Source organism: Salvelinus fontinalis, chromosome 2 (genome assembly GCF_029448725.1).
Source record: "Salvelinus fontinalis isolate EN_2023a chromosome 2, ASM2944872v1, whole genome shotgun sequence".
NCBI classification, from domain to species: Eukaryota; Metazoa; Chordata; class Actinopteri; order Salmoniformes; family Salmonidae; genus Salvelinus; species Salvelinus fontinalis.
Window position 1 is genome coordinate 24,589,659 of NC_074666.1, and position 144,179 is coordinate 24,733,837.

At 41.9% G+C, this 144,179-nt stretch overlaps 3 protein-coding genes and 3 pseudogenes across 4 annotated transcripts; 1 reads left to right on the forward strand and 5 right to left on the reverse strand.

Moving 5' to 3' along the window:
* Positions 1 to 11,801: 11,801 nt before the first annotated feature.
* On the reverse strand, positions 11,802 to 20,643 carry LOC129815214 (protocadherin alpha-C2-like). Of its 2 annotated transcripts, XM_055868798.1 has the most exons (3): positions 18,002 to 20,643; positions 16,176 to 16,212; positions 11,802 to 14,825 (listed from the first exon to the last, which is right to left on the reverse strand). In XM_055868798.1, the coding sequence occupies exons 1-2, from the start codon at positions 20,453 to 20,455 to the stop codon at positions 16,201 to 16,203; spliced, it is 2,466 nt and encodes an 821-aa protein (XP_055724773.1). In that variant the 5' UTR covers positions 20,456 to 20,643; the 3' UTR covers positions 11,802 to 14,825; positions 16,176 to 16,200. The 2 variants fall into 2 exon arrangements, with proteins under 2 accessions (XP_055724773.1, XP_055724762.1); XM_055868787.1 differs by lacking the exon at positions 16,176 to 16,212.
* Positions 20,644 to 29,858: 9,215 nt separating this feature from the next.
* On the reverse strand, positions 29,859 to 32,325 carry LOC129868694 (protocadherin-10-like; annotated as a pseudogene).
* A 16,708-nt stretch (positions 32,326 to 49,033) lies between these two features.
* On the forward strand, positions 49,034 to 54,616 carry LOC129868703 (fibroblast growth factor 18-like; annotated as a pseudogene).
* Positions 54,617 to 57,953: 3,337 nt separating this feature from the next.
* Positions 57,954 to 94,341, reverse strand: LOC129815222 (F-box and WD repeat domain-containing 11-B-like). The gene is made up of 13 exons (XM_055868812.1): positions 94,231 to 94,341; positions 81,083 to 81,142; positions 80,355 to 80,577; positions 74,535 to 74,721; positions 74,242 to 74,332; positions 73,993 to 74,130; positions 73,694 to 73,812; positions 73,299 to 73,548; positions 63,789 to 63,907; positions 63,526 to 63,636; positions 60,026 to 60,104; positions 59,770 to 59,934; positions 57,954 to 58,899 (listed from the first exon to the last, which is right to left on the reverse strand). Exons 1-12 carry the CDS (start codon positions 94,267 to 94,269, stop codon positions 59,773 to 59,775), a joined length of 1,578 nt encoding a protein of 525 aa, XP_055724787.1. The 5' UTR covers positions 94,270 to 94,341; the 3' UTR covers positions 57,954 to 58,899; positions 59,770 to 59,772.
* A 2,598-nt stretch (positions 94,342 to 96,939) lies between these two features.
* On the reverse strand, positions 96,940 to 104,877 carry LOC129815231 (eukaryotic peptide chain release factor subunit 1-like). The gene is made up of 11 exons (XM_055868823.1): positions 104,704 to 104,877; positions 104,246 to 104,354; positions 101,606 to 101,781; positions 101,258 to 101,397; positions 100,833 to 100,971; positions 100,556 to 100,746; positions 100,298 to 100,427; positions 99,970 to 100,152; positions 99,789 to 99,853; positions 99,410 to 99,557; positions 96,940 to 98,539 (listed from the first exon to the last, which is right to left on the reverse strand). Exons 2-11 carry the CDS (start codon positions 104,329 to 104,331, stop codon positions 98,457 to 98,459), a joined length of 1,341 nt encoding a protein of 446 aa, XP_055724798.1. The 5' UTR covers positions 104,332 to 104,354; positions 104,704 to 104,877; the 3' UTR covers positions 96,940 to 98,456.
* Positions 104,878 to 142,762: 37,885 nt separating this feature from the next.
* Positions 142,763 to 144,179, reverse strand: part of LOC129815238 (short transient receptor potential channel 7-like) — an 11,110-nt pseudogene continuing 9,693 nt past the window's right edge.

Below are 144,179 nucleotides of genomic sequence, written 5' to 3' on the forward strand. Positions count from 1 at the left end.
CTGGAGCGCGTGCTACGGGTGGGTGTAGCCATAATGTGTGGTGAGTAGTTGACTCAAAGAGAGAGAAACACAATAGTTGAACAGTTTTGAACAAATACAATTCTTAAGAAGTAGCAGAGAGAGAGCTAGCTATATTTTCTAGTATTTTTTTTCTTCTGAAAGAAATGATATTTATGTTAGTCAGCTGGCTAAGGCTATCCAACACTGCAACTCTTCCAAGTCAGGGTAAGCTCTTGGTTTTGTTAATTTTTTGCCACCGGGGCCCACTCGTATAACTGCTAAACTGCTTACTGCACTGTATTGTGTGATTGTAGACATGGATTGCATTGAGGGTTTACTCACGCATTAGTCCTAGTTTGTTGATTATGACGTCAGGGGCGAAAATCTGAGATCAACCTTGGAGGGGACAATTACATTAAATTTTCTCAAGAGCAATTCCTGAGGGGGACACCAAAAGTAGTGCTGTAACACATAGCATACGTTGTTAAATGTATATTGAGGAACCATAATTCCTACAACTGGATAATTGATAGGTACAGTAGTTAACTGAAGGGTTTTCCCAACTTGTTCAAATGTTTAAATCATTATAATTCTACTACTAATAATAGTTATTGCAGTGCTCCTTACCAGTCCAGTATGTATGCAGGTATTCGTACTTACAACCAGCAATATCAAGAAAGGTCAGTAGGTGACAATGGTACTGTACACTGTATGGGTGTAGTTTTCATAAATACAATGAACATGGTGTGATCACATCTAAAAGAATCTCCATTGAGAACCATCACAAAGTTGGTCTCCGTATTGAATTGACCTTTTAATTTGACTTTTTCTGATACATTTATATAGTCATTAAATATGTGCACCTGGCCTGAGTCTACAATATCTTTGCAAGAACAAAAAGCTTAAAATAAGTACAGTTCTAAAAGAAAAATAACTACTTCAATGAAAAACCCAAATAAATCAAACAAAATATCCTTCAGTGTCTCAACTCTTCAAACAGCAGCTATGGACAAGTATGTCGCACAAAGTATGCCATTTTAAATAAAATAACATGAAATAAATCATTTGTAAGTGTACTGAAAACTACTAAACAAAAGAACAACTATCAATTACACCATGGGTTCTCAAACAGGGCTCCATGGACTAATTGCAAGGGGTCCGTGAAATAAAAAAGTGTAATGAATGTAGTCAGTACCACAAGGTTTCCAGTAAGTTTACATATAATATAGAGGGGGTGGAGGTCCCTGAGGACCGCTCAAAACCTTGCCTGCCTTGCCTCAAAATATGCAGGGGTTCCAGTACCCCAAAAAGGTTGAGAACCACTGCTATACACACTACTGAACAAAAGAACCGAGCATATGTTTGCGGGTTTCCTCAACAACACATCAGTTGGCACTTTCGCAATGCCCTCGCCTGTTGTCTCCGACACCCTGTATAGCCCAATAAACTCCTTGTGAGGGACATGGTCATGGTCAACATAACGCAGACAGACATTCTCCTGTTCAGCACTAGAGACATCTTGAGTACCATCAACAATTAATGAAAATTGTACAATCGGAAGAGACCTAATCTCAGCTGCAATGCCTCGAATGACTATTGGCCATGATGTTCAGAATTTCATTCTGTGCTTTTGGGCCTGTGTACATTGTGGTACGCTCTGTTAACCACTTCAGTAAAATGGGATCATCCTCTTCTGCCCTAAGTTTCAAAATCTGGTATAAATTCCCACTGTCATCCGTGTGGCCTCTAAAGGCTTGTCCCTGTCTTACTACATGCCGCACCGAACTAACAATTTTCATCAAGCAATGCCTTGCGTCATCCTGCAGTTTACCCCACGCGCTGGACATAACTGGACACTGATTGGATTTAGCTGGTGTGCTGTTACAATTACAAAGTGGCGGTGGGTTTGGCAATTTTGATGTGCTGTGAATTTTTCAATGCCTTTTCTCCAGTTCCTAAATCCTGCACTAATGAAGGCAGCATCAGCTCTTTGGCCAAAAGATGGCTGGCTTGAAAACCCTTGGCTACAGTGAAAACACAACACTCCTTTTATTGATGGATTATAATGTAGCCAGGGGAAATCGCGAAACCATCTCTCTTGAAACGTCAACACTCTGTTGGCAAGAGTTTGCGGTTCTATAAATTGTGGGTGTGGCTGATATGGTTTTGTGCCATCACTGTGGTAACTGGACAATGCTGTGCCACTGTCCCCTATACTGGTGCTGCTGGCAACAAGGGTGACACTTGGTCCTGCCGTGGCTGTGACACTGTCCTCTGAAGTCTCTCTCCCTGGCTCTTTCCCTTTCACCACCCTAACTGACTCAGTCTGTCTCCTAGAAAATAAATAAGGTGTTTGCCGTACTCCTAACTACCGGTACCCAAAACTACACAATTAATCACAACAGCAATACCATTGCCGTAAACAAATCTTAGTTTAGTCACCAGTTTAAGTTGAGAGTGGGGGTATCCATGGCATTTTCCAATTATGTCCCTATTTTACAAGTCAAAAAAATTGAGAACCTTTCATAATGTTGCCAAACAAAGACTCAACAAACTTACCTGAGACTCCCTGTCTGCCAATCTGTCCCTGCATATCTGTCCCCAACTCTGCTGTCTGTGTGCCATCTGTTGCCTGCTCTGCCTAATGACATCATTGTGAAACATTTCCATTAGCATTTCACTTCTTTCTTATGAACATTTTATCAACTAGTCTTTGAGATATTAGGATACTAGAGTTCTTACTATGCGTTTTGGTGTACTGACAAATACTCTGATGTCCGTCTTCTTACTTTTTTCTGCCATTTTTCTACCTGGCTGGCTGGCTGGCTGGCCTAGCTGCACACACACACATTTACACAACACATACTGCAACCTTTTGTAATTTAAATAGTTTGTTTCATATTGGCTGGCTTCCAACAATAGCTGAATTTGTAAAGCTAGCGAGCACCAATTCTGTTTCTGTGTGTTTGCTATAATCTTTGCTACCTGGTTAAATAAAGGTGAAATAAAATAAAATAAAAAAAGTTCACTAGCGACAATTTATCTTTTGCAACGAGACCATTATATATATTTAAGACAATGGTAGAAGAGAGTGTAGTTCTGTTCTGTTCAGTTTGGACTTCAGTTTATTGCTAACCTTATCACAGGGACGTCGAAGCACTACAGCTGCATGCTGATCTTGGAATAAACTGACGATAGCAAAGATTCCATCTTTGACGACGCCACATAAATGGAATAGGTACTAGCTAGCTTGATAGTTAATGTTTGCTTTAGTTTGCGCGCTAGCTCTGCAAATTCCCCTAGTGTGTGAACCCTGCCAACATAAAAATAAATAAATAACATTGCTATGGACCTGCTATGGATTGACTGAATTGACCTCACGTCAGTTACGTACATGTCCCTTTCGGACAGTAGATACGAACTCTCTATTACCTTGCCAGCTAAAGAACTGGCAGTGGATCAAACCATTGTGAGGCAAAGGGCGGGGGGGGGTCGCAATCTTTTGAAATTTAAATGCGCTATTAAGTGTCTATAATCAGCACAAGTGCTTTCATTGCGTATTATTAATATTATTGAAATTACATAGTTATGTTTACAGTGATATATTGGGGGGGACAAATCATATTTTTCCCAAGATGGGGGGGTCGTGTCCCCCCCGTCCCCCCTGGGATTTCCGCCTATGTATGACGTTAATATGGTGACAACGATGTAGGCTGTGTAGTGGTTAGTGGTTATGGGATGAAGGTTTGGCTTGTAGAGGTTTTTTTTGCCTGGTGACAGAGCTGTTGTGTGTACTCTGAAGTCCACATGCGAAGGGAAAAGGTGAGGGAAGGAGAGCGCGTTGATGCAATGTGGCTGCTATGAAAGTGAACCGTGTGTGTGGGTGATGAGGGTTGTAGTCATTCAGCCGATTCTGTTGCAAAACCTTTCTTAAACAGAAGCAAATGGAATGAAACGGGGAGGGTCTTGGCTGAATTTGTCCAATAGAAATTCTCGTTTTAGTCTTGACTAATGATTACACTCCTGATCAGATAGATGCAGGCAAGAGTGTGCAGTGCAGTATTGAATGTGCCACTGTCTCTCACCTTGATGACTCCAATTTATCCTACTATCCTACTTCCGGCGCCGACCGAGATGGCCGCCGAGATGGCCGCCTCGCTTCGCGTTCCTTGGAAAATATGCAGTATTTTGTTTTTTTTAATGTGTTATTCCTTACATTGGTACCCCAGGTAATCTTAGGTTTCATTACATACAGTCGGGAGGAACTACTGAATATAAGAGCAACGTCAACTAACCATCATTCCAACCAGGAATATGACTTTCCCGAAACGGATCCAGTGTTTTGCCTTCCACCCAATACAATGGATCTGATCGCAGCCGGCGACCCTATGCAACGCCAAAAAAGGGGAAACGTAGCGGTCTCCTGGTCAGGCTTCGGAGACGGGCACATCGCGCTCCACTCACTAGCATACTACTCGCCAATGTCCAGTCTCTTGACAATAAGGTTGATGAAATCCGAGCACGGGTAACATTCCAGAAAGACGTCAGAGATTGTAACGTTCTCTGCTTCACGGAAACATGGCTAACTCAAGAGACGCTAACGGAGTCGGTGCAGCCAGCTGGTTTCTTCACGCATCGCGCCGACAGAAACATACATCTTTCTGGTAAGAAGAGGGGTGGGGGTGTATGCCTTATGATTAACGAGACGTGGTGTGATCATAACAACATACAGGAACTCAAGTCATTCTGTTCAACTGATCTAGAACTCCTCACAATCAAATGTCGACCGCATTATCTTCCAAGGGAATTCTCTTCGATTATAACCACATATTCCATATATAACCATATATTCCCCCCCAAGCAGACACATCGATTCCCCTGAACGAACTTTATCTGACTCTTTGTAAACTGGAAACCACACACTCTGAGGCTGCATTCATCGTAGCTGGGGATTTTAACAAGGCTAATCTGAAAACTAAACTCCCTAAATTCTATCAGCATATCGATTGTGCTACCAGGGCTTGTAAAACCTTGGATCATTGTTATACTAACTTCCGCGACGCATATAAGGCCCTCCCCCGCCCTCCTTTTGGATAAGCTGACCACGACTAAATTTTGTTGCTTCCAGCCTACAAACAGAAACTAAAACAACAAGCTCCCTCGCTCAGGTCTGTTCAACGCTGGTCCGACCAATCTGATTCCACGCTTCAAGACTGCTTCGATCACGCGGATTGGAATATGTTCCGCATTGCGTCCATCAACAACATTGACGAATATGCTGATTCGGTGAACGAGTTCATTAGAAAGTGCATTGACGATGTCGTACCCACAGCAACGATTAAAACATTCCCAAACCAGAAACCGTGGATTGACGGCAGCATTCGCGTGAAACTGAAAGCGCGAACCACTGCTTTTAACCAGGGCAAGGTGACCGGAAACATGACCGAATACAAACAGTGTAGCTATTCTCTCCGCAAGGCAATCAAACAAGCTAAGTCCCAGTACAGAGACAAAATAGAGTCGCAATTCAACAGCTCAGACACAAGAGGTATGTGGCAGGGTCTACAGTCAATCACGGATTACAAAAAGAAAACCAGCCCCGTCGCGGACCAGGATGTCTTGCTCCCAGACAGGCTAAATAACTTTTTTGCTCGCTTTGAGGACAATACAGTGCCACTGACACGGCCCGCTATCAAAACCTGTGAGCTATCCTTCACTGCAGCCGAGGTGAGTAAAACATTTAAACGCGTTAACCCTCGCAAGGCTGCAGGCCCAGACGGCATTCCCAGCCGCGTCCTCAGAGCATGCGCAGACCACCTCGCTGGTGTGTTTACGGACATATTCAATCAATCCTTATCCCAGTCTGCTGTTCCCACATGCTTCAAGAGGGCCACCATTGTTCCTGTTCCCAAGAAAGCTAAGGTAACTGAGCTAAACGACTACCGCCCCGTAGCACTCACTTCCGTCATCATGAAGTGCTTTGAGAGACTAGTCAAGGACCATATCACCTCCACCCTACCGGACACCCTAGACCCACTCCAATTTGCTTACTGACCCAATAGGTCCACAGACGACGCAATCGCAACCACACTGCACACTGCCCTAACCCATCTGGACAAGAGGAATACCTATGTGAGAATGCTGTTCATCAACTACAGCTCAGCATTTAACACCATAGTACCCTCCAAACTCGTCATCAAGCTCGAGACCCTGGGTCTCGACCCCGCCCTGTGCAACTGGGTCCTGGACTTCCTGACGGGCCGCCCCCAGGTGGTGAGGGTAGGTAACAACATCTCCACCCTCTGATCCTCAACACTGGGGCCCCACAAGGGTGCGTTCTGAGCCCTCTCCTGTACTCCCTGTTCACCCACGACTGCGTGGCCATGCACGCCTCCAACTCAATCATCAAGTTTGCGGATGACACTACAGTGGTAGGCTTGATTACCAACAACGACGAGACGGCCTACAGGGAGGAGGTGAGGGCCCTCGGAGTGTGGTGTCAGGAGAATAACCTCACATTCAACGTCAACAAAACAAAGGAGATGATTGTGGACTTCAGGAAAGAGCAGAGGGAGCACCCCCCTATCCACATCGACGGGTCAGTAGTGGAGAAGGTGGAAAGTTTTAAGTTCCTCGGTGTACACATCACGGACAAACTGAATTGGTCCACCCACACAGACAGCGTTGTGAAGAAAGCGCAGCAGCGCCTCTTCAACCTCAGGAGGCTGAAGAAATTTGGCTTGTCACCAAAAGCACCCACAAACTTCTACAGATGCACAATCGAGAGCATCCTGTCGGGCTGTATCACCGCCTGGTACGGCAACTGCTCCGCCCACAACCGTAAGGCTCTCCAGAGGGTAGTGAGGTCTGCACAACGCATCACCGGGGGCAAACTACCTACCCTCCAGGACACCTACACCACCCGATGTCACAGCAAGGCCATAAAGATCATCAAGGACAACAACCACCCGAGCCACTGCCTGTTCACCCCGCTGTCATCCAGAAGGCGAGGTCAGTACAGGTGCATCAAAGCAGGGACCGAGAGACTGAAAAACAGCTTCTATCTCAAGGCCATCAGACTGTTGAACAGCCACCACTAACATTTAGTGGCCGCTGCCAACATACTGACTCAACTCCAGCCACTTTAATAATGGGAATTGATGGAAATTATGTAAAAATGTACCACTAGCCACTTTAAACAATGCCACTTAATATAATGTTTACATACCCTATATTACTCATCTCATATGTATATGTATATACTGTACTCTATATCATCTACTGCCTCTTGCCATCTTTATGTAATACATGTATCACTACCCACTTTAAACTATGCCACTTTATGTTTACATACCCTATATTACTCATCTCATATGTATATACTGTACTCTATACCATCTACTGCATCTTGCCTATGCCGTTCTGTACCATCACTCATTCATATATCTTTATGTACATATTCTTTATCCCTTTACACTTGTGTGTATAAGGTAGTAGTTGTGGAATTGTTAGGTTAGATTACTTGTTGGTTATTACTGCATTGTCGGAACTAGAAGCACAAGCATTTCGCTACACTCGCATTAACATCTGCTAACCATGTGTATGTGACAAATAAAATTTGATTTTAATTTGTTTCTCTCGACTTGTGCACTTGTAGGGTAGGTAGGCTAGGTTGTAGCAACCTCATGATGGGAGTAGGGCAAATTAGAGTATTGTGTAGCCTAAACCTATCCATGTTACATTGAGCTGGGTGAATGGAATATGAAGTCATCCAATATGTTGTAATAGAAGAACAAAAATATGTCCTCCCTAATCTTAAACGGCACCAACCGCCCTACACTGAACTAATGCTCCTTGATCACACACGTGGAGAGGCAGACAACGGATCAAGAGCTCCCCCTAGTGGCTCATTGTTTGCATAGATGCAAACAGTACACGATGAAGGCATATACACTGGGTGAACATACTATTAGGAACACCTGCTCTTTCATGACATAGACTGACCAGTTGAATCCAGGTGAAAGCTATGCTCCCTTGTCGATGTCACTTGTTGAATTCACTTAAATCAGTGTAGATGAAGGGGAGGAGACAGGTTAAATAATGGTTTTTAAGCCTTGAGACAATTGAGACATGGATTGTGTATGTGTGCCATTCAGAGGGTGAATGGGCATGACAAAAGATGTAAGTGCATTTGAACAGGGTATGGTAGTAGCTGCCATGCATACCGGTTTGAGTGTGTGAAGAACTGCAGCGCTGCTGGGTTTTTCACGCTCAACAGTTTCCCTTGTGTATCAAGAATGGTCCACCACCCAAAATACATCCAGCCAACTTGACACAACTGTGGGAAGCATTGGAGTCAACATGGGCCAGTATCCCTATGGAATGCTTCTCGACACCTTGTAGAGTCCATGCCCCAACAAATTGAGGCTGTCCTGAGGTCAAAAGGGGGTGCAACTCAATATTAGGAAGATGTTCCTAATGTTTTATACACTCAGTGTACTTTTTAAAGCATGCATGGTCAGCTTGATGAACAGTTTAATGAGTAAACATCCAGGTGATGAAGAGCATATGTCTGGGTCAGAGTCAGACATTGGAAATTACCTATAGAAAGAGAGGGGGGAGAAGAGAGGGTGGAGTAAGTTAGACAGAAAGAAGAGAGTGGAAAATAGAATGTGAGGAAAGTTAGAGGAAGAGAAACTGTAGAAAAAGATATGTGCTGACTCTAGTCCCCATACTTTACCACAATCCCCGTCCACTTTTTTTGCTTCAACTCCTCAGATGCTGAGTGCAAGTCAATACAGGAGTTTCAAACATCCAAAACCCAGAAAAATATACAAGTCAGTGGGCATGTCATATGCAACTTTTGTCATTTTAATATGTGGCTACATAAATTATGTACAATGAGCAGCAACCTGTCAGGTCATAAATCATTGGTTCAATACAATAATTGGTAGGCTTCAACTTAGACAATTAAGATATGACAAAGTAGCTTTCCGAATGTGTAGGCTTACCCCCACAAAGAGGAAGCTAATATAGACAGTGAGTGCTGGGCAAACTATTGGAGTTCTTGAAATACAGTGGGTTGCGAAAGTATTCAGCCTACTTTGCAGTTTTCTATTTTGTTGCCTTAAAACCTGGAATTAAAATGGAAATTTTGGGGGTTTGTGTCATTTGATTTACACAACATGCCTACCACTTTGAAGACGCTAAATCTTTTTCATTGTGTAACAAACAAGAAATAAGACAATAAAACAGATAACTTGAGCATGCATAACTATTCACCCCCCCCCCCCCCCAAGTCAATACGTTGTAGAGCCAATTTTTGCAGCAATTACAGCTGCAAGTCTCTTGGGGTACGTCTCCATAAGCTTGGCACATGTAGCCACTGGGATTGTTGCCCATTCTTCAAGGCAAAACTGCTCTAGCTCCTTCAAGTTGGATGGGTTCCGCTGGTGTACGGCAGTCTTTAAGTCATACCACAGAGTCTCAATTGGATTGAGATCTGGGCTTTGACTAGGCCATTCCAAGACATTTAAATGCTTCCCCTTAAACCACCTGAGTGTTGCTTTAGCAGTATGATTAGGGTAATTTTCCTGCTGGAAGGTGAACCTCCGTCCCAGTCTCAAATCTCTGGAAGATTGAAACAGGTTTCCCTCAAGAATTTCCCTGCATTTAGCGTCATCCATCATTCCTTCAATTCGGACCAGTTTCCCAGTCCCTGCTGATGAAAAACATCCCCACAGCATGATGCTGCCACCACCATGTTTCACTGTGGGGATGGTGTTCTCAGGGTACTGAGAGCTGTTGGGTTAGCGCCAAACATAGAATTTTCCTTGATGGCCAAAAAGCTACATTTTTGTCGCATCTGACCATAGTACTGGCTAAATATTCGGTGAACAGATGAAACTAAAGGTGTGTTGTTTGGAAGGAACACACAACACTATGTGTGGAGAGAAAAAAAGCACAAACCTCATCCCAGGTGTAAAGTATGGTGGAGGGAGCATCATGGTTTGTGCTGCCTTAGGGCCTGGACAGCTTGCTATCATCGATGGAAAAATGTATTCCCAAGCTTATTAAGACATTTTGCCAGAGAATGTAAGGCTATCTGTCCGCCAATTGAAGCTCAACAGTTGAGTGATGCAACAGGACAACATCCCAAAACACAGAAGTAAATCAACAGAAAAACAATACCCCTTCTGGAGTGGCCCAGTCAGAGTCCTGACCTCAACCCTATTGAGATGCTGTGGCATGACCTCAAAAGAGCGGTTCACACCAAACATTCCAAGAATATTGCTGAACTGAAACAGTTTTGTAAAGAGGAATCTTCGAAAATTCCTCCTGACCGTTGTACAGGTCTGATCCGCAACTACAGAAAACATTTGGTTGAGGTTATTGCTGCCAAAGGAGGGTCAATCAGTTATTAAATCCAAGGGTTCACATACTTTTCCCACTCTGCACTGTGAATGCTTACATGGTGTGTTCAATAAAGACTTGAAAAATGATAATTGTTTGTGTGTTATTAGTTTAAGCAGACTGTTTGTCTGTTGTGACTTAGATGAAGATCAGATCAAATTTTACATACTTTTTCTTGCCACTGTACTGTATATAATAGAGTAATCTGTTGTCATAATGTAGTTATCTTTGTCCAGTGTAAGAAAAACAACAATTAATTCTTCAGTTGCTAGAAAATTAGCCTATTATTTGCGTGTATGTGTGACTATGTAACATTTTTCAGGCATGGACATTTTTGAATTTGGGGTTGGCAGGGTATATGTTCCTTTCAATTAATGTATGATGTCTTGCTGACTTCTTGTGAAAAATGAGAGATATGACCTCTCCCTCGTGCTCTCTCTCGATCTCTATTGCGGCACAGCTTGTCTCCATAGCAATAGGAGTTTGAGGTGGGTCGCTATCCATGGTGCTGAACCTCAAGAGCTATCATTGGGGAAAATGCTGCCGATAGAAAGAGGAATGTAAGTGTGTGTGTGTGGGCACACACGTACTTGCTCATGTGCACGTCAGCATATTGGTGTGTATGTCAGTGCACATGCATATGTATGTATGAGAGAGAGGGACTGAGAATGGTTGGCGATAGAGGGAGGGAGAGCAAGAGAGCAGAGGTTTGTGGGGGTTGGTACTACAGATAAAAGGTGCTGATCGTTGTAACTGGAGCACTCTGCAGGGGTTAGAATATGATTACTGAAATACTGGAGTGTCAAACAATAGTTAGTATGAATTGAAGGTTACTTCATTATCAGTGCCCAAGAGATTGTGTCATGATTTCAGAAATATTTTGTGCAAAGACAATCACATGGCAGAAACATTCAATTAGCGAGGGACAGAACAGCCAAAAGGAGAGAGGGAATGATGGAGACAAAATAGAAAGCAGGGTGTTCATGATAATCCCCTCCTCCGTAATCACAGGAAGGTGGTGTGGTTGTCATAGCAACCATTTCCTAGGTGCCGGGTGGTTCCTGGCAACCAGCCACTCCCATCAATCGTTTGCAGCGGACTGCAGGGTAGAGGCTGTCTCTGTGCCGTCACAATGGAGATCATCCATCAGTGTTATACTGTGCAGTGTGGGCAGTCTTTAAGACAAGAAAATGACCAGGAAAGCTGTGTTTCTACCTGATACTTCCTTCATATTAACCTCTCCCTCAGTTTAATACTCAATCTCCCTGATTTAGCATGGAGTACCGAAGTGAGAAACTGGGTCATCATAAAATGTCTGACGATTTAAGTATCCAAACAACACCGATAACTTCAATAATGGCCTTCAGAAAGACAGGAACCCACAGAACCACATATCTTAAAGCTTTATTGACACCAGCATCTACAAGCAGGATATTTAAGCAACAGAAACAACATCCAAACTGTTATTGAATAAAAAATGTAAGCAATGCCATTCTCTCTCACTCACTTTTTAACTCACATCTGCCAATCAGGTTTGTGGATTGTGTCCCCGCCCCCCACCCACCTATAACTAACACAGGAAGCCCTACAGAAAGGGAGGCAGATACAGTCAGACCATAGAATCATAATGCAGGAATAAGCAGTGTAGCTACACAACAGAGACAGACATGATCTGCATGATACTTAAGCAAGCACCACAGACACCCTCCTGTACCATCAAGCCAAGTGCAGAGATCACATCAGATATAAAAAGTATATTGTATTTTTAAAAAAAGTACAAAGTAGATACGCCGATACAGGTTTTAAACCCCATCCACTGTCAAAGTAGAGCTTAAGGTCTCAGGTCATTTCACACAATCACCCAGCCACTGGCAGCTTGGGAGATTTTCTCCAAATGCCTGGGATCTAAATGAATCCAGATGACATCTTATCCCTTGCAATAATCATGACTTGAATCTGCATTTAGAACCATCATCTCATTCTCCTCAAGTCACATGTATTGGTATAATGCAGGAGACCCATAAAGAGCTCATGACGTCTGAATTTAGTTTCATATTTTCTGTTACCTAAATGTGTAATAAATGTGTCTTCATACAAGGCTCAGGCAGCATATTCTCCCCACAGGCAGAGCAGGCAGTGCCCACATCATTAGTGTTGCAATCAGACAGCTGTGTGTCCAACACCATCAGCCCTCAGACCCACACAGTGACAGTGACCTCACATTGTGACGGGAGGTGAGGTCATGATTCACACAGGGCTTTAAATAGGAAGAGAGCAATAAAGAGTTGGGGAGTTAATTACAACTTCAAACTATGACTGCACTGCAGCCTGTGGTAGAGGAGTAGTGTAGCCAGATCTGGATTCAGTGGAAATCACTGTGAAAAGGAATAGCTTATTGTTTTTACCATTAAACCTACATGATTGAGATATATACAGTAGTATTTAAGTTCAGTATTTCATTTCAAATGAAGACTGGATGGATTGTGAGTGCAGGGCCTATAAGGTCATGCATGCACTGACGTCAAAGGAACCCCCTTTCTGTCTCACTCGTCTTCAGTTTCTTTCTCCTTATCGCTCTCTCCTTCTTTTGGCCCTTTCCCTTCATTGTGACGTGTATATAATGCTGTCTGTTCTAGTTTCTCATTTCTAAGACCTAATGCCTTGCATTAAATCTCTGCACTTCAGGGCATTGCTGGGAGAAGATATACTCTGTTTGTCTATAAATTTAAAATAACATTTTGGCTAAATTCTTAATCAGGGGAGCGCTACATTCAAATTTCATAAAATAATTTAGATTGTTTGTCTGTACACTGTATCAGATAAAAGATTTGAATGATGTATTGCAATACAAATGTCATACAGTAGGCTACACAATGCACTTGAATAAGTCACATAAAAAGCAGTGTTAACAATTGTTAGGTCAAAATATCCAATAAAAACATGACAATTCATAAAACATTGTAAACTTTAAAAACATGGCCAGAGTATTGTATTGCACCATGCCAACATAAATACATTTCAAATATACAATAAATACTTTTTTTTAAACAGTCTTATTTTTTTAAGTGAATATAGTAACATTTCTTATATAAAGTACACATGGTTTCTTCCTCTAAGCTTCCTGTTTAACACTGAATTCTCCTTTAGCTGATGATCTGAGGTTTGTTCACAGTGGCAGGGACACTGGGAGTGTGGGATGGAGTAAGTGTTACAGTGATTGAAACCTGGCAGAGGCCTGTGCAGTTTAGTTGAGAAGGCTCAGACAGAGGTATGATAAATTGTTGTAAAGTGAACCCCTTTAGTGCCTCGGATATTCTACATACAGTGTTGGCTACATTTGACCCTCATATTGTCCTGCTTAGGCAGGTAGGAACTAAATCTGGGTGTTTCTCGCTGTCCTGAGTTTTTCCTTGGACATGATTCTCACACAAAAAATGGATTCTAGTCTGTGCTTTATATATACATGCTGAGCAGGAAATGTTTCTCATCAAAATATACTAAATATAGCATCAGTGTCAAATGTGATCATGAAGATTTGAACCGTGAGAATATATTAGCTATCTCTGTCTGCAATGTGAAGTGGAGTAAGATGGGGTACTTCTCTCCTACCTGGCTCATTGAATGACAGGTATGAGGTATTGATCTATCTTGTGACCAACTCAACATGCACATCCCATACCATGTCTCAGGAGATAAATAATCCCATAACATAGGCTGATGTTCAGAGTCAAAAACATAATTCAACACATTCAAGAAAATTGGTAAGGTCTAGAAAGCCAAATGATGAAAAATGTTAGTCTTATTTCTAAACAAAATGTACAAAAGTTATCTATGCACACTACACATTCACAGATGAATAAAGATAGTTATTTCACTAGCTAACAGCTAACAGATGGCATTGACCATATTGTGACCTCTCACACATACCCCTAATGCATTGACATCACAATGATGAGGAACCCTCACAATAACTAAACAGAATATCCCTTTTGTGTAATGTGTTTCTTGGAGAGGTAAGGTAGGATTTTGGAAGATATTGAGTGCCTGGTCCCACATTTACAGTCAAAAGTCCCAGGGAGGGTGCTGTGCATAATGACATCAGTCCAAAGTTGTCTGAAAGACCTTATGTTTGATGTTCCTTTCTTCTTTATGATATTTTCTAAATACAAGTACCTGTTGATGTAGCCATGCAGATTCATGCTTGATGGAAGATGATAAAGGTAGTCTATAGTTGCTGAGGTGGTTGGTGTGGTATGTCTGGGCAGAGGGTTCGACGAGCTGTCCCCAGAGGTAACTGTTGGATCCCAGTGATTGAAGGAGGGGTGTTGGTCACTCTTAACTTCTTTGAACGTTCTGCAGCCGAATACCCCAGATTGAGGACATCATGGCAGGTCACTGCTGGCTCTGGAATCCTGCCAATAAATAGAAAACACAGTCAGCCAATAGGAGGTGGAGAGAGGAAGGGGATCAGCTTGACTGACAGCCTATGAGGAGTCACAATTCATGCAACTGTTAAGATCTCCAACTGGGGCTTGACTGGTTATTTCCGCCATCAATCAAACATGAGTGGGCATTAGATACCAAGTTGTTTACTTTTACGGTCATAAACAATTAACATGCCTCTGGATTATGCAAGGAGGTGTGCATGGTATATTCTATAAAATTATCTACATGGGCTATTTCTCAAATCATTATCTTTTATTGTCCCCACAGGAATTGAGAAATTACAGAATGGACAAATTGCAGAATGGATCTATCATGTGCATCTAGGTCAGATTAAAAAGCAAGCAAGTGAAATTTGAATAAAACCAAAAAAAGGACAAAAATAGGGCAACAGAAAGGGAGATGTACCATAGAGACATGCACATCACAGTCTGTAGGAGTGAGGGATAGGCAGGCTGGTGTTTGAACTACTTTAGTGCAATTGTTTATGTGTGGTGTGTGTGTATGTGTATGTGTATGTGTGTGTGTGTGTGCGTGCGTGTGTGCATACGTGCAGAGCTAAAGGTAATATGTCTATGGAGGCCACAGTTAGTCTGTGTTAGACAGTGGCCGACAGGCATTGAGCAGCTCATCATTTCATTATTTCTCCCTGTATTGGGCCAATGATAAGATGTGGCTGCTGGGGAGCAGGGGCAGAGCCAAAATATGCAGGGATGTGTGTGGGTGTGACAGAGGGGCTGGATGCAGCCGCTGCTCTGAAGGTGGTGTGCACACTGAGCTTTGGACCAAGACAGTGCATACCTTAATCCTATCCTTTATCTGTGCTAGTTAGCACTTTACCCTGAGTCTCTGCCAAACAAACCACATATTGTCATTACTGCTCTGACCTGGCAGCCACTTTGGGCCTAATCTCAGCTGTCAGTGATTGGTTTCCCGCTTTACAGAGATTTCCCAATCTAATCACAGATGCATCACAATGAAGGTCAATGGGAAGAAGAGTGTGCAGTGTGTGTCAGGGGAGGGGGACAGAAAACAAATAGAGAAAGAGACCAGGAATTCAACCCTCTCTCTGCATCCTCTCTGGAAATCAATGTATGTCGGCTCTTTGCTGACATTTTATAATCCATGCCCCCTTTTACAAAGGAGACTGGACTCTGCCCACACAGAGTCAAACCCACATTAGGGGTGATAAAGTGACAATTAGACCTATCATTAGAGCAGGACAGCGACACTTGCACAAAAAAACAGTGAAACACAATTCTAGATTGAGCTACACCAATCACAGTGCTCCTACATCATGTTACCAGCAACCAGCATACCTCCAGCTGTAGAATGGGCTTCCTTTCATTTTGAGTACTTTAGAACAGAAAAAGAGACAGGTTCAATGGTCAGAGTCCAACACACACACACACACACACACACACACACACACACACACACACACACACACACACACACACACACACACACACACACACACACACACACACACACACACACACTTTTCCAAAACACAAGATCCACTAATCCAATCCAAATCTCTTGTTTGTTTTCATGTCATGTCAGTACAATAGAGAGGAGACTGCCTTGTCCCTAAGACAGAGCTAAAATTAAAACAGTACGTCAGTTAGACAAGGTTAGCCTCTTATTGGACCTGGAAAAGAAAATTCACACAGACCAGACAAACACATCAACACAAAAGGAATTAGAATAAACTAACAATGTCATACAATGTTTAGCCTACACCTGCATTCCCATTGTACTGTATACTGTATAGAGCTCACATCAGTCCATTCTTTTCCCCCAGGTTAGTTTTATTATTACACAAACCCCGGTCCTGGTTTTTGCAATTCAGCTCAGAGAGTTGTAGTGTCTGAGACAACAGCAGACAGACGTTCTTGGAAAGCTATTTTTTGTTATTAAAATTGCATGAACTGCAAGCAAAGAATGAAAGGAAGTGGCACTAACATGACTTGGGAATTAGCATGGCTCAATGACTTAAATAAGCAAACTGAGCCAAACCCCAGTAGAGTGAATGACTGCAGGGCAAATTAAAAGCAAAGAAGTTTTCTGTTATGTCTGCATAACACTTTCACAGTAATAGCCTAGCTGTGTTCATACACCACAGGACTGGAACAGAGCTTAAATGGATACTGTGATATTCTTGTTCTACTTTCCCAGAGTCTTGTGAACTTGTGGATACTATGTTTATGTGTGCTGTATAAAGGAAGCTAGCGGTATTTCCCCGGGCCAATGCTAACTAGCGGTAGTGCATTTACCGGAACAGGTACTGGAGCAATGCTACTCACTGTATCACTCAGCGAAACACTAGAGAACCTGCAGATATCCTATACATAGAGGACATTTCGGCAAAATACATAGAGGATTTATTAAACAAACCAAAATCAACCCTGGTCAGATTAGTAGTAGAGTACTACTGTATTGGTTTATTAACTGGAGTGTAACCTGTCAGATAAGTAGTTATAAGTAGTACAGTACTACTGTATTGGTTAATTAACTGGAGTGTAACCTGTCAGATAAGTAGTTATAAGTAGTACAGTACTACTGTTTTTGTTTATTAACTGGAGTGTAACCTGTCAGATAAGTAGTTATAAGTAGTACAGTACTACTGTATTGGTTCATTAACTGGAGTGTAACCTGTCAGATAAGTAGTTATAAGTAGTACAGTACTACTGTATTTGTTCATTAACTGGAGTGTAACCTGTCAGTAAACATAAAAGGCTGAGAGCTGCACCGAGGTGACACAGGGTCTATAGGCTCCTCCTCAGAGGAATATGATAGTGTAAAATGGGTCAAACGGTCAGTCAGTCTGAAGGATGCGCAGTGGAAACGCATAGAAAATGGCAGAGGTGGCTTTGGTCTCAAAAATAATGCAGAGGTGGCTCTGGTATAAAAACATTTTCTTTACAAAACAAGGTCCTGTTTGAATAGTATTTGAATGCGTCCTTCATTCATGTAATCAGTGACTACATGATAGTCACTATGAAAGCAGGGCTACTGCTTTCATCAATCCAACCTTGTCAGGTGTGTGATTACATGAAGGATGGAAGAGTATGCATTTCATATAAGGAAGGATATGTCAGAGGAAAACTGCTCCGGGCCTCCATCTCCGCGGCGCACATACCTGTAGCGTGGATGCTCTCGAGTCGCTGGTCTCTGTAGGCCCTGTGCTTCTGGGTATACTGGACACAAAGTAGCCTGCTCCCTTCGGTACTATAGGCTGTCGGACAACCACCTTGCCTTTCCTGGTCTCTGCTAGAAACAGGCTGTACCAGTAGGCATCACTGGAGATGAGGGTGGAATCGGCTATGGTAGAGCTCCTCTGGCTGATGATACTGTTTCTGCTGATCACACTGTTCCTGTTTAGACTGTTCAGATTCATATTCATAGCAGGAGGCATCTTCATGGGGTTCGGTTTCTGACACTTCAGCACGATGACCACCAATATGGTGATCAATAGCAGAAAGGATACTGAGCCCAAACCAATGACCAAATACAGATTTAAGTCTGTGAACAAGTCATATTCCAAAGGCACCTCAGTAGTTTCTGAGAATGGCGTCACCATGTGTTCTACTGTTGATATCTTGATGGTGACTGTAGCGGAAAGAGCGGGGTCTCCATTGTCTTTGGCGACAACAACCAGCCTCTGATGACGGGGGTCCCTATAGCTGAACATTCTCGTGGTCCGGATCTCCCCATTGTACTGATCTAGACTGAAGAGGCTAGAGTCACTGATCTGTAGAAGCTGATATGTGACCCGTGAATTCTGTAATGAGTCTGCGTCAATGGCGATTACTTTGGCAACTAGGAATCCTTTCTCAGTGGACCTCGGTATCACCTCTTCAATAACCGAGCCCTGCGCACGCCAAGGTGACACTATGAGCGGGGTGTTGTCATTCTGATCCAGAATGATGATGTGAACTGTCACATTGCTGTTCAGTGGAGGTACCCCAGAGTCTCTGGCCTCTATGTGGAAAAGGAACTCCCTCTCCCTCTCAAAGTCAAAGGTCTTTAGAGCGTAAAGGTTGCCATTCTCTGGATTAATGGAGAAAAGCATGGACATAGATGTGTTGATGATCTCCTTCTCCATGATAAAATACACCAGATACTGGTTCTCATGGAGGTCCGGGTCGAAAGCACTGAGTGACGTCAACAGTGCACCGGGGACGTTGTTCTCTACAACATGGATTGTGTAGAACGACTGGGGGAATATTGGCGAGTTATCGTTGACATCCAGTATCTCCAAGGTGATTGTCTCATTGTCAGATAAGCGAGGTGTTCCTTTGTCTGTGACTATGAAAGTGATGTCATATCTTGGAATTGTCTCACGGTCCAGTGGTTCTGAAACATGCAGAGCAAAGTAATCCTCCGAAGACTTATTAAGAACGAAGGGTAGGGATGTTTGTTGGTTCAAAGTGAGCTCAACTTCACCGTTGTCCCCGGAGTCCCTGTCGCTTATACTGATCACTGCTATTAATGTTCCTATGGCAACATCTTCCTTGAGCGTGCTTTTAAAAGATTTAATGGTAACCTCGGGATAGTTGTCATTCAGATCGGTAATAAATACCATTATTTTACAATCTCCGGATAACGAATTAGATCCTTGGTCTCTGGCTTGAATATATATATCGAAACCGTGGCTCTCCTCAAAATCAATCACATCCTTAACCTTTATTTCCCCTGTATTCGAATTTAGAGAGAACTTTTCTTGTGTCTTCTCGGATGTATATAACGTGTATGAATATATCATCTCTGCGTTAGTGCCCTCGTCCAAGTCTGTTGCGTTCAAGGTCATTACTAGAGTTCCAATTGGGGAGTTCTCAGTTACATTAATAGCATATATCGGCTGGTTAAAAAAAGGGGCGTTGTCATTGATATCCAGAACCCTAACGATGATGCTGGCTGTGCCTGAGCGTGCAGGGACCCCGCCATCTACAGCGGTTAGTATTAAATGATGAACCGCCTGTTCCTCTCTGTCTAAATTACTGTTGAGAACCAAATCTACGTATTTAGATCCATCGCTTCCCGTCTGTATGTCAATTGTAAAAGACTTGCTTTCGCTTAAATAATAAGTCTTAATAGAATTCGCACCGACATCTGCATCCACAGCATTTGTCAAAGAGAATCTCTCTCCTGCAGCGGTAGATTCTGAAATATCCAAGTGCATTGTCTCCCTTCGAAAGACCGGTGCATTGTCATTTATGTCCATAATTTCAAGCTCAATGTTAAAGATTCGAATGGGATTTTCAAATATGACATCCATTTTCAGAAAACAAGACGTTGTCTTGCTCGAGCATATAGATTCCCTATCTATCTTTTCAAGTATGAACAGGTCTCCCGTTTCTTTGTTAATGTCCAGATATTTGTTTCTGTGGATGATATCAAGCTTTGCCTTGCGTGTTATCAGAGTGCGAAGGTCAAGTCCCAAATCCGTAGCCAGGTTTGCAACAACGGAACCCTCTTGCATTTCCTCGGGAATAGAGTAGCGATTAATGGACAAAGCAATTCCCCACATCGCGCTGAATACAAAGAGAACGGTGACGCACCTTGTCCATACAGTTGCAATGGAAAGCGCCATTATTGCAAAGAAATGTGGTAAATTATGTCAATACTTGAAGCAATCCGTTAAAGACGAATAACTTTACATCTACGAGCTATTGCCTACGTGAGAAACAATCCGTAGCCTTCTCTTCTGCACCGGGGAAATCATGCCGAGCTTCCACGCCGTACAACTGCGGTGCGCTGCTCTCACAATCGTGATGACGTCTGCTGGGTAGTCGTCATTGAAAAGGAACAGCGACATGATGTGTGCTATGTAAAATGGTTGTACCTTATTATGAATGTTATGGTTACGAACGTAACGTTAATTAATGTTTACAGACGAAAAGTAATATTTCGAAAGGTTATTGCAATAAGCCCTGGTAAACCATTTCCTATGTGAGGAACTAACGGCTGCCTGTTTAAAAAGTTTGCAGATGCACATTGTCTGAGATTCTGTGGTTGCACTCTAATTCTTTGGTTGTTCTCTTTTTTCGACTAATGTATGAATACCAATTTAATGAAGTACAACAAATCCAACGCAAGTCCTCAATAGTAATTTTAGCACCACACAGCATGCCTTCAAAAAATATTGTTTGAATGGGGAACTCTATAATGACCAGAAGTGTTATTAATATTGAAGTAGAAAGCCAAAGTTATTTCCACTAGTATGGCCTAGTGTGATGAAGGAACATTAGCACAGTGTCCAATATTGGTCTATAAAACATTCAAAACAAATAGGCCTAAACAAGTGAAAGTATAGCATTTCAATTATTCTGCATACCCTCATATCTTTAAAAGCTGCAATTTGTGATAATCAGCACCTCAAAGCCACCACTTTACGGCTCCTGTACATTAGCACACGGTTAATTGCTGCGTGCCGCTTCGACCGCCCATAATGGCTCGCCTGTGGCCGTGCTGGCAGAATATGGCAGCAAATAGTTAGCAGCAGTTGGTTGTGCATCAAGAATAAAGCATAGTACATTTGTATGAAGGTCTGGTTATTAAATTAATAGGTTCTCCACATGGTTTGGAGAACCTATTCAAGTAAGTAAATACTTTTCGAAAATGTAAAAAAAGAAAAGAAAGATGTATTATTAGCTAACTATCTACTGTGCAGGCTAACTAAAATGAGCTGCTAATATAGCTAGCTAGTTATATAGACAACTTTACACACTGTATAGCTAGCTAGCTAGGTGAATTAAATATCACCAGCTACCTAACTTCATATTAGCTAACTATCTTAATTTTTTACAATGATAAATACATCAACTCCAAATGCATTTGTTGGTAGGTAGCTAACAGCCATGGAGGAGGGTGAAAGGATAGCCGCTCCAACTGTAAAAGAAGGGCGAGAGTAGGATATTCTGGATAGGGCAGGTACTGTTGTGTAGTTCCAAACTGCAAGTGGTATGTATGTATTAATTTGTGATGCTATCCTTGATATGATCCTGCTCTCTTCACATGCTACACATGCATGTATGTGCACATGCATCTATCTATCAAATGTTATCATGATTTGTTATAAGAGACATTATAGTTTAGTAGTCCACAATGACCTGGTGATGTAAAAGTCTAATAATGACATTATCTTCCATATTCCTACAGACTGGAGATTCCTTCAAAATGATTGCCTAAAGCTAGTGTAGGGCACTGCACAGTTGGGTGAGCAGGGCCATCTGGGTCTGCCTCGTGGGGGAAATCAGGCGTGTGTGAAGGCTACCTGTGTCCTGCATAACTCATGAGGATGGACATGAGGACCAGGAGGGGATCTGCAGCTTGCCGCCATGTGACAGAGGAGAGGTCTGCTGCTCTGCGTGATGTTTCAAGGATGGGGGCTAACAATGAGGCAATCTGCACGGGAGGCAATCCGTGTGCGGGAGATATTCACCTCCTACTTTTTCAAATAGGGTGCTGTTCCCTGGCAACACCATAGACTACACTATGCACTACCAAAGGCTCTTTTAAGAGGGTGCTGTTCCCTGGCAACACCATAGACTACACTATGCACAACCAAAGGCTCTTTTAAGAGCCATCCACATTGCAATAAGAGTATTCTTTAATTTACTTAGCTATGTTAACTGCAGTTATTCAATTCCCAGTTTATCTCCCATTGATTTCTACTTCTCAGGTGATGTCTGTACAAAAACAAAACAGGCTATTTTAAGAGTCACCCATATTGAAAATATTTAGAACAATTAGACACCCTATAACCCACACCTATGCATTCGTGTATCAATCTGATGGATGGATTATGTTGTGTTGTGCAGTAAGCAGGCTCAGTTGTATAACTGTGGCTCCTTCCACCTTCAAATAATAGGCAAGAGGACCAACCATGGAGAATAGTTAGACACTTCATTATTTCTATTTATATAACTCTGCCATATTGTTTGCCTCACGTGTCTGTGCATATTTTTCAGTATAATGTACTCTGCAGGCACTGAGTGTGGACACCAGGTGAGGTCACACACACACATTCCTGTTGAACAGTCTCTGTAACTACCTTATTTTCTCAATAACAGTCTCTCCTTCACTTCATCCCTCTCCCCCTTCTCCCTAAATCCTCTAGGTTATATCAGCTGTGTCGGTGAACCCCTCCTGCATCTGAACTGGCTGACACATAGAGGGCACAGCATGATCAGAGGTGAGAAGTCACTTGGTCGGGTCAAGAGGAAGTATTATTAAATAGATGCTTTACATTGAAATACAGATAGAGATGTAGTATTCCCAGAGTTAATGATCCAAGGTCAGTTTTGTGATGATTGATGACTGGCAGTGATAGTATGATTAAGCCTTGTGTTTTTTTTTAATTCTCTTGTCTGCAGATATGTTTTGATGTGAGAGAGGATGCCAACCCCCAGTCTCATCATCGCCACCTCACTCTTAAGATAACCTTCAGGTCAACTGGGGGGTCCAAGGCTGGTTAGGAGACACCGCTAGAGACACTGTTATGTAATTGTGATGACCTGAGAGAATTGTAGCACTGTAATTAATGAATCATATGCTGTCTCCTCTGTTCTTACCTCTTTTCCCTTTCTGTCTTTAACACTCTCTCACACCTCTCTCCCCACTTTTACAGCACTCCAGCCGAAGCTTGACATTGCACATGGTGATCTTAGTCTTGTGTGCGGCTGCTCGGCCATGGAAATCCATTTCATAAAGCACCCATTGAACAGCTCTTGTGGTGATTTTGCTTCCAGAGGCAGTTTGGAACTCGGTAGTGAGTGTTGCAACCGAGGACAGACGATTTTTATGCGCTACACGGTTCAGCACTCAGCAGTCTAATTCTGTGAGCAAGTGTGGCCTACCACTTGTTGCTCCTAGAAGTTTCCACTTCACAATAACAGCACTTACAATTGATTGGGGTAGCTCTAGCAGGGCAGAAATTTGACGAACTGACTTGTTGGAAAGGTGGATCTAATGACAGAGCCACGTTTAAAGTTACTGAGCTCTTCAGTATGGGCCATTCTACTGCCAATGTTATCCTATGGAGATTTCAGCCACAATCTCCGCAATAGCCGAATCTACTAATTTGGCCATGTATTGTAGATGGGGCCCATTTTCTTCAAAGCAATGCTCCCATGACTTGTTCAAAAGGCAAAACAATATTCAGAAAAAATAAATCAAAGCATGGCCATAAAATAAAAGGTCTGAGATCGAGTTCCTCATTAAGGCCCCCCCAATCTAAAATAATTGGACGTGGGATTCTATTTCCTATTTATTTTATTTTCAGAACCCTTGCAGAATAAATTCCTCAACTTTTCTGGCCGTGATGGGTTCATATTCCCATAGTAACCGTACAACAAATTAGCATGCATCTCTCATTTAATTGAGCCTATGTAAATAGATAACTAGAAATATATAGCCTTTCTGTATGTGATCGCATAGTCAATGCGGATTAGCCTACAGACTAATTTAACAGGTGAACATCAAGACAGTTGATCTTTTACTTTGAAGTATGTATGCTACTACTGCATACCCAGCCGTCACCATGTCTTGAGACATTTTGTCTTGAGACATAAAAATGAAGACATCTATAGACACATCTTGGAAATACCAATGTATTGAGACATCCATCTTAAGGCATCTCGAGACATTTTATAATTTGTTGTTTTCATGTTTTACTAGGTATGAATACTAATCATTCACTTTCTCATGCACATTCATAGCAAACATTGTACTGCTTACCCAATCACAGTAATCAAGATTTATCCACCAAAATATCTTGTCTGGATAATAGACCATCTTTGGTATGGCGTCTAGGGCGTGCACCAAGTTTATAAATCTAAACATTTTAAGATGTAGCCCACTTATTGTTTTCAGAAATGGAGCATGCAGATATTTATTGTAAGATTTAGGCTACGGTTTTAAATGATGCACCAGAATGTGATTATTAATCTCAATGTCGATATCAAGCCACAGTTATTGGCCACAGTTATTAGCCTCTGTCTGTATGACGATGACGGATATTCTAAAAGGAACAGCGACTATCATTTGTTTTTCGACTAGACAATGACCCAACACACCTCCAGGCTGTGTAAGGGCTATTTGACCAGGAAGGAGAGTGATTGAGTGCTGCATCAGATGACCTGGCCTCCACATTCCCCTGACCTCAATCCAATTGAGATGGTTTGGGATGAATTGGACTGCAGAGTGAAGGAAAAGCAGCCAACAAGTGCTCAGCATATGTGGGAACTCCTTCAAGACTGTTAGAAAAGCATTCCAGGTGAAGCTGGTTGAGAGAATGCCAACAATGCAAAGTTGTCATCAAGGCAAAGGGTGGCTAGTTTGAAGAACCTCAAATATAAAATATATCTGGATTTGTTTAACACTTTTTTGGTTACTACATGATTTCATATTTGTCATTTCATAGTTTTGATGACTTCACTATTATTCTACAATGTAGAAAATAGTAAAAATAAAGAAAGATCCTTGAATGAGTAGGTGTGTCCAAACTTTGACTGGTACTAATATACACTGCTCAAAAAAATAAAGGGAACACTTAAACAACACAATGTAACTCCAAGTCAATCACACTTCTGTGAAATCAAACTGTCCACTTAGGAAGCAACACTGATTGACAATAAATTTCACATGCTGTTGTACAAATGGAATAGACAAAAGGTGGAAATTATAGGCAATTAGCAAGACACCCCCAAAAAAGGAGTGATTCTGCAGGTGGTGACCACAGACCACTTCTCAGTTCCTATGCTTCCTGGCTGATGTTTTGGTCACTTTTGAATGCTGGCGGTGCTCTCACTCTAGTGGTAGCATGAGACGGAGTCTACAACCCACACAAGTGGCTCAGGTAGTGCAGTTCATCCAGGATGGCACATCAATGCGAGCTGTGGCAAAAAGGTTTGCTGTGTCTGTCAGCGTAGTATCCAGAGCATGTACCTTTGTACTGTACCTTTCAAATTCTTCTTATGTATTCATAAAAGACGTGCATGTTCAAGGTAGCATGCAAAGCTCACAGGTCCGTGGACATCTTCACAATTGCTATAATAATCTGCACAGAATCTCAAACATTGATCAATTGCACTTTTAATGTAATTTCAACTGCAATCCAGCTCATGTGGTTGTGCTATTAGATGAAGCACAGTAATAGCATATTAAGTTGTATAAATACAAAATATCAGATATTGTATTACCATTTGAACATAGTTTTGCTTTTAAAATGGTTGAAAGTGCAGTGATAACACACTTAAATGACTACACCAAAAATAAAAATAAAGTTTTTCAAATTGGAATTTGGTTGTACTTTGTGCTTTTTTGTCGCATTGATAAACGTTTCAACCAAATATTATCCAAATTGGCAACTCTTTATATCAAGGGTTCGTCGTAAATCACTTATAAGCCATTAATAAATTGAGTTCACCATTTATTAATCATTACTCCCACATAAAAATGTACTAAAGTCAAAAAGATAAACCTGCCATTGGTAGACATTCCTTCTGTACCTGGTAAAAAAAAAAGCACACAACACAGGATGTTTAAGTAACTTTATATACATGTGTGAATAACTAGCTAACTAGCATTTACAAATGATTAATAAATGGTGAGCAAGCTGTTTGTAAATGCCTTATAATTGAGTTAAATGGTTTATTACCCCCAAATTTCCACATTGAAATGTGCCCAGTGGGATGTCTCTGAATCCCAGGGCAACATAATAGAATTACTAACTTTTGATGCAATAATCTCAGATGTTAACGTCACAGCAATTGTCTATGAGTAAATTCTGCACCATATCGCATGGACAGCGCCACACTGCAGGTCTACGTCCCAGACTGAATCATAAGGCTGTTTGTGTCCAGTAAACCCGACCTAACACATTGATCAAAATAAAATCAGCATACATGATAGAAATGTTTATGAAGCCAAACATAAGGTATAAAGTAAAACAATATGATATATAGTGCCTTCAAAAAGTATTCAGATCCCTTGACTTGTTCCACATTGATGCATTACAGCCTTGTTCTATAATTGATTAAATAGCAAAAATTCCTCAGCAATCTACACACAATAGGTTGAGAAATGTTTTTTTCAATAATTTATAAAAATAAAAGTACTTAAGTATTCAGACTCTTTGCTATGGACTCCAAATTGAGCTCAGGTGCATCCTGTTTCCATTGATCATCCTTGAGATGTTTCTACAACTTGTACTCCACCGGTGATAAATTCAATTGATTGGACAGGATTTGGAAAGGCACACACACACACCTGTCTATATGAGGTCCCACAGTTGACAGTGCACATCAGAGCAAAAACCAAGCCATTAGGTCAAAGGAATTGTCCGTAGAGCTCCGAGACAGGATTATGTTAAGACACAAATCTGGGGAAGGGTACCAAAATATATCTGCAGCATTTACATTCCCCAAGAACACAGTGGCCTCCATCATTCTTAAATGGAAGAAGTTTGGAACCACAGAGACTCTTAATTGAGCTGGCCGCCCAGCCAAACTGAGCAACTTGGAGAGAAGGGCCTTGATCAGGGAGGTGACCAAGAACCCGATGGTCACTCAGAGAACTCTGGAATTCCTCTGTGGAGATGGGAGAACCTTCCAGAAAGACAACCATCTCTGCAGCACTCCACCAATCAGGTCTTTATAGTAGAGTGGCCAGACGGAAACCACTCCTCAATAAAATGCACATGACAGCCCACTTGGAGTTTGCCAAAAGGCACCTAAAGGACTCAGACAATGAGAAACAATATTCTCTGCTCTGATGAAACCAAGATTCAACTCTTTGGCCTGAATGCCAAGCGTCACATCTGAAGGAAACCTGGCACCACCCCTAAGGTGAAGCATGGTTGTGGCAGCATCATGCTTGGGGGGGGGGGGGGGGGGCGTTCAGCAGCAGGGACTGGGAGACTAGACAGGATCGAGGCAAAGATGAGCGGATAAAATTAGAGATCCTTGATGAAAACCTGCTCCAGAGCGGACGTTCACCTTCCAACAGGACAACGACCCTAAGCACACAGCCAAGACAATGCAGGAGTGCCTTCGGGACAAGTCTCTGAATGTCCTTGAGTGGCCCAGCCAGAGCCCGGACTTGAACCCGATCAAACATCTCTGGAGTGACCTGAAAATAGCTGTGCAGCAACGCTCCCCATCCAACCTGACAGAGCTTGAGAAGATCTGCAGAGAAGATTGGGAGAAAATCCCCAAATACAGGTGTACCAAGCTTGTAGCATCATAGCCAAGAAGACTCGAGGCTGTAATTGCTGCCAAAGGTGCTTCAACAAAGTATAGAGTAAAGGGTCTGAATACTTAAGTGTGATATTTCAGTTGTTTGTTTAATACATTGCAAAAGTTTCTACAAACCTCTTTTTGCATTGTCAATGTGGGGTATTGTGTGTAGATTGATGAGAATTTTTTTTTAAAATAAATTTTAGAATAAGGCTGTACTGTAATGTAAAAACATGTGGAAGGCACTGTGCATACCTGTAAATAATTGCATCAGAATGCAATGCTTAATCTGTAGATGGAATATCCTCAGATCATTTTCACCACAAGTGGCTATAGTCGCCATTACAATCATCATCACCACCCTCATCCTAAACTAGTATTGCACATATGAATTAAAAGGGATAGCATTATGACAGACACGGCTGTATTGAGACAAAATACTATGGTGTAATGTTGTAAATTACACGTTCGAAGGAGCATGGATTCAAACAGACAAAATATTTTCATTATTCACAGAGGGTTATGATTTAAGGGTTGTTGATATTAATAGTTAGTGAGCATTCACCAAAAAATGACCTTGAATTGTATGCACAGTCTGTCCCACTATACATTTAGAAAAGTCACTGTTGATCAGATTGTCCTCTCTGCTCAAGCTTGGGTCATAGCTAGAGACGGACCTCTTCTTTCCAAATGTAGAAAATGAGTTCAGTTCTCCTCTGGGCACAGGCTTCAGTGTGCAGTAGCCATGTGCTGAATTTTCAGTCAATGTTCGCTTGCTTGAGCGGAAAATTGAAACAGTAAGGTTAACAGCAGAAAAAAATAGACCACATTAATTACATATAATTGCCAGAAAATAAATTTGATTCTGTGAGAAACATTACATTATTTAATATGCAGTGGATAGTTTAAATTGCTATTTGGAAGAAAGAAATACACACTAGTACTACAATGAATCGGAAAACGGGCAGTAGAGTTGTTTCATTCTTGCAATACACTACAGTTAATTAATATACCCATGTACGCAGCTATTGCCCCCCTGCGGCACAATGGAGCATCCCTAGGAAGAGGCAGATTATCTAAAGTTGCAAGTGAGACACCATCCCCAGTCAGTAATTGCAAATATGTATGCAAATCTGTATTTTTTTTAAATGATGTAGTACTTGAATTACTTTTATTCGGATGCATTCATTATTTTATTTATAATGTATGAGTTCCACACGTCATGCACTACTAACTCGAAAGGCCTTGCAACGTCAGTTTATTCTTCAGCAAACAAATTGATATTGTTGGATTGTTGAGGTAATTAGCATAACAATACACTACATTGTTTTGCTTATTACACGGAATACTTCACATGACCTCTTTATATAAGTCTATAAAATATACAATTATATTATATTCAAATTATTAGTGGATAGGCTTCCCATGAACTATCTAGGTCTAGGCCCATGATTAAAAACTCGAGTCTCGTTCGCTCATGATGCTTACTCACTCGCTCCTGATAGTAGGCTATTTTCTTCAATATAGAATCTTCACGCATAATTCTAATAGTATGACTTCTAAAAAAATAAAAAATCTACATAGCTACAGCGTTTCTGACTCATGCATACTTGTTTTCCATTCGTTTTATCCCATCTTTGCAATGCTTCTTATTTGTTGAAAAAGCATGACAAATCACCGAAACAGGATACAAATAAAATGCATTACAATTTAATGCTACTTCTAATCTTGAAGTAGTATGCCTGTGAAAGGGGGCCGTTGCATTTTTGCCTCATCGCAGTTCGCGGATCATTTGGCGCCTGTGGTTATCTGCAAATTCAGGTTGGACTTCTCATCAGCCTCAGATCGGAACACACAGCATCCACTCAGAGATATTAAATCCTCGAATGGAAGGTCTGTCCCTGTATGCCCTTATCCGGGCCAAAACGATAATAGCCATCAAACGTGAACGAGATAGTAGTGTCTCTGGTCGCTAAGCACGGCGTATTTTGGTCCAAAATAAAGACAGTCACAGTAACATTGTTGCTCAGGGGAAAGAAACCGGCATCTTGTGCTTGGACTAAAATGTGAAAGTTTCTTAGCTGCTCATTGTCAAAAGAACGCAGGGCGTACATATTTCCATTGTCTGAGTTAATGAAGACGTAGGTGGACACCGGCATTCCCTGTATATCACCTTCCAGAATAGAGTAAGAAGATAGGCATTTGTCCGAATCTGGATCCAGGGCAGTAACCGAACAAATTGAGGCTCCTGGTGCGTTATTCTCTCTCAAATATACGGTGTATGATGGCTGCTTGAATCGGGGTGCGTTGTCATTCATGTCTGACACTTGCACTGAAATAGTTGTCCTTGTGAACAAGGGAGACGCGCCCATTTCCCGTGCTGTGAGAGTGATGTTGTAGTCAGGAATGGTGTCTTGGTCCCCCCAAAAAATCAGTTACCAAAGTGTAATAATTCTTAAAAGAGGAGTGGAGCTGGGACATGATCTGGAATTTCAGTCAACGTTCCCATTTTCACCTGAGTCCTTGTCCATGACAGCAATCAGTCCCGGGTGGTCCGTCCTCTTGGACAGGTGTGGACACTGATGTCAAAATCACCTCCGGGAGGTTGTCATTCACATCTATGATATTCACCAGAATCGTACAGTGCACGGCCACTGCCGAGGAGCCCTTGTCCCTGGCTTGCACATATATTTAATGTATCCTGTCTTTTTCGTAATCTACGACCCCTTTCACTCTGATCTCTCCAGTGCGCGAATCCATGCTGAAAATCTCGCGCACAGAAATGGGTGCATGCCCGCTGAAAGTGTATGTGATTTCCGCGTTTGGACCCTCATCCAAATCCGATGCGTTTAGTTTAATCACAAGTGTCCTTCGGTGCGTTTTCCACAGGCTTCCCTCTGTAGAAAGACTGGTCGAACACAGGCGCGTTGTCATTTGCATCTTTAACTGCTATATTGATCTGCGCTGTCCTGGACCTCTGGCGAGCTTCCATCCACAGCCGTCAGCACCATTTGGTGCGTATTCTGCTGCTCTGTGGCCAACGGGCTCTCCAGGACCAACTCCGCAAACTTACTGCTAACGCTAGGCGTCCAGGACGAAATGGCCGTTCACACTCAGCAGATAGGAGCGTAAAGAGTCGCTGCCAACGTCTAAGTCCGGCGAACTCTCCCACGGGGGAAACGGGACCCGGGTATGAGGTCAATTTCAATTCAAAATAAAATAAATCGTGAACATGAAAAATAAAGTTGAGAATGTAAACATATTGTCGAGGACGGGTGAAATAATGGATGTTGAAATCAAAAACTGTAAAGCAAAAAGTATAGAATTGTAATCAAAAGTAAGATATCAAAAGCAACCCAAAAACTTGTACGCAAATCATTTTAAAGCGAGAACAAAACTATAACATATATTTGTATCATTTATTTGAAAACGAACGCAATTTTTTCGGTTAAACTTTCTCAGCAACCAATCCTATTGAATACATTTTGCTTACGCTCTTGCCTGCATGTATATATAAGAATTTGTTCTTAACTGACTTGCCTCGTTAAATAAAGTTTTACAACATTTAATAAAATGTACGACCTTTAGGTTACGCTACTCGTATCTTAGCATTCGATGTCTGTTTGTGCTTTCACTGACATTCTTTCTGATTGCGAGTTGTTGGCATGTTGTTCCGTGAAGGGCGGGGTTTAGAGGGAAGCCTAGACAATGAGTCTCCATTGGTCCGCTAGTTTTGGAGAAACGGTTTGTCTATTTTATTTTGAATTCAATACAAATTGACCCCATACCCGGGTACCGCCACCTCGGATATATCTTGATTAAACTCGCTCCACGGAAAACTGGGAGAGTTATCGTTTACATCTAAAATATCCACCTCAACCCTGAATATTTCCAAAGGATTTTCGATTACCATGGCAAATGGAAAGAGCAAGAGAGACTTTACACAGCTCCTCTCTATCAATTATTTCGTCTACAAATAAAATACAATTTTCTAAATTCACCTCAAAGTATTTTTGTGCCCGAAACTATTCTGAACCTGCGCACAGTCTCTCCACGTCTAAACCCAAGCCCAAATCCTCGGCTATATTTCCAACATAAACCACATGTTCCAGTTCCTCAGGGATTGAATTAACGATTCTGAGACCAAACAAAATCCAGGAAACATACGATGAGAGCTATGCCATGTCCCCGCCAGCCGTTTCTTCGCGCCTCGGAGGTCCATCTGAGCGACGCACTATATATACAAAAATGCGCAGTCCATGACCAAAAAGGGTTTGAGTTAGAAAATAGCCACATTTACATCTATGTTTTTCTGTAAACAATCATCTGAATTGTCCTCTTTCCTTCACAAAGTGGAGCCGTTGAAGTGGAGACGTTGTGTTTGCCCTAGCGGAGTGAGTGAAAGAGCATATTTCTTTCCCACAATTATAACTCAATTACAAAGAATTTGAAACTATAAAAGATGAAGAAAAAAATCAAATATTTATTGGGTGAAAAGCCAAAATGTGCAGTTTTGGCAGCCAAATATGTGTCCTCCTGCCACAACCTGAGGGACAGCCAGTGAAAAATGCAAAGTAATATTGATAATATTTCCCATTTAGCTTAGTTTTGTTTTGTCTTTCATACCAGGTCATATGTCTTCTCAAGTCATATTGACACTGGTCTACTACTGTTGTGTAAATTTATTGTTGTTCGGATTAATATTGTTGTTGTAGTTGTTGTTAATGGTAATCCCATGTCTACTACTACTGTTATTATTGCTGTTGGTCCCACCATTTATTTATATATAAATATATATATATACATATATATTTGATTTTTATTTTTCGATATGTATACTTTGACAATGTAAGTAATAACGAACTTACCATGTCAATAAAGTCAATTGAATTGAATTGAAAGAAGGAGGGGTGTGGGGAGGAGGTTGCTGTCTCTGATCAGCATTTTGATACTCGCTAGCGTGTGTGTGCGTGTGCGTACGAATGTGTGTTAATTGGCGCAATCCCAGTATTCCGATAGGGAGAATCGACAACTGCTCTGATTCCAATTTGAGCACCTCACCACCATAATCTTTTTCACTAATAAAATCCAGCGAAAGTGTTATTTAGCCCAAATTCTACAGAACGGGAGATAAAATGACAGGCTATCATAGTTCAGTTCAATTGTACTAATGTATACCTTGTGAAGGTTAAAAGACAATTAGCCTGTATTGTCCATGAGACATTGGTAATAGCATTATTTCATTTTTCAAAAAGTTTCGTTTACATTTTAGGGTTGAGTTACAAATATGGATCATGTTTATTTGATCCTCAATTATCCCAATAGGTTGCACAGCATAGGCTAGGCCTACTGCAGCACCTTCATTCAAATAGCCTATTAAAATGAAATTACTGGCTACAACGAACATGGAAATTCGATATATTTTAAGTTCAAATAAGTAATATCCAACTAAAGTAAAACGTGTATTCAAAATAAAATATATATATACAGTACCAGTCAAAAGTTGACACCTACTCATTCAAGGGTTTTTCTTTTTATTACTATTTTCTACATTGTAGAATAATAGTGAAGATATCAAAAACGATTAAATAACACATGGAATCATGCCGTAACCAAAAGTGTTAAACAAATGGGATGGCGTATCGCTGCAGAATGCTGTGGTAGCCAGCTGGTTAAGTGTGCCTTGAATTCTACATAAAATCACTAACAGCGTCACAAGCAAAGCACCCCCATATCATCACACCTCCTCCTCCATGCTTCACGGTGGGAACCACACATGCGGAGATCATCCGTTTACCTACTCTGCGTCTCACAAAGACACGGTGGTTGGCACCAAAAATCTCTAATTTGCACTCAGACCAAAGGACAGATTTCCACATGGTCTAATGTCCATTGCTTGTGTTTCTTGGCCCAAGGTGTCCTTTAGTAGTAGTTTCGTTGCAGAAATTCGACCATGAAGGCCTGATTCACGCAGTCTCCTCTGAAAAGTTGATGTTGAGATGTGTCTGTTACTTTCTCTATGAAGCATTTATTTGGGCTGCAATTTCTGAGGTGCAGTTAACTCTAATGAACGTATCCTCTGCAGCAGAGGTAACTTTGGGTCTTCTTTTCCTGTGGCCCTCGAGGCAATTTTATCATAGTGCTTGATGGTTTTTGCGAACGCATTAAGGAAAAATTCCACAAATTAACAAGGCTCACCTGTTAATTTAAATGCATTCCAGGCGACTACCTCATGAAGCTGGTTGAGAGAAGGCCAAGAATGTGCAAATGTGTTGTTTCATAGTTTTATTGTCTTCACTATTATTCTACATTGTAGAAAATAGTAAATAAAAACCCTTGAATGAGTAGGTGTACCAAATCTTTTGACTGGCACTGTACACACGTTGAAAAAAATACAAAAAGTAAAGCGGGGGATCAACCCATCTGGTCTTGGTCCTAATTATGGAAAACCTATAAAACTGCAGACGTGGTAAGCCGGGTAAAATCAGTGTAAATCCTAATCTTTCATTTCAAATTATATTTATAGAAATTCTCATCAATAATTTCAACGTTATACTGGCTGGTAGTGTGTTACTTGCTATGAGAAATGCGAGGGGGAAACGATTGTCTCTGCGCCATCTGATGGATCAAATTCAAAAAGCTGTACAGCCTACCTTTGAAGGCAGCGGTGCTCAACGGAATTTACAGGAAGGGTAGATGCAAATGCATGATACAGTATTTTGTTTCAGTACATGTGGAGGCCAGTAGAGAGAGACAGAGACTTTAGATTTGGATAATTAGAGTCAATGGGAAGCTCTCTCTCTCTCTCTGCAGAGATGGAGCAGGGTGCCACAAACAGGGAATGTCAGGATTAACACTCATGTTCAATGTATGCTGTCATGTCAGTGGCTAATGGGAAGAGGGTGTCTGAAAAGAGAAGAACCTCAAGGAGATACCTTGGTAAGGAGAGAGGGAGAGGCAGAGGGCAAGAGAAGGATAGTGGGTGATGGCAAAAGCAGTGGGGAAGATGAAGAGTACAGAAGGGAGAGAGAGCAAGGAAGGAGGGGATAGAGGACTATAGGGGCAGCCACAGCACCTGTTACTCAGTTGTGTAAACCAGAGGATTCCCACAGAAGGGCATATACTGTATATAAATAGGAAAGTGCTGAACGTCTGTCTCACCCCTTCACAGTCAGAGCTCGCACACAAAGTCAGAGTGTATGGTGGTGAATCAAAACATGTGTTATGTAAAAGATGGCCTAAGGTCACTTTGTGTGAAGTACAGATGACAGCTGGGTTAGTTCATAAAGATATCTTTATGAACTAGAAATTAGTTAAAGATATGGGAAGGGTTAGATAGAATATGGACAGACTTCTAAAGGACTGGCATAACATACTGTAAAATGGTGTGGCTTGCAGAACTACAGTAGTTTTGGATGGTTGGCTAATTGATGTGCAGTTCCACTGTGTTCCTCAGTGGCAGCACTGATGCCTACAGTCTCACCTGGCTGTTTGTCAGCAGTGTTCATTATCTCATGTTAATATCACTTCCTTGTACTCCAACGCAACTACAGTGTAGTGACCTTAATGTACTCTGACACTAAGGGATTCCAATGAACCCTGATCAAGGCCACAGATTAGAGATTATTATCCAAGGTCAAATGTTCACCTGTTGTCCTATTCCCTTACTGTTGTGTGCATTTTTCCACCACACTTTTTATCCACAGCAGCCTATGTTTTTGTGTGAAAAATGAGGATTGTGAAATGTTACATGATTGAATAACACCCATGGTGCATCGGAGAACATGCACCATGGAATATGTCTCAAACTCCTGTGTTCAAATAAGGGCTACATGCAATAGCCCATCTGATGTCTGAGTATGTTTCCAGTCGCAACAGTTGTGTGTTTTTACCCAAAAGCTCAACTACAATCCTTCACTACTAGGCTCATACTTCAACACACAATGCACATTTGTGGCCTGCTGGAGGTCATTTTGCAGGGCGCTGGCAGTGCACCTCCTTGCACAAAGGCGGAGGTAGCGGTCCTGCTGCTGGGTTGTTGCCCTCCTACGGCCTCCTCCACGTCTCCTGATGTACTGGCCTGTCTCCTGGTAGCACCTCCATGCTCTGGACACTACGCTGACAGACACGGCAAACCTTCTTGCCACAGCTCGCATTGATGCGCCATCCTGGATGAACTGCACTACCTGAGCCACTTGTGGGTTGTAGACTCCGTCTCATGCTACCACTAGAGTGAGAGCACCGCCAGAATTCAAAAGTGGCCAAAAAATCAGCCAGGAAGCATAGGAACTGAGAAGTGGTCTGTGGTCACCACCTGCAGAGTCACTCCTTTTTTGGGGGTGTCTTGCTAATTGCCTATAATTTCCACCTTTTGTCTATTCCATTTGCACAACAGCATGTGAAATTTATTGTCAATCAGTGTTGCTTCCTAAGTGGACAGTTTGATTTCACAGAAGTGTGATTGACTTGGAGTTACATTGTGTTGTTTAAGTGTTCCCTTTATTTTTTGGAGCAGTGTAATTATTGCACATGCTGAAGTTGGACACAACAGGGAATAAGTCACTGGAGACATTGAAGGCCTTCTATCCTATATGCCGATATTCTATTGTCTATTTCCTTATTCTCTCCTTGGTCCTGCCAATCCATCTTCTATTTTAAGCTCATTTCAGGTAAGAATATCTTCACTGCTCTGAGAAACAACAGTGGCAAGAAAAAGTATGTGAACCCTTTGGAATTACCTGGATTTTTGCATAAATTGGTCATCAAATTCGATCTGATCTTCATCTAAGTCACAACAATAGACAAATATAGTGTGCTTAAACAGAAATTGTATTTCTCTTGTCTATATTGAATACATAATATAAACATTCACAGTGTACTGTAGGTTGGAAAAAGTATGTGAACCCATAGTCGAATTACTTCTCCAAAAGCTAATTGAAGTCAGGTGTCAGCTAACCTGGAGTCCAATCAATGAGACGAGAATGGAGAAGTTGGTTAGATCTGCCTTGCCCAATAAAAAAAACACAAAATTTGAGATTGTGATTCACAAGAAGCATTGCCTGATGTGAACCATGCCTAGATGAAAAGATCTCAGTAGATCTAAGAATTGTTGACTTGCATAAAGCTGGAAAGGGTTACAAAAGTATCTAAAAGCCTTGACGTTCTTCAGTCCATGGTTAAACAAATTGTCTATAAAATGGAGAAAGTTCAGCACTGTTGCTACTTTCCCTAGGAGTGACTGTCCTGCAAAGATGACTGCAAGAGCACAGCGCAGAATGCTCAATGAGGTTAAGAAGAATCCTATAGTGTCAGCTAAAGACTTACAGAAATCTCTGGAACATGCTAAGAAGTCTACGATATGTAAAACACTAAACAAGAATGGTGTTCATGGGAGGACACCCCGGAAGAAGCCACTGCTGTCCAAAAAAAACATTGTTGCATGTCTGAAGTTTGCCAAAGTGCACCTGGATGTTTCACAGTACTACTGGCGAAATATTCCGTGGACAGATGAAACTACTGTTGAGTTGTTTGGAAGGAACACACGTGTGCCTTTTTTTCTCCACAGCACATCAACATCAAAACCTCATCCCAACTGTAAAGTATGGTAGATGGAGCATCATGGTTTGGGGCTGCTTTGCTGCCTCAGGGCCTGGACAGCTTGCTATCATCGACGGAAAAATGAATTCCCAAGTTTATCAAGACATTTTGCAGGAGAATGTTAGGCTATCTGTCTACCAATTGAAGCTCAACAGAAGTTGGATGATGCAACAGGACAATGACTCAAAAGTAATTCAACAACAGAATGTCTTCAACACAAGAAAATACCCCTTCTGGAGTGGCCCAGTCAGAGTCCTGACCTCAACCCTATTGAGATGCTGTGGCATGACCTCAAGAGCAGTTCACACCATGCATCCCAATATTGCTGAACTGAAACAGTTTTGTAAAGAGGAATGGTCAAATTCCTCCTGACTGTTGTGCAGGTCTGAACCGCAACTACAGAAAACATTTGGTTGAGGTTATTGCTGCCAAAGGAGGGTCAACCAATTATTAAATCCAAGGGTTCACATACTTGTCCCACCCTGCACTGTGAATGTTTACATGGTGTGTTCAATAAAGACATTAAAACATGTAATTGTATGTTAGTTTTAAATTGACTGTGTCTATTGTTGTGACCTAGATGAAGATCAGGTCAAATTTGATAACCAATTTAAGCAGAAATCCAGGTATTTCCAAAGGGTTCAAATACTTTGCCACTGTAGATGTTACCTTTGACACATTACATTTCAGTGTTGTGAATATATCCTGAAAAAAAACCCAATGGTGTTGGTTGGGGGTTTACAGTCTTCCTGGAGAGAGAGATGAGTGCCTACCCAGGTGGAGGCATCATAAACATATTGCTCAGTGCCAACAAAAGAGGGGGAAAGGTATAGAGCAGGATCAAAAGTGACCTTGGGTTTGCATGGTGTGGGTGTGCGTGGGTGTTCCTCTAAAGTTCTGAATGCTACAGTACAGATGTGAAATTAAATCATCGACCTAAAATACAGAAAATAACCACGCAGTTATTCTTACTTTCTCACTGTATTTTTTGCAAATTACCTCAGGTGGTTAAGTTGAACTGCCCCATTTTGTAATGACCAGCTGCAAACCACCATCAGCATACAGTGCTTGATTATGCTAGTACATCATGCTTTGCATATAAGAGGTGAGTGTTGTTTATGTAGTACTCACTCCTTTTTCCAATATTACATACCGCTACCGTCACGGCCATTTAAAGGAGTGGACCAAGGCGCAACGGTTTGAGCGTACATACTTCTTTATTTAACGATGTCTCCAACAAAACAATAACTATCCAACCGCCAACGTAGTGCATCCAGGCAACTAAACATGGACAACTACCCACAAAACCAACATGGTAAATGGCAACCTAAATAGGCTCCCCAATCAGAGACAACGATAAACAGCTGTCTCTGATTGGGAACCCATTCAGGCCACCATAAACCTACATACCCCTAAACAATACAAAATCCCCATAGATAACCAAAAAACCCTAGACAATACCAAAACTAAACAAACCACCCTTGTCACACCCTGACCTAACCAAATAATAAAGAAAGCAAATATAACTAAAGTCAGGGCGTGACAGCTAAACTGCTCCAAATGGGATAATTTGCAATGGACTTGTTTCTGGGGAAATCAGAAACTTAATTTGCATTGTCTATTCACACTAATTTATTTCTCATTCATCCCTTTTACGATATCCATCTGCCTACAGTATCTGTGTGTCAGTCCGTGTTTCTATGATTGTCGCTTTGGATAAAAGCGTGTGCTAAATGCCATTATTCATTTATTTATATGCATACATCGCTCTGTGTATTGTAGTGTTGGCCTACAGATGTAGGATCTTAATTTGATCACTCTTTTGTTGCTGAGAATTTTCAGCAACAAAATGCAGAGCTTCATGATTTACATAAATTCACTGAAAATCTGCACTAAAACACATTTGATTATATAAACAGTATTCCACTTTTCATGTAGCCTCCTTTTGACCAGCTAATAGCCTAACCATCAATCAAGCAACATTATGGACTAAACTGTAACATCCTGTTGCTGCAGGATTATTTTGCTGCAACAATACAGGTCAAATTAAGATCCTACATCTGTATACAAGTCTCTGTTCTACCAAAGATCACAGCACTGGCAACAAAACAGCCCAGCACAGTTCAGCAACACAACTCCCTGAGCACACTACAACCCTAGAGGCCAACCACACAGTGGCAGAGTATTGTACTCTTTCCCAGTAGACCAAGCCCACACCACCTCCTGAACACACAGGGCAACCTTCTGCCACAACACAGGCCTTCAACACAACCCCCGAGCACAGTGCTGTTCAACAACACAGCTCCACAGCCAGGCAGCACTGCACTTCTTCCTCTACTGGGCGGGTGCCAGCGGCCCTTAGCCAATCATGTTGTGGCTCTAATAAGATGACTGACAAAAGGCCTCTATGTCAAGACCAAACAGGGTCAGGGAATTCAAGCTGCCATGGTAGACATCCCTGTCTGAATGTTAAACACATTTCCCACAAAGCTCAAAGAAACTACACTTTTTTTTTTGCAATTCATAAAATGCATATTTCCCTTCTCCTTTTTGTTTGAAGTTACTCCAACAGATAAATAGCAAATAGCAAGTAAAATCCTTCCATTAGATTGGGTTGTGTTCCTGCCTAACCGGCTGGTTTAGATCAGTCCAGCTTATTCCTCTTGTCATGGTCATGCAGAGGCAAACGCACGGTTCCACACTTAGATTTCATAACATAATCTCCTATCTCTTTCATATCTCTCACACTAACCAACTTATCATTCATCTGCTGCTGATAGACTTCTCACCCCTAGCCCAGGAGTGTGTGTGTGTGTGTGTGTGTATGTGTGTGTGTGTGTGTGTGTGTGTGTGTGTGTGTGCGTGTGTGTGTGTGTGTGTGTGTGTGTGTGTGTGTGTGTTATAATGACAGCCAGCTAGAATGAAAGAGTTGAAAGAGTTGGACATGGCAGGGAAGACAGGTATGTTAAAAGATTGTCAGTAGAAAGCCAATCAATAGATGTATCTAAGTAGAAGGAAGGTGTGTTTGAAACTAGGCAGTTAATATAGAGAAGTATTCCACCAGAATAGTCAGCTAAGATAAGTTCATCTCCTTCAGCCCAATGTGTCCCTAGTCTCCTTATACCTCATTATGTCTCTCTGTCACTTCAGCTCACCCTTTCACTCTCTGTTGCTAATCTATTCCAGAGGGAAGGCTACCATGGAAAACACATAATAAGTGCACATACTTCTCCTCCAGCCAAGAAAGAAATAACACAGGGAAGGGAAATGGGAGTGGGGGCAGAAAGAAAGGGTGGGAGAGATATTATTTATTCTAACTCAAAGTTTGATATTTTGTTTTGGTGGGGACCTGTCTTATATTAGACTTCTGAACTCCCTTCAAAGTCTGGAAAGACAGAGTATGAGCCAAGACAGTTTGTTTGTGCACGTGTCTGAGACATTGAGTGAGACAGAGACAGAGACAGAGAGACAGAGAGAGAGAGAGAGAGAATTGCCCATGTATCCCAACAATAGCCTGAAACACAGTTATCTGGCACAGGGCCTTGCTGAGTATGCTGATATAGTATATATTGATATTTAACATATGTACTGAGATGAGATGGACATCTTACTAGATACCAACATACACATGCAAAACATAAAACTCTTCTATGAGATAGATACTGTGCTCGGCCTGACATACAGTATATGCATAATGTACACTATTCTGAGGTAACACAATGGAGAACAATGGCTTATACACTGTAACAGAAAAAAATAGCATTCATCTTTCTTTGCACTGTGGAGATTGAGCTTGTTTAAAATGGGTCCAGTTTTCCATTGTTTTGTTTTATTATCCATATTTCAACATTTACAAAAATAACAGTGTCTGGAGCGTGAGACTACTACTGAACACACACAGAGACAGACATAGGGAGGGCGAGGCAAAGGTGAAAAGTATCATTTGTTCGCCGGGACAAAAGGTTATCCAATCACAGCACAGGTGTCAGGTAAAGCATGACAGCTCAAATGAAAGAAGACAGAAAGTGTGTTGGTGGTGCCAGGCCCAGTACTGTGTATCAGCTCAGTCTGTCACAGGCCCAGCAGCCCCATATGGAACCTTTTAAGACCATGAGTCTCTCACAGCACACTTATACTGATGCACTAGTTCATTGGTATATTATGGCTAGTGGCGATGGAGGTGTATATCTGATTCTGCTTTTTATTCAGAACCATATCTCATCCTACATCTGAAACTGAAACCTTGTTCTTATTGAGTCTAAGGTAAAAGGCTAAAGAACTGTTTCTGCAAATAGGCTAATAGATGGCATATGTTCACCTAATTGAGAAACATATTAAAATTACAAAAGGGTCAAACCTGATTTTGGTTTATAACAGTAATAGTGCTTAGGCCTCTAGAAGTCCTTCAGTCTGTGGGTACTGGGTGGGTAGTCTTGGTTTCTGAACGTAGGCTTAATGCCACCAAGCCCTGTTAATCATACAACTATGTATTTCATCTGAGGGGTTCACCATCAGAAATAACATCTGATCTACACAAATCATCTCTACTGCATCCAAACTTACTTGCAAACAAAGGCCCCGAGGACAAACATCTAAGCACAGTAAATATAATTTGACAGTTTAGGTCTACCCCAAAGGACATTCAATTGATGTGATATTGTAGCCTAGCTATTGCAAGGGGGAAATAGCAGAGATTTTCTTGTGGTCGTCTTCCCATTTCGGAAATCGAATAATAAAAAAAATCCCCATAAAAATCTGTCAATTTAAACTAGAGATATGTGTTGTTTTGCAATGGATGCATCTCAATAGACCACATCCACCGATGTCGCACTTCCGCATCTGCGGTGAAAACTGACAGAGCTAGAGCAGTGTTGGTCAGACTGTGAGACATCCCAAAAATTGGCCTTCTCACATAATGGTCTGTAGCGTCCGAACAGTTTGTGCTACACACTAATATGACCCCTCTGCGGAAAGGTGAGACTCTCATGAGCACGATTGTGCTTTGCTCTAGGATGCCCACAGACCTCACAAGACTCGTCTGAAGGTTCCCCAGTACCAGTAGAAAAAATTAATGGAAGTATAATATGGAGACGGATTCATTCCAAAAATAAAGGGTTAAATACATGTAAAAAAAAAAATGATATAATAATAATTGTTTCCTGATCTTTCTTATATCTTTCGGATAAGAAAGGAAAGACACTTCAGAACAAACTTCCTTTAGATTTTTTTGGAGGGGGACTATCTGTTGTTCCATGTTGTGAAACTATTATTCAATGCGTTTGTATGTGCTAATACTGCAGTAAATAAAACCTAATAAAAACATCTGTCTCATCCAGGACCAGACTCTACGCAGACAAGTGCACCATAGCCATCAGAGGTACAGTAGGCTTATATGCAAACAAGCAATTTACCAGAAGGGCATGCCATCATTCATTTTGACTGTGTGTTTACAGGCAGTTGCAACAGCACAACCTTAGATCATTAGATCGCATTCGGCAAAAGACACAAAATACACTTGAATGGAATTCTGCAATTATATAGCTAAATACCATGGGAGTCCTCTTAAATTTAGGAAATGTACAGTCCTATTGATCAAACAAATCAAATCAAATTGTATTTGTCACATGCGCCGAATACAATACAACCTTACAGTGAAATGCTTACTTACAAGCCCTCAACCAACAATGCAGTTTTAAGAAAATACAAACAAAAACAAAAGTAAGAGATAAGAATAACAAATAATTAAAGAGCATCCGTAAATAACAATAGCGGGGCTATATTCAGGGGGCACCGGTACAGAGTCAAAGTGCAGGTGCACCGGTGTCGAGGTAATTGAGGTAATATGTACATGTAGGTAGAGTTATTAAATTACTATGCATAGATAATAACAGAGAGTAGCAGCAGCGTAAAAGAGGGTGGGATGGGGGGGTGGGGGGCAATGCAAATAGTCCGGGTTGCCATTTGATTAGCTGTTCAGGCTTGGGTGTAGAAGCTGTTTAGAAGCCTCTTGGACCTAGACTTGGCGCTCCGGTGCCACTTGCCATGTGGTAGCAGAGAGAACAGTCTATGACTAGGGTGGCTGGAGTCTTTGACAATTTTTAGGGCTTTCCTCTGACACCGCCTGGTATAAAGGTCCTGGATGGCAGGAAGCTTGGCCCCAGTGATGTACTGGGCCGTACACACTACCCTCTGTAGTGCCTTGAGATCGGGGGTCGAGCAGTTGCCATACCAGGCAGTGATGCAACCCGTCAGGATGCTCTCGATGGTGCAGCTGTAAAACCATTTGAGGATCTGAGGGCCCATACTAAATCTTTTCAGTCTCCTGAGGGGGAATAGGCTTTGTCGTGCCCTCTTCACAACTGTCTTCGTGTGCTTGGACCATGTTAGTTTGTTGGTGATGTGGACGCCAAGGAACTTGAAGCTCTCAACTTGCTCCACCCCAGCCCCATCGATGAGAATGGGGGCGTGCTCGATCCTCCTTTTCCTGTAGTCCATGATCATCTCCTTTGTCTTGATCACGTTGAGGGAGAGGTTGTCCTTGCACCACACGGTCAGGTCTCTGACCTCCTCCCTATAGGCTGTCTCATCATTGTCGGTGATCAGGCCTACCACTGTTGTGTCATCAGCAAACTTAATTATGGTGTTGTAGTCATGCTTGGCCGTGCAGTCATGAGAGAACCGGGAGTACAGGAGGGGACTGAGCAGGCAACACTGAGGGGCCCCCGTGTTGAGGATCAGCATGGCGGATGTGTTGTTACCTACCCTCACCACCTGGGGGCGGCCTGTCAGGAAGTTCGGGATCCAGTTGCAAAGGGAGGTGTTTAGTCCCAGAGTACTTAGCTTAGTGATGAGCTTTGAGGGCACTATGGTGTTGAAAACTGAGCTGTAGTCAATGAATAGTATTCTCACATAGGTGTTCCTTTTGTCCAGGTGTGAAAGGGCAGTGTGGAGTGCAATAGAGATTGCATCATCTGTGGATCATCTGTGGATCTGTATGCAAATTGGAGTGAGTCCAGAGTTTCTGGGATAATGGTGTTCATGTGAGCCATGACCAGCCTTTCAAAGCATTTCATGGCTACAGATGTGAGTGCTACGGGTCCGTAGTCATTTAGGCAGGTTAGTGTTCTTGGGCACAGGGACTATGGTGGTCTGTTTGAAACGTGTTGGTATTACAGACTCAGACAGGGAGAGGTTGAAAATGTCAGTGAAGACACTTGCCAGTTGGTAAACAATCATAAAAAGGTAGGCTATATTTCCCTATATACACATTAAGAACAACAAGATCAACAACTAAATCTAGCCAGAGCAAGATGAACTAAAATCTAACAAAGGAACATTAGATAAACCCTCTCAAACTTTTTAGCTAGTTGTCCGTCAAAATTTCACTGATAAATGATGGGGAATAGGCTGCTCATCCTTTGTCCCAACCAAGCTAACTGGCAAAAGTTGGCTAGCTTGCTAGCTAGCTACTTCCAGACACAAATTAGAGAATACCTCACTGACCATTTTACTCACCCTAGCAGAGTTGGTTAGGCTGTTACATGTTATCTAGAGCGTTTGTGACTAACTATTACTTTTTTTGCCTACGTTTATTGACACTGGTCATATTCAGCGGGAATTGTGCGTTCGTAAATTCATCCCTTATTCTGCTCTCTGCCACACTCAGACAAGACAAGAGTGTTTTGAAATTGGAGTAGATAGCTAGTCAGAATGAATTTGCAAACGCAAGAGATATGATAACTGGATAACGGTCATTCAGCATAGCTAGCTAGCAAAGTGAATCGCATTTCTTGCTAGCTAACCAAATGACACGTGCATCTCCAACTGTGTAGCCACTGAAAAACGAAACGAGGGGAAAAAGTCACTCACCCACTCCTCCAACGAAATGACGTCGTCCTAGCAGCTAGCTAGCTAATGTTAGGCTCTGTGTTATTAGCTTGCTACATAAATAGATATCAATCAATCAAATGTATTTATAAAGCCCTTCTTACATCAGCTGATACCACAAAGTGCTGTACAGAAACCCAGCCTAAAACCCCAAACAGCATGCAATGCAGGTGTAGAAGCACGGTGGCTAGGAAAAACTCCCTAGAAAAGCCAGAACCTAGGAAGAAACCTAGAGAGGAACCAGGGTATGAGGGGTGGCCAGTCCTCTTCTGGCTGTGCCGGGTGGAGATTATAACAGAACATGGCCAAGATGTTCAAATGTTCATAGATGACCAGCAGCGTCAAATAATAATAATCACAGTGGTTGTCGAGGGTGCAACAGGTCAGCACCTCAGGAGAAAATGTCAGTTGGCTTTTCATAGCCAATCATTCAGAGTATCTCTACCACTCCTGCTGTCTCTAGAGAGTTGAAAACAGCAGGTCTGGGACAGGTACCACGTCAGGTGAACAGGTCAGGGTTCCATAGCCACAGACAAAACAGTTGAAACTGGAACAGCAGCACGGCCAGGTGGACTGGGGACAGCAAGGAGTCATCAGGCCAGGTAGTCCTAAGGCATGGTCCTAGGGCTCAGGTCCTCCGAGAGAGAGAAAAAAGAGATAGGCTAGAATATTAGCCACGTTATGACTGACTTGTGAACATTGCCCTTGCTAGTTTGATTGTATTGAATTTGACATTTCTAGCCTTGGTTACATTCGTCCAAAATACTCAGTAACGGAAACAGTGCATCCTGAATGGAGGCAGCAAACAATGTACCAGGCCAGCTGTGATTTACAACCTGAGCAATATGTTTTGGACCACCAAGAAATGTATTGGTTAATTATTTAATCATGCATTGAAATGCATCCATCTATTCTGCCAACAATGCCTTAGTGTACATCCTGGAATGTTGAGTCAAATAGAACCTATTTTAAAACCTCTTATGAAGTTGGTTTTGTAGCATAAACTGGGATATTTATTTTTTACTGATATTATGATTTTATGTTTGTTTCTTAATAACTGCAAAGTATTTAAAACACTGTCAGTTCCACTATCATGCCAAGCTAAACCAAGACAGCAATCTTGAAGTTGAAGTGATTTTGAAGTTGATTAGCTTCCCATATCGCCATGTGAAATAATCAGATAGCCTATTATGCCCTGGCAAATATTTGTATATTTGCCAGAGTAACCTACAACTTTATCTCAGTTTGATATGCTGCTTGAAAGTATTCATTCCCATATTAGTTAAAAATAGAATGTCATCATGTTTTGGTATCTGTATCTTGCAGCTGGTTTTACCAATAGCCTGGAATCACTAGTTATTACTCAAATTTAAATTAAATGTTTTTTGAGGAGGATTCTAATAAGGCTACAATGCTGTTTGGTTTATTGTTTGAACAGTAGCTGAGGTTATATTTTCTTATCAATGCAAACTAGGCTACTTTGATGCATAGCCTATAGATCAGATCAAGGAACCAAGCGAGATTCACTGCCAACACAGCAATGCTCCCACAGCTACGCAAGGAATGATAAGGCACGTTACAATTTTCTTGTGGCACGGGAGTATGTCGAATGTTGGAGTGCACTACAAGGAGCCGCCCGCTTTGTGACTAAAATGCTCGGTAAGTCATAAATCTGCCATAAAGCAGTCTGCATAGTCTACACTACTGCAGCAGAACAAGATGGCTTCTCCTATGGACCCAATATGCCTAAGATACTAACCAAATGAGACCATGCACTTGATATTGGCTTGCCTAGTTAAATAAAGGTTAAATAAATAAAAATATAAATATTACAAGGATATGTTGGAATGACACCTACAGACAAGAGACATTTGAATATTTGAATATTCTGGATCTGGGAGTGCATGACATACGCACTCATTTTACACTCAAAAACTCTGGATAGAATGAAATGTGTAACATAAACTCTATTGACCCTGAACTGACCTCTACCTCAGATGCCAGCTAAGAGAGTTCGTCATCCTTAAAGTGAGGGGGGAAAAACATGGATTGATCTCTGTCTGTCTGTCTGTCTGTCTGTCTGTCTGTCTGTCTGTCTGTCTGTCTGTCTGTCTGTCTGTCGGAGAGAGAGACAGACAGACAGAGAGAGAGAGAGAGAGAGAGAGAGAGAGACAGACAGAGAGAGAGAGAGACAGACAGACAGAGTGAGGGGGGGCGTGGTAGGGGTTAGTATGGTTGGCTGACCATATGTCTGCGGTTCTGTGGTGAATGAGGATCTGGCGGTGTTGTTAAATCCCTGAGAAATGTTCATTTTGGATCCCACTCTTTGCTTACATACCTTATGCACTCCCACCCTCCCTCCCTCCCTCCTACATTTCCAATGTTCCCATTCCCTTTCCTTTTCCATTATGTATTTCAGAATCTTAACGGAACTTAAAACGAAATAAGACAAACCATAAACAGTTCTTCAATGTACCCATCATGTTTGTGTAGTGCAAATGCAATGGAGGCTTACTCTCCAGTCATCACCACACTTCACACACATATGGAAATCTTTAAGGTCTATAGGAGAGAGGGAAAGGTTGGTCAGGTAAGCTACCAAAACAACATCCAGACTGTATGGAGGAAGGGCACTAGTCTTGCTGACACCAGCCTCTCTAGCTCGCTGTTTAGTCACGTGGGCTGCGCGTCAGCCAGGCTAGAAGGGCACCAGGCAGGTGTCTCATTTCACCTGTAGAACACCTGAAGTAAAGGTGTCTGCATTGTATTGGGCTGGTCTTCTCAGTCTATGCTGACAGACATTTTAGTACAGCGTACTGGAAAAAGGACGTCTAGCGGGGAAAGGATGTCCAGTTCACAGTGTGATGCCTAAACCACTTTTCACCCCACCCTCACAATCAATGGACAGTCTGCTATCTCACTGGGTTCTCTGAAATTCGCATTGCCCTTGCTTGTGGACTCCTTGATCTACTTGGTATTTCTATGACCCTGCCAAGCGGTCTCGTTTACCGTGGGACCAACCTAGATCATTACTTGGATTACACGAGCCGCGTATCGCCTACCCCTTCCCCGCCGCTACTCCACTCATGCCCCACACTCACTCTCTAAATACAGACTTTCCGTAACACTGGGAATGGATGTTTCCCTGAACGACTATAACTGATCAATTGACATAGATTATCGGAAAAAGAAAATTAATAAAGCCTACAGAAGAAATTAAAGAAGACAAGGGAAACTAATGGACAATGGGAATAATTAAGCATATTTTAAATGTTTCTTATATAAACATTGTAGACCTAGTTTTAGAAACAGATCAAGTAAAAAAAAAGGCAAACCTGCGAACAGTTCTATCTTGCCCAACACCTGTCATGATTTCGGTGAATTGAGGTGTTGGATAAACGGAACATACACTGCGCGTATTCGCTCACATTTTGGCTACAAGATACCAGAGAAAACCCATTCCCCTCCGCCAGCATCCTAACTGATGTGCCCGGAGTGCTCTGCTGATGCTCGCGGGAATTGTTGCATTCCCCCAACGAACGGATTACAGACAGTACCAGTTGAGAGATCCTGACGGTGCCCGACTTTCCCTGGCACGGGTAACTGCGCGGGATGAGAGATGAGTTACCTCCTCTCTACACTGGTGGTGTTGTAAGTTAAATGTGCAGTAACACTTGATGCGCAGTAACCCTTGATGCGCAATTTAAGATTTTCTGGAGTGAAACGAGTGCAAGTAGCCCGTGTTACATGAATGGTGTGTGTGTATGTGTGTCTGTGCACATGTGTTTCTCTTCATGCATGCTCCGACTATCATTCCAGCACCTGTTAACAGGTGTGGTGTTAGACACGTTAGATAGCGTCCACGTTCTCCTTTAGACATTTGATTAATAAAAAAAAAATATCTGGACAGCCAACTATGGTATAGAAATTGCACATGCATGCTTCTGTTTTTCCAATATCATGTGGTGGTGAAATCTTGTGTTTTTTATCTGTGCAATTCCTCTGAGGCTGTTCCACATGGTCATACAGCCTATAAAACTATCATGTCAGCTCCTGCAGCATTGCTCCTCTGGTCACTCAACCATGTCCCATAACCTCTTTTTATTCTCCCCAGACTGAAAGACCAGCCGTTTGTCACTGACAAAAGGTCTGCTAACAGGTTATGAATTAACAAGAGGAATACAGTATGACTCTACCTTATTAGTGCCTTCGACTGGGTGTTTGACAGGATTGTGATTAGTTAAGTGGATAATCAGTAACTACCTCTTCCCCAAATTTGGGCACCAATCCGCTTTAACCAAGCATAAAGCAATTCTATCAGACTCGTTAACGAGTCTTCCATTTACTGTTAAAAACGATCCCGTTTCCCTCTGTAAAGTGCCCCTGTCAACCCCATTTTGGTCATGTATCTCTCAACCTTACTCTCCACTTCTCAAACAGAGAAGAGGTCAGGTTTTTAGAGGTAACACGGAGATAGAACAAAAGTAGATGAGGAGCAGAAGTGGAGCAGCAGACATCTGTGTGCAGTTTGCACCAGCTGTAGGCTGTGTTCCAGGCATCTGGACAGCACAGGGGGTATAGGGGTCTCCTAATGAGCACACAGCCAGACGGTACTGGGAAGCTGAAACAACACTCTACTGGTAACGTTTCTCCTGCTCTCCCCCCTCTATTTTAAGATGGAGTTCAGCATTGTATTGCAATCTATGTATCTATGCATGTGCTGTGTGTGCCGGAGAAGGATAAGAACTTGAAGTGCTTAGATAGATTGCTGGATGGATTAATGAATATTGATATCCTGTTAGCTCACCATAGATATGAGCTGAGCTCAGCAGCCGTCCCTAGAGAGAGACAGCATGGCCACTGTCTCTTGTTGTGAGGGTTTCATCTAAAAAATATTTTTTGGTGAGGCATAGAGACTGGTTTAAAATTGGTGGTGGAGGCAGAAAAGAGGCAGGGCCATGGCAGCCAGACTGCTTTTGTATTCATTTGGGATGAAAAATACCACATGTAATCTCAAGGCAGATCCATTCTCCCCTTCTCTCAGATCTGTCCAGGCTTTACTGGTGGTCTGCAACCCCCTGCAGGTAAATGTGTGTATAGAATTGTATCCCTTTAGTTTTTTTTATATCCAATTCTGGATAAAGTCTCTCATTCTAACCACATGCCTGTATGTTTTTTGGTGGTACAGGTCTTAGCTGTGGACAATGTTAATTTCAGCGTATACGTGGAGAATCAGACACGAGGTCGAGACGCCATGAGCCGTCGGCAGCACAGAGTGTACCAGCTGTACAGCAGGACAAGCGGCAAACACGTGCAGGTGATGGGAAGGAGAATCAGTGCCAAGGGAGACGATGGGGATAAATATGGTGAGATATAATAGTTGACTCTTAGAAAAAAGGGTTCTTCGGCTTTCCCCATAGGAGTAGTTCCATGTAGAACCCTCTGTGGAAAGAGTTCTTACATGGAGCCCAAAAAGGTTCTACCTGGAACCAAAAAGGGTTCTTCTAAGGGTTTTCCTATGTGGACAGCCGAAGAACCCTTTTAGATAGCACCATTTTTTTTCTCCTAGGAGTGTACTTCCTATTAACATACACTGCTCCAAAAAATAAAGGCAACACTTAAACAACACACTGTAACTCCAAGTCAATCACACTTCTGTGAAATCAAACTGTCCACTTAGGAAGCAACACTGATTGACAATAAATTTCACATGCTGTTGCGCAAATGGAATAGACAAAAGGTGGAAATTATAGGCAATTAGCAAGACACCCCCAAAAAAGGAGTGATTCTGCAGGTGGTGACCACAGACCACTTCTCAGTTCCTATGCTTCCTGGCTGATGTTTTGGTCACTTTTGAATGCTGGCGGTGCTCTCACTCTAGTGGTAGCATGAGACGGAGTCTACAACCCACACAAGTGGCTCAGGTAGCGCAGTTCATCCAGGATGGCACATCAATGGGAGCTGTGGCAAAAAGGTTTGCTGTGTCTGTCAGCGTAGTGTCCAGAGCATGGAGGCGCTACCAGGAGACAGGCCAGTACATCAGGAGACGTGGAGGAGGCCGTAGGAGGGCAACAACCCAGCAGCAGGACCGTTACCTCCGCCTTTGTGCAAGGAGGTGCACTGCCAGAGCCCTGCAAAATGACCTCCAGTAGGCCACAAATGTGCATGTGTCAGCATATGGTCTCACAAGGGGTCTGAGGATCTCATCTCGGTACCTATATGCAGTCAGGCTACCTCTGGCGAGCACATGGAGGGCTGTGCGGCCCCACAAAGAAATGCCACCCCACACCATGACTGACCCATCGCCAAACCGGTCATGCTGGAGGATGTTGCAGGCAGCAGAACGTTCTCCACGGCGTCTCCAGACTCTGTCACATCTGTCACATGTGCTCATGTGCTCAGTGTGAACCTGCTTTCATCTGTGAAGAGCACAGGGCGCCAGTGGCGAATTTGCCAATCTTGGTGTTCTCTGGCAAATGCCAAACGTCCTGCACGGTGTTGGGCTTTAAGCACAACCCCCACCTGTGGACGTCGGGCCCTCATACCACCCTCATGGAGTCTGTTTCTGACCGTTTGAGCAGACACATGCACATTTGTGGCCTGCTGGAGGTCATTTTGCAGGGCGCTGGCTGTGCACCTCCTTGCACAAAGGCGGAGGTAGCGGTCCTGCTGCTGAGTTGTTGCCCTCCTACGGCCTCCTCCACGTCTCCTGATGTACTGGCCTGTCTCCTGGTAGCGCCTCCATGCTCTGGACACTACGCTGACAGACACAGCAAACCTTTTTGCCACAGCTCGCATTGATGTGCCATCCTGGATGAACTGCACTACCTGAGCCACTTGTGTGGGTTGTAGACTCCGTCTCATGCTACCACTAGCGTGAGAGCACCGCCACCATTCAAAAGTGACCAAAACATCAGCCAGGAAGCATAGGAACTGAGAAGTGGTCTGTGGTCACCACCTGCAGAATCACTCCTTTTTTGGAGGTGTCTTGCTAATTGCCTATAATTTCCACCTTTTGTCTATTCCATTTGCACAACAGCATGTGAAATTTATTGTCAATCAGTGTTGCTTCCTAAGTGGACAGTTTGATTTCACAGAAGTGTGATTGACTTGGAGTTACATTGTGTTGTTTAAGTGTTCCCTTTATTTTTTTGAGCAGTGTATTTAACATTCACATGAATATACAGAACACTCCAATACAAATCAGAATCAGCTAGAACCAAACAGTAATTCCCTGTATGTTATCATACCTACAGTACATGGCCCTCAAATTCATAAACTATCAAATGGACAGACAAGCCCTTTGGCTACTGATGACAGCACGGAAAGTGGTACCGGAGCACCAAGTCTAGGTCCAAGAGGCTTCTAAGCAGCTTCTACCCACAAGCCATAAGACTCCTGAACAGCTAATCAAATGGTTACCCAGACTACTTGCATTGGCCCCCCTCCTCTTCAATGCTGCTACTACTGCTGCTACTGCTCAGTTATTATCTATGCATAGTCACTTTAATACCTCTACCTACATGTACATATTACCTCAATTACCTCGACACCGGTACCCCCTGTATATAGCCTCACAATTTTTATTTAACTCTTATTTTTAATTATTTGTTATTCTTATCTCTTACTTTTGTTTTTGTTGGTATTTTCTTAAAACTGCATTGTTGGTTAAGGGCTTGTAAGTAAGCATTTCACTGTAAGGTGAATACCTGTTGTATTCGGCGCATGTGACAAATACAATTTGATTTGATTAACAGACCCTAACATGAGAAATAGAAAGAGGAAAAAGATGGAGCAGCAGTTTCTCTGTGTTAGACTCAGTCTCACTAAACGCCATTGATAAGGTCATCGGTTTTCCATTTACCCTGCTTTGTTGCTTTGTTGGAGGGGGATCGATGGGGTTTGGGGTAGGTAGTGAGAGGGAGATAGAGAAGGAATGTATGTTATTGATTGGGTTTGACCTCTGCATTATGTTGTTGGGCTACATCAATGATCTAATTGCATTTAACAATCCCCCCATCCCGTCCTACAGTATATTCTCAATTTCTATGCCCTCTTACAATCTGTCTTTTTGGGCCTCCGTCTCCTTCCAAGCCCAGCTTGTTGTGGAGGCTGATACCTTTGGAAGTCAGGTGAGAATCCGTGGTAAAGAAACCAACTTCTACCTGTGCATGAACCATCGAGGCAAGCTTGTGGGGAAGGTGAGACAAACACAATTTTTATTCTGACTCTCGCTATACTTTCCTTTCAATGTGGAGTTTAACCTGGAGTTATTCACTTTCATCTTGTATTGACATGATCATGTATGTGTGTCTCCCAGAAGGCTAGTAATCGCAGTGCAGACTGTGTCTTCATTGAGATGGTATTGGAGAACCACTACACAGCTCTGAGGTCAGCATGCTATACGGGATGGTACGTGGGCTTCACCAAGAGGGGACGTCCCAGGAGAGGCCCTCAGACACTGCCCAACCAGCAGGACGTTCACTTCATGAAGCGCCTGCCCCCCGGGGAGCAGCCCGACCTGCAGCCCTTCCGCTTCACCAGTCAGCAAGAGGAAAAAGAGAGTGAGAGGGACCCGACCAACAGCAACTACAGCACCTAGATAGTCAACTGTCCTTCCCCCAGTGAATAGAATGTTAGTTTGCTTGGCTGAGCCCAGGTAAAGAGCTTATTGGTGTATACAGAATGTACTTCAAAAGACTTGGAATTAAACAATCTGACCACATGATGTCAGTGGTTGGTGCTGTGGAAGTGACCAGGGAAAAATGGCCTTGCCTTTTTCCTCCCCATTCCAAAGACACAATGTTGTTTCAAAGTCTGTTGAATTACAATTTACAGTGCCAACCATTCTAGTTAGGCTACAGAAGATAGCTAAATTCACTGTTTGCTACGACAGGGGTTAAAGATGTGCTACCAAAGACGACTGAACCAGAGTTCAATACCAAATATTCATGTTTTGAACATCCTAAAGACAACTGACCCATGGAGTTCAATACCAAATATTCATGTTTTGAACATCCTAAAGACAACTGACCCATGGAGTTCAATACCAAATATTCATGTTTTGAACATCCTAAAGACAACTGACCCATGGAGTTCAATACCAAATATTCATGTTTTGAACATCCTAAAGACAACTGACCCATGGAGTTCAATACCAAATATTCATGTTTTGAACATCCTAAAGACAACTGAACCATGGAGTTCAATACCAAATATTCATGTTTTGAACATCCCAAAGATGAATGGTCAACCTTTCAGTAACAAACACAAGAACCACCAAAGACGACTGGACTATAATGTGTAGCCAACACAGAGGGTCAGTCATGGTTTCCCAAGACATTTCTTGTATGTTTCTCTTCATATTTGATTCCGGAACTACTGTTGCTGCCTATTCACTCAATACAGAAAGCTGCTGTAACGTAGTTAGTACAATATCTTCAGTTTGACTCATTGGAAAATATTTAAGAAATTGAAAAATTATATAATGGATTTTATTACAATCGTTATCGTTATTACAATTATTTATTCAACTTGATGGTATGACAGCTGTTTTATACCAATGGTATTGCCTTAATTGAATACATACACTGAGTGAACAAAACATTAGGAACAACTTCCTAATATTGAGTTGCACTCCCCTTTGCCCTCAGAACAGCCTCAATTCATCGGGGCATGGACTTCACAAGGTATCGAATACGTTCCACAGAGATGCTGGCTCATGTTGACTCCAATGCTTCCCACAGTTGTGTCAAGTTGGCTGGACGTCATTTGGGTGGTGGACCATTCTTGATACACACGGGAAACTGTTGAGCGTGAAAAACCCAGCAGCGTTGCAGTTCTTGACACACATACACAATCCATGTCTCAATTGTCTCAAGGCCTAAAAAGCCTTATTAAACCCGTCTCCTCCCCTTCATCTACACCAATGGAAGTGGATTTAACAAGTGACATCAATAAGGGATCAAAGCTTTCACCTGGTCAGTCTATGTCAGGGATGGTCAACTTTGATGGGGGTGGGGGCCACACAAAAACAGATCTCATCATGAGGGGCCGCAGTGGCTTGTGGATCTGCGTACCCACATCCATACACCCCAGCTTGCGAGCAAGACATTTTAGTGGCCCACCTCATCACAGAGAAAACATTTTAAGTTTTTAAAATTAATTTCCTGCAATTCTACACATTTTGCCATGGGGAGTAGAGAAAATGTTGCCGGTTTAAAGCAAGTTTGCTGCAATTCTACACATTTTGCCATGATGCAGAGAACATTTGGCATTTTTATAACTCATTTCATGCAATTCTACTCATTTTGTCATGGGGCAGAGGCAAATGTTTGCAGTTTTTAATTATATCTGATAATCAATAGGCCCCACCCCGGTCAGTAGTTCGACCATGCTTACTAGTTTAGACTAATTTACCAGTCTAGCTGCCAGCAATCTAAAAACATTTAGCTGACGTGGGCTAATTGAGTGACTGCTGATGCACAACCAAATTTCTAGATTGCACCTTGTGTATTCTATCTCTCAACAGTAAGTGGAGCCCCGACCTGAGTTCCCCCCCAAAAATAATTGAAATTGGTCCGCGGACAACTCATAACCTAGACATTGCTGGCACCATGCTCGGAGTCATTGCTGCTGTGTTCCATACAAATAAAAAAGTGTACAAGTTCCATTTGGTGGTCACTGGGAGCATCTGCACGGAACACAGAATATGTGCCAAACCACAGGATTAAGTCAATTGATTCTTCCTTTGGAAAACAAGCTGAGCCTATGGAGACTTTCTCGGATGGGATGCACCTGCCAATACATAGAATCAATGGTGATCAGGTTAGTACACAACTACTAAAGTCTTGATAAATGGGAAATGAGCTTAAACAGAGTACCTACACACTAACATATTAGTGTGTTATAGATGTATCTACTTGTGAGCAGTGCAGCCTTCCATAACTGGATGGTGGCCTCATTGAGGGCCACATCCATAATCATGATAATTTCCTGCAGCTGGGACTCACAGGCATGTGTGCCCTGTGGCAAATATGGTGGATAAAAGATGTTGTATAAATGATCACGGTTCGTGTCTGTGTAAGTGAGTGTTCCCTCGCTCACAGTTCCTCCATAATCTCTGGCATGCTCACGCGAGAGGGAACGTCCCATTTAGACAGGATTTTTTTTCAGTGTGAAACTGCCCAATAAACAGCCTGCTCTGGTCTACTTATTCCACCCCCCTTGTGTTCTCTTCCATTTCTGCCCTGTAGTACTGAGGAGGGAGGGGCAAGAGGTACAGCCTCTCATTGTGGCAGGTAGCTTAGTGGTTAAGAGCATTGGGCCAGTAACCGAAAGATCACTGGTTCGAATTCCCAAGGTGGAAAACTCTGACGTTCTGCCCTTGAGCAAGGCAGTTTACCCCCAACAACTGCTCCCTGGGCGCCGATGACATTAAGGCAGCCCACTGCACCTCTGAGGGGTCGTGATAAATGCAGAAGACCAATTTCAGTTGAATGCATTCTAATATGCAATTGACTAGAACATTTCCTTGAGAGAATGGGAGGATTCGATTATGCGGAGCAACAGGCTAAGGCCGTTACGTCATTGGGCGAAAGTGGGGCGGGGGGGGCTCCCTTCTCAAATGGAACAGTAATCTGTGCCACTCGGTCAGCATGGTGCATCGTCTAGAAACATACATTTATTTTCCATAAAATTTATGTTTGAATTTAACTAGTTTTCAATGGCAGATAAAGCTCAAAAGTTTTGCATGTGAGAAAACACGCCCGGGCGAGATTAATCGAACCACCTCAATGTGTGCAAGGCAGAGAATGGGCTGGATGTGTAGAGGAAAGTGGGTTCCAGTGCATTCCTGATCACCTTTGTGCTCCAGAATTCCCCGTCTGCAGACTAACCCATGATTTTCCCCTCGATACACTACACCAGTGTTTCCCAAACTCGGTCCTGGGGATACCAAGGGGTGCACGTTTCGTTTTTTGCCCTAGCACTACACAGCCAATTCAAATAATCAACTCATCTAAAAGCTTTACTTAAAATCAGAGGTGTAGCGCTAGGGCAAAAACCAAAACGTGCACCCCCTGGGTCCCCAGGACCGAGTTTGGGAAACACTGCACTACACACACCAATTCAGAGTTAATAAAATATATCCTCAATTCACTAATTTCTGGCCAATTTCCAGAGGCACACTCATTAAACTCAAATGCTACACACAACAAGTCCTGCTTCAGTCATTCTCAGACCAGGACTTTATCAGGATTCTTTTAAATAGACTAACAATGAGGTCAGAGTCGTGGTTTGGTCTGTACATACAGTACCGATGGCATAGTTACATGATATTGAACAAACACTGCTCATACACGCTGGTTTACACTCCTTCACAGTCAAGTACTTTATTTGTATTAATGGTTTTTCTTTCTTTAAAAAAATCATTTCAATATACAACACCATTTTAGACGAGACAATGCTGTTTACAACTAATTTCCGCTCAGTTAGGGGTCATTCAGAACCTAGACAGGCAGACAGCAAGAGGACAGAACAAGACAGGGAGAGAAAGTGAAAGAGGGACGCAAGGTAGAGAACTAGGGATATGAGAGGGTTAATTTGAGAGGGGTTTGGAAAGAGAAACTACAATTCTTAGTACAATGTAACAAAGAAAGCTAAATTAAAAGTCCCAAATAAAAAGTAAAAGTTAGAAAAACAAATAGGTCACTAGCACACGGTTGTCCCATCATTCATCCATGCAGTAAAGTAATGTACACGTCAGCATTCTCTCTTCCAGTCTTTTTTCTTTCTTCCACCAAACAAAATGAGAAAATAACAATATTGATACAGTCCTTGGGTCCAAGGGGCAGGCCTGAGGTATCTGTCACTCAGTCAGGATGAGAAGAGTTGAGCCCCGGGACCGCCTCTTTTTTCCACCCCAGGGCATCTTTAACAGGCCATCTCCAGCCCCCTCCTCCAGCTATTCAGTTCAGATTCCTTCATGTCCAGGCCTCTGTCTTGAGGGAGCAGAGTAAGGGGAGGTGGGGCTTAGAGTGTGACCTAATAGACTCCGCTCTGTGTGTGAGAGTATGTGTGTTTGTGTGATTTTCAGGGGGGTAAGGGGAAGTGTGTTTGAGCACTGAATGGCCGAATGGGGATGGATGACCCCTCCACATGAACACCAGGAGGACGACAGAGATGGTGCAAAAAGAATGATGGAGGAATGGGGAAGGGAGGGTGGGTCCTTTCCTTGACCTCTGACCCTGACACATTGACTTGGCAATCAGGACTGTCCTCGGACACACACACGCACGCCACCGGGCCTGCCCTGCAGAGAGAGACGCACACACTCAGCACACTATTCATGTATTCTTGTAGGTGTATTAGATTTAGGTCAGTAGTCCCGCCACCAAGCGAAACATTTTGGAGTTGTACATGAGCTGCAGAGCTTACCCAAACAAGTGCTGTAGACTGAAGATCAATAGAATAAATAGGATGGCTGCCTTAAAAAGGTAGAGTCAGCAACATATAAAGTAAACAGAAATATAGAGCAGCCTTAAAGGCTTTGGTCTCTGCATGTTCCGCAATTGCATCACACCCTCCATACGAAGCCTCCGATCCCCTCTTCGGATCAAGTATAAAATTGGCTTTTACGTAAATAATACAAATTGAGAGGCTGGTATGGACCCACAGCTATCATGCACAGATATTTTTTTACGTCTTGCATCGCACCCATCTGAAATATCTGCAGTTCATCCTGCTGCTACTGGCAACGGCATATTGATGAGTTTCAACAAATAAGACTCAGAAAAGGCAACTTGTATTTTTTTGCGTGTGCACTCCATTTGCACTATTGATCCTGTTGGTGTGTCACTTCATTTACATGTCTGTAGGACAACATGCGTGTTCTGGATGAGTTCAAGTTTTTACAAATCGATTAGTTGATGGTTGCTAGGGCCAATAGATTAATCTATTACATTTCAGATTATTTTTGATTATTTTTTAACATATCCAGCCAAATAAAGTAAGACATAAGCGTGCATACTAGACATCTATTGAAATGCCACATTTTGAATCAGATCCAAATCTTGATTATAAAAATAAAAATAAAATGTTTTGTTTTCATCTCCAGTTTGTGTTAGTTCTAGTGAGTGTATGCAGGTGTGTACTCAACTGAATGTGTGCAAGTCATGAATACCTGCTATCTGGAGATGTATGTATACGTGCGAGAGGGCGACCGGCCCTCAGTCTGTCCATTGGTCGACACGTTCAGGAAATCCCAGATGAGGATGGTGTCGTCATGGGAACTGCTGATGATCTGGAACTCATCAAACTGTAGTCGGAATACACGCCCAGAATGCTCCTGAAAAACAACATTCATCAGTATCATCTACAATAACTATCCTTATAATCATTGCCACAATTGCCATGTTCTAGATCCAGGCTAGACTCACCACCAGTGTGCGCAGACAGAGGGTGCTGGCAGGGGCACGAGGGTCCAGAGCAGCTTGCAGGTCCCATACTTTGATTTTACTACAAAGAAAGAACACAGACATACTATCTTAACATAATTTGAACGGCCCGCTACCAAAACCTGCGGGCTCTCCTTCACTGCAGCCAACGTGAGTAAAACATTTAAACGTGTTAATCTTCGCAAGGCTGCCGGCCCAGACAGCATCCCCAGCCGCGTCCTCAGAGCATGCGCAGACCAGCTGGCTGGTGTGTTTACGGACATATTCAATCAAGCCTTATCCCAGTCTGCTGTTCCCACATGCTTCAAGAGGGCCACCATTGTTCGTGTTCCCAAGAAAGCTAAGGTAACTGAGCTAAATGACTATCGCCGCGTAGCACTCACTTCCGTCATCATGAAGTGCTTTGAGAGACTAGTCAAGGACCATATCCCCTCTACCTTACCTGACACCCTGGACCAGGGGTGTCAAACTCATTCCACGGAGGGCCTAGTGTCTGCAGGTTTTTGGTTTTTCCTTTCAATAAAGCCCTAGACAACCAGGTGTGGGGAGTTCCTAACTAATTAGTGATGTTAATTCATCAATCAAGTACAAGGGAGGAGCGAAAACCCGCAGACACTCGGCCCCCCGTGGAATGAGTTTGACACCTGTGCCCTAGACCCACTCCAATTTGCTTAACGCCCCAATAGGTCCACAGACGACGCAATCTTAATCACACTGCCCTAACCCATCTGGACAAGAGGAATACCTATGTGAGAATGCTGTTCATCAACTACAGCTCAGCATTTAACACCATAGTACTCTCCAAACTCGTCATCAAGCTCGAGACCCTGGGTCTCGACCCCGCCCTGTGCAACTGGGTCCTGGACTTCCTGACGAGCCGCCCCCAGGTGGTGAGGGTAGGTAACAACATCTCAACCCCGCTGATCCTCAACACTGGGGCCCCACAAGGGTGCGTTCTCAGCCCTCTCCTGTACTCCCTGTTCACCCATGACTGTGTGGCCATGCACGCCTCCAACTCAATCATCAAGTTTGCAGACGACACTACAGTGGTAGGCTTGATTACCAACAACGACGAGACGGCCGACAGCGAGGAGGTGAGGGGCCTCGGAGTGTGGTGTCAGGAAAATAACCTCACACTCAACGGCAACAAAACAAAAGGAGATGATCACGGACTTCAGGAAACAGCAGAGGGAGCAGCCCCCTATCCACATCGACGGGACAGTAGTGGAGGGATTGTGCGTATAAGGTAGTTGCTTGTATAAGGTAGTTGTTGTGAAATTGTTAGGTTAGATTCCTTGTTAGATATTACTGCATGGTCGGAACTAGAAGCACAAGCATTTCGCTACACTCACATTAACATCTGCTAACCATGTGTATGTGACAAATAAGATTTGATTTGAACAACAGTCTCCCAAGTCTTGTCAGTGCATAATTTCATTCCCAGACACCTCTGCCCAAATGCGAAGAGTCTGGTGGACCAACGAGTCAAACTTGGCCTTCGTTTGCCAATACAGAGAACTGGGAGATGGGATAAAGGTGTTGTGGTAGATTAAGCCAATGCCTAACCCTCCCCGTGCATTAGCACACCACAAGAACAGAGCCACGCCTTGCAGTCGTGCGATTTGCTAAAGTTAAATGACATACTTTACACAGTAGGTCACTCCCATAGAATGTTCTGGTCACTCCTACTAAGGCCAACATTGAGTGGTTGAGATTGCAGGCTTACAAAATCACCAAAAAAAGAAACATCCCTTTTTCAGGACCCTGCCTTTCAAAGATAATTCGTAAAAATCAAAATAACTTCACAGATACCCATTGTAAAGGGTTTAACACTGTTTCCTATGCTTGTTCAATGACCCATAGACAATTAAAATGAACTTGCACCTGTGGAACGGTCGTTAACACACTAACCACTTACAGACGGTAGACAATTAAGGTCACAGTTATGAAAACCTAGGACACTAAAGAGGCCTTTCTACTGACTCTGAAAAACACCAAAAGAAAGATGCCCAGGGTTCCTGCTCATCTGCATGAACGTGCCTTAGGCATGCTGCAAGGAGGCATGAGGAACGCAGATGTGGCCAGGTCAATAAATTGCAATGTCCGCACTGTGAGATGCTTAAGACACCGCTACAGGGAGACAGGACGGACAGCTGATCGTCCTCGCAGTGGCAGACCACGTGTAACAACACCTGCACAGGATCGCTACATCCGAACATCACACCTGCCCGAGGTACAGGATGGCAACAACTGCCCGAGTTACACCAGGAACGCACAATCCCTCCATCAGTGCTCACTGTCAGCGAGGCTGGACTGAGGGCTTGTAGGCCTGTTGTAAGGCAGGTCCTCACCAGATATCACCGGCAACAAGTCGCCTATGGCCACAAACCCACCGTTGCTGGACCAGACAGGAGTGGCAAAAAGTGCTCTTCTCTGATGAGTCGCAGTATTGTCTCACCAGGGGTGATGGTCGGGTTCGCGTTTATCGTTGAAGGAATGAGCGTTACACCGAGGCCTGTACTCTGAAGCGGGATCGATGTGGAGGTGGAGGGGCCGTCATGGTCTGGGGCAGTGTGTCACAGCATCATCCGACTGAGATTGATGTCATTGCAGGCAATCTCAACGCTGTGCGTTACAGGGAAGACATCCTCCTCCCTCATGTGGTCCCCTCCTGCAGGTTCATCCTGACATGACCCTCCAGCATGACAATTCCACCAGCCATACTGCTCATTCTGTGCGTGATTTCCTGCAAGACAGGAATGTCAGTGTTCTGCCATGGCCAGCGAAGAGCCCGGATCTCAATCCCATTGAGCACATCTGGGACCTGTTGGATCGGAGGGTGAGGGCTAGGGCCATTTCCCCCCAGAAATGTCCGGGAACTTGCAGGTGGCTTGGTGGAAGAGTGTGGTAACATCTCACAGCAAGAACTAGCAAATCTGGTGCAGTCCGTGAGGAGGAGATGCACTGCAGTACTTAATGCAGCTGGTGGCCACACCAGATAGTGACCGTTACTGTTGATTTTGACCACCCCTTTGCTCAGGGATACATTATTCCATTTCTGTTAGTCACATGTCTGTGGAACTTGTTTAGTTTATGTTTCAGTTGTTGAATCTTGTTATGTTCATACAAATATTTACACATGTTAAATTTGCTGAAAATAAACACAGTTGACAGTGAGAGGACATTTCTTTTTTTGCTGAGTTTATGAGCTGTAAGCAATAGACTTGAGACGAAGTTATGTTATCCCTTTGGCCTTTTAAAGAGTTTGAGTAACAGCCTAATGGATTTATTATGATTAACTGGCCGAGACTGGGATTGATATTGGGAGATCAAGAGTCAGATTAGCAGTGAGAGAATAACAAGGATAAACAATGGCCAAGTGCAGGATTAGAGTGAGGGAATAAACCCATTCAGGGTCAGATCTCCATTAGTGAGACATCAGCTCAGGCTAACGCCTGTCACAAAGGGATAAAGCCTCTCACCCATCGTAGGCTCCACTAACGATCCTTTTGTTGTCGAATCGAATGCAGCGGACCAACTCTTCATGGCCTTCCAATACGCGCAAACATGCCCCGCACTCAATATCCCACAACCTGAGGAGAAAAATAATCAGTTTTAGTTTAGTAACATTTGAGAGAACAGTCATGACAAATTATGTTCAACTCCAGATTACAGTTCTATAAATATAGACCAGTGTATCAACACAGCTGACAGATTTCGCCCTCATGAACAAACATACACTCACCGGATAGTGTTGTCAGATGAGCCACTGACCACTAGTCGGTCTCTGTACTGCAGACAGGCAATGCCTCTCTTATGGCCGTTCAGCGTGCGAACAAACTCACACGTGCTGGTGCTCCACACCTGCAGGGGAGACAAGGCAAAACATGAGCGAACACACACAACCCCATGGGGCCAACACAAACAGGACATAATCCTTCATGTCGACAAACTTCACATCTCTTAACCTCATCCTTCTGGTTTTCCTTCATTAGAATGCATCTGTACTAGTCACTGTCTGGACACACACTCACATGTCAGAGAGAATGATACCGTGCTGCTGGATGAGCACATTAATGTAAACACATATACAGCACCAGTCAAAAGTTTGGACACACCTACTCATTCCAGGGCTTTTCTTTATTTTTACTCATTTATATATTGTAGAATAATAGTGAAGTCATCAAAACTATGAAATAACATGTGGAATCATGTAGAAAACAAAAGTGTTAAAATCAAAATAGATTTTATATTTGAGATTCTTCAATGTAGCCACCTTTTGCCTTAATGACAGCTTTACACTGTTGGCACTCAGAAAAGCATTCCAGGTGAAGCTGGTTAACAGTCTTGAAGGAGTTCCCACATATGCTGAGCACTTGTGGGCTGCTTTTCAATCCCTCTGCGGTCCAACTCATCCCAAACCATCTCAATTGGGTTGAGGTCAGGTGATTGTGGAGGCCAGGTCATCTGATGCAGCACTCCATCATGCTCCTTCTTGGTCATATAGCCCTTAGACAGGAGGTGTGTTGGGTCATTGTCCTGTTGAAAAACAAATTATAGACGTGTTTCTTGGCCCAAGCAAGTCTCTTGTCCTCATTTGTATTTATTATGGATCCCTATTAGCTGCTGCCAAAGCAATAGCTACTCTTCCTGGAGTCCAGCAAAATTAAGGCAGTTTATACAATAAAAAAATACATTCACAACACACTGTGTGCCCTCAGGCCCCAACCACATGACTACAGTAGTAAATCCATGTGTATGTATAGTGCGTATGTTACCGTGTGTGTGTGTGCGCCAATGTTTGTGTTGCTTCAAAGTCCCTGCTGTTCCATAAGGTGTTTTTTAATCTGTTTTCTAATTCTAATTTTACTGCTTGTGTCAGTTACTTGATGTGGAATAGAGTTCCATGTAGTCATGGCTCTATGTAGTAATGTGTGCCTCCCACAGTCTCTTCTGGACTTGGGGACTGAAGTGACCTCTGGTGGCATGTCTCGTGGGGTACGCATGGGTGTCTGAGCTGTGTACCAGTAGTTTAGACAGACAGCTCGGTGCATTCAACATCAATACCTCTCATAAATAAAAATAGCAATGAAGTCAATCTCTCCTCCACTTTCAGCCAGGAGAGATTGACATGAATATTATTAATATTAGCTCTCTGTGTACAGCCGTGCTGCCCTGTCCTGAACCATTTGCAATTTTCCTAAGCCCTTTTTTTTTGGCACCTCACCACACAACTGAACAGTAGTCAAGGTGCGACAAAACTAGGGCCTGTAGGACCTGCCTTGTTAAGGCAGCGCATGGCATTATTAGACAGACTTCTCCCAATCTTAGCTAATTCTGCATGAATATGTTTTGACCATGGCAGTTTACCATCTAGGGTTACTCCAAACAGTTTAGTCATCTCAACTTGCTCAATATCCACATTATTTATTACAAGATTTAGTTGAGGTTCAGGGTTTAGTGAGTGTTTGGTTCCAAATACAATGCTTTTAGTTTTAGAAATATTTAGGGCTAACTTAATCCTTGCCACCCACTCAAACTAACTGTTTGTTGAGTATTGCAGTCATTTCAGGCGCTGTAGTAGCGTGTATAGTGTTGAGTCGCATACATAGGCTTTACTAAACAGCTACCCTGGGGAATTCCTGATTCTAACTGGATTATATTTCAGAGGCTTCCATTAAAGAACACCCTCTGTTCTTTTAGACAAGTAACTCTTTACCCACATTCTAGCAGGTGGTGTAAAGCCATAACAAGTTTTTCTAGCAGCAGATTATGATTTATAGAGTCAAAAGCTGCACTGAAGTCTAACAAGACAGCCCCCACAATCATTTTGTCAATTTCTCTCAGCCAATCATCAGTAATTTGTGTAAGTGCTGTGCTTGTTTTGTGTCCTTACCTATAAGCATGCTGAAATTCTGTTGTCAATTTGTTTACTGTAAAATAGCATTGTATCTGGTCAAACACATTTTTCCGCCAGAAGTTAGTAAGGGTTAGTAACAGGCTGATTGGTCGGCTATTTGAGCCAGTAAAGGGTGCTTTACTATTCTTGGGTAGCGGAATGACTTCAGCTTCCCCTGAGGTTACACGCTCTCTAGTAGGCTTAAATTGAAGATGTGGCAAATAGGAGTGGCAATATCATCTGCTATTATCCTCAGTAATTTTCCATCCAGATTGTCAGACCCCAGTGGCTTGTCATTGATGATAGACAACAATTTTCCCCTTTTCAACACTGACTTTACAGAATTCAAAAGTACAACTCTTGTCCTTCATAATTTGGTTCGATATACTTAGGATTTGTAGTGTCAGCGTTTGTTGCTGGCATGTCATCCCTAACTTTGCTTATCATGCCAATGAAAGTCATTAAAGTAGTTTGCAATATCAGTGGGATTTGTGATGAATGAGCCATCTGATTCAATGAATGGAGCAGAGTGGCTTTTTCCCCCCAAAATGTAATTCTTCTTCTTAAGGCTAGGCGGCAGTATCCGGAATTTCCGGATGACCGATGTGCCCAAAGTAAACTGACTGTTACTCAGGCCCAGAAGTTAGGATATGCATATAATTGGTAGAATTGGATAGAAAACACTGAAGTTTCTAAAACTGTTAAAATAATGTATGCGAGTATAACAGAACTGATATGGCTGGTGAAAACCGAGGAAAATCCATCCATCCAGATTATTATTATTTTTTTCTTTTTTTAGGTCACAGTCCTTTTCAATGCAAGCCTATGGGATATACAAAAAAAATAGCTCCCAGATTGCAGTTCCTATGGGTTCCACTAGATCACATATGTCAGAGTCAAGGCCCGCGGGCCACATCCGGCCCGCGAGAAGGTTTTTTACGGCCCCTGGGATGATCTTGATAGAACCGGCCCGCAGACCGCAGCAAGCCGGCAGCCCGCAGATCTTTTACACGCACCAATACTACATTTCCCACAATGCAACGGTGACGCACCGAGCAGTAGGCTGCTTCATTTCAATATTTATTGGCACAGCAGTCGTCAGCATCACAGTAAAATTAACTTTCAGATACCCATCAAAAATGGCAAAACGGAAGGTGGACACTGAGAACCGGGGGTTTCAAACAAGGTGGGAGTCGGAGTATATGTTCACGGAGGTAGCTGGAAAACCTGTGTGTCTTCTGTGTGGAGAAAGTGTGGCGGTACTGAAAGAGTATAATCTGAGACGACATTATGAAACGAAACACGCGGACAAAAACAAGAATATGGACATGGAACAAAGGCTACAAAAGGCAGAGGAATTAAAACGAGGTCTCAAATCTCGACAGGCTCTGTTCAAAAAAGCCAAATCACAAGGCCAGGCTGCTGTCAAGGCCAGTTTTATTTTGGCAGAAGAGATCGCTAAATCAGCCCGGCCATTTACGGAGGGGGATTTCATCAAAAACTGCACGATTAAAGTTTGTGACGAAGTTTGCCCAGAAAAAAGGCAACTCTTTTTAAATGTGAGTCTGAGCAGAAACACCATTGCCGAGAGAGTAGACCAGTTGTCCATCAATCTAAAAGAGCAGCTTGTGAAAAAGGGAAAAGATTTCATTGCATATTCCTTGGCTGTGGATGAGAGCACCGACATTTCTGACATTGCCCAGTTGTCAATTTTCATCCGCGGAGTGGACTCCAGCCTAAGCGTGACAGAGGAGTTTTTGGCTTTACGTCCTATGCATGGCACAACTACGGGGCATGATTTGTATGAAGAGGTGTATGAAGAGGTGTCAAGATGTGTAAATGAGATGGAGCTGCCTTGGGAAAAACTCGTGGGTTTGACAACCGACGGAGCACCTGCGATGTGTGGACACAGGAGCGGACTGGTGGCGAAGATACGGGAAAAGATGCAAGAGGAAAACGCGACAGGTGAGCTGACAGCTTATCATTGTATCATACACCAGGAAGCGTTGTGCGGTAAAGCCTTGAAAATGGAGCATGTAATGAGCATCATCACGCACACAGTTAACTTTATCAGAGCCAAAGGTTTGAATCACCGCCAGTTCAAGGCATTTCTGACGGAGTTAGAAACGGAGCATGGTGATTTGCCTTATCACACAGAGGTGCGATGGCTAAGCCAGGGAAAGGTGCTTCAAAGATGTTTCGAGCTTCGTGAGGAGATTTGTCTGTTCTTGGACAGCAAAGGGAAAGACACAACACAACTCCGAGACGAAATGTTTCTGTGTGAAATGGCTTTTCTGTGTGACATTACGAGTCATCTGAATGCAATGAACTTGCAGCTGCAGGGTCGGGATCATGTCATCTCTGATATGTACAGTACAGTGAAGGCATTTAAAACCAAACTGACTCTGTGGGAGACGCAGATGCGGAAAGAAAATTTGAGCCACTTTCCCAGCTGCCAGACCATGAAAGAGAAGCTCTCTACCAGTGCGTTCCCGAGCGCACAGTTGGCTGATAAAATAGGTATGCTTGCCGCTGACTTTCGACGCCGATTTGCTGACTTTGAAGCACAAAAAAGCAGGTTGGAACTGCTCGGTAACCCATTTGCTGTTGACGTGGAAAGCTCACCACCAAACCTCCAAATGGAGTTGATTGACCTCCAATGCAATGATGCACTGAGGGCAAAATATGCGGCAGTGGGTGCTGCGGAGTTCGCCCGTTTCCTCCCCGACACAATGCCCCAGCTGCGCATCCAGGCTGCTCAAACGTTGTCTATGTTTGGCAGCACATACCTGTGTGAACAACTGTTTTCTTTGATGAACCTGAACAAAACATCACACAGAAGTCGACTTACTGCTGAACACTTCCACTCAATTCTGAGGATTTCCTCAGCTCAGAGCCTTACCCCGAACATTGATGAACTTGTGGAAAAGATGGGACACCACCAAGTATCACCCTCAACCTCAAACAAGTGAACATTACTGTGCAATCACATATTTAGAGTTTTTACTCAGTTCAAGTTTAAAAGTTCAAGTTTAATATTTGTTTTCACTGCATGTTACTTCTCCTTAAACAAAGTGTTGTTTTTGATTAATAGATTTTTGCACTTTATTTTATTGTATTTCAATCCAATTATATTTTAAAAATATTTCAGTTGAGTGGATGATAGAAAATTGCTATTATTGTTTTTTTCTTTGAAGTAAATTTAGCCCACTTTTGCTAAAATAGAAAATATAGGCTACTGATGGTGCCTTGAATACCGGTTTCTTTCATTTAATGTTCATGTTATGGGGATTTTTATATAAAGGAAATTTGTCTTTTGTGTCTGTTGAAAATTAAAGATTACTGACAGAGCCATAAGAAAATATTGCTTTATTTATCTGATCATATTGGAATATATTTGTTAGGTTTTCAGTAGGTTCAATTAGGTTCACTAGACTATATGCGTCATTTAAATTTTTTTCAATGAACATTCGAACAGTCCGGCCCTCGGCTTGTAGCTAAATTTTTTATTTGGCCCTCCGTCCATTTGACTTTGACACCCCTGCACTAGATCAACAGTCTTTATCGATGGTTTCAGGCTTGTTTCTTGAAAAACGAACAAGTAGGTGTAGTTTATCCAAGGTGTTCTCAACAGGAAGGTAGGCTTTTGGCCAGCGTGAATGAGGGCGCGCTCATCATTATTTTCCTTTTCTATTGAACACTGTTCATTCCGTCTGAAATATTGTTTATTTACATATTAGGGTACCTGAGGATTGATTAGAAACATTGTTTGACTTGTTTGGACGAAGTTTACCGTTAGCTTTTTGGATTCCTTTGTATGCATGTTGAAGGAGTGGATTACTGAAATCAATGGCACCAACTAAACTGACTTTTTGGGATATAAAGAAGGACTTTATCGAACATTAATGTGTAGCTGGGACCCTTGGGATTGCTAACAGAGGAAGATCTTCAAAAAGGTAAGTGATTTATTTTATCGCTATTTGTGATTTTTGTGAAACCGGTGCTGGTTGAAAAAGTATTTATGTGGGGCGCTGTCCTCAGATAATCGCACGGTATGCTTTCGCCATAAAGCCTTTTTGAAATCTGACAAAGCGGTTGGATTAACAAGAAGTGAAACTTTTAAATGATGTAAGACACTTGTATGTTCATGAATGTTTAATATTTCGATTTTCTTATTTTGAATTTGGTGCTCCGCAATTTCACCGGATGTTGTCACAGGTGGACCGCTAGCGGTCCGCAATCCCTAAGAGGTGCCCCAAAGCTGTTTACTATCATTCTTTATATAATGTATTTGTTTCATATTGTAGTTTTTTAAAATTTAGTTCAGTCCTATGATTTCTTCAATTTGCAGTACATTTGCCAATCAGTTGGGCTGCCAGACTTAATTGGCATACCTTTTGCCTCATCCCTATCAACTATACAATTCCTCATCAATCCAAGGGGATTTAACAGTTTTTACAGTCATTTTCTTAACGGGTGCGTGCTTATTAGTAACTGAAATTAGTAGTTTCATAAATGCGTCAAGAGCAGCGTCTGGTTCATCCTCATTACACACCACAGACCAACAAAGATTCTTTACATCAACAACATATAGTGTATAATTGGTCACTACAAAACTTATTGCATGACCTCTTATACACTATTAGGCCCAGCCTTTGGAACTTTGGTTTTCCTAGATATGGCTATTATATTGTGATCACTATATCCGATGGATTTGGATACTGCTTTAAAGCAAATATCTGCAGCATTAGTAAAGATGTGATCAATACATGTTGATGATTTCATTCCTGTGCTGTTTGTAACTACCCTGGTTGGTTGACTGACAACCTGATCCAGGTTGCAGGCAATGGTTACAGTTTGAAGTTTTTTCCTGAGTGGACAGCTTGATGATAGCCAGTCTATTTATTTTTTAATTTAATTTTTAAATAACCAGAAAATATACATCTCTGTTGATATCACATACATTATCAAGCATTTCACACATATTATCCAGATACTGACTGTTAGCACTTGGTGGTCTATAGCAGCTTCCCACAATAATGGGCTTTAGGTGAGGCAGATGAACCTGTAGCCATATTACGTTACAGGAATGTGGTTCTGAATATAGACCGCAACACCGCCTCGTTGGCATTTCTGTCTTTTCGGTAGATGTTCTAACCATGCATTGCTACCACTGTATCATCTAAAGGTATTATCTATCTAGACGGAATCTGGCAGGATCCTGGGACAGATAGCAGCGCTCACAGCAATTTTGCACAACAGAGCCCCAGGTTTCAAAATAAAATAAAAGTATAGAAAAATACTGTCAGCTTTTAAACCGAGGTCGTTAGTTCAGGTTTCAGCGTTCGACAGCGTGTAACAAAAACCATGTTGCGTTCTGATGACGTAGTGTCCTTTACTAGTGGTTTCTTTGCAGCAATTCAACCATGAAGGCCTGATTCACACCGTCTCCTCTGAACAGTTGATGAGATGTGTCTGTTACTTGAACTCGGTGAAGCATTTATTTGGCCTGCAATACCTGAGGTTGGTAACTAATGAACTTATCCTGAAGCAGAGGTAACTCTGGGTCTTCCGTTACTGTGACGGTCCTCATGAGAGCCAGTTTCATCATAGCGCTTGATGGTTTTTGCGACTGCACTTGAAGAAATTGTCAAAGTTCTAGAAATTTTCCGGATTGACTGACTTAAAATAATAATGGACTGTCGTTTCTCTTTGCTTTGAGCGGTTCTTGCCATAATATGGGCTTGGTCTTTTACCAAATAGGGCTACCTTCTGTATACCACCCCTACCTTGTCACAACACAACTGATTGGCTCAAAATCATTAAGAAGAAAATAAATTCCACAAATTAACGAGGCACACCTGTTAACTGAAATGCATTCCAGATGATTACCTCATGACGCTGTTTAAGAAAAAGCCAAGAATGCGCAAAGCTGTTAAGGCAAAGGGTGGCTACCTTGAAGAATATAAAATATATTTTGATTTAACAGTTTTTTGGTTACTACATGATTCCATGTGTGTTATTTCATAGTTTGATGTCTTCACTATTATTCTACAATGTAAAAAGAAAAGAAAAACCCCTGGAATGAGTAGGTGTCCAAACGTTTGACTGGTACTGTAGGTATAATAGTAACACCCATATTTTGGGTGTAGAGTAACATTCACTCTCCTAAACGCACACATATTGCAGTCCCTCAATTATTTATTGGGGAATGTTTTCAGAGCACTGGGACGTTGTGTGTGGGAGGCAGCTCAGTACGGAATGCCTTGGCCCGTCTCCCAGGGCGATGGGTGGGCTAACTAGGGTCTCTTTGTTCCTGGCTGCCCACAAATCCACTGTCTGGAAGACAGGGGCAAGCAGGTACAGGGCCGGAGCTGGGGCTAAGACTAGGGTTGTGGCTGAGACTGGGGACGGGGCTGAGGTGAGGAGACATGCCCACAGTTTGGCCCTAGGAGGAGGAGAGACGTCAGCTCTGAACTCTGGGTTTAGTCAGTGCTTCCCACAGCCTGCATCACACGGTGGGCTAACTCCTCTATACTGTACTCAACTGGACACTTCACAGAACAACTGCACTCAACTAGAATGAGAGGATTTGGTAACTTTGGGTAGGGGGCACTTCATAAGCATGGCTGGCTTTTAATTCAACTATCTTCTGTGAATGAATGATGACAAGCAGTGATGGGGAAGGTAACTAGCTTTGGATTAAAACAGCCATGCTCACATACAGAGCAGGGGGAAAGAACTAAAGCCCCCCATCAATTTAACTTACAGGAAGTACCATACACACTATATGACAAGCCAAAAAAATTAAAGCCTGGTTAAATATAAGGCAGGATGTGCAGTCAGTAGACTCTGAACCATACAAAACTAGTGACTTTACAATGCTTTCGCAGAGTGCTGGAGGATCACTAAGACACATGAACAGGGTTGATGCCAAATGCTTGTCTTTGCAAGATCTGCAACATTTACTGGCCGAACAAGATCTCTAAAGCATGTAAAACAGGATGTAAAAATATGGCTGTTGAGATGAAGATGCACAGGATCCATTGGGTTAGACAGGTGCTGAGGATGTCTCAAGAAAGGATCCATAAAGTAGCGCACAAATGGACACCAACTGTAAAATACAAGGCACACCAAAGACAATGTGGCGACAGACAGTGGTGGCTGAGCTGGATCTCTCAGGGGACCCAAGCTATAGCAAGAGACTAGTGGCAGAGATCGAGGTCTTAGGTCCCAATACGGACGAAGAAGACCAAGTCTTGTGTCACCGCAAAAGTACTAGAACATATGCTTGCTGAGATGGTGACATGCTTGAGGTTCTAGTGAGCTGACCCTGGGTCTTCGGGGCAGACTTGCCTTGATGGTACGGTCACCGGATGCTGACACAATGTACTTGTCATCGAAGTCCACCACATTGACTGCTGCTCTGTGTCCGACCAGCACGCGGCGCAGACTGATGTCGGTGGGTGAGGCCATGTCCCACACGGCAATGGAACGGTCCTTAGAGCATGTCACCATCAGACCGTTACAGAACCGCAAGTGGAGGACCGCCTCATTGTGGTGGATCAGAGTGTTCAGCACCTCCCCAGTGTTCACATCCCACACCCTGAGACAAAGAGAAATCATCAATATCAAACACAATATACAACATGCATATGCCACTCTTCTCTTCGATAAAAAAAGTTTTGGGGCTTCCGGAGCACAGATAAGAAGGCAGAGGACAACAGCAGAAGAGAGGAAGTGGTGCTGACCTGACGGTGGAGTCTGAGGAGCCGGTGACGATGACCCGCTCATCATACTGCAGGCACAACACTGAGCCTGTATGACCCGTCAGGATCTTCAGACACTCCAAAGACTGCTTATCCCAGATCTACACAGACAAGGCGGTGAGATGTTTTTATTACAAAATATGATCTATAAAAAATTGACTAGATGTTGTAATGACACTTTGTAAGGCACTGTGTTCAAAATATGGATCTTGTATTCAAAATATCCAGTAGGCATTAGAATATTTCCCCCCCTTCATTCTAGAATAAACAGGAACACCAACCTTAATGGAGTTGTCTCGGAGGCCGCTGATGATCTTGTCGTCGTCATACTGCAGACAGTAAACCCCCTTACTGTTCTCTGAGCGACACTGGATCCGCTGCAGATTGTGCCGACCACACCTCCAGTTAGCCTCGATTGTCTGCATGGAGGGAGAGGGGCGTGGAGCCAGGTCAGTGAATGGGAACCACAGGAAAGATCAGTGAGAGTAAGGTTAATGAGAGTGGGCAAGGGGAACAGCAGCAGAACTCACTTCTATGTCCTGGATGATTTTGGGGTAAAGGGAGCGGTAGTAGGAGTTTGGTGGGACTTCTGTGGTTCGATTTTTGAACAGGTACTTCTCCCTAGGAGAGAAAACACATTCACTATGAATTTTGGTTTTTTAAATGCACAAATATATTAATGTCAACAACATCAATTGTATTTTGATAAAGGTGAGGACACTTGGATACAGTTTTGGAAACAGTCTATTATGTAGGTTCTTGAGAACAAATGGAAAGATAGTGATCCATGGTAGCCCAGCCAGTGGTCCCAGTCCGTACTCACCACTGGTGCCTCTCTGACAGGCCTTTCCAGAGGGGGTCTGTACGGACCATACGCTCTATGAGTTTCTTCCACAGCATTCCCTCTGAGATGACCCTCTGCCACTCCTTACACACCAGCTCTGCCGAGCAGAGAGAACGCGCATCCAAGAACGACAGGATGTTCTCCGCTATGTGGTCAAGACCCTGAGCTATAACCACAAGGAGAGACAGTGCAACACAGTTTAACACAATGATTAGAAGTACATGTGTGTATTGCGAATGTTTGGATGAACCGAGTCTGTAAAGCGGTTTCCCTTGGAGCATGCAGTGGTGGTGAGGTTATATATTATGTGTATGTGCATTAATTTGGGGCACTAAATACAATTAGCTGTTGAAAGTCTTGAGTGATTATTTAAAAAGAAAACACTTTTAATTCCATCTCCATTTTTTCACCCAAAAGTCTGTTTCCACACGGACCCTTTTAAGCGCAACACAATGCACTCTGTCCTCTTCGTTGGCAGTAGCTACAGTCTCTTGTGGTGCTAAAACATCCACTATGTGCGCAGCTTTGAATAACACATTTGAAGGAAAACTTACAGAAAGTTCAACCATAAAACACATTCACAAGCATTTCTTTAGGTAACAGGAAAAATCATTTGCACAGAAATAACTAGTTAGTTATGCTAATGTTAGCTAGCTACCTAACCAAACGAAAATGGTTAGAATACCATGGCTGAATGCCTCTAGAGATTCAACTCTATTATTCACATGATAATTATTATTATTATTTTTTTAAATCAGAACTTAACATTCCATTTAGCTACAGTTTGTGTTGTAGTTCTCAGGTGAAGTTTTAAGCAACTTTTCCCAATACTAGTAGCCGGCAGCAGCTTGACTAGTTCATGTTGAAGAACATGGATGAGAAGTAGCCAAGACTAGATCTAATAGTGGTATGATATTTTTCATCAACCTGGCTGATCTACTGTCTTAGAAGAGTTTATTTTCTGTTTTCTTCCCTTATAATCCAAATAGGTAATACCTACAAACCAACATGATGTGACTTAAAATTGAAACATCGTTAATAATCTGGGGCGGCAGGGTAGCCTAGTGGTTAGAGCGTTGGGCCAGTAACCGAAAGGTTGCAAGTTCAAATCCCCGAGCTGACAAGGTACAAATCTGTCGTTCTGCCGCTGAACAAGGCACTGTTCCTAGGCCGTCATTGAAAATAAGAATTTGTTCTTAATTAACTGACTGGCCTAGTTAAATTAAGGTCAGATTTGAACAATAAAACATATGATTAATCGTAGTTGACTACAGACAACCATGGGATTAACTCAATTATTTGAATCGTTTAACAGCCCTAGCTATAATATGGTAATGCTAACAACGCAATATCAAAACTGCAGTGTGTACCAAGCCCATTCATACTATCTTTATTCACGAAGTTATCTTCTAGCTGTTTTTTCTGTTAAGGGTCTGAAGGTTAACACGCATCATGCACGATAAGGTTTTGGAAACATAAGGAATGCATCTTCCATATCAGCAAGAAATAAATGTTCTAAAAACAAACAGTTAAATTACTATTAGGGCTGTCCCAGACTTTAAAAAATAAGAAGTTTTAAATGCGTATTTTTCCAACTATAGACACACCATATGCGTTTTAAGAAAATCAACTAGATGCACTGAGTTTGTCTGGTGCTCTCAGCTTATGGTTTGATACCTCAAGGAGGGCATCAGAGATCTAGATAACCAGAATAAAAAAAACTTAACTGAACTATTCTCCTCCCTCTCCTGCTGGCTTTCACAGATTCTGCCATTACTCTCCTGAAGTTGCCAGTAGTGCAGTAACCTTTCTCATGTGGAATGCCAATTTGTCTTACACTTTCTACCGATCTGCGTGACAGTTATGGTTTTCAATATGCACATTTTCATGAAACAGATTAAAATTTATAATAACGTCTTCATTTCAAAAAATCATTGTCATGTGATTAATCAATACTCTATCCAAATAAACTATAAACCTAAAAAGTTACTTATATTGCCAACTAGGTAAAAATAGCCTCCATAAAGCCAACAAATAAAAACATTGCAGCCTGCAGGTAGAAAATATTCTGAAAAATAAAATATCCTATAAATCACATTGTTGCAGACAGGCCATGTCTAGCCAAACTTGAAACATTGTATCAACTATTAACTTAGTTCAGGCCCAAAGCTTGCAACATTGTATAAAATATTCTGGGCCCTCAAAGTTCCCTGCACCAGTGAGCTCGGGACAGACGCAGCTGTAGGCTATTTGCGCAAGGGATAAGACACAGTGCTTGACTTGGACAGGAGCTCCCCGAAGCAGAGTACCGGCACCTCAAATGTTCTACTGTGAGCTCCTGTTCCTCTTTTAGAATATTAGCTCAAAAGTATTGTGGAGCTCCTGCACCTAAATATAAACCAGTACAGGCACCCAAAAAGGAGTACCGGAACACATTTCAGTCCAAGTCAAGAACTGACAAGAAGCCTATTTTATGACTTTTCCACTGGATCAGAGCTTCACATTTATCCCTTTCACGCTGAGTGGTTTTCGAAAGAAAGAGCTGGAAAGATTTTTCAAATATATTGAGGAACTATTGTATTTCTCAATGGATGTAAAAATAGAGACTTTGTTTGCTTGGTGTTTGAGGTGAAGAAAATATTACTTTGCGAGGCTCCACAGTTCAATAGCGCGTTAAGCTAATCAGAAATGCTAACATATCCTCAAATGGGTACATTTATATGCCTACATGTGCACGCAGGCCACGTACCCTATAGACCTACTTCTATGCGTGGGCATCCTTACTCAACATTGACAGGAGTGCTCCAAACAAAAGACAATGACTAAATTGACAGAATCCATAAATGGAATTTTAAAAAACAAAACTTGTTTCTCAGAAGTGTAGCATAGGTTGTGCACTCAGCAAACAATGTGTCCACTCAGTCAATGAGTACAGGAAGACAGGAATAATAATATTGAATGCATTAAAATAACTGTAAATAAAGTAACAAACATTGTAGATGATAAATTATAGGAATTAAAAGGTAAATGTACTACTGGTAATATATGTAATGGGGAATTGATATGAACCAACAATTCCCACAATGAAGTTATGAAACAATGAATATGCACAAATTGGCGAGAGAAATCCCATTCTGGAGAGAAGTGCATTGTGCATCTGGGCGCATGGTCAATCCAACATCTGCATTGGCCATGCAGCATTTTCGGTGATATGGCCTCAGCAGAAGTCAGGGCATTCATATTTCTTGCGCTTCGCAGAGCAGTGCAGAGCTGTTGTCAAGGAAGTGACTGCGTGTTCATACAAGACGTACCGCCCCCACCTACCATCAACCAATCATGTCAATGTGGAGCTATAGAGCCACATTGACACAAAATTTGGGAGGCGCATGGCAATGCAGTACAGAGCTCGATTTGGCCTCCGGATGCCTCAGCAATTGAATTACACCCTCCATATGGAGCCTCAGACCACATTTTCGAATCAAGAATACATTTGCTTTATGTCTAGGCCTCCGCAATGGATTAGTTCACTGAGATGAGTCTAAATAATAATAACAAACACAAAACCAGTCAAGTTTGCTATTTCCTACATTGTACAACAAAGACATAAAAAATATGAAATATCACATATGGAATCATGTAGTAACCAGAAAAAGTGTAAAACAAATCCAAATATATTTTATATTTCAGATTCTTCAAATAGCCACCCTTTGCCTTGATGACAGCATTGCACAGTCTTGGCATTCTCTCAACCAGCTTCATGAGGTCGTCACCTGGAGTGCTTTTCAATTAACAGGTGTGCCTTGCCTTGTAAATTTGTGGAATTTCTTTCCTTCTTAATGCGTTTGAGCCAATCAGTTGTTTTGTGACAACGTAGGGGTGGTATACAGAAGATAGCCCTTTTTGGTAAAAGACCAAGTCGACATTATGGCAAGAACAGCTCAAATGAGCAAAGAGAAACGACAGTCCATTATTACTTTAAGACATGAAGATCAGTCAATACGGAACATTTCAAGAACTTTGAAAGTTTCTTCAAGTGTAGTTGCAAAAACCATCAAGCGCTATGATGAAACTGGCTCTCATGAGGACCGCCATAGGAAAGGAAGACCCTGTGTTACCTCCGCAACAAAGGATAAGTTAATTAGAGTTAACTGCCTCAAATTGCTGCCCAAATAAATGCTTCAGAGTTCAAGTAACAAACTCATCTCAACATCAACTGTCAGGCCTTCATGGTCAAATTGCTGCAAAGAAACCCTTACTAAATGACACCAATAAGAAGAAGGACTTGCTTGGGCCAAGAAACACGAGCAATGGACATTAGCCCGGTGGAAATTTGTCCTTTGGTATGGAGTCCAAATTTGAGATTTTTGGTTCCAACCGCCGTGTCTTTGTGAGACGCGGTGTGGGTGAACAGATGATCTCTGCATGTGTATTTGCATGTGTAGGAGGTGTTATGGTGTGGGGGTGCTTTGCTGGTGACACTGTCAGTGATTTATTTTGAAATCAAGGCACACTTAACCAGCATAGCTACCACAGCATTCTGCAGCGATATGCCACCCATCTGGTTTGGGCTTAGTGGGACTATCATTGGTTTTTCAACAGGATAATGACCCAAAACACACCTCCAGGCTGTGTAAGGGCTATTTGACCAAGAAGGAGAGTGATGGAGTGCTGCATCAGATGACCTGGCCTCCACAATCACCCAACCTCAACCCAATTGAGATGGTTTGGGATGAGTTTGACCGCAGAGTGAAGGAAAAGCAGCCAACAAGTGCTCAGCATATGTGGGAACTCCTTCTAGACTGTTGGAAAAGCATTCCAGGTGAAGCTGGTTGAGAGAATGCCAAGAGATTGCAAAGCTGTCATCAAGGGAAAGGGTGGCTAGTTTGAAGAACCTCAAATATAAAATATATTTAGATTAACAATTTTATGGGTTACTACATGACTCCATATGTGTTACTTCATAGTTGAGATGTCTTCACTATTATTCTACAATGTAGAAAATAGTACAAATAAAGAAAAACCATTGACTGAGTAGGTGTTCTAAAACGTTTGACCGGTGGAGTGTGTGCGCGCGATATATATTTATTTATAAACTGGGTTGTTCGAGCCCTGAATGCTGATTGGCTGACAGCCGTGGTATATCAGACCATATACAAAGGGTATGACAAAACTTTTATTTTTACTGCTCTAATTACATTGGTAACCAGTTTATAATAGCAATAAGGCACCTCGGAGGTTTGTGGTATATGGCTAATATACCACGGCTAAGGGCTGTATGCAGGCACTATTGGCCATATACCACACCTCGTGCATTATTGCTTAAATATATTACTCCTCGACTAAAACAAATCTCGGTTGACCAACAGCCTAATGACCAAACAATCGACCAGTCAACTAATTGGGGGTCAGCCCTAATTACTACAAACACCTTTATAGGGTTCCCACACGGACATATCTCCATGTTATATTGCTTGTTTAAGGAAGACAGAGGCGACAACCTGTGCTAATTAGCTATCTAGCGTGCATGAACGCCTATGTGTAAGCGTAACTGGAGAAGTGCAGTTCGTCAGCTGGAGGTACACACAGCCGTATGGATCTGTGCAAACCTGCTACAGTTAGTGTATATTTTTTATTTGAAAGATTATTTCTCACTGATATGACAGATAAGTTCCATACGTTTCGAAAAACGTATGGAAAGCAATGACTGACATTTCTAATCATTAAAACAGAGCGTCAGGATTGTAGTTCACATGGTCCCATAAGGCATCATGGGTTCTCGAGAGCAAGTGTGTACCATACCTGGCAGTGCAGTGATGAAGTCCCTTTGGAGCATGGGTTTGAGGTAGGAGTTGATGTGGCCGTGTTGGTAGTGGCACATGCGTGAGATCAGGTGTTCCACAAACTCCACCTGGTCAGCCTCAGACCACTGGTCAAACAGCTGGATGCACACTTCCTTCTCCTTCTCATAGTTCCCTTCCGATGGTCGCTTCCTTGAGCCCGTCATCGGACCGTTCGTGATCGTCTGAACACAGAGGAGGATAGGTTATAAACCAGAGCTTCAGTCTACATGGCTCTCTTGTCAAATGAGGGATGGGCTTTTGGCCTTAATCCTGCTAAACAGTGTACAGAATTCTGTGGGCCGGTTTCCCTGACAATCTTATTGTGCATTCTTAAGTCCAGATCTTGCCTTAATCTGTGTCTGGGAAACTGGCTTTATATGTTGAGTACGGTTTTGGTACATGTGGATTGCCTTTTCAAATCGCTGGCTAAGAAGACATTGTGCTATGAGAAAAGTGTTTTTCTGACTAAGGGCTACACTGTAGTCTAGCATTAGTACACTTACTGTTTCACCGAGCACTGTAAACAATGGCTAGATTGTCAAAATTGATAGCACGCGTTTAAGAGAAGTATGAAGACAAAAAAGTGTGGATAAACCATTAGTGTATGTGCTCTTTGAGGTGGACTAGGCTAATAAGCTTCCATTACACTTCAGTGAATGACTGTCTGGCCGTGGACAGTTCGCTCACCTTGAACACTGTGGTTTTCTTTGATCGTTCATCTGTCTGGGAGTCCATGAAAGTGGAGTTCTGAGGGGGAGGAGAGAGAGAGAGACACACAGGCCATTAGTACATCAAGAGACACATACTATTCATTAACAGCCAGCCCGAACGTTCTGGTCCAAACTGCACAACATACAATTTACTATGGGGACCAAATTACAATGCCAGGCTAGGAGGCTTGCCATAAATTCTCATCTGAAGAAGCTGTCAGTCAAAGTAAACTAACTCCTTGAGCGTCAGGAGCTGGATTTAATTTATGTTAGGGGATGCTTTTTGGATATGAGGGAGAGGGAAGAATCCATGGCTGGTCAACAGCTGCCCCTTCTCTAGACCTGCAAAGCCATGTCAATCTGAAATCTGTATTCAAAAGATTGACATGAAATCAGACCTTGTTAGGTTGGCTGTGCAAGGTAATTTATGATTTAGCCTAATAATACCAGATGGACTGATAATAACAGCATTTAAAATATACAATAAAATAAAACTGGGAAATGCTATGGATGGCAACATTTGTATCCTGAGGGGTTTCATTGCCACCCCATTTAAAAAAAAGTATTTTATTTTATTTTTTTTACCCCCTTTTCTCCCCAATTTGTGGTATCCAATCGCTAGTAATTACTATCTTGTCTCATCGCTACAACTCCCGTATGGGCTCGGGAGAGACGAAGGTCGAAAGCCATGCGTCCTCCGAAGCACAACCCAACCAAGCCGCACTGCTTCTTAACACAGCGCGCCTCCAACCCGGAAGCCAGCCGCACCAATGTGTCGAAGGAAACACCGTGCACCTGGCCCCCTCGGTTAGCGCGCACTGCGCCCGGCCCGCCACAGGAGTCGCTGGAGCGCGATGAGACAAGGATATCCCTACCGGCCAAACCCTCACGACTCTGGGCCAATTGTGCGTCGCCCCACGGACCTCCCGGTCGCGGCCGGCTGCGACAGAGCCTGGGCGCGAACCCAGAGACTCTGGTGGCGCAGCGATGCAGTGCCCTAGACCACTGCCCCACCCGGGAGGCCCCTCCACCCCATTTTTATGAGTGTGTGTGGCCTTGCTGTGTCTAAATGTTATCAGCCTTACTGTCCTCCTAAGAAATGTGAAGGTGTTTGTCTGGAGCGACAAATGACCTACAACTGAACCTCCCAGTATATGCGTGTTGCCAAAACACATGCAGTTGATGTTGCATACATTACTCCTGCCTGTATCCAAGGGTTAGGGTTTGGCCGGTAGGGATATCCTTGTCTCAGTATATAAATGTAATAAAATATATGCACTCTACTGTAAGTCGCTCTGGATAAGAGCGTCTGCTAAATGACTAAAATGTAATGTAAATTTTTACGTGAATTTGGTCAGGTCGCCCCCAAAAAAAGTTACATATTGCAAGTTTGAGTGTCAAATGACACTAGCCTAACATATGTCACAAGCTTAGACTGGCATGCTCTGTCCAATACAAAAGCACCGGACTAGGCGGCTAACGTTAGTTTGTAAGATAGTGCCAGTGACATATTGTGTGGAAACAGAGGAATGATCGACATGGACAAAGATTTTCTAAGGTGAGAAAACAGAGAACACTGGCTGGAACAAACACACCGATGGAGGTGCATAACCACTGTCAGTAGCTAGCTAGATTATAAGATACGTGGATGACAGCAATCTATGGATGGCTAAATCAAAAATATTATCTACAGGTAGCTAGCTAATATTAATGCCTGGCTAACCTAACATAGCAGGCCTAAAATAAACTAGCTAGCTGTTACAGAGAGGAAGAGGTGAAGCGAGAGAGATAACTGGGCCCAAAATCTGTCTTCTCCAGCAGGCGACATATTTCTTGCCCACCAAGTGAGAAGTTAAGGTAAAATTTGTTTTTGCATTCTGAAGTTGCTAACCAAGCAGGCTGCTCGCTAGTTATTTCCTCATGTTTTGATCCAATTCTAATTGTATTCATTCAACATTGCTATGCTAAAAAAATCATTGTCATGTCGCTAGCTAGCAGAAATTCAATGATGAGACAAGAACTTTAATATATAACAATAGAATACATTTCCAATAGGCCTACATAGGCAACAACTACTGTTAGCGAGTCAGAACTAACCAAGCTAGTTGGTGAGGTTTGTGACATTTCCATTGATGGCACAAAACTGGAAGAACTATCCATGGTACTGAAGCTGGTTGGTGACAGCCAGCACTTGCCTCTTCTTTGGCGCAGAATGGAATGTCCCACTTATACCATTACCAGCTAAAATGGTACTCCATCACATTCCGATCTCCATGTTAGGGCTGCCAATAACTATTAAGTGAGCTCAAACACCAACTCAGACATTATTTCCCTTGCCTCCAGGCCCGTATCGGATACATTTTGGATGCTGAAGTTGCGACCCAAGCTGGCTGGTCGTTAGTTATTTTCTCATATTTTGACCCAGTCATTAATTCTAAATCATTCTAATCGTATCCAATAGGCCTACACAGGATGCACTGTGCTGGTTAATTAATAAAATGGAACTCTGAGTGTTTATGGTTTCTTAGGGGTAGGGGGATGGCAGTAATGCAATATGTTTTCCAGGGCTAAAATGTAAACACAAAGCAACCAAACTCCTGCTTTAAGTAAAATATTTTGTCCTATAGTTTGGAGAAAACAACACATGACTCTGGGACAGTGGTTGAAACTCATAAAAGACCCAACCTCGTCAACTTACCCTCCCCTTATGCCCTTGGGGGAATCCCCATCACCATCTTGTAGGGCGGTCCAAATGATTAGCCAAGCAAGGGAAGTTTAACGTAAGCCCCTTAGCCCTCGTTTTTAGTAGAGTTTGCGAGTGTACAATTATGTTCACTCCGGGGCCTGAAATGGCCCATAATTCAATTCGCAACAATGGAACATCTGCTAAATATTTTTTTAAATAACATCAATGGAGAAGACAACATACAAGTGTTAGTAAAAGCTCATGTAAAAAAAGGTTAGAAATTGTGCTACTAATGCACAAATACGTCTCGTAAAAGTAATGTTTGGTTAGCTTTCGGAAATTGTAGAAATAAAACATTTCTCTTCAGAAGTTCCAGCTAGGCAGACTAATGTTAGTTAGCTATCATACAGTAGGAGTATATTAATAATTATATAGTAAATAAGTAGACATGCAATCATAATTGACTGTAGCGCATAGAAAGCACCCACAAGCTACCAGTGGCTGAAAACACAATCATCGTGGGATGAACGAGTGACAAATTTCTGCGCAAGGGCGGTCCATTTAAAAATCATTCCTTGAGGGGGCTCAAGATGCCGCATTGGTGGGTGTAACATTTCTAGCTGAGGAACAATTTTAGGCTTCTCTCAGTTGGAATTTTTTGTCTAGCCATACAATGTAGCTATTTGAATAATTTTGTAATTAATCAAACCATTGAAATATATTTGACGATTTCCAACAAACAAAATAGCTATCGAAAAGTTTCAGCATGTTTAGTTAAGTTAGCTAGCTAACGTCTTCATAGCTAGTATCATGGAATCAGGACATGACCAAACTGTTGCTGAGATAATGGATGTTGAAACTTCCAAGGAGAAAAGAGACATCGCTGAAACTCACTCATATGCTTGCAGTGTAAAAAAGGGGGGTGAGTGTGATTCATACCCGAATACCCCAACCAAGGAGCAACTTCCAAAGAAACTGAGAAGTGAACCATCACTGAGCCAGCTACAGGACAACATTGTCCGCGTCCTCAGGGCAAAAATCAAAGATCATGGATTTGGTGAAAAAGAAGACTATCAGCATCGTTAACCTGAAGAAATCGATTGATTTCAATGCTGAGGAAGTAAAAACTCTGAAGCAGCAGAACACAACATTGAAAATTCAGGTTGCATATCAGGAGCAGAAACTCACTGAAATGGAGTCAAAGGTAAAAGGGAATGACCGGTATGGTCGGAGACGGAATCTTCGAATTTATGGAATAGCCGAAAACTCTGACAAGAACATCAAAGCAAGAGTGAAGGACATTTGCTGGGCAATAGTCCTGGAGGAGGGGGCAAAACGTTGTTGCAGGTTCTCTGGATGTAGTGCACCGCCTGGATAGGCTAAAAGATAGGGAAAACAACCAGCCACCAAGACCAGTGATCATGAGATTCATCTCCAGGACAGCGAGGAATCCGACACGGAAAAGTGCAAAGGAAAATGACTATTTAAAGAACAACAAGCTGAGGTTCAAGGAGGATCTGACAGCATTTGACAAAGAAGCTGGGAATCGTCTGTGGCCGATGATTGAGAGAACAAGGAAGGAGGGGAAAAGTGCTTCCTTTGCGGGAGCCAAGGATTTTGTTAATGGAAGGGAAATTCACGCTGACGCCTAGCTTGTTGACTGCTGGATTTATCAAGTGAGTTGTGCAGGACTGAGTATTATTTGCATCTGATAAAACTTTATATTTCTTGAGGAAGAGCATTGTTCGTGTGAGCCAAGTGTTTTTTTTATGGCAGAGTGTTTTTTTTAAGTGTCACACCGACACTTAATGTTAGCTTGATGGCTATTCGTTTCACCAATCAATGGCACAATGTTATTTGCAATTGTATGGAAATACACTGCTCAAAAAAATAAAGGGAACACTTAAATAACACAATGTAACTCCAAGTCAATCACACTTCTGTGAAATCAAACTGTCCACTTAGGAAGCAACACTGATTGACAATACATTTCACATGCTGTTGTGCAAATGGAATAGACAAAAGGTGGAAATTATAGGCAATTAGCAAGACACCCCCAATAAAGGAGTGCTTCTGCAGGTGATGACCACATACCACTTCTCAGTTCCTATGCTTCCTGGCTGATGTTTTGGTCACTTTTGAATGCTGGCGGTGCTCTCACTCTAGTGGTAGCATGAAACGGAGTCTACAACCCACACAAGTGCCCCAGGTAGTGCAGCTCATCCAGGATGGCACATCAATGCGAGCTGAAGCAAGAAGGTTTGCTGTGTCTGTCAGCGTAGTGTCCAGAGCATGGAGGCACTACCAGGAGACAGGCCAGTACATCAGGAGACGTGGAGGAGGCCGTAGGAGGGCAACAACCCAGCAGCAGGATCGCTACCTCCGCCTTTGTGCAAGGCGGAGCACTGCCAGAGCCCTGCTCCAAAATTGCCATAAAAAAGCCAAACTACGGTTTGCAACTGCACATGGGGACAAAGAGAGTACTTTTTGGAGAAATGTCCTCTGGTCTGATGAAACTAAAATAGAACTGTTTGGCCATAATGACCATCGTTATGTTTGGAGGAAAAAGGGGGAGGCTTGCAAGCCGAAGAACACCATCCCAACCGTGAAGCATGGGGATGGCAGCATCATGTTGTGGGGGTGCTTTGCTGCAGGGGGGACTGGTACAATTAATTCACAAAATAGATGGCATCATGAGGTAGGAAAATGATGTGGATATATTGAAGCAACATCAAGACATCAGTCAAGAAGTTAAAGCTTGGTCACAAATGGGCCTTGCAAATGGACAATGACCCCAAGCATACTTCCAAAGTTGTGGCAAAATGGCTTAAGGACAACACAGTCAAGGTTTTGGAGAGGCCATCACAAAGCCCTGACCTCAATCCCATTTAAAATTTGTGGGCATAATTGAAAAAGCGAGTGCAAGCAAGGCGGCCTACAAACTTGCCTCTGTTACACCAACTCTGTCAGGAGGAATGAGCCAAAATTCACCCAACTTATTGTGGGAAGCTTGTGTAAGGCTACCTGAAACATTTGACCCAAGTAAAACAATTTAAAAGGCAATGCTACCCAATACTAATTGAGTGTATGTAAACTTCTGATCTGCTGGGAATGTGATGAAAGAAATAAAAGCTGAAATAAATCACTCTATTATTCTGACATTTCACATTCTTAAAATAAAGTGGTGATCCTAACTGACCTAAGACAGGAAATGTTTACTATGATTAAATGTCAGGAATTGTGAAAAACTGAGTTTAAATGTATTTGGCCAAGGTGTATGTAAACTTCTGACTTCAACTGTGTATGTATGTATGTATGTATGTATGTATGTATGTATGTATGTATGTATGTATGTATGTATGTATGTATGTATGTATGTATGTATGTATGTATGTATGTATGTATGTATGTATGTATGTATGTATGTATGTATGTACAGTATATCACAAAAGTGAGTACGCCCCTCACATTTTTGTAAATATTTGAGTATATCTTTTCATGTGACAACACTGAAGAAATGACACTTTGCTACAATGTAAAGTAGTGAGTGTACAGCTTGTATAACAGTGTACATTTGCTGTCCCCTCAAAATAACTCAACACACAGCCATTAATGCCTAAACCGCTGGCAACAAAAGTGAGTACACCCCTAAGTGAAAATGTCCAAATTGGGCCCAATTAGCCATTTTCCCTCCCCGGTGTAATGTGACTCTTTAGTGTGACAAGGTCTCAGGTGTGAATGGGGAGCAGGTGTGTTAAATTTGGCGTCATCGCTCTCACACTCCCTCATACTGACTGGTCACTGGAAGTTCAACATGGCACCTCATGGCAAAGAACTCTCTGAGGATCTGAAAAAAAGAATTGTTGATCTACATAAAGATGGCCTGGGCTATAAGAAGATTGCCAAGACCCTGAAACTGAGCTGCAGCACGGTGAACAAGACCATACAGAGGTTTAACTGGACAGGTTCCACTCAGAACAGGCCTCGCCATGGTCGACCAAAGAAGTTGAGTGCACGTGCTTGGCGTCATATCCAGAGGTTGTCTTTGGGAAATAGACGTATGAGTGCTGCCAGCATTGCTGCAGAGGTTGAAGGGGTGGGGGTCAGCCTGTTAGTGCTCAGACCATACGCCGTACACTGCATCAAATTGGTCTGCATGGCTGTGGTCCCAGAAGGAAGCCTCTTCTTAAGATGATGCACAAGAAAGCCCGCAAACAGTTTGCTGAAGACAAGCAGACTAAGGACATGGATTACTGGAACCATGTCCTGTGGTCTGATGAGACCAAGATAAAAGTATTTGGTTCAGATGGTGTCAAGCGTGTCTGGCGGCAACCAGGTGAGGAGTACAAAGACAAGTGTGTCTTGCCTACAGTCAAGCATGGTGGTGGGAATGTCATGGTCTGGGGCTGCATGAGTGCTGCCGGCATTGGGGAGCTACAGTTCATTGAGGGAACCATGAATGCCAACATGTACTGTGACATACTGAAGCAGAGCATGATCCCCTCCCTTCGGAGACTGGGCCGCAGGGCAGTATTCCAACATGATAACGACCCCAAACACACCTCCAAGACCACCACTGCCTTGCTAAAGAAGCTGAGGGTAAAGGTGATGGACTGGCCAAGCATGTCTACAGACCTAAACCCTATTGAGCATCTGTGGTGCATCCTCAAACGGAAGGTGGAGGAGTGCAAGCTCTCTAACATCCACCAGCTCCGTTATGTCGTCATGGAGGAGTGGAAGAGGACTCCAGTGGCAACCTGTGAAGCTCTGGTGAACTCCATGCCCAAGAGGGTTAAGGCAGTGCTGGAAAATGATGGTGGCCACACAAAATATTGACACTTTGGGACCAATTTGGACATTTTCACTTAGGGGTGTACTCACTTTTGTTGCCAGCGGTTTAGACATTAATGGCTGTGTGTTGAGTTATTTGGAGGGGACAGCAAATGTACACTGTTATACAAGCTGTACACTCACTACTTTACATTGTAGCAAAGTGTCATTTCTTCAGTGTTGTCACATGAAAAGATATACTCAAATATTTACAAAAATGTGAGGGGTGTACTCACTTTTGTGATATACTGTATGTATGTATGTATGTATGTATGTATGTATGTATGTATGTATGTATGTATGTATGTATGTATGTATATATATATATATATATATATATATATATATATATATATGTAGGTCAACCACTTGCGTGGTGCAAAGGACTGTTTTTATTTGCAACTAGTAAGAACTTTTCTTTGTGAGAACCCACTTCATGTGAACCTATACAAGTTTAATATTCTTCATATAGCCACTGTAATAGTAAATGTCCATTTCTGTTTTTTCTATTAAATGCCAGGGGAATCCATAATATTTTGAAAAGGACATTTTTATTTTTGTATTGTAAGGGTACGAGTGCCGACTTGTATTTCATTCAAGAAACTCATGCCTGTTCCACAGATACTGTGTTTTGGAAGTGTCAATGGGGGAATGATATTTGGTACTAATCGGTCTGCAGGTGTCGCTATTTTAAAAAGCAACTTTAAGGGTCATATATTGAGTCATGAAGCAGATAATGAGATGGATTATATTATTGGTGTCAACCACATTCAATTCATTGTTGTAAATATTTATGCTACCAATAACAAGTCAAGTAACTATTTTATTTAGAGACATTGAGAGGAAAATAAGTACAATTATGTCTAAAATTTCCATTGGCCAAAGTAAAAAGGGTGGAGATTTTAATACAGTATTACATGATAATCTAGATAGATGGCCTCCTAAGGATAGCAATTCTGTTTGTGAGATAAGGAATATACGTCTACGGTTAGGTGTTCTAGATATTTGTAGATCTAAGAACCCAGATAAGATGATGTTTACATGGAGTACCAAAGATGTATCAATACAATTCCGTATTGATTTCTGGCTGATATCTGAAGATTTGGCTGACAAGGTTGATACAGACTCAATTGAACCATCGATTTTAACAGACCACAAAAGGATCTCAATAAAGATAAATATGCATGGTTTGTAAACAAAAAAATGTTCGTAAAGGTTACTGGAAAATTAATAAGACTTCTAGAGAATTAAGTATTTAAGAAGGATGTAGCAGGAATTGCTGATAAATACTGGAATTGTGCCTGTGTTATGAATACGTTTAGAAGTTACTGTGGGCTAATGAAATTTGATATAAGGCTTTTTGGCTATTTTAATGGGGAAAGAAATTGCTTGTGCCAAGAGAGAGAGAGAATATGACATCATAAAAGGGAATAATGGATTATACTAAAAAAACTGAACTAACTAATCAGGAATTACTGGAGCTATCATCATTGCAAATGCAGTTAGACTGTATCTACAAGGAAAAGGCCCGGGGAGCGTTTGTAAGACAAAGACAAAATTGGATGGAAGAGGGAGAAAAATACAAAATATTTATTTAATTTAGAAAAAAGGGCAGACAAAAAAACTTCCATATGTAAATTACTGATCAATAATACTCCCAATGAAAATCCAAAAGAAAGCTCTCAGCATGTTGCCCAGTTTAATCAGAATCTGGATACATCAGCCCAGTCAACTTCCAATACAGATATTTTCTTAGACAACATAGTGAACATTGCTAAGATAGATAATGATTTCAGGGATTTTTGTGAAGAGTTATCTGAAATTGAGATGAGACTGTATTAAAAGCCTTACGGACAATAGGTCCCCTGGAAATGGTTTAATAAGCACGTTTTATAAAGCATTCAATAATAAATTGATCCCTTTCATTCTTGCTATGTTCCAAGAATCAATAGAAAAAAGGGAGTTACCGGCTTCCTTAAAGCAAGGTGTAATTACTTTGATTCCCAAACCAAATAAGGATAGTCTTTATATAGACAACTGGAGACCCATTAGTTGAATAATGGGAAACGATTTGCCCTTGTATTTGCTAATAGGTTGAAACAAGGCTTGCATCATAATTGATGAAGAACAATCTGGTTTAATGCATGGTTGACACATTAGTAATAACATCAGGTTGATCTTAGATATGATTGACTAAAATGACCTCATCCTTGATGATAGCTTTATAAAAATCAACACACATAAGAAAACTTTTTACACTGTAGAACACGAGTTTATGTTCAAAGCAATACGATTTTCGGGGGTTTGGTGACTTTTTTTTGAAAGCAGTCCAAACTTTATTTTGTCATTGTACTAGCTCTGTAAAATTAGCTCACAGGACATCCAAAATATGTAATATTGGGCGTGGTATTAGGCAGGGCTGCCCAATTAGTCAATTTGTATTGGTTACTCAAATTATGGCTCTTCATATCAAGAAAGGGATTTTTCAAGGTGTTTCAGCACTTGGCAATGAATTTAAACTATATCAACTGGCTGATGATACCACCATATTTTGAGACAGGAATGAGGTCTCTAAAGCAGTTTCCTGTATTGAAGACTTCTCCTTAGTTTCGGGTTTGAAAATTGATATCAATAAGTCAGTCATATTTCCACTGAAGGATTGGGTTTTACAGGAAGTATATGGTATCCCAATTAAAGATAAGGTTACTTATCTTGGAATTGTTACATGCAAGGATGAAAAACAAAGGAGTGAATTAAACTTTAACCCCATTGGAAAAAACTAAAAAGAAATTGAACCTCTGGTTACTGAGAGATGTTTCGTTATACGGTCGGTTTTTATTGTCTAAAGCTGAAGGGTTATCCAGATGGGTTTATGTCTCGTTATCACTTGACTTATCCCCTAAAATTGTAAAGGACTTAGATAAGATTCTTTATAATTTTATTTGGAGGAACAAACCTCACTATCTACGGAAAGATATTATCACTAATACCCAAGAACAAGGTCTTGAGGTTTTAGATTTCAATACTCTAAATAATACTTTTAAAATAAATTGGATTCTGAAGTATATTAAGAACCAGAACAGTATTTGGAATGTCTTCCCTAAGTATTTATTTGACTCTGTTGGTGGCTTAGAATTTTTGCTTCAATGTCATTTTGATGTTGATAAAATCCCAGTAAAATTGGCCAAATTCCATAAGCAGGCAATTTTAGCTTGGATGTTAGCAGATAAACACAATTTTCTCCCTCACAGATACTTTCTATGAAACAACAGAGATATACGATTTAAAAGTAAGTATTTTTTTCCATAACTGGTTTGAGAAAATTATTTTGGTTGGTCAGTTACTGAATGAGGATGAATATCAACTCTCATATGGGGAATTTCTTGATAAGTTTAAAATCCCAACCCCCCCGAAAAAACATGCTATTGCTTTTGATGCGATTCCCAGCGGGGGGTTGTATATTTTTGATTTCCTCTGTGGTTGATGTAAGTAACAGAGATTTACATAAAAATAAATGAATTGGCAATATTAACATCAAAGATAAATGTAGTAATATACAGATTAGGAATATTGTTTGTGATACTACAATTCCCTCAACAAGATTATTTTGGTCAAATATCTATGGTGATATACAATTGGGGAAAGCATGGAAAATTGCTAACAAATATTGTATCAGTAACAAGGTAAAGGAAGTTTCATTTAAATTGATATAGAATTTATCCTGTGAAACATGTATTGGAAAGATTCAAGCTGAACATTGACTATAAATGTGATTTCTGTGGAATGGAGGAGGATACAATTTTGCATTTGTTTTTTTGCCTGTATTCATTGTAGATTTTTATGGATTGACATAGAATTATTATTATTTTTTTTTTTAAATAGGACTGGTTGTACAAGTTAATGGTTTTGATTTGATTATTTCAGAAATTCTGACATTGATAAAGATGTAGTATATTTAACTGAACTGCTAATAATATTAAGTAAATTTCATATTCACAAATGCAAATGGTCCAATTCAAAACCTAACTTTTTTCACTATATAAATTAATTTAAACAATATGGCACTACTTTTACTAAAATGAAAAACAAAAAAGGCAAGTAAAACTCATTGTATTATTAATGAATATGATTTGTTTGTTTATGATTCCTGGCAATGTAAATATGTTGTATGTATGCTTGTTTGCATGCGAGTATTCATTTTATCTGTTGATATTTGTTAATACATTTTTTTTTTTATCATTCCTTCCTCCCTCTGCAAGTGTATACTCGTCAGACGTCATCAGAAGTCTCCACTTAATTTGAGGGCTGGGGGGATAGGGTGTCTTTTAAGTGCATGGACTGCAGCCTAGATTACAACATAGGGCTGTTTCCTAAAGAAGTTAAATCCACTTCCGCTTTGTTGCAGCGATACTAAATAGTATTGAGATACTGGTGTCCAGGCCCTTCGAATTATTAGTTTCACCTTCATTCTTGGGCTTGCTTGCCTACTGCAGTGGGAGAGAACACGTATGTAAAATGATACATTGTTGTACAGGTCGTAGTGATAAACAGGTAGGTTGAGACAAACCCAACTGTTGCAAACCAAATAGTAGTATGGAAAAAATATTGTGTAGACGCTTTTTTCCGGTGAAGATTATGAATTTCCTGCCTGTCCTGCGGGACAGTGGACATACCACGTCGTCGGCTGGTATGGCGGCGGAAGTTGTCCCACAAGCAACATCCACGATCCAAATAACCCTTTGTATCATTCTGAATAACAAACCCAGTTAGCCTTGCTAATTTTTTCCTGATAAGATTGTCATACGGACTTGCTACCTACCTACTCGTAAAATGTAACTAACTCCGTCCGTTTGCTTCAACATAACGTAGTAGTGACTTAGTAAATTGACGTTCGCTTTACTGGTAGTTAACCAACGTTACTCCCTTCTGCGCAGCTTTAAAATGCCACTTATTCACAATGCCAGATACTGGACTCCAGTGCTCGGGTGGGGAGTGTCTGTTTAAGCTAAGATTAGCAAGTAATACATTTCTGAGTAGCTATTTTACCTAACAAGACAAATCGTTAGTTAGGTGCTCAATAACCGGTACATTAATCTGAAGCCTAACTTTAGGTTTGATCTGATAACTTGTTTGAGTTAGACAAATGGCGCAGCGGAGACTCCGTGAGATCCAATCGCCTAGTTTACTTTCCTACATAACGAGTTAAACTGGTTAACTGTAACTAGCTAGCATCTGACGGGGCCACTTCACGGCCCTCTCTATTATTACTTGCCGACTCAATCTTCGTCACGTCGACCTTTAAATTACCATTCGGATGATAATCACTCGGTTCCCAGTCATTCCCAAAAACATTATGCTGTTAACTAGAATAATTAATCATAAGCCACTGGTTAATGTTAGATCACGGACATTGGGCCCTACCTCTGCTCGCTAGCCTAGGTAACTACTAGCTAACGCTAGTTAGCATCTATTTTGTCTGTCATCTCGACCCTCCGGTCGGTTCCAAATCCTTTCGATCGAAACCGCTCTCGGGTGATACTACCATATCACGTCCTCCGACACACGTTCACATCAATATGAGGCAGCGAGTAATCCGATTCAAAACTCACCATCTGCTCCAACGTTTTGTCCTCCATCTCCGGCTCCATATTCTTGTTCCCCGAAACTCACTCGCTGCGAAAAATGGAAACCCAGCCCAGCGTCGGCCTGCAGCTGATATGACGTCACAGAAGACAGGATTGGGGAGGGGTTCACTCAAGCATAGATGCACTTGGTTGGTCGAAACATTATAATGAAGGTGTTGTTGTCATGTGCTATTTCGTGGTTGGCTCTTTTCTGCTGCTAAGCCATAGAGGTTGTGTGCTTGTTCGAGGGTCTACCTGAGCATGTTGCTGCGCAGATTGTGTGATCTATAAATGACTTCCACTTCGAAAAGACTAGTTACAACAATCCTTCATGATGTAAAGAGTAGCGAATCTATACTGTGCCTGGGATTGGGGAGATGATTGATCATTAAATAAATACAAATTGGCTTAACTCTTTATAGCTATAGTAGTATAATAATGCATTCTACTTACCAATTATTATGTTGGCAAGGACATTGATTAATATAACACATTTCCCTTTTAGCAGTGAAGAGAATAGTGTATTATTCAAAGATCAGTGATGTACCAATACACTGAACAATTTCTATTGAAAACAATGCAAAAGACAATATTTACTTGGTGTGTACTGAATAAGCTCTGAATTAAACAGCACACCCCTGAAGTAAACACAAGAAAGGGCTAGAGGTGTCACTACTCAATTTGGCCAATGTTCTGAAAGAGCTGCAAAATCTGGACCCCTACAAATCAGCCGTGCTAGACAATCTGGACCCTCTCTTTCTAAAATTATCCGCCACAATTGTTGCAACCCCTATTACTAGCCTGTTCAACCTCTCTTTCGTATCATCTGAGATCCCCAAAGGGGAAACTGCTGCGGTCATCCCCCTCTTCAAAGGGGGAGACAATCTAGACTCAAACTGTTACAGACCTATATCCATCCTACCCTGCCTTTCTAAGGATTTCGAAAGCCAAGTTAACAAACAGATCACCGACCATTTCGAATCCCACCGTACCTTCTCCGCTATGCAATCTGGTTTCCGAGCTGGTCATGGGTGCACCTCAGCCACGCTCAATGTCCTAAATGATATCATAACCGCCATCGATAAGAGACAATACTGTGCAGCTGTATTCATCGACCTGGCCAAGGCTTTCGACTCTGTCAATCACCACATCCTCATCGGCAGACTCGACAGCCTTGGTTTCTCAAATGACTACCTCGCCTGCTTCACCAACTACTTCTCAAATAGAGTTCAGTGTGTCAAATCGGAGGGCCTGTTGTCCGGACCTCTGGCAGTCTCTATGGGGGTGCCATAGGGTTCAATCCTCGGGCCGACTCTCTTCTCTGTATACATCAATGATGTTGCTCTTGCTGCTGGTGATTCTCTGATCCACCTCTATGCAGACAACACCATTCTGTATACTTCTGGCCCCTCTTTGGACACTGTGTTAACTAACCTCCAGACGAGCTTCAATGCCATACAAATCTCCTTCCGTGGCCTCCAACTGCTCTTAAACGCAAGTAAAACTAAATGTATGCTATTCAACGGATCACTGCCCGCACCTGCACCCCCGTCCAGCATCACTACTCTGGACAGCTCTGACTTAGAATACGTGGACAACTACAAATACCTAGGTGTCTGGTTAGACTGTAAACTCTACTTCCAGACTCACATTAAGCATCTCCAATCCAAAATTACATCTAGAATTTTGCTTCCTATATCGCAACAAAGCATCATTCACTCATGCTGGCAAACATACCCTCGTAGAACTGACCATCCTACCGATCCTCGACTTCGGTGATGTCATCTATAAAATTGCCTCCAACACTCTACTCAGCAAATTGGATGCAGTCTATCACAGTGCTATCCGTTTTGTCACCAAATCCCCATATACTACCCACCACTGCGACTTGTATGCTCTCGTTGGCTGGCCCTCGCTTCATATTCATCGCCAAACCCACTGGCTCCAGGTCATCTAAGTCTTTGCTAAGTAAAGCCCCACCTTCTCTCAGCTCACTGGTCACCATAGCAGTACCCACCCGTAGCACACGCTCCAGTAGGTGTCACTGGTCACCCCCAAAGCCAATTCCTCCTGGAATTGCACCTGTACATAACCCATCTGTAAATAGCCAATCCAACCACCTCATCCCCATAATGTTTTTTTTTGCTCCTTTGCACCCCATTATCTCTACTTGCACATTCATCTTCTGCACATCTATCACTCCAGTGTTTAATTGCCATTATTTCTCCACTATGGCCTATTTATTGCCTTACCTCCCTTATCTTACCTCATTTGCACACACTGTATATATATTGTGTTATTGACTGTGTTTTGTTTATTCCATGTGTAACTGTGTTATTTGTGTCGCACTGCTTTGCTTTATCTTGGCCAGGTCACAGTTGTAAACGAGAATTGTTCTCAACTGGCCTACCTGGTTAAATAAAGGTGGGCAAATTTTTTTAGACCCTGGTTCGATTCCAGGTTGTATCACAACTGGCCATGATTGGGAGTCGCATAAGGCAGCAGACAATTGGCCCAGCGTCATCTGGGTTAGGGTTTGTCCAGGGTAAGCAGTCATTGTAAGAATTTGTTCTTAACTGACTTGTCTAAAATAAAGGTAAAAAAAAGGTAATATACAGAAATAGCTCCCACAATCTTAAATTTTCTGAAAATATAGGACATCCACTGGGACAACCAAAAGTCTTGACACCAGACTTGCAAACAATGAGGACATTTAATACATCTCATACAAAATGGTGACAGATGAATAGATGACATCTAGAAAATGTCATAATATGGGCTTGATGTTGCAAAGTAGACATCACATTCATAACTAGATAAAACTGCTCACTGTGCCCCAAAAGGAACTATGAAGAACCATCACAACACACCATTCTTACGTGCCAGATTCAGACAATAGTCAAGGTACTTAAAGCTTTTTTTTCTCTTTTTATATAGCTCACATTCAGGCTGACAATTTCTTTTTTTAGACCATGCAAGCCACAAAGACCCCCAAATAAACATCCAGTGCCTCTGACCAAAATGTTCTGTGACTTAACTTTTTTTGGTAGGAAGAAACATAGCTAGGCAGGAGTCTTCCAACCCAACAGTATGCAACAGTAGGGGAAAGATGAGAGACAGTGTTCAGATGTTCTTGGGGGGGGGGGGGTAAGAGGGGCTGCACTCAACTTTTGTATTGGCAGTATCCACACAGTTCACATCCAGTACAATCATACTCCAAATAATAAAACTGGACAGGTTTCAATTTATGTCGATAGTACTTGAGGATTACTCATACCAGTAATATGCCTGGAAGTCAAGCCACACACAACACTGCCTGACAACAACCACACTAGCTCTCAGATTGGTCAGTTTCTGTCACTGTGCAATTCAGACAATCAATCACAGTTAACATTGGACACAGATGCCTCTGGGGAACATGAAAGTATGCATGGTGCACAGCACTGAGGGCATGGTTCATTATACTGAATGAGACAGATTGGTGAGGGTGTGTAGTGTACAAGGCAATATAAAAACAGACGATGTAGCTGTACAATTCTAAATCTCAGCTCTGGGAAGTCTGTATGCGTAATAAAGGACACAGGTCCTCAAAATGAAAACAGGTACAAGAGAACAGTATAGGTTCAGAGTACAGCACCTGTAACAGTGGATCAATTACCAGAGGGGAAAATGGGACAAAACAAAGCAGGTACTGAGTTAAAGATAGGAGGCAGGATATGGAAGTCAAGCAGTTCCAATTGAATTATTTTTTCCCCTGCCCACTACATACATTTTATTTTAAAAAGGAAAACTCAATAATCAGAATCTCATAAAACACAACAGCAGCAAGTACCAGTAAAAAAAAGACAAAAAGATAGATAAGGAAATTGAGTTGGTAAGAAGAAAGTAGGGAGTGATGAGAAAAACAGGTTTCTATCAGTGTGGCCTAGAGCAGGCCAAGCAGGCAGGAGGAGCATGGCCTTGCTGTCAGTCACTTTGAATCCATCATTAAGTGGAGAGAAACAAACCAAGATAAGCTCCCTCCAAACAGGAGATGGAGTCACTGCTTCAAGTCAGGGATCCATTGATATACGGTATCACGTCTATCTCTTTTGTTTGAAGGTCTAGGTCTCTCTCCTGACGACTTGCTTTCCCTCCACCAGTCTCGGTCAAATCAGGGAAAGCCTTCCAATTGATGAATAATTTTTTCCCCTCGCGTCAGTCTCAACTACCTAGTAGTCATCCAAATCAAATAACTCATCGTCTTCTCCTTGGTACTCTATGGCCTGGAAATCCACCCTGTACCGCAAGATCCCTGTAAAAATTAAATTAAAAAGGAATAGTCAGTCTTACAATAAAAATAAACAAACATGTAAAGTCCCTTGTTTATTGAGCTAAAATAAAAGATCCCAGAAATCCATACGCACAAAAAGCTTATTTCTCTCTAATGTTGTGCACAAATTGTTTACACCCCTGTTAGTGATAATTTCTTCTTTGCCAAAATAATCCAGCCACCTGACAGGAAGAAGCTGATTAAACAGCATGATCATTACACAGATGCACCTTGTGCTAGGGACAATAAAAGGCCACTAAAATGTGCAGTTTTGTTCCACAACACAATGCCAGATGTCTCAAGTTGAGGGAGCGTACAATTGGCATGCGGAATGCAGGAATGTCCACCGGAACGCTTGCCAGAGAATTGAATGTTCATTTCTTTACCATAAGCCACCTCCGTAGTTTTAGAGAATTTGGCAGTACGTCCAACAGGCCTCACAACCGCAGTCCACGTGTATGGTATCATGTGGGCGAGTGATTTGCTGATGTCAACATTGTAAACAGAGTGCCCCATGGTGGGGTTATGGTATGGGCAAGCATAAGCTACAGACAACAAAAACAATTGCATTTTGAGAGGCCCATTTTTAAGGTATCTGTATTACCAGTCATGTGAAATCCATGATTAGGGCCCAATGTATTCATTTAAATTGACTGATTTCCTTATATGAACTGTAACTCAGTAAAATCTTTGAAACGGTTGCATTTATATTTTTGTTCAGTATAATTGCTCTGCAGAGGTGCATTACACTGCCAATCTACACTGACATTTTTATTAATTTGCATGAACCCAGAATAAACCCACCCAAAATAGTAAAAGCATTTAGTTATGAATGTATACTTAAACCCTTACCACCAATTCCACCAAAGCCTTTGACAAACTGGGATCCTTCTTGGCTCTTGTCAGTGACAATCTCCAGACAGGCTCCAAACTTCTTATAGCTGTTGGCAAACCATTCAAGTAATGGCAAGCTCTCGATCAGCTCATGGTCCTGACCAGTCTGTAGAAATAAACCCACAATCAAAAAGTTGAACAGGAAAAATTGGAGATCCTTTTGTGATGAGAATTCTCCATGTAAAAGTGGTGGATGCGAACACAGGAAGTAGATGTAATTTCTTTTCAATTTTGCTTACATAACATTTTACAAGGTCCTCTAGAAAATCTGGGACCACAACAGAAATTCCTTCATACACTTGTGTTGGTTATGGAAAGAGAATGACTCCTCACTGACCTCTTTGTCTGTGAAGTGAGACTTGTCTTTCTCCTGCTCTGGCGTCAAATACAACGTCTTCTCATCTGGATCAGTAGAAGGGGTTGAACAGAACAGAAAGGGGCAAGAAATAAAAACATGTTAAGACAAGAATCCCTCAACTGGATGCATTTTGTAGTGCGTGTCGAGCACATTTACATACCGGTACCCTTCTCCGCCATAGCAAGTCCCTCTGCTCCGTGGCAACGTAGGATGTATCTCATGGTATCCAGGTTCTCATAAACAATCAGGATCTCAACAGCACCCATTTCCATGGCTTTCAGTGTGTCTTCCACCCCAAAGCAGTACTTCCCCGTATCCTGGCTGATCTCATCAAAGTATCGTCCTGAGAGAAAAGGTCCTCTATATTATCAATATGACAACAGGATGGATCATGTCTATGCCAGAGAGACACTCAAGCACTCATGACAGATATCAGAGTAGACATTCATGCAAATTAACAACAGATCAGCTGTACTGAATACAAGTACCTATTAGTTTCTTCTCCTGGATGAATTTGACATTGGTAAGCACTTCTGCGGACAGTTCAATGGCCTGGTTGAACCCATTCTCCCCACCATATGATATATCAACCAGCTTCAGGATCTTAGCTTGAAGCCTCTGAATGGACACAAGTCAGACATTCATCAGACAACAAACAGATCACATATCAGCCATATAAATGCTACAATGGCAATGCTGACAATGGCACCAGAAAGACCTGGAATGGTGGGTCTGGAGTTACTGACCGGGTCAAACATGTCTGACTGGCTGAGCTCCGTCTTGAAGTCAGCAGAACCAGCTAAGACCATGCCTGCTACATTGACCTTGTCGTTGCACAAAAAAAGCGTGGCTGCCGTCTCTGCCACCTTCCGCACATAGTTATGTCTCTTTTCCATCCTCAAACGAGCAAAACGCAAGGCAGACTGTCCTCCTCTGCCTGAAAGAGAACTGTTTGTTATACATGGTTGTGTGGGGACAGGCTGTAATTGTGTTCATGAGTGTATGTGAATGTAGGGCTTTTACCATGCTTCTTGGGTAGGTCCACTGTGAACTTATGCAGCACCTCCCTGGTGTTGCCCTGTAGGGTTCCGAAGAGGGCGCCACTTCCATCAATCACAATGAAACCAAACTTGCTGTCATCTGAGAGCAATGCTGTTAGAGCCTGGGAGAGAGACGGAAGATGCATGTAATATCATTTTTTAAAATCTAATTAGAAAGGTGGTCAATATTTTGACTGTTTTGGCTATACCTAACTTCACTCTACACACACACAAAGCCAAGTTTCTTCACCAAAACAAGCAACACAATCTTGATACCGTTAGAAGTGTTGTTTCGATAGTGCAATGCAATCCAAATGCAATACTCCGTATTTCCCAGTCAAATAGGCTAATGAGAAATATATAGTGAGGTGGGAAAATAATGGACAGAGGGGTGTTGAACAACCTTACCTCTGTGTGGAACTTGTTATCACAGAGATACAGAGAAGTGTTGATGGGTTTAAAAGGCTCAAAGTCGATATTGACTTTTTTCTCTTTGCCCTCATCAGTCACAATGGTGCCACAGTACACAACCAAGCCGTTGGGAGGCACTGCAGGGTAAAGAAATAAGTTGGAGCTCAGAGATGAAATCAAATTTATTGGTCACATACACGTGTTTAGCAGATGTTATTGCGGGTGTAGCGAAATGCTTGTATTATAGACCACTAGAATGAATGGAGAAATGGCCATAACCCAGCCAGGACCACCCCAAATTACTTCATACAGGAGAGATAGTAGTAACAACCTGACTTCACACACCTTTATGGTAGAGTTTGAGTCTCTGCTGTACAGAGGTGATGGCTCCAAGCACAGAGAGCCTGTTGACTCTGCTTTTAATGTTGGATGCAGTGCCAAACTCATCAGCCAACATCTTGGCCACTCTGGAGATCTGGTCCTTTGGCGGGATGATCAGGGATATCATACTCGTGCCATTCCTGAGAGGAGATCAATTGCATTAAACCCACTTTTAAAAACAAGGCATATTCTAACACTTCCTTTGAGTTGTAACATAAGCTGCAAAGTAACTCAGGCAAAATGATGTCTGCAAGCTATTTATTTAAACTTTTACAACTTTATATAAACAGGGAACATGGGTCTCCCGAGTGGCGTAGCGGTCTAACGCACTGGTTTGCAGTGCTTGAGGCGTCACTACAGATTAGAGTTCGATCCCGGCCTGTGTTACAGCCAGCCGCGACCAGTAGACCCATGAGGCGGCGCACAATTGGCCCAGCGCTGCCTGGGTTAGGGGAGGGTTTGGCTGGCCGGGATGTCCTTGTCCCATCGAGCTCTGGCATGCATGCTGACACGGTCGCCTGTTGTACGGTGTTTCCTTGAACACATTGGTGTGGCTGGCTTCCGGGTTAAGCGAGCACGGAGTCAAGAATCAGCGCGGCTTGGCAGAGTCGTGTTTCGGAGGACGCATGGCTCTCTACCTTCGCCTCTCCCGAGTTCGTTCGGGAGTTGCAGCGATGGGAAAAGACTAACTACCAATTGGATTTCACAAAAAAGTACACAAAAAAACAATATATAAATATATTTTCAAAAAAGGAACCACAGGTTGTCTTGCTTAACCTGCCTTTCATGTAGAGTCCTGTTTAGCAAAGCATGTCCTTTTCATACAAGTATAGCATCAAACGGACTGCTCTAAAGCAAGTTCTTAAGACCGGTTTTCAGTTGAGGAAATTACTAAAGTAGGTGAAGGTCACGCCATGGCTAGCATCTACATTAAAAAAATATATATTTTTACAGGCTTACAAATGTAACAGAGTTGGTAACAGAGTTACAAATGTTCTCAACACAAGAATGTGAGCAGTTTTAATATATTAGGTTTCTGCAAATGCTTCTAAAATGAGGTAGTTCTACACAAGGTGAACTCAACACAAGATAATTAACATCAATCAGATCAAGCTTGCAGGGAACATATCTAAGCCCAGCAGCGATTTTCCTCCTCGCCATATCTCGCACGCGTATGTACAGACATGCACGCGTGTGTACAGACATGCACGCGTGTGCGCGTCCAGACTGACTTAATTACCAACCAGAGATTTTTTGCATGACCGATATTTGAACAATTACTTGTTAGTACTGTATTAAAGCACTAACACATACCTACAAAAACATACATAGCATTAAGACTTGGCCCTGATTGTAAAAAGATACGGACATTTTTATAGTGAGAGTGTGACCTTGCCCAAGTAGTATTTCCAAGTTTTTTGGGTTTTGACCACCATGTTGACATTACAAACTTGTTGCTGTACCTAGTCAAGAGGGTGAAGGTCACAGTAGTTTGTGCACTGAGTAAACTCATTAAACAACTTGACCCACTGGGCTATACAGAAACCACAGGTCATGACTTGCTTAACCTGCCCTAGATGTAGATATATCCTGTTTTTCCAAGCAAGCCAGGCATGTCCTTTTTATTTAACTATAGCATCAAACCCGGCCGCTCTAAGGCGAGCTCTTATGGCAGGTTCAGATGAGGACATTACTACAGGCCTAATGGGAGCGTGACCTTCCCAGTTTTCATACTTCCACATTTTTGTTTTGCCCACCATGTTGACAATACAAACTTGTTGCTGTTCCTAGTCAAGGGGGTGAAGGTCACATTATTCTGTACACTGACTGAGTTCATTAAACAATTTGACCCACTGGACTATATAGATAATCACCCAGGGCGAAAGAGTGCTCATGCACAGGTCAGGTGTGGAATTTAGCTAAGCGAAGTTCCCGAGTTGGATGCAGGGTCAAACAGGTCAAAGTTATGCTTAGGAATTGCTTGACCCTTTGCTCTAAATTAAACTACATTGTCAGCTACTCTGGCTGGGTGACAGGTCTATTGCCAGCTAATAAAGGCCTATTTATGTGACACTGACTGGTAAAGACTTGGTCAGCAAAAACCTGCCTGAAATTACATCACATTTTACTTTAAAGCAGCAAAATTGCCCACTGTCACTAATTTTTTTAATGTAAAGACTAGATAGATAGCGTTGGCCATCAGCTATGACATTGTTAAAATCAAAACAAAGTGTAGATTCAGATTGTATTATCAGCTAGCGAACTGTGAATGTCAGATACCCATAGTACGCATTGCCAGCTTGGTAGCTGAAGGTAAAGAAGTCATTCTAGTTGCACAACTAATAGCAAGCTAGCTAACGTTACGTAACGTAGATCAACGCCAAGTTATCTAGCTGGTTAGCTAACTAGCTAGTTATGCGTTGAACTAAATACTAAAACTATTAACGTCATTTGCTAGCTAGATAACGTTAATTTGTATGGGCCTTGTACTAGCTTCTACATAGGTAGTAGCTAGTTAGCTACTAAGTTAGCCCCTTGTTTAGTGGTTCAATGAGACGAATCAAGTCACTGACAACCCCATGCACTTGTCATGTCCACACGTACCCCCGAGCAGCTTCCAGACTTTTGATCAACTTCTTTATCTTCCATATCTCCACGTTCCTATCCGCTGCGTTGGGGTCGTCCGCCATTTCTTCCGTTGTCTATTCTGGACCTGGAAGGGTAGTAGTAGTAGCAGCAGCATTAAAAGATGGACTGCGATAACGAGTAAACACGGGCGACTTGTGGTAAGGCTCAAGACAAATATAGCAACATTTTAAAAAATCTAACTATTTCCACAACTGCAAGGACGATAATATTGGTCACATTGATCTAGTCAGCAACCGGGTGATGTGTCTGTCTCGGTTGGAAAATGTCCTGGCTTTAAAATCCTACTCAGGCCCTAGAGTCCACCTGCTCAAGTATTGCTGAATAATGTCAAAGTTATTAGAAAGATAATGATGCATATGGACCAAACACCAAATCCCCAAAATGACCACTCAAAAACACGCAACTGTACTTGCCCCAAAGCGCCGTTCTGTCTGCACTTTATCTCTCAAATGACAGCTATTTAGTAGTTGTCGTCAGCCCTGACGTTGTTGAGTAGTAGCTCTACTCAAGCCGGTTTGTTCTTGCTAGTACGCATGGTGCGATGGGCCCTCATGTCATGTTGGGGAGGCGGTTGGAATAATTCCGGTCGGGGATCACTTCCTGGAAACGCCATAGTTACGGTTGATTTGGAGATTTTTCATTGGGCTAAACAGTGGGTGGGTGGAGCAGAGAAAAAATAAGTACCAATAACAATGGTTTCCACTAGTTACCACAACCACAAAGTCAAATTGGCAAAATGGTAAAGATTTATGAAAACAAAAATGTGCTTTTTGGGCTTAATTTAAGTTTAGGGTTAGCCATAAGGTTCGTAGTGTGGTTAAAGTTAGGGTTGAGGTCAGGTTTATGTTTAAAACCCAATGTTAAGAAGAGTAATCAATGCGCTCGTTTGCGTGGTAAGGCTGAAGCAACCGACTCAGAGCTGGCACCACAGGTTCAAAAGTGATTGTGCAAAATTCATACGTCTTTTCAGGGGGCTGGAGTTTTTCCTGTTCTTTTGACCTGGTAAGGTAAAACTCTGTGTTCTATTCATAGGCTATGACAGGGTCAAATGTTAACTGCTTTTCTCACTGTCCCAATCACAATTTCTACTGGACTTGACATGTTGTAGTTTTGAAATGCATTGGGATCATGAAGGGCCTATAGAGAGCAATAGTAATGGCGTCTTTTTGTAGACACTAAATCCACAAAGGCTTGTTGGCCAAGGCCTATGTGGAAATTAATGGAGTTTTTTGTAGGGTTTTTGGATAATAGCTGAAAAATAAGGTCTGTGGTAAACACAAGCTTAGGAGATTTGATACGTTTTGATCTATGAGATCATCTTCATCAGCTAAGGTCACTTATGTGAATTTTGAAGCATTTATGTAATCAAATAAAACACTAAAGGCTTTACCACAGGAGGTTGGGGGCACCTTAATTGGGAAGGACATGCTCGTGGTAATGGCTGGAAATGGAGTGGAATTAGTGGAATGGTATCAAACAAATGGTTTCTATGTGTTTGATGCCATTGATGCCATAAGATCTCATAAGCCTGTCTTTCGGCATTAATGCCAAAACCTATTCTTTCCTCATACATTTTCCCTATAGGAATGGCTGAACGAACCAGAGGTAACTAATTTCTGTTTTTTAGGACTACAAGCTGTCAAGCTCTACGTTGGCATCCTTTCTCTATATATGCAGTTATTAATAGACTATATTTGGTTATATGTATTAGCTGTTTAATGTAATTTAGCCATGCATCTATGTTTTGAAAAATTGCATTAGTTGCATTCAGTTTTGTTTCTGAAGTATGTCATTTTGAGAATAATAGGACGCTGCCCCTTTAAGACAACTGCGATCCAAGGTATCAGCCTTGCCACAGGTTTCCATTAGATAGCACACCCACGAAGTCAAAATTGTCTATATCGTCAAAATGTATGAAAACTATTTAAGGTTAGGATTAGACATAAGGTTAGTAGTGTGGTTAGGTTAAAGTACAATTTTAATAAGCTACATTTAATAAATGGGCGTATTTTATAACTTTGTGGCTGTGGTTACTTACGACCCTACAGTAGCCTAGCCAAGGTTAATGTGTATTTCTTATTAGCTTTTTTTTCAGACTGTCGACAGTCAGTGGCGACTAGTCATTCAGGGCAGGTGCGGCAGAGCCCCACCTGTTTTGATCCCCACCTATTTAGTAAAACATTTAATAAAACAATTTATATATACAGTACCAGCCAAAAGTTTGGGCACACCTAATCATTCAAGGGTTTTTCTTTATTTGTACTATTTTCTACATTGTAGAATAATAGTGAAGACATCAAAACTATGAAATAACACATGGAATCATGTAGTAACCAAAAAAGTGTTAAACAAATCAAAATATATTTTATATTTGAGATTCTTCCATGTAGACACCCTTTGCCTTGATGACAGCTTTGCACACTCTTGGTATTCTCTCAACCAGCTTCACCTGGAATGCTTTTCCAACAGTCATGAAGGAGTTCCCACATATTCTGAGCACTTGTTGGCTGCTTTTCCTTCACTCTGCGGTCCAACTCATCCCAAACCATCTCAATTGGATTGAGGTCAGGGGATTGTGGAGGCCAGGTCATCTGATGCAGCACTCCATCACTCCTTCTTGGTCAAATAGCCCTTACACAGCCTGGAGGTGTGTTGGGTCATTGTCCTGTTGAAAAACAAATGTTAGTCCCACTAAGAGCAAACCAGATGGGATGGCGTATTGCTGCAGAATGGTGTTGTTGCCATGCTGGTTAAGTGTACCTTGAATTCTAAATAAATCACTGACAGTGTCACCAGAAAAGCACCCCCACACCATCACACCTCCTCCTGCATGCTTCACGGTGGGAACCACACTTCCGGAGATCATCCGTTCATCTACTCTGTGTTTCACAAAGACACGGCGGCTGGAACCAATAATCTCACCAATAATCTCACATTTGGACTCATCAGACCAAAGGACAGATTTCCACCGGTCTAATGTCCATTGCTCGTGTTTCTTGGCCCAAGCAAGTATCTTCTTCTTATTGGTGTCCTTTAATAGTGGTTTCTTTGCAGCAATTCGACCATGAAGGCCTGATTTACACAGTCTCCTCTGAACAGTTGATGTTGAGATGTGTCTGTTACTAATTCTGTGAAGCATTTATTTGGCCTGCAATTTCTGAGTCTGATACCGTAACTCTAATGAACTTATCCTCTGCAGCATAGGTAACTCTGGGTCTTCCTTTCCTGTGGTGGTCCTCATGACAGCCAGTTTCATCATAGCGCTTGATGGTTTTTGGGACTGCACTTGAAGAAACTGTCAAAGAAATTTTCCGCATTTACTGACCTTCTTGTCTTAAAGTAATGACTGTTTCTCTTGGCTAATTTGAGCTGTTCTTGCCATAATATGGACTTGGTATTTTACCAAATAGGGCTATCTTCTGTATGCCACCCTTACCTTGTCACAACACAACTGATTGGCTGAAACACATAAAGATGGAAAGAAATTCCACAAATTAACTTTTAACAAGGCACACCTGTTAATTGAAATGCATTCCACCTCATGAAGCTGGTTGAGAGAATGCTAAGAGTGTGCAAAGCTGTCATCAAGGCAAAGGGTGGCTACTTTGAAGAATATAAAATATATTTTGATTTGTTTAACACTTTTTTTTGGTTACTACTTGATTCCATGTATGTTATTTGACAGTTTTTATGTCTTCACTATTATTCCAAAATGATGAAAATAGTACAAATTAAGAAAAACCCTGGAATGGGTAGGTGTGTCCAAACTTTTGACTGAGACTGTATGTCATTATATTTTTTTGTTGTTGCCTGTTTTGCGTGATGTTTTTGCATTAATGTGTCACATCAGTTTGCATACAATGTAAAAAATAAAATCACTGACTTAATAAAGCTGCATACAAACATGGTCTCTATTTTGCTTTCTTGATTAAGGCAGCTCCAAAATACAGGTGTTTCAGCCTATCTCAGTTCTTTCTGTGGTGGTGGGGCAGCCAGAGGAAAATACAGAGCGTAGGGGTTGCTAATGATCTCTAGTTGCACTGATTGGCTCAGTATCCCCATGAGTGACAGAACACTATGTCAACGCAAAACCTACCGGGAGAGCTTAAATTCAAGCCCCTTGGGTGCTGCCATAGAGTTACATTAGAAGTGCCCATCCAAGAAGGCTCAAGGTCATTGGCCACAGATAAAACTACGTCGAATCACGTTATATCTACTGTAGTTTTGATTGGACTGATCATGTCAACATCATACTTTCAAAACTTAGCTAGTCAAGCAGTCATCATGAATCAAGTCGACAATCTACTGGCAAATCCTTTTCAACCCTTGTCATATGAGAGAAATTATAGATAAAACCAAACGGTGCTCATAGGACAAAAACATTACACAAATTGGAAATCAAATTCAACAATGAGTGTTTTGTAAGGAATCAGTGGTAAACTGCAATCATTCATTGCAAATCAATCACTAGCCTGTTATTCAGTGGAGTAGGTGTGCGATTTAAACCTGGGTTTAAGGGTCTCTTTTCCAAGCTTAAAAGGATAAACATTCAACATTGGCCATGCTGTCAATCCAGCACGACTTCTGCCACGTTCAAATATCTGGAAACTCAGAACTGTGAAATCTCAGACTTCAGTGAGTTCAAGACAACTGGGAACTCTGAAAAAAACAACTCAAATCAATGAGCCCAATCAGTCCTCCATGACAACAAAATCATAAACAACAGAGTAGGGCTGGCTAATAAGTCCTTAGTTTTACCTGAGCATAACACAAAAACTATTTGGATAATCTATACTTCCATATTTCCAAGTTCAATTCTTGAAAATCAAAGGGTATAACATTTATTGGAATGACTGGAATTCTGATAGACTTTGTTTTTGAATGTACAGATATAATTTAATAATATTATATGTATTAGAAAGCGATGGGTTAGAAGAAGCCTACATAACCAACCCATAAAGTAAAATGTAACATCCATATATGGCCAGCTATGTAAACTTTGACATTGATTTATCCTGCAATAGATGTCGTTCAATTGGTAACATACATGTTTGTCTTCTTCTAATGTCTCTTAATTAAGGGGAAAGTAATCTAAAAGTAATGGAATGCAATTAGATTACGTTACTGAGTTCTGAGTATTGATTTCAATTTTGGACAGGTAACTAGTAACTAACGGATTACATTTAGAAAGTAACCTACCCAACCCTGCTTATTTAATGAAACACTGGCTGTTTATGTCCTAGGTCAGGGTGGAGAGCTACCTTCCTGTAGGTTTTCGCGCCAACCCCAGGATAACTAACCTGATTCAGTTTATCATCAAAATAATTATTTAATCAGATGCGCTAGATTAGGCTTGGAGTGAAAACCTACCGGATGGTAGCTCTCCCCGAACCGGATGGTCAAGGCCTGTCCTTGGCAATAGATCGCAAAACAGGGCATCGCGGCTAAACCTTTTAGGAATGTCAAATTCACCTTCTCATCCATATAAACGCATGTCAAGTGGAAATACGGTTCAGCAGCTCAAATCAACAGTATTGGGGGCATTGTTATTAGGGGAATGACGTCTACCATGGATCGCTAAAATAATGATTATGATCACACATAATTTTTAAATATTATGGGGACACCTATACATTTGGCAGCCAAGCACGAGTTATCAGTGTCGCCTATTATAGTTTTGACATGACTTTGATATATCTTCAAGCCTAGTAAAAACCTCCAGGCTTCCGTCATAAAAGTTCATTCAATTTTTAAAAAATTACAGGGGGCAGTTTGGAAAAATTAATCCTGTGTGAATCATTCTCTGGAATAATGCACATGCTTGGATAATGACATAACCAACGTCTTTAGTAATACCAGGGGTTATAACATGACATATGATAGGTTTATCAGCCTAGGCATAGGCTTCTGGGCATCAAACCAAGGGATCTAACAAGGCTGGAAACAGCAGAAATATCACTGAAATATTGTATTTCCTACACATCACCTTTTATATTGAAACAAAATAGGCCTTTTATAGGCTAAGTTCGTGAAGAAATGGGCAGTATCATGCTCATGCCAGTCCTCTAGAACACAAATGTAGCCTTTCTAGTAGGATTCTGTGGGGGGTGATTAATGCCAGAATTAAGCCTTGTGAAGCTACTGATACCTCTCAAGTCACCTAACGTCTTCCTAGCGCCATAAAATACCACCATGAATTAACATGGACTTTCAATGGAGACAACCCAGCTAGCAATGAGGAATCGGCCCAGAAGTGGCCCTCTTCCGGGTGGCAGGAATTGATTGAATCGGGACAGAATCGGGTGTTGGACTCGGCCCAGAATCAAAATCAATGACTGCCCAGAATCAGCCCAAGTACAGTGGCCCGATGCAAATTTAAATGAATGTATACAAAATTACCCAATTTTAAATATTAGTATTATACATTTTATGCATACAAATTATACCCATCCACAAAAAAAGATGTTGTGTCGGAGGAAACACCATATACCTGCTAACCATGTCAGCGTGCATGCACCTGGCCCGCCACGGGAGTCGCTACAGCGTGATGGGACAAGGACATCCCGGCCGGCCAAACCCTCACCTAACTCGGACTACGCTGGGCGAATTGTGCATCGCCTCATTGGTCTCCCAGCCGTGGCCGGCACGGGACTCGAACCAGCATCTGTAGCAACGCAGTTTGTACTGCGATGCAGTGTCTTAGACCACTGCGGACTCGGGAGGCTCCATCCACAAAGTTTTTAATGCTTATCAATTTCCTTGCACAAAGTATCAAAATACTATACAGGACTCTTAAAGAATTTAATTTAAATGTTCATTGTATTTTTGGATCACATAAACAATGAGAAAATATGGAAAAATAAATAATGAAACGTTAATTATATAAAGCAGCCCGTGTAATCATCTGCCAGAGAGTAGCCCTAATCGGCCGGAGCCCCAAAGTAATACATTTGGGCCAGATAACTCTCACCGGAATCGGCCCGAGCCCCAAGTAATATATACATTTGGGCCAGATGACTCACACCGAAATGGGCCCGAGCTCCATCCACGCATCCTAACCATAAGTAATACTGCTAAAGGCGGCCCAAACTTGGGCCACATGACGTCGGCTGAGTCTGACTCTCAGCCGACTGCCCCGACTCTCAGCCGGAATCAGCCCAGATCCACTGTGCTAGCTGGGAAGTTTGCGTCAAGACTCCCGATGCGTTCACGTCACGTGACACATACACGTCATGTAGACATGGTGTTCACGTGGTGTTCACGTTGCGTAACGTGTCACTGACACGTCACGTGTCAGTTTGCGTGTAAGTTTGTTATGAATGATCTTACCATTAATGCCTTAAAAACGTCTACATGTGTTACGCATCACGTGTTAGTTTAAGTGTCTGTTTAGTTTATTATTAAAGATCTTACCATGAACGGCTTACAAACATCTACATGTACATGATTTTGCAAAACATATTTTTCACTGCTAGAGTAATCTAATCAATTTCATTTGTTGAATTAGCAAAAATAGGGCTATCACCTCAATACAAAACTTATTAGGCTAGTTTATATCGCAGCCAGCCACCACTACTGTGTAGATATGCCTATTTCTCACATCAATACAGACACAAGGGCTTTTTTGTTGTAGGTAGCCCTATTCAGAAACAAGAGGTAACCTAGGTCTCTAGTGGAGCATTCAAATCATCCTGGAAGTCGTCAATCTCTGACTTCCGACTAAGGTGCGTTCAAGACAACCGGGAACTCAAACTCAAACTTGGATTTTTTTGTATTTTGAACGGTCATCCAACTCGGAATTCCAATTCAGAATCTTTCTCTGAACTTCAAATCACTGATGTCATGATTTGACCTCGTTTTTTTCCCCAGTTTACCGGATTAATAGACACAATCACTGTCACCATGCAATTCTTAGGCTATACATTTCTGTGGAGATGTCTTATGGTTAAAAGCAGGGTTCGAATTGAGGGGGTATGTGAGGATATAGACCTAACCCTTGTTATAGAGACCAGCAAAAAGCATATGCTACCACTTGTTTTCTTAGCCATAGGAAAAGCAACGTTCCAGATTATATAAAGCGATCTAGGCTATAACAATGATTAACTCCACAATTACTTCCGCATAGTCTACTAGCCTATAGGTCTTGCTCAGACTCAACATCGCAGGAAAATGTGGTTGGTTTATTAAATGCTCTGCGATTTAGAGCTACAGTAAGTATCATAAAAAGTCAGAAATCTCAGGAGGGGCGATGTGTTGCGGGCCCTCTGGAAAGTAATAAAATATACCCCTGACCGCCGTGGTGGAGAAGGACGCAGAGTATGGACTAAGCTGCCACAACATTCGTCAACTAGTACCATCAAAATACTTTTCGCCAGCAGAGTCCACGAAGTTTCTTCAATAATGCCCTTTTCTAGTTCGATAAAGTTGTAAAGTGCTGATTCTCTTCACTGCAGATCTGACCCATCACACAACTTTTCAAGAGGGCCACTACGCTCCAGATCCCCTTCTGCGCTCAGAGGTCCTTGATGAGTATTTATCCCATCATACCACTCTTATTAGTCATTACTCAAATAAAGCTATGGGCCTGTATTTACCCTGTCCCAGTCTTTCTATGCATGTAATATCGGTGGGTGAATTATGAAACAATTACTGTATGCAGTTGTAAAAAAAAAATGTAAAGTAGATCTATTTTAAATGTAAGAATATGTTGCAGATTAACTTTTAATTGGTGACTATGAAAACCAATAGAAATGCAATGAACAATGTTTTCAATATCCAACTTTATCCGTACACTCTGAGAAAAAAATATGCTATCTAGAACCTTAGTGTTATTTGGCGGTTCCCATAGGAGAACCCTTTAAAAAAAACTTTTTGGTTCCAGGTAGAATCCTTTTGGTTCCAGGTAGAATCCTTTTGGTTTCAGGTAGAACCCTTTTGGGTTCTATGTAGGACCCTTTCCACAGAGGGTTGTACATGGAAACCAAAAGGATTCTACGTTGAACCAAAAGGGATTCTCCTTGCAACCAAAAAGGGTTATTCTATGGAGACAGCCGATGAACCCTTTTTTCTAAGAGTGTAGGTAATAAGCTGTATTCAGGTGGTCAGTACCAGGTTATGATGCGGTCTTAACTATGACCGGTAGGCTACATAATATAGCACATAATATAGTGGTCAGAATTATGACAAGCTGGTCAGATAGAGGTCACAGTTATGGCCAAAATACGTCCTATATTCTGGTCAGTAAAAATACCTTAAAAAAAACTCCACCCCTTTTCAACAAGTTTGCGACCAGAATAAGAAATCAAAAAACACTTCGATGGTCACCGACTGGACAAAACATATACACATTTATCTTGGGAGAATGTAGATAGATACATATGTATATATTGTTTGCAGTGGTCAGTTTAGGCTGCCGGAAAATATATTACTCATTTAACATTAGATATGCTACATATACAAAAGTATGTGGAAACCCCTTCAAATTAGTGGATTTGGCTATTTCAACCACACCCGGTGTTGAAAGCTGTATAAATTTGAGCACACAGCCATGAAATCTCCTTAGACAGATATTGGCAGTAGAATGGCCTGTACTGAAGAGCTCAGTGACTGTCAATGTGGCACCGTCATAGGATGCCACCTTTCCAACAAGTCAGTTCATCAAATTTCTGCACTGCTAGAGCTGTCCTGGTCAACTGTAAGTGCTGCTATTGTGAAGTGGAAAGCCTAGGAGCAACAACAGCTCAGCCACAAAGTTGTAGGCTGCACACACTCACAGAATGGGACTGCTGAAGAGCATAAAAATCATCTGTCCTCGGTTGCAACATTCACTACCACGTTTCAAACTGCCTCTAGAAGCAACGTCAGCACAAGAACTGTTCATCAGGAGCTTCATGAAATGGGTTTCCATGGCCGAGCAGCCGCACACAAGCCTTGCGCAATGCCAAGCGTTGGCTGGAGTGGTGTAAACTCCATATTAATGCCCATGATTTTGGAATGAGATGTTCAATGAGCAGGTGTCCACATACTTTTGGTCATGTTTTTTTTTTTTCACATGTTCATCCTCTTTTTTTTCTTTCTTTAAAAAAAAAAATGATGAACACAACAAATACAAAAAAACTGAAATATACAAACAAGAATACATAAACCTAACAGATGGGTATTACATATCAAGATTCATTTTCAATTTGTTAAATACTTTTATGGTGCATATTGCTTTTTTGTTTTTACATTTACTGATCATTTCAAAATAATATTTTAATTCTATCTTAAATAATGTGAAAGGGGGTTTGTTCTATGCCCATTTCATTTTATGGACGAACAATCTTCCATGAAAGATAAACAAATTAACAATGAAAGTTAAATCAGTGTCCATATCATTTGGTTCAAAATAAAACATAATATCAGAGTCTTTCAAATTAACATTAATAGTTGTTTCTTTTAAAATAAAATCTTCTAACTCACACCAAAATCTTCTGACATAAGAGCAGTACCAAAATGAAATGGTCAAGAGTCTCTGGGTCCCAATCACAAAATACACATTTGTTATCAATAGCTATTTTAAATCTGTGTATAATAAAGTCTTTACAGGGTAGATTCTATGAATGAGTTTGTATGATACTTCTTTCACCTTATTAGATATACAATATTTACCAGATAACAACGAAACTTTGTTCCGGTTCACTTGTCCTATTGCTGCATTCCAGTACATTTTAGCACTGGGAATAATAACATATTGACATAGTTTCCTTATATACATGTTATTACATTTATAGTTTAAAATGTCAATTCCTTCTAGTTGTATTGAGGCTACAAAATCCTCAACAGTTGCACTTGGAGTATAGTTATATTCTTCTAAAAGAAGAATAGCACCTTTAGGGACAGCTCTAACAACTATTTGATACTCCTCAGGAGTGAATGTAACATTGTGTGTTCTAATACATTCTGGATAATCATATAGTTGCCCATCATTATTCCATAATTGTTTAACCCAAATAATGTTGTCAAAACAGTTCTGGAAAAACAAAGACTTGTTTTTGTATTTTATGTCTTTATTATTCCAGATTGTATACCTATGAGGGGAAAAATGTGTTTGTACATGAGGTTCCAAGTTAGAAGTACTTATTTATGAAAGTTTGCAAGCTTAATATCAAAGTTGCATTTCAGTAAGAATTCTAGACCACCAATTTGTTGGAATATTAAATTAGGGATGATATTCCAGATGCAATCCTTATTTCTTAAATAGTTTTGTATCCATTTAATCTGAAATATTATATCAGAGGTTTTAAAATCCAGAGAATTCAACCCTCCCTCACCTTGGGTGCTACATATTACCGCTTTTCTTAAATAATGAGGTTTATTCTTCCATATGAAGTTAAATAATTTAGTATCAACCATTTTAGTTACTGACAGAGGAACATCCAAGGCAAGGGAGGTAAAAACTATTCTGGACAGACCTTCAGATTTTGATAAAAGTACACGTCCAGATAAAGAAAGATCTCTTAATAACCAGGAGCTAAATCTCTTTTTTTCTCTACAATATGAGATGAGAGAAATATGAGAGAAATGTAAGTTGGCCCTTTCTTTCTGATATTTTCTAACTGTAATACCAAGATACTGTATGTGATCACATCTTTTACAGGGATATTACATACTGAGTTTAAGTCACATCTTTTCAACGCAAATAATTCACATTTTCTAATATTCAGAGATAAACCTGATACATGTGTGAAGGCATTAATACACTCAATAGCTTTTTTGACTTCATTATGATCTTTCAAAAAAAAGGTGGTGTTGTCGGCCAATTGTGAACATTTTATCACTTTGTCTTGTATCTGAATATCCCTAAAACTATCCTTATTTATATGAAGTGCCATAACTTGTGTGACCAATAAAAATAAGAAAGGAGAAATTGGGCATCCTTGTTTAACTCCACGTCTAATGTCAAATCTTAAATTATCTCCATGGGATAATTTAACAGAGCTGTTACTATTATTGTAAAGTGTCTTAATTACAATTTGAAAATATTGACCAAAACCAAAATATCGAAGAGTCTCAAAAATAAAATAATGTTCAACTGTATCAAATGCCTTGTAAAAGTCTACAAATAAAATAAAGCTATCTTCCATAATGTGCTCATTGTAGTCTATCAAGTCCAATACTAGTCGAATATTATTACATATATGTCTGCCCTTCATAAAACCAGACTGGGTATCGTCAATGATTTGGTCAAGACCTTTTTTAAGTCTTTCTGCAAAGATGGATGCAAGTATCTTTCCATCATTGTTCATTCATGTGATTGGTCTCCAATTTTCTAACATCATAGAATCTTTGTTTGGTTTGGGTATTACAGAAATTAGGCCTTGTGTCATAGAAACAGGCAGGACCCCTAAATCAACTGCCTCCTTAAAAACATTAAATATAAATTCAATAATATCCTCCTGAAAATATTTCTAGAATTCACTGATAATGCCATTATTCCCTGGAGATTTGTTCTCTTTTAACTTGCTGATACATTTTTTTATTTCTTTAATAGAAATCATTTCATCACAAGACTTTTGGAAGTCTTCATCTATGAATTTTGTACAGTCTTTGACAGAGTCTAGAAAGGCAGATATGTCACTAGTAGGACAGGCATTACTGGTATAAAGGTTACCATAGAATTCTGAAACATATTTTGAAATATCTTTGGGGTTTTCATTTTCTTTGCCATCTATATTGAGCTTATGAATAGATGTAAATTCCAAATTCTTTCTTTCTAAATTGTAAAAGTATTTTGTATTTTTTTCACCTTCCTCCAACCATCTCCTTCTTGATCTTACAAATGCCCCTTTTGCTCTCTCTTCATACATTCGGTCCATTTCTAGTTGTAAAGAGAATAATTGGGCTTTCCTCCAATTGTCTTGTATAATATCTTTGGCATCCAACTTGAAATTATCATCTTCCAACAGTCTACTATTGAGTTTCCAATAACTCCGATTCGGTTTAACTTCAGATCCATTCATATTTAAAAATAAGAATATAACTTTATGATCAGTAAGAATTGATGGTTCAATTCATACCTTGACTACAGAATTATCTAATGAATTAGAAATCAACCAGAAGTCAATTGTTGACTGTCTGGACATGTCATTTTACATTTACATTTACATTTTACATTTTAGTCATTTAGCAGACGCTCTTATCCAGAGCGACTTACAGTAGAGTGCATACATTTTACATACTGAGACAAGGATATCCCTACCGGCCAAACCCGGACGACGCTATGCCAATTGTGCGTCGCCCCACGGACCTCCCGGTTGCGGCCGGCTGCGACAGAGCCTGGGCGCGAACCCAGCCCAGCCTGGGCGCGAACCCAGAGACTCTGGTGGCGCAGCTAGCACTGCGATGCAGTGCCCTAGACCACTGCGCCACCCGCCACCATGTCCTTGTTACTCCAAGTGAAGTCCTTTTTATCAGGATATTTAGATCTCCAAATATCGACTAATCCAAGAACAAGACATAGGTTATTAAACTCAGGATTAACTATGCTGGATCTGTTAGGAGGGGGATATCTGTCAATCATCACATTAGATACAGAATTAAAATCTCTACCTAAGATAATTTTGATATCCTGAAATACAGCTATAACTCTATTAATTTCTTCATCAAATTCTTGAAATAATATCCTGTTGTTTTGTTTGTTGTTGGATGCATAAATATTCAATAAACATATTTCACTTTTGAAATTTACTGTTAAAATTAACCAACGTCCAGAGTGGTGAGACTTACTACTGATGACCTTCCCTTTAAATGCACCTCTTAAAATTGCTACACCTGCAGAGTGGTTGTTGCCATATGATAACCAGATATCATTACCCCATTGATTTTTCCAAAAAGATTGATCGGAAGAACAAGCATGAGTCTCTTGTAAAAAGTAAAAGTCTGCATTAAACCTGTAACGGCTTTCGTTGGTGGAAGGAGAGGAGGACCAAAATGCAGCGTGGTACGCATCCATAATAACTTTTAATGAGAATGAATACAAAATACAAAAAGAACAAGAGAATCAAAAATAAAAACCGAAACAATCCCAAATGGTGAAAACACTAAAACGGAAAACAACTACCCACAACCCATAGTGGGAAAAGTAGGCTACATAAGTACGATTCTCAATCAGAGACAACGATCGACACCTGCCTCTGATTGAGAACCATACTAGGCCAAACACATAGAAATATAACGTATAGAACAAAACATAGAAAAACAACATAGAATGCCCACCCCAACTCACGCCCTGACCAAACTAAAATAAAGACATTAAAAAGGAACTAGGGTCAGAACGTGACAGTACCCCCCCCCCCCCAAAGGTGCGGACTCCGGCCGCAAAACCTGAACCTATAGGGGAGGGCCTGGGTGGGCATTTACCGCGGTGGCGGTTCTGGGGCGGGACGAGGACCCCACTCCACCATAGTCTCGGCCCACTTTTGTGACACCTTAGAAGAGGCGACCCTCGTCACCGACCCTGGATTGGAGACCCCAGTAAAGGGCACCACTGGACTGAGGGGCAGCTCCGGACAGTAGGGCGACTCCGGCGGCTCCGGACAGGAGGGCGACTCCGGACAGGAAGGCGGCTCCGGACAGGAGGGCGGCTCCGGACAGGAGGGCGGCTCCGGACAGGAGGGCGGCTCCGGACAGGAGGGCGGCTCCGGACAGGAGGGCGGCTCCGGACAGGAGGGCGGCTCCGGACAGGAGGGCGGCTCCGGACAGGAGGGCGGCTCCGGACAGGAGGGCGGCTCCGGACAGGAGGGCGGCTCCGGACAGGAGGGCGGCTCCGGACAGGAGGGCGGCTCCGGACAGGAGGGCGGCTCCGGACAGGAGGGCGGCTCCGGACAGGAGGGCGACTCCGGACAGGAGGGCGACTCCGGACAGGAGGGCGACTCCGGACAGGAGGGCGACTCCGGACAGGAGGGCGACTCCGGCGGCTCCGGACAGGAGGGCGACTCCGGCGGCTCCGGACAGGAGGGCGACTCCGGCGGCTCCGGACAGGAGGGCGACTCCGGCGGCTCCGGACAGGAGGGCGACTCCGGCGGCTCCGGACAGGAGGGCGACTCCGGCGGCTCCGGACAGGAGGGCGACTCCGGCGGCTCCGGACAGGAGGGCGACTCCGGCGGCTCCGGACAGGAGGGCGACTCCGGCGGCTCCGGACAGGAGGGCGACTCCGGCGGCTCCGGACAGGAGGGCGACTCCGGCGGCTCCGGACAGGAGGGCGACTCCGGCGGCTCCGGACAGGAGGGCGACTCCGGCGGCTCCGGACAGGAGGGCGACTCCGGCGGCTCCGGACAGGAGGGCGACTCCGGCGGCTCCGGACAGGAGGGCGACTCCGGCGGCTCCGGACAGGAGGGCGACTCCGGCGGCTCCGGACAGGAGGGCGACTCCGGCGGCTCCGGACAGGAGGGCGACTCCGGCGGCTCCGGACAGGAGGGCGACTCCGGCGGCTCCGGACAGGAGGGCGACTCCGGCGGCTCCGGACAGGAGGGCGACTCCGGCGGCTCCGGACAGGAGGGCGACTCCGGCGGCGCCGGACAGACGGGCGGCTCTGGCCTGGAGAGAGAACCTGGAGGGAGGAGACGGAGAGACAGCCTGGTGCGTGGGGCTGCCACAGGACCCACCAGGCTGGGGAGACCTACAGGAGGCCTGGTGCTTAGAGGAGGCACAGGATGGACCGGGCTGTGGGGGAGCACTGGAGCTCTGGTGCGCAGCCTTGGCACCACTCCTCCAGGCTGGATGTCCATTTTAGCCCGGACCCTCCAGAGTGCAGGCACAGGTTGAACCGGGCTGTGGGTGAGCACTGGAGATCTGGTGCATACTACTCGCACCTCTCCCTTAGGCTCAATGCCCACATTCGCCCGGCATGAGCGGAGCGCAGGCATAGGACGCACTGCACCCTCCCAGCGACCCGGAGACACAGCACGCAGAGCCGGCGCAGGATACCCTGGGCCGAAACGGCGTACCGGAGACCAGACACGCTGACCCAATTGGCACAATTTAATAACTGGTAGACTTGTGTACGTGCTGCTGTGCGGTTTGTTGCTAACCTTACTTTGCTACCTGCCAGCTTTATCGGTTTTTACATTTTAATTACCGTTTATATTTTTGTGTTCTTCCCTCGCTCGACTTTTTTCATTAAACTTTTTCACTCCGGACGCTTTATCTGGACGTGGTTCGTCGGGACCTCCACCAGCCGAAGCTAAGTAGTAACATTAAAATGATGCCTTCTAATTGCATTCGCTGTACTCATAATATACAAGAGAACGATCGCCTTACGGCGAGGATAGCTCTACTGCAAGCCCAGCTTCAGACGCAATCGTTAGGCAACGGTAATTTAAATGTAGGGAACGATGAAACCGCGTCGGTGCCACCAGTAAGCACAGATAGTAGTATATATCCCCTCGCACAGTCCCCGCAGCCGAACAATTTTCTCATGGCTTCTGGAAGGAAATGCTGTAGGAATGATCTACCGGTGTCGCTCATGCAGCTGACAAACTTTCAACCGGTTCTCCCCATTAAGCAGCAAGTCGGAGTCAGAGGCCGAGCCTTCTCTGGTCTCTACTCCCGTTACGGGGTCTGAAACGCCGAAGCCTCCCACCATTAGCTCTGACAAGTTGAAAACCCCATGTCATTGGCGACTCCATTACCCGCAGTATTAGACTTAAAACGAATCATCCAGCGATCATACACTGTTTACCAGGGGGCAGGGCTACCGACCTTATGGCTAATATGAAGATGGTGCTGGCTAAAGCTAAAACTGGCGAGTGTAGAGAGTATAGGGATATTGTTATCCACGTCGGCACCAACGATGTTAGGATGAAACAGTGAGAGGTCACCAAGCGCAACATAGCTTCAGCGTGTAAATCAGCTAGAAAGATGTATCGGCATCGAGTAATTGTCTCTGGCCCCCTCCCAGTAAGGGGGAGTGATGAGCTCTACAGCAGAGTCTCAAAACTCAATCGCTGGTTGAAAACGTTTTTCTGACACTCCCAAAAGATAGAATTTATAGGTAATTGGCCCTCTTTCTGGGACTCCCTCACAAACAGGACCAAGCCTGGGCTGTTGAAGAGTGACGGACTCTATCCTAGCTGGAGGGGTGCTCTCATCTTATCTACGAACATAGACGGGGCACTAACTCCCCTAGCTCCACAATGAGATAGGGTGCAGGCCAGGCAGCAGACTGTTAGCCAGCCTGCCAGCTTAGTGGAGATGCCACTAGCACAGTCAATGTAGTCAGCTCAGCTATCCCAATTGAGACCGTGTCTGTGCCTCGACCTAGGTTGGGCAAAACTAAACATGGTGGTGTTCGCCTTAGCAATCTAACTGGAATAAAGACCTCCTCCATTCCTGCCATTATTGAAAGAGATTGTGATACCTAACATCTCAAAATATGGCTACTTAATGTTAGATCCCTCACTTCCAAAGCAGTTATAGTCAATGAACTAATCACTGATCATAATCTTGATGTGATTGGCCTGACTGAAACAGGGCTTAAGCCTGATGAATTTACTGTGTTAAATGAGGCCTCTTCTCCTGGTTACACTAGTGACCATATTCCCCGCACATATTCAAATTTTTTGTGACTTTAATATTGTAGGAGAAAGATTAGACACTTGGATAACTTATAAAGACATAAGACAGCTGAACAGTAAAATAACAGACCACATGAAGAGAAGAGACACATAGTATGCTGATTCCATTGTGCTGACAGACTGACTAGACATGTCGGCGCCTGGGCGCTTGGACACACTAGATTTATAGTCTACCCATTCCACTAAAAAAAACATACATGTCAGACAGATAGGCGCTTAAAGTAATTGGACACTAGACACATAGTCTGCTGATTCTTTTAAGAGATACACCTGTCAGAGAAATATGTGTTTAGGGAACTTAGACCCACTAGACATATAGTCTGACCATTCCATTACGTATGTGTCAGACACCTAGGCGCCTGAAGCAATTGGACACACTAAGATAGAGGGTCTGGCCACTATTATAATTTAACTGAAAGCAGATAATGGGCGTTAGTATGCGTGAACAAGCAGGAAGCCTGAACTAAAAAGATAATGATGGCAGGAAGAATTAGGAAAGGAAGTGCTTATTTGCATATGGGGTGGACTCATATGCTATTTGGGTATAAAGAGCGAACCAGTACTCTGGGAGGGTGTGTGTTCCGCGGGACATTCCAGATGGTTATACAATTGTAAATAAAAGCATGTTTTGATTTCACAAGTTCTGATAAAGCGTTATATTTGAACCAAGTTTCCACGACATATTTGGCGAGCTTGCCAGGAGGGACAGGGACTGAGGAATGGCGTTCAGGGCTGGAGATAGTTTCTTTGGACAATCTTGCAAACACTATGGCCACAACTATAAAAAGGTAAGCTTGTTCTTACATAGTTGAAATGTTTGTAAGGATTACTTCAGAGATCCTGTCTCAGCGAGAGGGGCGCCATGTAAGTCTCTCTTTCAAATTTCCTAAAAAGAAACCAGTAAAAACGAAAGAACTTTTGAATTCAAATGAATTTGCATGTATGTGTAATTTGGGGAATTGTATTAAATATAAATGCATGCGCATGTATAGAGACTGAGTGAATAGGCGATGTGAACTTTGCTTGTGTTAGGTGTTTAGCGGAGTGGACATGCATGCGCTCGTTCTGATCAGACCGTTCGAATGTGTAGCTTAACCTGTCTAGGATGAGGGTGCCGCTAGCGGCACTCCCCCCCCACCCCCACTGAAAAGGCAGAGCCGCGAAATTCAAAAAAAATATTTTTTTAAAATATTTAACTTTCACACATTAAAGTCCAATACAGCTAATGAAAGACACAGATCTTGTGAATCCAGCCAACATGTCCGATTTTTAAAATGTTTTACAGGGAAGACACAATATGTAAAGATGTAAATCTATTAGCTAAAAACACATTAGCATAATCCACCATCTTTTCTTTGTCCACCAACAACAGTAGCTATCACTAATTTGGCTAAACTAAGATATTTATAGCCCCTAACCAAGAAAAAAACTCATCAGATGACAGTCTGATAACATATTTATGGTATGGGATAGGTTTTGTTAGAAAAATGTGCATATTTCAGGTAGATGGCATAGGTTACAATTGCACCCACCGTCACAAATGGACTAGAATAACTACATAGAGCAACGTGTTTACCTACTTACTAATCATCAAACATTTCGTAAAAATACACAGCATACACTAATCGAAAGACACAGATCCTGTGAATACAGACAATATTTCAGATTTTCTAAGTGTCTTACAGCGAAAACACAATAAATCGTTATATTAGCATAGCACATGTGCAAACATTACCCCAGCATTAATTCTAGCCAAAGTGAGCGATAACGTAAACATCGCCAAAATATATTATTTTTTTCACTAACCTTCTCAGAATTCTTCAGATGACACCCCTGTAACATCACATTACAACATGCATATACAGTTTGTTCGAAAATGTGCATATTTAGCCACCAAAATCATGGTTAGACAATGGGGAAAGTAGCCCAGCTGGTGAGAAAATGTCTGTGCGCCATATTAGACAGAGATCTACTCGTATACATAAATACTCATAAACGTGACTAAAAAATATAGGGTGGACAGCGATTGATAGACAATTTAATTCTTAATACAATCGCGGAATTACATTTTTTAAATTATCCTTACTTTTCAATACAGTTTGCGCCAAGCGAAGCTACGTCAAAAAAAAAAAGCTACGTCAAAAAAACATGGCACAAACACCTCCGCGCTCAGGCAACAACATATCTACTGCGATTCTATTCTGAAATGCCATCAGGGATGTAGCGGCCAATTGGCCATGGACCGCCTCGAAGCCTTGTTGAGTCCAAAATCCCACATTATTAACCAAAAAACGAGAAAATGAATGTTAAACCCTCAGGTCCATCCCTCTATACAACCTGTACCAGGTGGGCTCGTCGCCACCCGGGAACTTCAAACCTTCACAACAGGGAGGACAAACATCACTTTTTATTCATTCGACAACATCAATTGCAGCAAACCAAGGGTCCTCCTCTGTCAGGCCCTCTCTCCTGCGAAAGCTTGATTCCGTATCAGCCTCTCCAACTGGAGCATCAAGCAACGGCATCATACCAGAGGTCCTTGCCACATCTGTAACAGACTTCTTCAAACAAGGTATGATACAGGCAGCACAGCACATGAGCATAAGAAAAACAACAACTAGGGACACCGAAATCCAGTATTCATCATTGTAGTGTACTTACCAAACCAACCACCCAGGGGAACAGTCCACTCTCCTCCACACCTGCAAGACCCTCCATCTCCACCGATAACCTTACCAACCCACTCAGAGCTTTTTTTAAATGCTCCCATCCGGACTAGTATTGTTAGGGACAAACTTGCAATACTGTTCTCCAATCATTTTACATACACCTCCCTGGTTGGCCAGTATCATGTCTAGTGCTAGCCTATTCTGTCTAGCAGTTCGAGAGGTGGCATCCAATTGTTCAGCCATCCCCCTAAGTGCAGTGTGGGTGTAGTTGACAAATCATTGTTGATTATAGTAGATATAATTGATCCAGGCATTTTGTTTAGTATCAACAATAGCTGGACCAAGAATGGTGGGCATCAGATGCCACAGACCATCATTTCTGTTTAATGCCTGGAATTCGTGGGGGGACCCCTATTAGGACCCCCAAGAGGTTGGTGTGGATGTTATCTGTACCCTCGGACCAAGTAGCTTTCCAATGTACACATCCAACCTTCCCCATTACTTAGGGCAAATGGGTGAGCAGCCAGAATAGGTCTGGCATGTCCACATACGACACAGTCCTTTCTATTTATTGTTTTGTAGGCCAACCACATATTCTCCCTTTCCTCATATTCAGTTTAAGTCCCCAATTGGTCACTATCTGAGATGTCTTTTACATTTATTACCTGTACCAGATTGGAGAGCTTAGGTGGTGGTGTGGGAGTTGGTCTTGAAGTGGTGGAGGAGGCCGGCTGAATCCCTGGTCCGTTGGAACTGGTGGTTGTTCTGGCAGTACTGTGATGGTAACATCCCCATCGTATCCTAATCAGACAGCTCAGGACCACAAGCAGTCCTGAAAAACCCCATCCTCTCCCAGAGAACACATCATCAGCCAGAGATCAAGCAACACTTTCACTTATATGAACGTTCACAGTGATGACAGGTCGGGGTCAGGGAATTCTTCATTAAGGAGTTGACCCCTGAGCTTTATTAGCAACAGTTCTTCTCCTTAACTCTGTGATCATTCGGCAGTGCCAGTGTGTCTCACCCTCCAAGTGCGATATGCCCCCAGGTCAAGTGAATCACCTTCTCCTTTAATTCATCTGTAACGCATAAAATCCTGGACATACAGGTTCGGTTAACCACCAGTTTCTCATTTGTTTTATCTGATTGTATATTTAACTTCTATACCTATTTGTTAGCTATAATTATTATTATTATTTATTTTTTAATTATTATTATTATTTATTTTTTAATTATTATTATTATTTTTTTAATAATTAGTTTATTATCCAATAGGCCCCATCCTATCCTAGACCACAATGTACCCATCCCCCTCTTGATACCTGGCTCTAGCCAGGTAACAACCTTACCTATTCTAAATAATGACTTAGGTAAGAATAGTAAAATATTCTTATGTTCTACATTATCATTGTAGGAGCGCCCCTTTCATGTCTCCATTCAGTAACTGTTATCTACCCATTCTGTTATCCATGTCCTGGCGCCCCTTCCGAAACTCCCCTCTCTGCTCTCAAACCTTCAAGGTCTCAGCAGTGTAGGGAGGGCCTGTCTGTCTGCCCTTTCCCTTATCTGTCTGTAACAACTGTTTTGTTTCCAAATTTTAACTAAATGTCTCACTGTTTGGCTTCATCTAAACTCATGGATTTTTAGAAAAACATGTCTATGGTGGCAATTTCTAGAGTCCTTACATATTAATTTACCTCAAAACCAGTATACCAAATGACCACAAATGCATTATCTACATGGCCCTCCCCCGAAGCTGATCAGACTTCAAGAGACAGCCATGATGCAGGTCAAAGGTTACAACACCCCCTTACATTCGTGTTCCATACCATGTCTAGACCTATTAAAGAACCCCTTATCTTTAAAAATTAAAAATTTCCTTGTCTAATTAAAACTCAGAAAATAAAACTCTGAATATTCCATATATGAGTGTGCCCCTTTAAGATACCTTGTCTCTGGGAACATGTAAATCCCCTTAATTAACCCAAACGTTTACTACAAACAAAACATAATTACATAGTTATCCTGTTGGGGATGGGGGCGCTGTTTAGACTATTTATGCTAATGTGGCTAATTTTTTAAACGGCTTTCCACAAAATCCTTGATCGTACAATATGCATATTATTATTATTATTGGATAGAAAACAGTCTATAGTTTCTATAGGAGTTGAAATTTTGTCTCTAAGTGGAACAGAGCCCATTCTACAGCAATTTCCCTGACATGGAGTCAGATTTGAGAAATGTTGGGCACTTTTCTGAAGTCAGTTAAAAGGGCACTGTCGTTGCTATGACTATACGGACACTTCTTACGTCTTCCCCTGGATGCCTTTACGTGATGACGATTCCAACGGGCTCGATTGCTCGTTCACAGGCCCTACAAATGAAAAAAACCTTTAGCTAGCAAGTCTTTTCTTGCTGCGTAACGCGCGTGGAAGACACCGACCCTCTCCTGTTCCAAGCGTTAGTTTAGCCTGTTATATTTCTCCGGTCATCTTTTCACTCGTTATAGGAGTTACAAACATCACAAAGTAGTTAATTTAAAGCGTTTTATAGCAATTTATATCCGTTTAGTGCGATTTTGGGACATTTATTTTTGCAACGATGTGAAAAGTTGGGCACGCTTTTCAGTTCATCCCGAACGTAGTTGACATTTCCACATGGCAAGAGGACAGCTTTCCACCAAAAGACGATTTCTCCCAAGAAAGGATCCTTTGCCCAAGATACTGATGGAAGAACAGCTCAAGGTAGGACATTTTTATTATGATAAATCGTGTTTCTGTCGAAACATTTTAGTGGCTTAGGACGCCATGTTTTTTGACGTAGCTTCGCTTGGCGCAAACTGTATTGAAAAGTAAGGATAAATTAAAAAATGTAATAACGCAATTGTATTAAGAATTAAATTGTCTATCAATCCCTGTCCACCCTATATTTTTTAGTCACGTTTATGAGTATTTATGTATAAGAGTAGATCACTGTCTAAGTGGCGCAAGGACAAATTCTGACCAGCCGAGTTACATTTCACATTGTCTAACCATGATTTTGGTGGCTAAATATAAACATTTTCGATCAAACTGTATATGCATGTTGTAATGTGATGTTACAGGAGTGTCATCGGAAGAATTCTGAGAAGGTTAGTGAAAAAATTAATATCTTTTGGCGATGTTGACTTTTATCGCTCACTTTGGCTAGAATCAATGCTGGGCTGCTAATTGCTATGTGCTAAGCTAATATAACGATTTATTGTGTTTTCGCTGTAAGACACTTAGAAAATCTGAAATATTGTCTGTATTCACAGGATCTGTGTCTTTCGATTCGTGTATGCTGTGTATTTTTACGAAATGTTTGATGATTAGTAGTTAGGTAAACACGTTGCTCATTGTAATTATTCTAGTCCATTTGTGATGGTGGGTGCAATTGTAAACTATGCCATATACCTGAAAAATGCACTTTTTTCTAACAAAACCTATCCCATACCATAAATATGTTATCAGACTGTCATCTAATGAGTTTTTTTGTTGGTTAGGGGCTATAAATATCTTAGTTTAGCCGAATTGGTGATGGCTACTGGTGTTGGTGGACAAATAAAAGATGGTGGATTATGCTAATGTGTTTTTAGGTAATAGATGTACATCTTTACATATTGTGTCTTCCCTGTAAAACATTTTAAAAATCGGAAATGTTGACTGGATTCACAAGATCTGTGTCTTTCATTAGCTGTATTGGACTTTAATGTGTGAAAGTTAAATATTTTAAAAAAATATTTTTTTTGAATTTCGCGGCACTGGTTTTTCAGTGGGGGGGGGGGGGGGGTGTGCCGCTAGCGCCACGCGGATCCAAGACAGGTTATACCTGTCACAAGAATTTAAAACATGGCCAAGAGGATTAAGTCCTCACCACATTAAAGCTCAGGCTTGGACTTAGGTACCGAGCGGCGACCAGTTAAAAAATAGTTATTAACCTTACCCGGATTTGCCAATTCAGCACGAGCTCCCGAATGATCAAGCTCAGTTTAATTCCGATGCTACCTAGAAGGGTGTCCGAGGCGTGTACGAGGTTGCCAACAACTTACATCTTCAACTTACACTAACTTCTAGTCCCGGACACTGATACAACTTGAACAGACACTTCAACCGTGCAGGATCCTTCTAGTTCTAGCAACTAGGCCCGCTTCTACGGTGGTCAATCATTTCTCATTTCTCATTACTCATTTCATCTCTTTTCATTCTTAGACTATATGACAAATATCTTTGCATCAATGCCTTAGTATGCAACTTATATAATAAATTTAACGGAAATTCATACTCACACTCAGTCACTGATCTTAAATTTGGTTATCTCTATAATACAATATGCAGATTTTTGATTTAACCGGCTCTGCTTACCTTTTGTTTAGTCGACTTTTAGATCAGATTCCTGAGGTGAGATGAATCCCCGGCAGCTCCTTTTCAGGTCACCCGTCTCTCTGGATTTGTCTCCAACTTCTCTCTCTCTTCTCATCATCCTCCTATGGACCGAATTCAGGTTCTTAGAAAACCGTCCTCTGCTACCATGTTAAAGATTGATGATATTTACTAGAAGAGAGAGACCAAGTTGAGACGCTAGACCAGGTGGATAAGGTATGATATTTAAGGCAGTTTAATAAGTTGCAAAGATATCTGACAACACGTGCACGGGCTCGTCCATTTAGCTCAGAGGGAGCTAGCAGGAGGAGCCCCGACTCATATTGTGCAATACATTTTATACAGTGAAATGACGTAGGTAGATTCTAGTAGTTCTGCTCTCCTGACTGGTCGCTGTGAGTGGAGGGCGGTCCCCTTCAGGCTAATAACAATGTTCCATTGGTTCTCAGTAGTGTTCTTTGTCCTTGGAACTCCCGCCTGAAACAGGGGTTTGTGTGTGTGTGTGTGTGTGTGTGTATGCATGCGCATGCTCGTTGAGTGCCATGCCGGTCTGGGTTGTCTCTTGTATTGACAAGATGTTGAAGCAGACACCAGCAACTGGCGCCTGAGGTCAGAGCGCCCCCCTGAGGTCAGAGCGCCCCCCTGCCTTATCAGTGCTCATAAATGGTTTGTGTCAGCCATCTCTCTCTGTGTGTGTGTGGGAGTAAGGTTAGTATCTGGCACAGGCAGAACTGGTTCATCTGTGGGGTGCAGCAAAGTGTTACAACCACGTCTGCTTTAATAATGAAGGCATTATAACAATATTATAGCTAACAGATACCTCTTCAATAAAATTAGTAGAAGGAATGCTTGGACAGGTTACTTATGGATGCGGCTCTAAAAAGAGAGAGCTGCATAAATAAGTAGTTAGGAAGCCACGATACCGCTCTTTAAAAAAGGAACATTTTTGAAGAGGTCTGCTTGGGTGGGATATTTACGGCAGAATAGTCTGTGGGTGGATATTTAGTAAATAAATACTTCATGGCTACCGCCCCAGAACGGGGGACTGAACGGATGAATATTTAGGACGCAGGAAAAACGTTTGCCCGATTGTGCGGCGTTCAACTGCAAAAGTAGCTTATAAATATTAGGTTGTAGGAAAAACGTTTGCCCGATTGTGCGGCGTTCAAATGCAAAAGAAATCCTGCGAATAAAAAAACGCTCTGTCTAGCTAACAGGGTTTTGTAATTCAGTAGGTCACGCCACAATACTACTCTAATAATAGAAGTAAAGATCAGTATTGGGGGGTGAATAGAATATGAAGACAAGCTGATCCGATTAGACAGTAGTCTCGTCATATTGTAGAAATCCTAGAAGTCTAGGCTTATGTAGGAGGAAGTGAATTAAGTCAATAAAGAAAGGATGGGTTGTGTATGTGTGTAGGCAGAGCGTCCAGACGAGGGAGCGCGCAGCCCTCCTGTGACAGAGTAGAAAGTTGAGGAAGGGTGCCTCTAACTACTGTTAGGCAGAGGGAGCGAAATTAAGGAACATCGAAGTAAAATAAGTTATAATCAAGGATAAAAAAAATTGACGTGATAATGTGTTAAAAGAGCATTGTAAAAATACAATAGGTGTTAAAGGGGTATTAAACTGAGGCACGAATAGTATATAAAAGGAAAGAACGTTTAAAATAAACTGAAATTATACTGTGAGGTTAAAATAAATCTAGGCAGTTTAGAATGACAAAAATACACAAGAAACACCAAAACATAAGTCTAGAACTCATATTGAAGATATCACGAAGCAGTGTAAATTGTAGGAAAACAGCAAGAGATCAGCTGCTCTGTACCCACAGAGACTGCGGTCTAAAAATAGCCTGAAAGACAGAGACCAGAATATGAGAGGTTTGTTTCACTAAAACCGTGAATCGGGAATTAAACAGTAAAATGGGATAAAAGACAATGAAATAATAAGAATATAGAGAAGAGGTAAGAAAGTATAGACAAAATAAATTAATAAAGGTAAAAGTAAGACGTTAGATAGAGATTTTAACGGAGCGGGCAGTGGACCTGTGTGGCTCAGTTGGTAGAGCATGGTGCTTACAACGCCAGGGTTGAGGGTTCAATTCCCACGGGGGGACCAGGATGAATATGTATGAACTTTCCAATTTGTAAGTCGCTCTGGATAAGAGCATTTGCTAAATGACTTAAATGTAATCATAAAATTGATTAGAACTATAAAATGAATAAATAATGATATCTGTAAAGGGAAAAACACAGTGACATTTGACGTACTGTACTAGAATAAGACATTAAGTCATCTGTAGTATTCAGAAATAATGTCTGTACTATATAGAGAAAGCTTTGATAAGAGAAATTAAGTGATGTGACAAATGAATTTTTAATTGGAAAGGGGATTAGCTCTACCTTGGAAAAATAGTAAATAAAAGGTGTATAATACATGGGAGTATTTAGGAAAAATAAATAAATAATTAGTGGCATGACAACAAAATGACTGTTTCCATAGAATAGAGAGAGAAGGACACTATTACCTGATAAACAGGATGAATAGAATAAGGGAGGCACAGTCGCATGGGACCAAAATGTGAAGCTCGATTTGCAGGCGTTCTGATGTCAACATTCTATCATCAGAAAATACATTGCGATGAGGTACAAATGTGGTTCCTCTAGTCCTCGCAGACGTGCGGGTGATTAGCAGAACTATTGAAAATATCTAAGAACAAATAAGAAAATAGCTCTCTGTTTTGAATATGGGTATATCGGGTATGGGGCAAATTAGTGTAATGTGACACTAGAACTTAGTGCGGTAGCAGGAAATGCCGCTATACAAGAGTTTATATCCTTGTCAAAATAACAAACAACTAATCGGTTTGAGGTTAGTGAGAATGGAATTTTTTACTTGGCGGTGTGTAGTCTCTGAGCGAACACCGAGTACCGATGGAATTTTAATTGTTAGACATTCTATACCACAATTCTCTGAAACTGTTAAAGACGCTTTAGAATAAAATCTATGGATAAGTAAAATTATTGGTTTGCTGACTAAAAGGTAACATTGTGAATATTAACGATATGTACACTTTCTTTTCCAGAAAGAATAAGGAAAAAAAGGGGTTTTTAATCTTCTCTGGTCAAAAATGTCATTGGAGACTGCATTACTGTGGAAAGCAGTTAATTAAAGTCAGCCGCTTTAAAAATAAAAATATCTGGATAAGGCTAAAACATGGAGTTCTGGATGAGTGAGTCCAGTCTCTTTGCGTTATTGGCTTATGGTTCAGTAGTAAGTACACCATGTACTGGGAATGAATATGCATTAGTAGATTTATTGGAAGGGTTTTTTCTAATTTAGTTTCAAATTGGGTATGCAAAAGGATGGACATGTTTTTGAAAAATGTATTTAAGTTGTTCCTAAAGAAAGGGGGAGTGGAAACATATTAATGGTGTCAAAATGCCCTGAATCCTAAGAATTTCCTGTGAAAGACTGATCACCTTTTACTAGAAATTGTTGGAACAGGTGGGATTTACTTATAAAATGTTTAAAAGACACCAGACTCTATTCAAACTGTATAATTACTTTGAAAATCTATTATGTCCCTGGGAAAATTATGAAGAGTTGTACCCTTAAATTGAATAAGTTATTCGAATAGGTTTATTTTAATTTTAATTTTGATATAACATGGGTTCATAGGTAAAACTATCAGTTCCTTGGGGTTATGGTCTTTGGGTAAATACACAAATGTGTTTTGTTCATTCTGCATATAAAAAGTGATGAAAGTTACTCCAAAGGGTTTATTGGAGTATGGGTCTCTGTGAGGGTTTTGTGGATAAATACCTCATCTGTAATTCATCTGAGAAGATCACCAGTAGAATAAGGGAATTATCATAAAAGGTGACGTCAGAATGCTTTAAGGCATGGGAGAGAATATCACCACAAGTGGGTGTGGAGCTCAAACCCACCCTAACCGACTGAATAGTGAGGGACAACTGTGTCTGATGACCTGTGAACTGTATCTAAAAATAGACATGCTGACATTATATTTGTTGGGAGAATAATGACTTAAAGGAATTGGGGTACTGACCTTTTTATTATCAGGCCACTCATGAGAGAAAAACTGAGATAAAAGGGCTATTGTAAAATAGATAATACTGGTATTTAAAGTGTTTAGTATAAATGTTAATTATTAAAGGGATGTTGTGTATTGAATAGATAAGGTCAAATTTGAGTTAAAGTAAACACTAAGGACTGTTATCCTGAATATTGGGTTGGAAAATGTATTTAAGAAATAACTGTTTAGTTATTTAGATATAGAACTGTTTAAATTTAATAGGCCTAGGGAAGCTCTGGAAACTAATCCTGAGACAAGGAGGTTGACAAAACTTACAGAATATTAGATTACAGGTTTGTTTCTTTTGTTTTATAATGTCATTGGAATTGGAATGATAAAATCTAATGTTTAATTGAATAAAAAGGTAGTCTGTTGTGCGATGATACCCATGAATGAAGAAGAGACCAATAATAACATGGGCATAGAATGAAACAGATGGACGTTTTCTCCAGGTTTAATTACATTACAAATAGTGGTAATTTATTGCAAATGAGTAATTATTATATATTTTTTCTCTTTTTCTCATTTGGTCAATTTATTTTTGGTTTGAGGAACATAAGGTTGTGTATATGTTCCTGAGGAGGGACTGATACTGATATAAATGATATATAAATTGACTTAAGGATGTTTTAAGTATGTATCAAACAATGGCTGTTTTGGGTTAGGGATCTCATAAATGAAGGTAATGAAGGGGTGTTATTTCTAGAAACTATGTATAGTAATAGAGATAATTCACAGAAAAGGAAAGACAGCTGGCTGTGTAAAATATAGGGACAATTCTAAAGTGAATAGAACAATTCACATATGGTAAAATGGTAAAAAGGTGAAAATAATAAGTGGTGGCATTTTGAACATTAGAGCAAAAGTTTAAGAAACTTATGACGTAGTTTTGTTAGGATTGGATATTAATCCAACTGGAAGACGCTTGAATGATTATACGTTATTTTACAGCAGTTGCTGTAGGGACAATCATTTGACTATCATTATGAATATTTCTGTGGCAGGAGGCCAGATATTTGAGGCAGAATGGTTACATAGGGCTGTTATTAAAAATTAAGATTTAGTGATCTTGCTAATGTTGTCAGGAAATAACCCATGTGTTAGTGTGTATGTCCTCAGGAAAAAACAGCCAGAAATGGAAGGGCTTGGGCTGCATTCTGGAGACTGAGTGTACATCAAGATACACCAGGCTGGTGGTATACTTCTTACAACACTGCAGTGGTAAAGTTCTTCATGTCTCTCTTTGGTGGGTACATAAGTCTCACGAGAAGTGAGGTCCAGCTGAATAATGGGTGAGCTTGAAAACACCATGACAGAGGATGTGGAATCAGAGAGAGAAAGAGAGAGAGATTAGATTCCACTATAGACATACTGGGTTGAGTTTGGAGGCTACTTGTTTTATTTTTAATACATCATGTGAAAGAGAATGGATGATAGGATATTATACTCTAAACAAACATGTTAAAGGGATTGATATGAAAGCATATACAGTGTTGAATTAATTCAAGAAGAGATAATGTTAATTGTAGGTTATGCACATGATTATCAGTTGAAATGGAGCAGATGGGAAACTAAGTAAAAATGACATGATTTGGGAACACCTCTCAGAACCTGGGGCCGAAAGGGGAAGACTGGGTGGAAGCATGAGGAAGCTTTTTAGGGCTTTTATTTTTGTGGAGTCCAGCAGAAAAGTATCCTGGAGGCATAGAGTCAGGTAAAGAGAGAGTGGGAATTGTCATGGTCTCAGATTTCAGTTTGCATGAATATATTTATGCATAACACATAACATTGTCAATGCTGTTATGTTTTGTCTGTTGTTTTCCAAGTCTTATGTTTAGGAAAACAGAAGGAGAAGGGTTCGCCTGCTTAAGCTGGAATGTCAGTTTGTTGTGTGATGAGTGATGGGAGTAAGAGGATGTATGGTGCAATCATAGAACAGAGGCCATAAGTCTCTAAGTATGAATGCCTCACAGAAAGAAGGCAGAAACCTGAACCAGGACGAGAGGTTCTGCGTCTGATGATCCAAGGGGACCAGAAGGACCTCTCCCAGTGACACCAGGAGATCTAGTCCACGTTTGAGTGTTCAGAAGGAAGTGGGATCAGCCGAGGAGAGAAGGACCCTACGAGGTGGCAACAGCCACAAAAACAGCAGTCCAAGTGAAAGGAAGCCAGACGTGGTACCATCTGAACCACTGCAGCTGAGTCCCAACAGAGAGAAGGATACAGCCATATAGAGATGAGGACACAGAGGATGCTGATTCACCAGGGAGGAGCCAAGAAAACAGTAAATCAAGTGAAAGCCAAAATGTGACAGGTGCACCGACTAATGCACCCAGAAGAGGAGGAGAGGCCTCACAAGGAACAGAATGAGAACATTTCTTCCCTAAAATTGAAACCCTTCCAGATGGAAGCTAAGTCCGGCCTGAGGAGGGAGCATCAGGTGAAGAAAGAGGAGGAAAGTCCCGCAAGCTGAAGAAAATGGGGATTACCCCACAATTGACTTTTAAACTTTTGAATGACCTCCTTTACAGACAATTGATGTTAGAACAACAAAAGAATAATGACATTGACATAACAGAAGTAACAGTGAATGCTAGTATAGAAACAACAGACTAATGCACAATCAAGATGTATGGTGGGAGCAGGAAGAGAAGAAAGGAATCAGCCGAACAATCCAAAAAGACTGACAAGGTTAGAATCTCTGTTCCACCTCAACTTATAACAGAAGCAGGAGAACTGAAGTCTATCTCAATCATAAGGATCAAACCCTTACCGGAGATGGCACTCTGTGGATGGACACATCACCAAACAAAGGGACAAGTCGTTTGGGATCCGAAAGGATGTGACCTGACATTAATCAAAGAAAAAGACGAGAGGGTGCTCATCATGAATCAGATTGAACCAGTTGAAGGTGAAGAATTAATAGTTGAAATAACAAGAACAACAGTGACCGAAGGGAGTAGCACCACGGTCATTAAGATTGATCCTACCCCTGCACCTGAACAGGAAGAACCTGTGACAACAAGGGTGGCGGCTGCTGTGACGACCACAGTAGCTACCACTAGATGACATCGACTGCCCTTACCAAGCAGACCACCGTACCCACAAAGCAACCTGAGACATCAGTCAGGAGAGTTTTTTACTGACATTTGGAACTTTCTGATAGACTCTAATGATCTACCTCAAGATAAGAACATTGAAAAAGCAACAGAATTAGATATATCAGAATCAGAACCACTCAAGGACACCACACGAGAAGAAGTAGTGAAGAAGAAGTGATACGAATGGGCTAAGTATATGGCAAACAGACACAGAATGGACAATTGTATTTTGTGAAGAAAATCACCTTTGTCTGATCTTTTAATAGTCTCTGAACCAGCATCATTTAAAAACTGTGTAAGTTGGAAAAATGACTATTGTAACAATAGAAAGTATTCTATTCCCTTGTGTGACATAAAATGTAGGATTGCTCTGGGTAAGCACTAGGGGTAAAACTATGTTGAATAAGACCATGCTGGGAGACAATGATTGTGCTGCCTATAATATTAGAACTGAATCAAATGGACCTCAATTAGACAGAAGTACCGTGGTTAAAGGAAAATATGAATGTTTTTACAGACACCACTCCGAAGGAATTGATGTAGGAAACACCACTGTAGAATGTGATACTATTTGGGTGTTAGAGAATGCGGGAGTTCGTAAAAGTAATGATAAAGGGTTGATTATGAATAGAAAAGGGTTGTGTAGTTACATAACTCAGGTTGCGCCATCTCTTACTATGTTGAAAAATCAAGACAGAGGTATTGCTGATAGTTTTTTCCACACATCCAGAAACTAACTGTTGAATGTATTGCCTGATGGATGGATTGGTCCTTGTGCCTTAGTTAGAGCAATTAAATAGGTTACTATTATTGAATCACTCCATGATGACTATGTTAAACCTAGAGTTAAAAGGGCTTATGAGAAGGATCCTGAGGTATACCTTAATGCAATTGGACTGCTTAGAGGTCTACCTAGGGATTTCAAGGCCAGAGATGAGGTTAAATCAGGATTTGAATCTATATTTTTTCTGGATAACACCAAATAAGAACTTAGAGTGGATTAATTATATATGCTATAACCAACAGGGATTCATTAACTATACTTAATTGGCTCTTAGTGGAGAAGGGTGGAGTTTGTGTCATGTTTGGGGATGACTGTTGCACCTTTATTCACAATATTGCTATGGCCAAACTCAAAGGATTACGAGCAGAAGTAAAGGCTAATGCTGATGTAAATGTAATGAAAATGTTTAGACTCTCATGTATGCGTTTGGTTGGATCTAGCATTATGAAAGTGGGGAGCCATGTTTGCTAGGATGGCCATCATGTTGGGAGGAGGGTTGTTGGCTTTGGGTATTGCATTTTGTTGTGTTATACCCCTGGTAAAGTCAATTGTGGTTCAGACAACAGTTAAATAGATGTCTGTAAGGAGAGATGACCCTCCTGTGGTGATTGATCCTGTACCGGGTAGCCCAGGCAAGTATACTAATAAGTATGGAAAGCCTTGTAATGCGGTCGGTGGACCTTTGGACTGCCCCTTTGGGAATCCAAACTGTCTATATAGAGTAGTTCCTGGAGGTGGTTATGCTTGCCATGATTTTCGTAAGGATGGTCTACCTGTATATGCTGTATTCCCAAATTCAGGCGAATGTCTACTTGTACATGTCCACAAAAAGTGTCATTTGCGCCGTAAGTGCAAGTGGTGCACAAAATTTAATGTGGAAGGCCATGATCATCACGGAGACCCCGTGTTTTGCGCGAAATGTCAAAAAGGAGATTGTAGAATCTGTAAGGATGAGGACTGTGCTCCTATGTAAGGATTTTAGTATATCTATTTTTGTTTAAGGCCTTGTGTTTTTGTATGTTTGATTGAATTTTTAGATATGTATATCAATTAATATATTTGGTTTCCTTTAATTAAAGCTAGTTATGCCTTCTAAAAAACTAGGTTACTTTCAAAAACATGTTAGGTAACAGAGGGTATTCTGGTTACAAGTGTCTATGGACCATGTCCTTAATCTTCTTAACAAAGGTTGGTATCATTGATATCACTTTATTAGAGAGGTGTCTGCAAGGGAGGATCATGTTGAAATGCTTAAATTTAGAATGATGTTGTGTCAATTTTCTTTTGTAACTGCATGTAGGTCTTTGATTTTCTCATATTCAATTTATTATTATATTCATTGTATTATTATTTTTTTTTATACCAAATTAGATCTTTTACTCTTATGAAAATTGGAGATGTTTGGTCTAGTTAGGTTTTCTTTACTGTTTCTGATTGGATCTTTTACTCCTATTTCACATTGGAGATGTTTGGTCCAGTTGGTTTATGTGTTTTACTCTGTTTTTGTATTTTCTTGTTTATCATAGGTATTATCATTTACTATCCCAAAGTCATGTTTGTATAATTTATGTGGCTAATTAGCCTCAGAGGAGGGATTGTAGGAGAAAGATTAGACACATGGATAACTTATAAAGACATAAGACAGCTGAACAGTAAAATAACAGACCACATGAAGAGAAGAGACACATAGTATGCTGATTCCATTGTGCTGACAGACTGACTAGACATGTCGGCGCCTGGGCGCTTGGACACACTAGATTTATAGTCTACCCATTCCACTAAAAAAAAACATACATGTCAGACAGATAGGCGCTTAAAGTAATTGGACACTAGACACATAGTCTGCTGATTCTTTTAAGAGATACACCTGTCAGAGAAATATGTGTTTAGGGAACTTAGACCCACTAGACATATAGTCTGACCATTCCATTACGTATGTGTCAGACACCTAGGCGCCTGAAGCAATTGGACACACTAAGATAGAGGGTCTGGCCACTATTATAATTTAACTGAAAGCAGATAATGGGCGTTAGTATGCGTGAACAAGCAGGAAGCCTGAACTAAAAAGATAATGATGGCAGGAAGAATTAGGGGAAGTATGCTTATTTGCATATGGGGTGGACTCATATGTTATTTGGGTATAAAGAGCGAACCAGTGCTCTGGGAGGGTGTGTGTTCTGCGGGACATTCCAGATGGTTATACAATTGTAAATAAAAGCATGTTTTGATTTCACAAGTTCTGATAAAGCGTTATATTTGAACCAAGTTTCCACGACAATATTCACATGAAAAAGTCCACAGACCCACTCCAAAAGGCTTTCGGAGCCATCATCGACTCAGTGGGTTTTGTCCAACATGTCTCCGGATCTACTCACTGCCACAGTCATACTCTCGACCTAGTTTTGTCCTGTGGAATAAATATTGTGGATCTTAACGTTTTTCCTCATAATACTGGACTATCGGACCACCATATTACGTTTGCAATCGCAACAAATAATCTGCTCAGACCCCAACCAAGGATCATCAAAAGTCGTGCTATAAATTCTCGGACAACCCAAAGATTCCTAGACGCCATTCCAGACTCCCTCTGCCTACCCAAGTATGTCAGAGTACAAAAATCAGTTAACCACCTCACTGAGGAACTCAATTTAACATTGCACAATGCCTTAGATGCAGTCGCACCCCTAAAAACAAAAAACATTTGTCATAAGAAACTAGCTCCCTGGTATACAGAAAATACCTGAGCTCTGAAGCAAGCTCCCAGAAAATTGGAACGGAAATGCAAACTGGAAGTCTTCCGACTAGTTTGGAAAGACAGTACCGTGCAGTATCGAAGAGCCCTCGCTGCTGCTCGATCATCCTATTTTTCCAACTCAATTGAGGAAAATAAGAACAATCCAACATTTATTTTTGAAACTGTCGCAAAGCTAACTAAAAAGCAGCAATCCCCAAGAGAGGATGGCTTTCACTTTAGCAGTGATAAATTCATGAACTTCTTTGAGGAAAAGATCATGATCATTAGAAAGCAAATTACGGACTCCTCTTTAAATCTGCGTATTCCTCCAAAGCTCAGTTATCCTGAGTCTGCACAACTCTGCCAGGACCTATGAACAAGGGAGACACTTAAGTGTTTTAGTACTATATCTCTTGACACAATGATGAAAATGATCATGGCCTCTAAACCTTCAAACTGCATACTGAACCCTATTCCAACTAAACTACTGAAAGAGCTGCTTCCTCTGCTTGGCCCTTCTATTATTGAACATAATAAACGGCTCTCTATCCACCGGCTGTGTACCAAAATCACTAAAAGTGGCAGTAATAAAGCCTCTCTTGAAAAAGCCAAACCTTGACCCAGAAAATATAAAAAAAACTATCGGCCTATATCGAATCTCCCATTCCTCTTAAGCATTTTAGAAAAATCTGTTGCGCTGCAACTCACTGCCTTCACTGCCTTCCACGGCTGCTGAAGACACACAATGTATACGAAACGCTTCAGTCTGGTTTTAGACCCCATCATAGCACTGAGACTGCACTTGTAAATGTGGTAAATTACTTTTTAATAGCGTCAGACCGAGGCTCTCCATCTGTCCTCATGCTCCTAGACCTTAGTGCTGCTTTTGATACCATCGATCACCACATTCTTTTGGAGAGATTGGAAACCCAAATTGGTCTACACGGACAAGTTCTTGCCTGGTTTAGATCATATCTGTTGGAAAGATATCAGTTTGTCTCTGTGAATGGTTTGTCCTCTGACAAATCAACTGGAAATTTGTGTTCCTGAAGGCTCCGTTTTATTTTACCTCTTTGTGATGTCATTCGGAAACATAATGTTAACTTTTACTGCTATGCAGATGACACCCAGCGGTACATTTCGATGAAACATGGTGAAGCCCCAAAATTGCCCTCCCTGGAAGCCTGTGTTTCCGACATAAGGAAGTGGATGGTGGCAAATATTCTACTTTTAAACTCGGAAAAAACAGAGATGCTTGTTCTAGGTCCCAAGAAACAAAGGGATCTTCTGTTGAATCTGACCATTAATCTTGATGGTTGCACAGTCATCTCAATTAAAACTGTGAAGGACCTCTGCGTTACTCTGGACCCTGATCTCTCTTTTGATGAACATATCAAGACTGTTCCAAGGAAAGCTTTTTTCCATCTACGTAACATTGCAAAAATCTGAAACTTTCTGTCCAGAAATGATGCATAAAAATGTATCCATGCTTGTCACTTCTAGGTTAGACTACTGTAATGCTCCACTTTCCGGCTACCTTGATTAAGCACTAAATAAACTTCAGTTAGTGCTAAACACGGCTGCTAGAATCTTAACTAGAACCCCCCAAAAATATCATATTACTCCAGTGCTAGCATCTCTACACTGGCTTCCTGTTAAGGCAAGGGCTGATTTCAAGGTTTTACTGCTAACCTACAAAGCTTTACATGGGCTTGCTCCTACCTATCTTTCCAATTTGGTCCTGCCGTACACGTACGCTACGGTCACAAGACGCAGGCCTCCTAATTGTCCCTAGAATTTCTAAGCGAACAGCTGGAGGCAGGGCTTTGTCCTATAGAGCTCCATTTTTAAAGAATGGTCTGCCTATCCATGTGAAAGACGCAGACTCGGTCTCGACCTTTAAGTTATATTGAAGACTCATCTCTTCAGTAGGTCCTATGATTGAGTGTAGTCTGGCCCAGGAGTGTGAAGGTGAATGGAAAGGCACTGGCGCAACGAACCGCCCTTGCTGTCTCTGCCTGGCCGGTTCCCCTTTCTCCACTGAGATTCTCTGCCTCTAACCCTATTACAGGGGCTGAGTCACTGGCTTACTGGTGCTCTTCCATGCCGTCCCTAGCAGGGGTGCGTCACTTGAGTGGGTTGAGTCACTGACGTGATCTTCCTGTCTGGGTTGGCGCCCCAATTGGGTTGGCGGAGATCTTTGTGGGCTATACTTGTCTTTGTCTCAGGTTGGTAAGTTGGTGGTTGAAGATATCCCTCTAGTGGTGTGGGGGCTGTGCTTTGGCAAACTGGGTGGGGATATATCCTGCCTGTTTGGCCGTCCGGGGGTATCGTCAGATGGGGCCACAGTGTCTCCCGGGCTAGGGTCAGTCTGTTATATCTGGAGTATTTCTCCTGTATTATCCGGTGTCCTGTGTGAATTTAAGTATGCTCTCTCTAATTCTCTTTCTTTCTCTCTCTCGGAGGACCTGAGCCCTAGGACCATGCCTCAGGACTACCTGGCATGATGACTCCTTGCTGTCCCCAGTCCACCTGGCCGTGCTGCTGCTCCAGTTTCAACTGTTCTGTCTGCGGCTATGGAACCCTGACCTGTTCACCGGACCTGCTGTTTTCAACTCTCTATAGAGACAGCAAGAGCAGTAGAGACACTCTGAATGATCGGCTATGAAAAGCCATCTGACATTTACTCCTGAGGTGCTGACCTGTTGCACCCTCGACAACCACTGATTATTATTATTTGACCCTGCTGGTCATCTTTGAACATTTGAATATCTTGGCCATGTTCTGTTATAATCTCCACCCGGCACAGCCAGAAGAGGACTGACCACCCCGCATACCCTGGTTCCTCTCTCGGTTTCTTCCTAGGTTCTGGCCTTTCTAGGAAGTTTTTCCTAGCCATAGCTGACATCAGCTGATGTAAGAAGGGCTTTATAAATACATTTGATTTGATCAATAATACAGGCAGGCCTACTTAATAATAATGATTTTATTACTAAAATTCTAAATATTTCAATAAGCATTTTGTATATATATATATATTATATAAAGTAAAATATTACTGTCTACACACATCCCATTAAAATAACGCCTAGGTTATCCTACTATTTTACAATCAGAATGATTAATGTGAATATATATTTAAAATCTATAGAGGAACACAACTACAAGTAGCCTACCCTACCTCAATGCGGAGTGCAATCCCATAATCTAACTGTCACATCTGCTCCTGCAATACCCTCTACTGCTCATCATGTGTCTCCACTCCCCCAGCACTCTCTCCCTCTTGCTGTGCGTGTGTGTGATTGTGTGGACGGAGACAGGTGTGCTGGAGTCAGAGCAGATCCCCACCAGCTGCAACCTGTCCATAATCAAGACCTCTACAAATCCTCAGTCCTGCCACTTCCACCCTGCCAAATCATAATCTCTGCTCAGTCAGTCTATGCTTCTAGCCATTTGTTACTATTAGATCCTGTTGTGCCTGTTTTCCTTGCCTGATGCTGTTTTCCTCTCCGCTACAGTTCCGCCCGCTCTGACTCTGGTCCCTGTCTCGTAATCCTGCTACTCTGTCCTGGATTCCCCACTCTACTACTCCCTTGGATTCCCCTCCGGACGTGCTTACCCTGTCCCAACCACTCTCGCTCCAGCCTCAGCCTCCGCACCTGGTTTCCTGCAATCCACCCGAGCTTCCCCTGGCCTGCATTCCATCTTCCCCGTGTTTCAAGAAATACCTTAGTTACTTCATCCCAGTCCCCTCGTCTGACTCTGCTCTTGGGTTCCCCTGTTCCACTCTGTGTAACACTAACAACATACTATGAATCTAAGTTTGAAGGTTTTATACAAAGCTCTTATACAGAGGACACCCCTCAACTTCCATCAAGGTTTCTTGGCATTCTTGCTAAGCTTGTCACCAAGCTGTTGGATCAAGTCAGCTAGTTCTTCTGTGGCCTGAGACTTCTCTTCCAGAAGCTCATATCGCAGGCTGGAGATGTCCTGCTTGATCTCCTTCAGCTCCCCTGCAAATGATGCACCACAGGTTATTAATCACTCAATCCACTACAGCTTCATGTCACGGCCTTGCATTTGTAAGAATGATCAGTCTTCTGTTAAGAGGGCACAACAGCTTTCTGATCTTACATATGGATTAGAGGTCGACCGATTAATCGGAATGGCCGATTAATCGGGGCCGATTTCAAGTTTTCATTACAATCGGAAATCGTTATTTTCTGAATTTTTTTACACCTTTATTTAACTAGGCAAGTCAGTTAAGAACACATTCTTATTTTCAATGACGGCCTAGGAACGTTCTGCCTCGTTCAGGGGCAGAACGACAGATTTTTAACCTTGTCAGCTCGGGAGATCCAACCTTGCAACCTTACAGTTAACTAGTCCAATGCTCTAACACCTGATTACATTGAACTCCACGAAGAGCCTGCCTGTTAGCGAATGCAGTAAGCTAAGGTAAGTTGCTAGCTAGCATTAAC

Coding starts and splice junctions, on each gene's coding strand:
- LOC129815222 (XM_055868812.1), bottom strand. CDS start 94,269: ATGGAGCCGGAGATGGAGGACAAAACGTTGGAGCAGATG. Junction 74,333..74,534: donor CTGTCAGAGAGGCACCAGTG/GTGAGTACGGAC, acceptor TTTCTCTCCTAG/GGAGAAGTACCTGTTCAAAA. Junction 63,637..63,788: donor TCATCTGACAACACTATCCG/GTGAGTGTATGT, acceptor TTTTCTCCTCAG/GTTGTGGGATATTGAGTGCG.
- LOC129815231 (XM_055868823.1), bottom strand. CDS start 104,331: ATGGCGGACGACCCCAACGCAGCGGATAGGAACGTGGAGATATGGAAG. Junction 100,428..100,555: donor AGTCAGACATGTTTGACCCG/GTCAGTAACTCC, acceptor GTGTCCATTCAG/AGGCTTCAAGCTAAGATCCT. Junction 98,540..99,409: donor AGGCTTTGGTGGAATTGGTG/GTAAGGGTTTAA, acceptor TAATTTTTACAG/GGATCTTGCGGTACAGGGTG.
- LOC129815214 (XM_055868787.1), bottom strand. CDS start 20,455: ATGGCGCTTTCCATTGCAACTGTATGGACAAGGTGCGTCACCGTTCTC. Junction 14,826..18,001: donor CGAGAGCATCCACGCTACAG/GTATGTGCGCCG, acceptor ATTTATTGGCAG/GATTCCAGAGCCAGCAGTGA.